Source organism: Archocentrus centrarchus, chromosome 7 (assembly GCF_007364275.1).
Source record: "Archocentrus centrarchus isolate MPI-CPG fArcCen1 chromosome 7, fArcCen1, whole genome shotgun sequence".
Lineage (NCBI taxonomy): Eukaryota > Metazoa > Chordata > Actinopteri > Cichliformes > Cichlidae > Archocentrus > Archocentrus centrarchus.
Genome location: NC_044352.1, coordinates 36,003,224 through 36,118,922, shown reverse-complemented (window position 1 = coordinate 36,118,922; position 115,699 = coordinate 36,003,224). Strand labels below are relative to the sequence as shown.

Here is a 115,699-nt window from a genome sequence, read left to right as displayed (position 1 = left end):
CCTAAACCTGTGGAAAGACTTCCCAGAAGAGTTGAAGCTGTTATAGCTGCAGAGGGTCGGCCCACATCATATTAAACCCTCTGGATTAAGAATGGATGTTACTCATGACAGATAAACAGGTTGTTTATGAAGGAAGACACCTGAAACACTTTAATTTAAAAAGTAAGACATTTAATTTATTAAAGAATCAGAAAAAAAAAAAATCACACATGCATATGCGGGGACCTGGAGGAGACAGCAGGCCTGTGTGTGCTCTCTCTCTGAGCCCGTGTTCCTGTCTAAACATACCATCTTTATGATGCCACTTATTTAAACATAAACAAATTCTGGGTGCTACGAGTTGGCCTCCATCATTCAGTCTCGTTCAAGCTGGTTCTTCATGACCCAGATTCCTCTCATCAGCAGTGGAGTCATGAGCACATCTTCTTCCTGATGTTTTGTCATAGAGAAATCTTGTACGTTCTTGTGGCCGAGCCTCAAGATAAGATGCACTGAGACAGAGACGTTAATCAGCACTTTCTGTCTGTTACTCTGTCTAATGTATTATTTAATTGTTTATTATTTGGTTGATCCACTGTTTGTTAATTTACTGGAGTTTACCTTTAAACGTGTCCTTTATTCACTGAGTAAAAAATAATCTCTGACACTCAGGTTCATGTGTGTGAAGGCAGACGAGCAGTATGATGTATTTGATTTCACAAGTCTTTTTATTTCAAGGTAAATGTACTACTGCAGGTTTTTTGTAATGGAGTAATAACTATATTTGATAGATTTTTTACCATGGATTCATTACATGTAATCTGCTCCTCCAATGCAAAAACACAACGTAAACCGACTTTAAATAACTGCAATTTTATTCAATACAAGTGGTTTTGAGAAAATCTGCTGTGAGTAAATGCACAGTAATCAGCAGTCCATTTTCAGCAAGCAACAAATCTCCCATAAATGGTACTATATAGAGCTGAAAACTCAACTTGTGCCACGATGCAGCCACCTCATTATGATAGCTTGCATACAGCGGTTTCATTTTCCAACCCTTGGAGTGCCCTTTAGAGATGCTACATGTGCCGTGTGAAAGTCAGACTGCAAACAATCTTCACCCAAAACACATTCTTTAAACAGCATTAAACAATCCTATATTTATTGGATTGTACCATTGGTCAAATGGAAAAAAATATATTCAGTGTTTGAATACTGTGTGCTCTAAACTACTGCCTGCTGGGAGAGCAGAAACGTCCTGCTTCTATATTTGAGCTCAGACTCAGCAGCAGCTTTCATGCAAAAACAAAAGCAGGTAAATGAGTTACCAGGTAAAAAGTCAAAATGATCAAACACCATGCTGGGTAACGTCATGCTCGGTGCTAGCACATAATTTACGTGAGAGCAAAACATTTTACTGAGCGCACACATTTTGTTTTCCGTGGCACCTTCGTCCTACAGTCCTGCTCATCTTACTCAAATCAGACAGGTGTAATAATATCCATGTGCAATTAACGAGTGCAATAAATGTTTCAGGGCAATAATTATTTACTATATACTATACTATTCTATCTTATTTTGTTTTTGTATTGAGTACTTTGCTGCTGTTTGCAACACTACATTTCCCCAATGTGGGACAAATTAAGGATCATCTTATCAAAGTTTAGTTTTTCCTTCTGCTGCAGCAGAGACAGCTGGACACTGATTTCTGTTCTACACAGTGGGAATGTACCTGTGTACCTGCTCACTGCACATGAGTTGACCAATGGTACAACCCCCCCCCCCCCCCCCCCCCCCCCCAAACACTCCTGAAGTAGCTGAGTAAGAAGATCTCTTAGTTTGTCGCTGAAGTTTTCAGCTGACAGAGAAACACAGGACAGCTCAGTTTAAATGTCCTCACAGAAGGCTGTTGGAGCCTCAGGCAGTCAGATCCGGGTATGGAGGGTCGATAGCAGCATTCCAAGCTCAGCCCCCCCCCCCCCCCCCTCCCCACCACCACCACCACCAAATATGACTCAGTCATACAATTCAATTCAAATTCATGTATATGATTTACAACTGTAGGCTACAGGCCCGACGACATTAAAAGTCATTTGGTTGGTTTCTGTAACAATGTTAGTGTGACACACACACACACACACACGAAGTGCTGCAGTATAAAATGACAAAAACAAAACTCTAATGATGTCTGTATTAAACACTTCCAGAAACACAAAGGCTACAGCACAGGAAATGCTGTCAGCACTTCCTGTTCAATCCAGGTGATGCTCATGTGACTCAGAAAGCATCAGAGGTATTTGATTATGTGAGCAGGCAGCAATAAACGCTTTCTGTGTTTGTGGGTCAACTCTTTTCGCTCAAACCTGAACAAAGGTAATAAAAGCTGCTCAGGTGCTTAAACGCCGTCCTTAATGATTTTTGCTAAATTAAAATCGGCCACAACATTAAAGCCATCTGCCAGTCGTGTGTGGGTCCCCGCCTGCTGAAAAACAGCTCTAGCTCAGGACCTCTGGGGATCATTTGGTTTCTGGCATCGGGATATTTATCTGGGAATTCTTTGGTCCTTTGTGTTACATGGGGGGGGCCTCCATGGATCACTCGTTTGGTAATGTTCTCGGAGCCACTGTGAGCAGTGTGTTGTGCTGCCTCGGCCTGGGCGAATCAGGGAGCACTGTCACTACAAATAAGCGTACCTGCTGCAGTGTTTGGGTGGACAGGACTCAAACTTTGAATCTACTGATGGCTAAAACCCCCACTGAGCAGCTTTGGTGCAGCTGATCCTTGTATAGCTTTATTTCTCCCATTAATCCATGCATTAGTGGAAATCTGTTGAACACTGTACTTTTGTATTTTAACTTGATAAAGACCAACCTTCACTTAATCAATTAGTTTACAGCACTTCTGGTTCCCCTTTTAGAACAACATGTCTTTCCTCTATGGGCACGTCCCGTTTCTTTGTTTCACCTCGTTACTTCCCTCCTCCGTCCTGCCTTTGAGTCAGAACATGATCTAGTAGATCTCATTGCCTACAGAGGCTCATAAGAGGAGCACGTGAAGATGACACACAGATGTATGTTTACCTTTTGCAGTGATGAGTCATATAAGACAATAAAATGCTCTGTTAAACTTTCTGGCCTGTATAAGAGTGTAAGTAAACAAAAACGTATGGTACTCATACTCTCTTATCACATTGTGCCATGTTGTGAAGTGAAGTCAAAATAAATTAAGTTGTCATAAAGATCATAAAAATGAGGGCTGACACCACTCATCATGTTAAATGTCTCAGCTCTGCTCATCTTCCTCACCTCCTCTGGTCACACTGCAGTACAAGGAGAAAAGGTGAGGAGGAGAATCCAGGAGCTGCACTGAGCAGCAAACACATGAAGTCACTGTGTTTGTCCAATCAGCTCTTTCTGAACCAGACTGCATTTTAGAGGCGCTGCTTCTCAAGTTTTTCAGACTGAGTACACACTGAGGAAGACTCTGGCACAAAGCCATCATCCACTCTACTGTAGTTACAGTAGAATTATAAAGATATCCTCTTCCATCCATCCATGGTGATTAAACTACCCAAATCAACCACAGTACACAGCTCACAGCAGGATCTTGGCTGTAGGCTTCATATTTAGAGCTTCTGATGTGGACAAACAATAATGAGCAGGAAAATGTGGAGTTTGACATGTTTGAGGAGCAAAATGTAACATTCCCAACCAAATCAACCTGATGTTCATTTAAAAGCAGCTTCAGAGGATGAACATTTATTCTCCACTTCGAGCTTCCCATTAGGAACACAGTGATGACCACAGACTTAGAGCAAGATTACAGGCCTTCAGTGTGAGCATTCATGTGGGCCTGGCTCATAACCAGAATAGTTTTAGTGGAGAATTGTTTCAAGAATTTGTACAGTGATAATTTTAACCTGGTTGATTTCCTGTTGAACTCAAACATCTTCAAACATTTGCCACTAAAACTTGAGATAATGATCAGATCAGTCTGCTGAGGTATGACACCAGAGCAGGATCACTCTTCAACACCACAGGTGATCAGTGAAAACACAAAGCATGCTCAGATGGGATGTGTGGAAGAGATGGAGTGGAATACATGTAGTGCAGTGGAGGTCGTTTGGTCTTTAACTGAATTTTGGAGGTTGATATAAAAACAGCAGTCCAGCTGCCTGCCGCCGTGCCAGCTGTCATGGTGTCTGTCTGTGAGCTACAGGCTCTCGGTCAGCCGCAGGGTTTCACCTCAGGAGGATGGCCGCCGAGGCAGACGACACACACCCATCAGGTGTGACCCGCTTTGGAGCTTTAAGTCTACTCTGTCCAGCATCCAGCTCTTAGGACTAGTTGACACGGATGCCTGAGATGAAGGGCAGCCCTGTGGGAACTCTCTTCTTGTACTCAACATAGTCCTCAGCAAAGAAGTGGATGAGGGAGAGCTCCTCCTCCTCTATTCGTTCCCGGAAGAAGCGCCAGCTGGCTATCGTGTAACCCAGGATACACACCGGGTTACACAGCATGACCTGCAGCAGCCAAACAAAGGAGACGTTCCTTCACAATCAAATCAATTTAAACAAAGATCAACACAATAATCAGTTACTGAGGCCTGAGTACCAACAGAGGTGGAGCATTCACAATTAGTTCTTCAAGAAATTTGTCATAACTGCACAAAGTAGCCAAACTATGGAAAACACAAATGGTGCTTTCACAGAGACAGACAGCAGAGGAGGAAAAGCACAAAGACGGCTAACTGTTAGTGACAGAGGAGAAATCCTGAGCATCCATTTCTGGGTCATTTCATGGAAAACTTGATACCTAAAACTTTAGGACTTTATAGAAGCTTCAAAGAAGCTTAAAACTTTTCGTGTGAAATTATTGAACTGGGAGGCCAAAAAGGTTCGAACAGAAGGACGTTACTGTGAATCACTTGAGCTGATTCCTATTCAACATACTGGCTTCATTTAAACTAATAACTCAACTTATCAAATGTGAAACCAAAACTCGAAACAAAGAAACTATGAATTCTTCACTTTGGTAAATTCAAAGGAACCGTGGTGGTACCTGCACGACTTATCAACATAATACTGGTGACAGCACAGAAAGTATAAAAGAAGTGCCTTATGCTTTAATTTAAATGGCCATTTGAACTTTTGTGACAGGACAAACTGTCCTGTAATTACAACAATGCAAACGGCTTAAAGGCTTTAAAACAGGACTCACAATCAAGTTCAGCTCAATTTAATTTATATAGCTCAAAATCACAACAACTGTCACCTCAGCTGACATCCATCATCTGTGGATGACAGCAGGAATCTGAGTATGAGGACTGCTGGTGCAGCTCACCTGTGTTCCTATGCTCCAGTAGAACCAGCCCACATAGGAAGGGTGTCTGAAATAGGCATAGACCCCACTGGTGACCAACACGTGGCTCTGGGCCTTTTCATTCTGGACGATGTGGTTGAAATTGGAACCGGCTGTCAGCATGGCCGCCTTCCGCAGTCCTTCACCACACAGCACCATGAACAGACCCAAAAGGCTCAGCCAGCTGAGCTGCTTGAGCTCTGTGAGAGAGAAGAAAGGCTGATGAAACACCGGTGGATACATTAGAAGCCTCAGAGTGCACGTCAGGATCTGACAGTTCATTGTTCAAATATTCTATATTTATGTATTCTATATTAGTGCACAAAAGAGAAATATTTTTGCTTTTTTGTTTGAATGTTGATAAATATGCCTAAAACTTTATAAAAATCTAAAGTATCAAATGATTTCATTTAATACTTTGATACTATTTCATTTCAAATTGGAGTAAATTATGAATTCAAACAGTAGAAATATTGTGTATCTCTCAGTGTAGACTTGAAGCCGTCCATCAACTCATCCACAAGGAGCGTAGGCCACAGAAGGTCTTTGCTGAAAGGCTGATTGCTGTATTAAAACATATTGATGGAGAGTTAACTGGAAGAAAAAAGTGTGGTGGGAACTGGACTGAGGCTGGTGTCGGCACCACCGCGCACAGGAGCCGACATCACGTTACCCAGAAAAAGAACTGGACTCTTCAGGGGTCCAAAGTCCTCTTCTCAAATCAAAGTACATTTTTCACTGTATTTGGAAATCAGGTTCCTGAGTCTGGGGGTACTGTCACGGTCAAGGTAAGAAACACCTGACCCCAAAAATGTAGATAACATGAAGGCCACTATCAAGCCAGCTGGGCTTTAAGGAAACCTCAGCAGTGACATCAGCTGACTGCCTCCATGCCACACGGCAGCAACTCTAAAGGAGCCCCAACAAAAACTGAATGTACACATGAACACACTTTTCAGAAGTTGGACATTTTTTATCTTGGAATTATTTTTGATTGGCATATTTTCTAAATCATTCTATAATGTTTCATATTCTCAGTCAATAACACGATTGTAGGTCCAAGTAGAAACTAAGCTGGAGTAATTTGGAACCTCAGTTGCTTTCAGTGTTGATATATGTGACTCAGCCATGAAACCATTAGCCTGTCTACACACTCAACATCTGTCTGTATGTAACCTGAGCTCACTGATACCTCAGGACGTGCTACACAGTCTGATATACTGGAATACTGACAGGTAACACCTTTTGTCAACAGTTTCCAGTGGACTGAGTGCAGGTGTGATGACACACCAACCTGGAACAGTCAGCTTCTCCACGGTGAACTCCACCCATGATGAGACAGCAGCCAGTGTGTACTCCACACTGTGGTTGAGCAGGAATGAATCCAATGACAGGCTGCGAGGGTTGATGATGGCCGTTACCAGGTACTCAGAGTAATGGAAGAAGGACAGGGAGCACATGTACCTGCAGAGAGACACCATTACTGCACACTTACAACAGCAGCCTGTTTAACATACTTCCTGATGTCAAAATATTTCATCTTTGTAGAACTGAACCAAGAAAGCATCACAAATATGGTTTCAGTTTAAGTTTATTCACTGCAGAACAAGAAAAGCTAAAGTCTGGGGTTAAAGTTGAATATGGTTTTAAAAAATATCAATGAATTTTTTACACAGCGTTAAGTATCAACAGTAAATGTACATACCAGCCAAAATGTGTCCAAGTGGTTTCAGAGAAGCTTATAATTAACCCACAGCCAAATATCACTCCCAGAAAGCAGGCTCTCACAGCAACCTAGAACGAGGACATGCTGTTAACCCAGGTGGTGCTGAATCTGTGCCACAAGCCTGGTGAGTCACCAGATACTCAAGTGACATTCCATCTAAACCTTGCTCCTCCAACTTTGTCTCCAAACTACTCAACCTGAGCTGCCCCTCGGATATACTCATTTCTAATCCTGTCCATCCACTTCCAGGGAAAACCTCAGCACATGTATTTAAACCCTAGTGTGTGTGTGTGTGTGTGTGTGTGTGTGTGTGTGTGTGTGTGTGTGTGCGCGTGTAGGTGTGTGTGTGTGTGTGTGTGTGTGCGCGTGTAGGTGTGTGTGTGTGTGTGTGTGTGCGCGTGTAGGTGTGTGTGTGTGTGTGTGTGTGTGTGTGTGTGTGTGCGCGCGCGCGTAGGTGTGTGTGTGTGTGTGTGTGTGTGTGTGTGTGCGCGTGTAGGTGTGTGTGTGTGTGTGTGTGTGTGTGTGTGTGTGCGCGCGCGCGTAGGTGTGTGTGTGTGTGTGTGTGTGTGTGTGTGTGCGCGTGTAGGTGTGTGTGTGTGTGTGTGTGTGTGTGTGTGTGCGCGCGCGCGTAGGTGTGTGTGTGTGTGTGTGTGGGGGGGGGGGGGGGGGGGGGGGGGTACCACCCTATGATGTGACGTACTGTGGTCACCTGAAGTAAGGTGTGAGTGGGGGTTTAGGCGCCTGGGAAGTCGTCGTAAGCCACCGCCTCTGTTCAGTGATGGCTGTTCACAGTGGACATAGATGGCCTTTTGAGCTCAGTGTTGCAGGGTCCTGATCACCAAAGTTTGTGTTCCAGTGGGTGATGGGAGTCAAAGCGTGGTCTGTGTGTGTGGGCTTCTGGTAAACTTCAGGGTTAAGGCTTCCATCTTCCTTAGTGAGCACAGCACAGTCCAGGAACAGTAACGTATTATTCAAGGTATCCCTGAATATCCCTGGTGAACTTTGTTTTTAATCCACTGAGTTGATGTGCTCAGTGAAGGTTTGGGGTGATCAGAACCCTGCAACACAGAGCAGAAAACATCCCCTCTAAGGCAGAAGGGAAAGAAGAGGAACACACATGCAAAGAAAGCATGTGGTTATCCCAACCAGGCCTTCATCAAATCAGCAAAGATGCACTGGAAAGGTGGTCAGACACCAACTAGGGAGAAAGAGAATGACAAACAGAGCACTGATATCCCTTATGCATCACGTTTGTCAGAGAAACCCAGGAGAATTTACTCCAAGCATCCCAGTGTACTTCAGAGTCAGCCACACCTTAAGGAAAAACGGGTTCATCCCAAGGACAAAACTCCCAATTACAAGCTAAGCAGCGTAGTGTCTGCTGTGCAGTGAGGAGTGCTCAGACCTCTACACTGGAGAAACCAAACAGCCTCTTCACAAACACACAACATAGAAGAGCCACCTCGGCAGGACAAGACTCAGCTGTACATCTGCACCTAAAGGTTAAAGGTCACTCTCTGAGGATGCCAATGTTCACATTTTGGACCCGGAAGACAGATGGCTTGAAAGGGGAGTAAAATAGGCCATCCACGTCCACTGTGAATGACCGTCACTGAACAGAAGTGGTGACACATGATAGGGTGGGGCTTACACTAGTTTTGCTTGAAACCCCTGGTGATGATGACCCACGCCTTTTTTTTCATATCTTGGTTCATGTGATGATGCACATGATCAATAGTGGGTCAATGACCACCCCCAAAGGAGGCAGCCCCCAGCAGGGTTTAAATACCTGGGAGACTCCACCTTTTGGTTTTAGAACTGAAGTTGTCTTTTGGATGAGAGGTGAAACTTAAACAAGTACAGTCGCCTTTTTTCAAGCTCCTAAGACTGTGCTCAGGGATGATACTGAATCCCAAGTTGTCCCTGATACATCCACCGGAGTGTGAGTGTGCAAATGTTAGACTATACCTTGGGTATAGAAAAAAAAAAGCACTTGTATGAATGTGTGGGTGAATGAGGCTTGTAGTAAAAAGTGCTTTGAGTGTTCAGAGTATAAAAGCACTATACAAGTACCAGCCCACTTACCACCTTGATCCATCTGTCACTCCTACATGCCCTGCACCAGCCTCACATACCGCTCTACCATTCCTGACTTCCTTATGTAGTACCACACGAAGTACCTGGAACCCTATCACATGCTTTCTCTAGATCAGTGGTTCTCAAATCCAGGCCTTGTGGCCCGGTGTCCACTGCTCTAGATCCACAAAGACAGGGCAACATCGCATCTCTGGTGCTGGTCCTTGACATGAAGCCATACTGCTGCTCACTGATCGTCACCTCTCTTCTTAGCTTAGCTTCAAGGTATGGCTCATCAACTTTATCCCTCTGTAGTTACTACAACTTTGCACGTCACCCTTCATTTCTCAGGCATCCTGTGTTAAACAACTGTGACTGTGGTGTCTTTAATAATCTGCCCGCTCTCTTAGACATCTCCATACCTCCACAGGTACATTATCTTTTCATTCTTCATAGCTGCCTCCACTTCCTCCTTAGTAATCTTCTGCCTTTCCTGATCCACTTCCTGTCCTCTCTCATTTTCTTCATTTATGAACTTGAACGATGTTATAGAAGTTATTAGACACAAACCAATTCAAGATTGAATGAAGAGATTTCTGAATGGAGTTTTGAATTATGATTTTTTCCACGGCACATAAAGGTAAAAGATAAAATTCAACATTTCACCTCACTAAAGTGAGCAAGTCTCTAAGCCTGCTTAGTTTTCTATCTTTAGCACATCAGTAGCTGGTGCCTCGCTCTTCTTTAGCTAATCAGATTAACTCAGTGTTAGCTGTAACTCACTGTTAGCTAGCTAGGCGACTGAGTTTGATTTGATTGAGTACGTAATACAGACGGCACAAAATTAGCTTTCAATATTAACTGCAGGCTGTCATTAAAACTGGGGTGCCTATTTCTCAAAATCCGACCGTTTCAGCATGAAACAGAAAGTTGGTTAATGTCAGTGCCTACCTTGTACAGAGGTCCTCTGTATATTAGAAGCAAGAGGCCGTTAATAACGGCAATGTGAAAAGAAATCGCTATTTTCCCGGGAGTCTCAGTCAGATAATCAAAGACCCAGTCGTGACGCCCAAACCAGGTTCTGATCAAGGGGATTGCAACCACGCTGAGCCCTAAAATAAAGCCGTTTATACTTACTCTACCCTCTAGCACCAACTTACTGCCTGCCATGATGGAAGTACTGTACTGTGGTGAAACGAGATATCGCGAGAACTAAACGGCAATCTCGTGATGTTTATTTCTGGTCTTCGTATTTTTCCAGCAACAAAATGCAAATTAAAAAAAAAAAAAAAAAAAAAAATATATATATATATATATATATATATATATATATATATATATATATATATATATATATATATATATATATATATATATATATATAAAAAACACAACCACAAACTGAGATTAACGGCTTAGTGGGCCACGTCGGGCTTAAAGTCAGAGTTTTCTGTGAACACCAACCAAACAAACAAAGCTGGTTCTGTTGACCTTTAGGTGTAAATTCCTCAGGACCAGGCACGGAGACGAACACCGACAGTACACAGTACAGCCGTATGACTGAAAATTCAAATGTGTGTGTGCGTGTGCATGTGTAAAAGGGCGCGTTGTGTGGATATTTGACTCTATTGAGTCCAAAATGTGATATTACTGAGAGGGGAACATAAATTAGGTTAATAAATAAATAAAATTGCCTAAATATACAAGTTATGCTAATAAATAAATAAATAAAAGGTGTTGATGTGACAAAATTAATCCAATGATTGGTATGCAGTCATCTTTCTGATTTACAGTTTTGAAGTCATTTTCTTGGACGCAGAGTGAGTTCCTGTATTTATCTGGAAGGCTGTCAACTTCTGTAACGTTACCAAGCAGGCAGATGGAGGGACTACCAGCTCAGTGCTAGTGGCTAATCTCACTCTGCTGTCCAAAAGGAGCAAACTGGGTGACAGATCCATGTGGTATCAAAGTAAGCAACTGTGCTCCCTAAAGTGCTTCCTGTGTGTCTGCTACAGCTCAGTGACTGAATATAGGGGAACTCTGACCTGAGGAATAGTGTGGGTCAGTAGGAAATGTGCATGTAATTTAACATTCCCTTTCATTTCTATTGTTTTGTCATAATTTCACATGTGCAATTTACTTTTTTAGTTATTTAAGATAGCAAACCAGTTTGTTGCATCTCTATGCTACTCTTTTCTGTCTTATTGCCCCTCCAAGCCCCCCCTCCCCGAGCCTGCTTCTGTTAGGTCTCTTCCTGTTGAAAGGAAGTTCTTCCTTCCCACAGCACCAGGTTCTGCTTATACAGGATCAACTGATTGTTGGTGTTCTCTTGAATATTGTAGGATCTTTACCTTACAGTGTAACCGATATAACTGTTGCTGCAGATATAAATGAAACACGAGTCACGAGAATATTTCATGAATTCAATTAGCTTAAAAAAGAAAAACCATTTTATTTCTCCATATTAGATTTACATTTCATGACATGGGGAAAAAACCCACTTTATTTACAGTAACATTAAAAATTCCCTTTTCCCAAAAGTAAGTTTTAATAAATGATCAATTTGCATATCAGCAAATCAATATTGATCATTTATTAAAACCGATTTGCTGATATGCAAGCAGAAACTACAAAACCTAACTCAAGTTAGTTTGCAGTGTAATATTGCTGAGTTCATGAATTGTGGTCCATTAATATTCAGCTGGATTCTATCTTCTTTGGCTGCTTGAGAAAAAACTGGAAATCTTGCTTTGGGACTTCAAAGGAGAAGCTGGAAAAAAGAAAACATGGGAAAAGGACTAGTTTACACAACACGTTTGCATATACCCATTCACACACACACACACACACACACACACACACACACACACACACACACACACACACACACACACACACACACTCCAACAGTTGCATCAGAGATCAACTCAGGGTTCAGCATCTTGCCCAAGGATACTTTGGCATGCAGACTGGAGCAGCCAGGAATCGAACCACCAACCTTCCTATTAGTACATGACCTGCTCCTGCTCTCCCTCCTGAGCCACAGCCACCCCAAGAGAAGAGAGCAGAGAGACAAGACAAACCACACTAAGGGCGAAAAGGCCAGAATTGAATAATTACTAATGCTGATTTAAACCTCTACAGTAGTGATGTATTAAACACGGAGAGTGAAAAGAGATCAGTGAAGAAGAAACACTCAGTGCATCATGGGAAGCACAGCAGCCTAAGCCTGTTGCAGCATAACTAAGGGAGGGTTTCTTGACACCTGACTTTAAAAGATATGATAATGAAAGATTTTACATGTGAGGTGAAGAATTTTAAATTCTATTCTAGATTTAACAGGGAGCCAGTGAAGAGAAGCCAATATGGGAGAAATCTGCTCTCTCTTTCTAGTCCCTGTCAGTACTCTAGCTGCAGCATTTTGGATCAGCTGAAGGCTTTTCAGGGAGCTTTGAGGACAGCCTGATAATAATGAATTCTGTGCTAGGTCCAATTTTATTTACATTATACATGCTTCCCTTAGGTCCCATTATTAAAAGGCATAACATACATTTTCATTGCTATGTAGAGGATACCCAGCCATGAAGCCAGACTAAAAACCAATCAATTAAACTGCAGGAATGTCTTAAAGACATTAAGGCCTGGATGACCTCTAATTTCCTGCTTCTAAATTCAGATCAAACTGAAGTTCTTGTACTCGACCCACAAATCTTAGAAACATGGTGTCTAACCAGATACTTACTCTGGATGGCATTACTTTGGCCTCCAATAACACTGAGAGAAATCTTGGAGTCATTTTTGACCAGGATATGTCCTTCAATGCACATATTAAACACATATGTAGAATGCCATCTTTCATTTCATTGAACCTGACTTTAATGTACTTGTTCAAGCCCCAAACAGACTAGATTTCTCTCACTGAACAAGAAAAAGAACTGAAAAACTGCAGATGATGGAATTAAACTACAAGCAGAACAGCAACGGGATTTTGTATAAAGTTAAAGTCTTTGAAATTTTGCAGATTTTGTTCACAATTGTTTGGGGGATGCTGATTAAATAGTAATAAACTGTTGGTGTTAGTACTCTGCCTTTCACATTTTCATAGCCTAATGGTATTATTTAGTCTTATCAGTTCATAAAGAGATAAAATTAACACTGTTCAGCTTATTGGGGCAACTCTCCACAACTGTCCCAGCTTCTCATGTGGCCCCTTGGCAAAGTTAATTGCCCACCCTGGCCCCACAATATAAAGTGCCTTGAGGCATTGTTATGAATTGGCACTATATAAATAAAATTAAATGAATGAGTTCTACTGATTAGTCACAAGGTTTTATATAACTCAAACTGAAGTTAAACCTTTCTAATATACTGGGATTTACCTTCACTTTGTCTTTGCTGTTCTTCAGTCACAGCAGGAACATCAGGAGCAGAGACCGGCTGACCGATCAAAGCATCCAACATCTCTTTGTACTGCTTCTTATGGCAAGGACGAATAAACACGCCAAATCCTTAAGAAAAGAAACACGAGAAACTCCTGTTCAAAGCGCAAACATTTACACGATGATTCTGAGAACATGCCGTGATCTGAAAGAACTTACTGACAAGAAGGTTGAAATCCTCATCTCTCTCTGTGAATAAGCTCACTGCTGTGGTCACCAGTTTTTCATAGTCGTCTGTCTTTTTGTAGCTGTGAATGGCCTGAAACAGCTGTGCTGATTTCTCTGCTCCAAGAGCTTTTTTCACATCCGTCAGGAACGTCGTGTGGACTTCATTCTTTGGTGCAGGACCTGATCAACACATGAACACTGATGTTCTCTTTGTCTGGGTATACCATCAACCAAACTGCAGTATTCTTTAATGCTGGATGATATGCAACACTTGTTGTGCCCATTATGCCCAGATGAGTGGAACAATCTTGACGTCATAATTAGTCTGAGCATCTTTTGACCTTGAACTATGCAGTTTGTGATTATGTGACATACACAGGAACAAGACGGGATAAAATGATACCATGTGCAACAACACAAAATAAATCTATACAGTGACATTTAGTTGTTTTATTTTTGAAGGGTGAGCTTGAACTTCAAAGGCCAGCACGCAGTAAAACTACCAGCTTCATGGATCTCAGCCTAAAGCAACTCTAATAATGTTCAACTCAATGGTAAGAATGTGACTTTTTTTTTTTTTGAATTCTAAAAATGTGATTTATTTCCATTTCCTACCAGCCTGATGTTCTCCTGCTCCTTGCTGGGTCCTTTGTTGTCCTCCTTTGTTGAGCTGACTGCAGGTAGGCAGTGAGTTTAGACCCACAGCAGCTCCTCTGTCTGCAACTTAACAAAAGACATTTCACTGCACTCTTCTGACACGACTAACAGAACACCCATTTTTCATTTTACAATGTCAATATAACCATCACACACTTTCTCTGGAGCTTGAAAAAGGCGACTGGACTTCTTTTTGTTTCTTGAAGACGTTTCACCTCTCATCCGAAAGGCTTCTTCAGTTCTCAACCAAATGGTGGAGAGACCCAGGTATTTAAACCCCTGTGGGCGTAGTCCCCTGGAGGTGGTTATGACCCTCTATTGATCATGTGCGTGAACACATGTGCCCAGGTGTGAAGGGGGCGTGGGTCATATTTAATCAGTGGTTTCAGTTGAAACCAATTTAGGACTCCGCTCCATTGTTTCCTGTGGCCTATTGAGGTCACTGGAACAAAGGTGTGAATGGGGGTTGAGACGTCTGGGAAGGGAGCTCAGGACAGCACTGTAAGCGGGGGAAAGTTGGTGACGTAATCAAAGGAAACAATGGAGCGGAGTCCTAAATTGGTTTCAACTGAAACCACTGATTAAATATGACCCACGCCCCCTTCACACCTGGGCACATGTGTTTCACGCACATGATCAATAGAGGGTCATAACCACCTCCAGGGGACTACGCCCACAGGGGTTTAAATACCTGGGTCTCTCCACCATTTGGTTGAGAACTGAAGAAGCCTTTCGGATGAGAGGTGAAACGTCTTCAAGAAACAAAAAGAAGTCCAGTCGCCTTTTTCAAGCTCCAGAGACTACTATGACCTGGATGACTGAGAATCTACACAGACACATCACACACTTTCTTAGTTACACCTTGCGAGTATCTCTGTTGTGTCCAGGATTGCCTTAATTGTTTGGTTTTTTTGCATAGATTTAACAAGGTGCTGGAAACATTTATCAGAGATGTTGTGTAATAATGACATGACAGTATTACACTGCAGATATTCCAATATACTGTCAGATGCACATCCATGATGGGACTCTCCCATTCCACCACATCCCAAAGGTGCTCAACTGGGTTGAGATCTGGTGACTGTGGAGGCCGTTTGAATACAGCGAACTCCTTGTTTAGAAAACCAGCTGATGTATTGGTGTATTATCAGGAGGAGGTTATAAAGGGATGGACATGATCTGACAATACCATCCGACTGGTGCAGCAGAAACTGAGACTCATCAGACCAGGCAACGTTTTTCACTTACAATTTGTGAATTGTAGTCTGAGTTTCCCGCTCTTAGCTGACAGGAGTGAGAACATCTGTGTGTGTGTGTGTGTGTGTGTGTGTGTGTGTGTGTGTGTGTGTGTGTGTGTGTGTGTGTGTTCTACTGCTGTAGCCAATCTGACCCCCCTAACAATCCCATTCTGACGCTTAGTTTGAACTGCAGCAGGCTGTGTTGAGCATGTCTACATGCCTAAATGCACTGAGTTGTTGTAATTGCTGATTATTATTTGTGTTGACTGAAGTGGCTGTCGAGTGTTGTGAGCATTACTGGTGAGGAATCACACAAACACATATTTCAAGCAAAAACAAACAAACAAACAAAACAAAACAGTAACTAACAGTAGGTCCGAGCTCTAAAATACCTGAATCATATTTATCACATTGTAAAAAATGAGACCAAAAAAAAATCCAAAGTAACACAGTAAAATATTCATCTAAAGTTGATTGGATGGTGCGTTGCAGCACAAATGGTTAATGACCCAAAGCAAAAGGAACCCAAGAGTTTCTCAAGGCAAAGAAATGACCAAGTCAATCACCTGATCTCAGCCCAACAGAGCATGTGTTTCATATACTGAAGACAAAACTGAAGGCAGAGAGACCCACAAACAAGCAGCAACTGAAGGTGGTGCAGTAAAGGCCTTTCAGAGTCCCTGGCTCCTAGACCAGTGACTGCAAAGGATTTTTACCCAAGATTTAAAAACTATCCTTTCATTGTCCAGTTCATTTTGAGCCTCTGAAAATGGAGGACAGTGTATGAGAATGCTGTAATTCACGGTCCCTCTGAGGACCTCTCTGATGAATCTGGACAGCACTTTTTCAATGCCAACTTATCTGGATGCTGCACCGTCTCATTCTCCCCTCCTTCACACCCGTATCTGTCTCTCAGGGTCGCCAACTGGTTTTGTAATCCGGTAACCATAGTTTGTAGCAAGACTACTACTTTTACCATTAAGGTAAAACCTCAGAGAACGACGCCCGGATGGACGGACAGACCAATAGACATATGAATACCGTCTTTGAATAGTAAAGAACACACGTGGCAAATTTCACGGCTCAAGTCCTTGTGGGAGTTTATAGATCGATGTTGTGCCAAAAAGTGATCGTCTGCCAAAAAAGTGATTTCCAACATCTTTATGTTTTTACAGTGTAATACCTTTGCTTATATTGGTAAATAGGCAGTAGTCATAAGGATTTATGAAGGGCTTATAAATAAAATAAAGAAATTATTTGTTTTCCATGTATCTTTATGACTGCGTTATTGTACCTACATCATCATCAATCGGTCCTTTTTAGCCTCTTCAAATATCTTTAAAGAACTGTGACGTTACATTTGTTGCGGCCCTCTTGCCCAAATTGCTCTTAAAATACTGTTTTTAATGTCCTCCTGATAAATGAAGGATTTATATAAAAGTCACTTTACCAAAAACTGATGGCAGCGTCTACCCGGTAACAGGACTGTTCCTTCTGGCTCAAAATGACTTCATTCATGAGCGACATATATCTGACATATCTTTCACAGATTATGGGATAAAAAATTCATTGACAACAGTTTAAATACAGGCAATCATTTTTTGGCACAACACTGGAAAATAAAACCTCAAGGACCGACACTTGGACGGAGGTACGATATATCCTCCCAGTTTATTTTAACACTATAACTAGCAGTAATAAAAGATAATGTATGCCTGAGCACATCAGCACATGCGTTGATAATATTGTCCCCACCAAATGCTGCAAGATATATCCATACCAGAAACCATGGATGAACTGTGAGGTACGCTCCATGCTGCATGCACGCTCAACTGCATCTGCCTCTGGTGACACGGAGGGCTACAAAAAGGCCAGATATGACCTACGTAGATCCATCAGGGAAGCCAAGAGGCAGTACAGACTGAAGCTGGAGGGATATTACAAACACTCTGATTCCCGACGCATGTGGCAGGGCTTGCAACACATCACTGACTTTCAGCAGAGGAACAGCAGGGTCACAGCCAGCCACAACGGGGAGAATGAGACGGTGCGGCATCCAGATAAGTTGGCATTGAAAAACAGCCGGACTCCAGCTCCCTTAAAGTGCTGTCCAGATTCATCAGAGAGGTCCTCAGAGGGACTGTGACATAAAGCTGGATCGTTGGCACTGCTAGAAAATCTGGAGACCGGGAGAAGTTGCAGGTTTTTATTTCCAAACTACACTACGAGTTCTATGCTCGCTTTGACACCATCAACTCCAGCCAACGTAGAGAGATTCTACTACCAGAGGCAGCACAGAGCTCTTCACCCACTGTAACATCAACTGAGGTGTGCAAGGCCCTGAGGAGGACCAACCCCCTAAACGCACCTGGCCCCGACAACATCCCTGGCCGTGCTCTGAGGGTCTGCTCTTCAGAGCTGGCCGAGGTTTTTACAGATATTTTTAATTTGTCCCTCTCCCAATCATCTGTGCCCACATGCTTCAAGTCCACCACTATAGTGCCCCTCCCCAAGAAAACCAACACAACCTGTTTGAATGACTATCGTCCCACTGCACTCACTTCACTTGTAATGAAGTGCTTTGAGAGGATGGTCATGTCCCATATTAAAGGATCCATTCCAGACACATTAGATCTCCTGCAATTTGCATACCGTCAGAACCGTTCAGCTGATGATGCTGTTAATGCAGCCATCCATACAGCCCTCTCACACCTCAAAAATAAGGACACTGATGTTCGAATGCTGTTTATAGACTACAGTTCAGCTTTCAACACTGTCATCCCAAGCAGGCTGGTTGAAAAGCTGTTCACCCTCGGACTATCACACTCCCTCTGCCGCTGGGTCTTGGACTTCCTTACAGACAGACCTCAGGCAGTCAGAGTTGGTACCAGGACATCAGAAACAAAGACAGTGAGCACTGGGACCCCACAAGGCTGTGTGCTCAGTCCCCTCCTGTACACCCTCTTCACCTATGACTGCGTCCCCTCCCAGAGCAACACCTCCATCGTCAAGTTTGCTGACAGTAAGCCTCTCCACCTGAGCACGGGACTCAGGTGGAGAGGGTGAAGACCTTCAAATTCTTCAGCACCCACATCAGTGAAGACCTCACCTGGACCTACAACACAGCACAGACTGTCAAGAAAGCTCAGCAGAGACTCTTCTTCTTAAGGAAACTGAGGAAATTCGGATTATCCCCCAAGCTCCTCAGCAACTTTTACAGATGCACTGTGGAGAGCATCCTGACAAACTCCATCACGGTGTGGTGTGGAAACTGCACCACTCAGGACAGGAAGGCTCTCCAGCGTGTCATCAAAACAGCACAATTCATCTGTGGAGCTGCCTTCCCATCACTACAGGACACTTATAATACCCGGGTAATAAAGAGAGCACACATCATCATCAAGGACCGCACCCACCCACAGCACACACTGTTCACACTCCTGCCGTCTGGCAGACGTTACAGGAGTGGAAAAGCAAGAACAACCTGACTAAAAAACAGTTTCTATCCACAGGCCATCAGGCTACTGAACCACTGACTGATTACCAAACTGTGATTACCTGCCTTTCTTTCATCTGTATATATCTGTATATATTGCACTTGCTTTATTATTTATTTATTTTTATTTTTTACTTTTTCTATATACTTGTTCTTAAATTTTATTTTAACTTAGTTACTTATTTCAATTGTGTGTAAGGCAGTCGCAAGTAAGAATGTCATTGCTCAGCATAACCACTGTGTTTTGCGGTGTACATGACAATAAACTTCTTGAATCTTGAATATCTCACACATTTACATTAATGAAGATCATACCACTCTGCAGCATCACGGTCTTCTTCTGGTCTTTGGACAGAGAGTGATCAGGTTTGAACCCGCAGCCCTGCCCCGTCAGCTCCTGGCACTTCTCATCAAACCTCTTTTTGTGATGGGGGCGAACAAACTGGTAGAAGCCTGTGACACAACACAACACAACACAACAACCAACCATTAACTGTTGTGTAAGTTTCAGATGTTGCACGAAAACACAGTTGGCTGTTATAAATTCTTCGGTTCCTGCATTGTGACCGATAAGGACAAAATAATAGAAATAATCAGGAGTGCAGTCTCAAATTCCACCGTATAATTAACAAAAACCTCCAAATGAAAAATCCTGTTCCTCCAGGCTGGGGGTTGGGCTAACACCCCCATCCCATAAAACAAAAAACCTGTTATGGAAACAGCAGCAGGTTGATGCCTTTTGTCCCACATGGGACGACGAGGATCAAGTAAGTAATGTACAGGTAGAGAAGACGACTTACCACGGAGCAGACTGTGAGTATTAGTGTCTTCACTTAAGATTGCTGTCTCAGTCAGCAGGAGATCCAGGTCGTCAGTCTTCTTGTAGGTCTGCAGAGCCTGTACGATGCGGTCAAAGCTGACCTGACTCAGGGATTTCTTCATGTCTGCCAGGAACTTCTTAGCCCTGCTGGCTTTACCTTCTTCGGACACATCCTCAGAGACGCTCGGTTTCTTCATCTGTGGAGAAAAAAAATAAACCGCTGTCAAAAGATACCCACGGCACTGTAAATATGGGCCTCACAAAAAACCGCCACCTCTCCAGAATCTCTTCCAGCTGCTTCCTTCACTCACTACAGGTCATAATATCTACAAACATGGAGACTCCTGCCTGACCTCATCCATCAACCTGTCCATCACTGCAAACAAGAAGAGGCTCAGAGAAGATCCCACTTTGAATCTGTCACTCCTACCTCACATCTCACCACTTTCTCCCTGTCCTCATACACGTCCTGCACCAGCCTCACATTCTCATGCCTCCTCACTTCCTCATGCAGTACCACAGTTCCTCTCTTGGCACCCTATTATATGTGTTTCTATACCTCTCCATGAACACACTCAAAGCAAACAACACGACTGTTGTGCTCTTTATTGGCACAAAGTCATACTGCCCTCTCTCCTAGACATCTTCATACTTCCACAGCTGTGTCATCTGCCTTTCCACTTTTCATCCTCTTCATAGCTCCCTCCTTACTACTCCTCTGCACTTCCTGATTCACTGACTCTCCTTCAACTTACGAGTTCAAATTCAGCTGTAGACACACAAACGTAATTATCCTAACCTTTTCAAAATTCAGTAATTCAGCCCCAATTTCCCCTGTCAGAAAACATGTTTGCACTGAGTACAGCTTTGTGTTATTTAGAATATCATATACCTGATCTTGGACCAACTTGATTTTACGTTTTCCTCCTCGCAATTCATCCTCCGTCCTCTTGTCGTATTGAAGAGACAGTGTGGACAAACGATTTGCCTTCAAGAGTAAAAATGCACAAGAATAAATCAAGTGGAAAATCTTGGAACTACTATTTACATTTTTTGGTTTTGTAATGCAACACACAGTTTATACTCAGTACCCACTTGTGTCTGTTATTCATGAGATGACTCGGTACTTCTTACTTTGTCACATGCTAACTGGTACACATAAGAGCAGAGACCTGTTTCTGCAGAGCAGACCAAAGTCAAACTGAGCTACCTTCTCCTCTCCCATGGCAACATCACTGTCCTCTCCAGTGCAATGGTTGCCTCGCTCCAGAGCATCCAGCAGGTTGGTCGGTCTCCTCTGATTCTCCTGCACCTCACTCTCATACTCAATGCAGATATTGACCATTCCCTTGGCTCCGTTGTTCTCATCTGTTCACAAAGTCAAAGGGACAGGTTAAAATCCATCAAGGACTCACTTTTGCAGCTCAGGTGGTTGAAGGTTAACCAAACCGAAGGTCAGTGGATCAATCCCCAATTCCTTCAGTCCGCATGCCAAAGCATTCTTGGGCAGGATGCTGAAGTTGCTTCCCATGCATCCACTAAGGTGTGACTGATGCATCAGGAGTGAATAAAAGCGCTGTATGCATGTTTCTGTGATTGGGTGAATGAGACTTGCACCAGTACCTGAGCTGTCAATCCTCCGGCACAGCTGGAGGCCGTGAGCTTTCTCTAAGAGCTCTGGCATCGTCTTCCATCTGACAAATCATGTGTAAAACTAAACTTTCCATAAACTGCAGGGTTAGGGTTAATTGGCTTTTAGTTAGTTACATTTCTCTTTATTATTGAACTTATTTATTATTATGTCGCTACTGTGTTATTTCTGCATTTTAACTGCTGATGTTCATGTCTGTGAAGCCCTTTATAAATTTATGTAAAGTACAGCAAAAGAACTCCTTCCTCTTCAATATGCTGCAATGAGATATCCTCCTGAGAAATGAGGAAAAAAGTATCTTTCAACGTAACTTTTTTTGTGAACAAAACTACTACAGAGGACATAAAGTCTCAGGAAGATATAAGAAAACACCACAACACTTTCATTATTTGCATACTCACTGAGTCTCCTCCTCTTCAGGCTGGGAAGGTGGGCGTCCAGCACTTTGGCCTTCTGGGTGGGTGAACTGTGGGAGGAGTAGCAAGAAGTGGAACTGGAGGACTGAGTGTCTGGTGAACACACAGTCCTACAGGTCTCTGCTGGAGCCTTCTTCTCAACCACAGGCCTCTAAACATGGAAAACACAAACTGTCAGTACAAGCTGACAAATTTAACTGCAATCAACTTCCACAACAGTGTGTATACACTTTTCACTGCACATGCAGTGAATGGAAGACCAGACAATTTTACTTTGACTTTATTTGGACAACCCCACCTTTTAGATTGCTATGACAGTGCCGTTGGACTTTTATCTTCTTGTTGCCATCCTGCTGTAAGTAATCTTGGTGTTATCTTTGATAAGCAGATTAGCTCTGTGGTCAAGGTGACTTCCTTTCATTTAAAGCTCCTTAGTAAAATAAAGTCTACCTCCTGCCACAGGACTTTGAGAGTTATTCATGCTTTCATTACGTCTCGTCTTGACTGCTGTAATTCTCTCTGTTGGCTGTGATCAGCTGTTACTTCACCGCTTGCAACGGTCCAAAATGTAGCAGCGCGGCTGTTGACAGGCAATAAACGGTGTGATCGTATTACACGTATACTGGCCTCCCCTACATTGGCTCCCAGTCTATTTTAGGGTCCAATTTAAAATTTTACTACTGGTTTCTAAGAGTCTTAATGGTTTGGCGCCCGGCTACTTAATGGATCTTTTGAGACCCTGTATTCCTTCTAGGGTCTACAGACCATCGGTTATTGAGTAGACCTAGATCCAAGTTGAAGAGCAAAGGTGAGAGAGCAGTGGTAGCAGCTTTGGAATAACTTACCTTCTCATATATGAGAAGCTCATTCGCTCAATCATTTTAAAGCACTTCTTAAGACGTATTTATATTTGCTTGCATTTGAGACCAGTTGAGTGAGTATTCTGGCTTTATTATGGTATCACAGTTTTTATATATCTGTGATTTTACCTACGGTTTTACCAGTTAATATTTGATTTTTTTACTGTATTTATTGTTGTTTTAATGACTATTGCATGTTTTGATGAGCTGTACAGCACTGTGGTCAACTGTAGTTGTTTTTAATGTGCTATAGAAATAAACTTTGCCTTGCTTATTATCCAAAGCCATTTAGTAATAAGACCTTTATTTCTTTATTCTACAGAAACTACCACAAAACACTTTCCATAAAAACAAATGTTTGCTAAAAATATTTAGTGTGTGTGTGTGTATATATATATATATATATATATATATATATATATATATAGCCATGCTACACTTCTTTTTTTTTTTTTTTTTTTTTTTTTTTTTTTTTTTTTAAATCACAGCTCATGTTTTTATCTTTTCAGCGCTTAAAGAAATAAAAAATTAAAAACAACTACAGATCTGAGTTTTCACCAGTTCATTGAGGTGGTTGTTTAACAAAATCAAATAATGCAAGAATTGTGTGAACTGCACAAATGCAATAACCCACCAGTTTCTGTGCAGTCCTGAAGAACTGAGACACATCACGGACCACATTGCCAAAACTGTCATAGAGGCGCACATAAGACCTCACCCATGAAGGAAGCTGAGCCCGCGCATCATCATATTTAAATCTGTGGGGAAAGTTTCCTTTTTATCATCAATAATTACAGTTACCTCAAAATGAAATGAGATTTTTTTGTGTTGCAGAAGGTGAAGTGGAAGGCAGAGTGGAGGATGTCCCCATGATATCAGTGTATCTGACCTCTGGTCACACAGGAAGATGGCTCCATAGTCTTCCTTGTGACGTATCACTCTGCCGATGGCCTGATTCACGGCTCTGAAAGCCTGCTGTCTGTACCACTCGTGTCCTGATAAGTACTGCTCACAGACACAAAGACAGAGAGAGACAACTGTAATACGACTGAGCCACTAAAACATCATCCAGTATTTTCAGTGAAACGATGGGTAGTGACCTCGTACCTTCAGCCCGGGAGCTTTCTTTCGACTCATCTCGTCCAAAAACTGCATTTTCAGGATAACTCGAGGGTCCATCTTTGGAGGGAAAGGAAGGCCGGTGATGATGACACCACGGCCAAAGGTGTCTGCAAAATCCAGACCCTCGCTGGCCTACCACAGGAAGATAATTACACAATGGCTGTGAGAGAAAACCATTTGTGGAACCTTACAATAACAAAGAAAACCATAACTCCATATCTATGCATCCATTTTCTTAACTGCTTATCCAATTAGTCCCAGATATCATAGAGTAAGTAAGTAAAACTTTATTTATATAGCACCTCTCAAGACAGGTGTCACCAAGTGCTTCACAACAAGACAGAGAATGATTAAAACAATTAAACAAATGCCAAGCTAAAAAGATGAGCCAGAGGCAGGGTGCACCCTGGAAATGTAGCAAGACAGACAACCACTAGACTCATGACCAATCCTCCCAACAAACATGGTACGATGGTGCAGGCACCACTCAACAAGAGTTCAGACCTGTAGGAGACTCTGTGTGAAGTCCAAAGACATGCTACACTGATATTATACTGACAATAACAATACTGACAATAACAATAGTGACAATTATGTCTGTTAATTTTCTTTCACAGGAAAAGAAGAGCGAGCCACTAAAATGTCAGCTGTGGTCATGATGCAGGTGGTTATCATGCTGATGGGAACTGAAACTCTGTATCCACACTGTGGAGCTGTTATTTTTGCTTTCTGTCAATGAAGTGTGAAGCCTGTCGGTGCTATATTGATCCCTTTGGAAATGTTTTACCTTCTTTTAATAAATCAGAAAATCAGTTCGGTCTCAGTGCTCAGTGTGTGGATTAGACAAAATCACCCAGTTCTTATTTTATAAACTCATTCGAGATGTTATCCTGTACAACTGTTACACCCTGGGCAGGAGAACAGTTCAAAATTACCATGACATTCGTGCCCATGTAAACTTCTGACCACACCAGCGTACCCATAATATGAACTAAACGCTCCAGCTCAAAGCTTCAGAAACTGAACTGTTGAGGCGAAAGTCAAACTGAAAACACTTCACAGCCTCCTCACCTTCCCTCGACACACAGCAAAGAAGGCTCCTCCTTTGGTTGCTGGATCATTGACTTTGCTGTAATATCCATCGATAACCTAGGAAAAGACACAAAGAGAACCACAAAGCACTGTTTTTTTAAAACTATAACTACTTTAGGAAATATTTTTAGACCGGAAAAACAGAAGTGTGTGTACAGATCAGATAATTAAAAAAAAAAAAAAAAAAAAAAAAAAAAAAAAGCTCACCTCATTAAAGGTGCCCTTCCCTTTAGGTTCAACAAAGATGGGCTTTTTGTTCTCAATACGGTCTGAATGTCCGTTAGCCTGGTGACAACACACACACACACACACACACACACACACACACACACACACACGCACGCACACACACGCAGGAAATGGTTTTACACAGCCACATCTTATAAATTATAGCTGTAGCTACTGCAGCAACACACGTTTGATTGTGGACTGTCTCTCTGAAGCTGTGAGCTTTGCCTGACCATAGATACAGAGGGGTGAGTTATCAGCTAATGTTAGCACTGGTTAGTTAGCAAGGATGACTGAGTATGCCAATGCATTAAATCACAATATTTATTATTCATCAGATTTCCTGGTCACCTGTAAATGCTTTGGCCTTTCAAAATAAGCTTAGAAATGAGCTTAGAAGACCACTCGACACTTTTAACACTCTTTATCTGTCTTTTGTTAAGGTGCCCACATTATGCTCACAGTAACCTCAGAAAGAAATTCTCAGCTTCTGATGACTCTACAAACATCCTGTGAGCTCTGATTGGCTGCTGACACCTGGCACACTCAAAATTTCTTCAGAAATTTGGTAGTTGAATATGCTAATGCAAAAGCATTGATGCACTATATATACACGTTATTCATTAGAGTTATTGTTCTGCTTCATCTTAATGATTGAGGCCCACTATAAATCATCAGATTTATTCCTCTCCTTGAGTGTGCGAATGCAGTAGCATTAGGGCACACAAAATATTTGTGGAGGTGGGATGTGGACAGGCTGCAGGGGAGAGGTGGAGCAGCGGGTTCAGGGGGGGGGGGGGGGGCAGTAATTGTGTCTCTGTCCCTGACGCAGCTTTCCTTTCTCACTCATCAGGGCTGATCCTGTGGGTGTGGGTGGAGGTCAGTGTGCCCTCTATGAAATGTTCTGAACTTTCAAACTAAAATCCAGCTGACCATCTCTGCATGAATTGTGTTTAATTGTCGTCTGCAAATGTCAGAGTCTGTCCAAAACAACAACAACAAAGACTTTAGGTTTTCCAGGTGATTCTGATGACTTTCCACTTACTCTCCAGAATTCCAGTGTTTTTTCCATTAAAGGGAAGGAAGGGAAAAATACTAAGAGTCCATGAGGAACCACACGACTCAGGTTGGCTGAAAAACAAAACACAACAAGCCACACACACATAATCACAATCAAAGATCTTCCATACCCCATATACAACCCAACATGATAGCACTGTCTATTATAGCTGGGGTATAATGTAGTAATAGTCCTGTAATAAGGTGGAACCAAGACCAATAATGTCGAACAGCAAGTTATTACCACTTAATTACCAAAATATCCAAGTTAATATTTTGTATCTACAATGGTTACAGGTGAGTAATATATACTGACTTGTTGGTGTAACCTCATAATAATAAGGTAATACTGGTTGATGATTTAACATATTAGAAATGCTGGAATTAATCCTACCTGGTGTCCCCAGAATTATTCTGTCTGAAGGTAACAATGTATTAAATTATTTTTTTTTTTCCAACATTATCTTTATTGGGTTTTCAAAAATGCTTCCAATAATATACAAAAATAAGCATGCTCTCTCAAAGGAAACATCAAGGGCAACTAAATTATTGTCCAGTTTTCAACTTGCCTTTCCTTGCAAGTCAGGTGCTTATAAGATATCTTAGAGCAGCATTTAAATGACAGTACAGAATGTATGAGAAAAGAGAATTTAAAAAAATAAAAACACAAAATGAGAAAACAGGTGGGTAAACCCCAAAACAAAACAAGACAGAAGGACACGAACCCAACAACCACACCAACAAAGGTTTCTCTATATTATCAAGGGTTAGCCCAAATTATTTCACTATTGTGTATATGATTCAAAAAAATACAAACTCGGATATACAGTTCTCACAAAATAAGGAAGTCCAGTATACAAAGAAAACAGATTATTTTTAGAAAAGGATACTGCAGATAATCACTAGTAACTACACCTCATCCACCCCACTCCCCCCGTTCGTTAAATCCACACACTCTAAATATTCCATAAAAGGACCCCAAATGTTTTGAAATTGTGGTAGTTTCCCCTTTATAGTATAAGTAATCTTTTCCATGGGTAAAGTTGTGGAGATTTCATTAATCCAGTTAATGAATTTTGGTTTACTGGTGCTCTTCCATGAGAGTTCTATGACTCTTTTTGCAAGTAGTAAACATAAATCAATGGCAGTAATTATTTTTCTGGTCATACGATGTCCATCCGGATACAGACCTAAAATGAACAGTTTAGGGTCAAGAGCTAATTTTATACCTAGTATAATCTCTAAAGCTTGTTTAATTTCTCTCCAGAATTGTTGAATTTTATTGCATTTCCAAACACAATGGAAAAACGTCCCCTTCTCCTCTCCACATCTGTTACACCAGTCTGGGATGGCACCATTATACTTATTAAGCTTTTCTGGTGTCACATATGTCCTCATTAGCCAGTTATATTGCAGTACTTTGAGGCGTGTATTGGTAGTTTGTGTTTGTGCTTCAGCGCATGCCTCTTCCCAGTCCTCAGAGGATAAATTCTCCTGTAAATCTTCCCTCCAGGCTTTAAGTTTACATGAAGAAGACTCGGAGGATCCCTCTGCTAACATGTTATATAATTTGGAAATGTATTAAATTATTTTAAATTAATATTACACAATGGGAAATTTTTTGTTTTGAGGTGTGATGAGAGTATGTTTACAGAGCCACAGGATATTGTATTTGCACATTAATACATTTTTTATGAACTATGACTCATGAAGCAAACGCAGCTATAAACTGTTTGTTTCCCAGTGGGGTAATATAGTCATAGCACACGTGTTTGAGACTTGATTATGACATTTACATTCAGCAAGAAAAGTTCAGATGCTAAAAATCCACCTCAGTCAAAAATTAATGATCCTTTCCACTATACACCAATCAAATAATTTTTGCATCATAACCATCTCAATACCAGTCTCTGCCTAGTCTGAATTATCTGTGTGTAAAAGCCACTGAATACCATTTCCTATTGCCATCAAAAGCCTCTACATCCCTAGAACCAATCAGAAAGCAAGATCGAATCATGTGACTGAGTATTTTCAACACTGCAGCACACTGTGGAACCAGAGCTTGCTGGTGGTGATCAGATTGTAAACACAGCTGTAGGTGAGTCTAGCGTTGTTGTGTGTATAGAAAAATGTTTGATGATCAAACTTCACGATCAAGAGGAAGTAAAATCCTAACGAGGATCATTACTGGCTGCCAAACGTGCCCGCCGGCCGGCACAGGGCCAGCAGCGCTCCCATCTACGTCACTGCAGAGGGACTCTCACATGGCCTGCTTGCGTGGAGCCGGGGTGGCAAAGGAAGCTGAGCTCGGCGTCTACCTGCATGCAGGTGGCGCTGCTCGCAGCCCTCCATGTGCGTCCCTCTGTCATCATGCAATCAATGTGCTGCCATTTTGTGCCATTGTGGTTACATTGTGTCTTTTTATAGTGGTCTAATATTTGGGCCTTTTCCCTTCACTCACTGAGAAGAATGATTGCATGTATGGCACATAGGCACGGATATGGATGAACCTACCCACCCTCTTAATCCTGAGAAATGGTGAATCTCTTATTTATTCTGTGTTCTTTCGTCACTTTCAGTGTTTCCAGTTCCATCCAAGGTGATTTTGCCACTCTTAATCGTATCTGTGTGGAAGAATTGGATTGGAATTTTTATATACTGACTTGTGGTAACAACAATCTAAGATATTACCATTGTGCTAGAATATTGTGCTATTATGCTATGCTGTCTGTGTAGATTCTCAGTTATCCAGGTCATAGTAGTCTCTGGAGCTTGAAAAAGGCGACTGGACTTCTTTTTGTTTTTTGAAGACGTTTCACCTCTCATCCGAAAGGCTTCTTCAGTTCTCAACCAAATGGTGGAGAGACCCAGGTATTTAAACCCCTGTGGGCGTAGTCCCCTGGAGGTGGTTATGACCCTCTATTGATCATGTGCGTGAACACATGTGCCCAGGTGTGAAGGGGGCGTGGGTCATATTTAATCAGTGGTTTCAGTTGAAACCAACTTAGGACTCCGCTCCATTGTTTCCTGTGGCCTATTGAGGTCACTGGAACAAAGGTGTGAATGGGGGTTGAGACGTCTAGGAAGGGAGCTCAGGACAGCACTGTAAGCGGGGGAAAGTTGGTGACTCCTCCAGGGGACTACGCCCACAGGGGTTTAAATACCTGGGTCTCTCCACCATTTGGTTGAGAACTGAAGAAGCCTTTCGGATGAGAGGTGAAACGTCTTCAAGAAACAAAAAGAAGTCCAGTCGCCTTTTTCAAGCTCCAGAGATTATGCTATGCTATTGCTAATTAGTTTTGTCTTATAGGCATATAATTTTTCCACAATATTACCCAGTTACATTAGTTTCAATTGGGGATGTTCCTGGCAGCTAATTTCTTAGTGGGCTAAACGAGGGAAAATCAATTAGACTAACCGACTAGTCTAAAACTAAGAAAGACTCAGATCAAGTTAAATTTCAGGACTGTTCAATGGGCAATGTCTAAAACTGCATAAACAAAGGTATCTGACACCATTAATCACATTCTTCTATAATGAATTGCACTTGCTTATCTGTGCGGCACCGTGCATTATGAACACTGCACGTTATACTCCAGACAACAAAGAAAAAAAAACTTCACGGGGGCAGCATCCTGAGCAGTGGAGCCCAGCCCTCCCTCCTCCCCAGCGTCCTCCTCCAGCTTACCCGATTCAGACTTCAGCGCTGGGTCTTTGTAGAGCTACGACGTAACCTATGCAAGTGGCCGGTGTTGTTGCTGGTGTTGTTGCTGGTGTTGTTGCTGGTGTTGTTGCTGGTGTTGTTGCCGGTGCAGGTGCGTTGCGTGTGTTAATTATCTTTCGGTTGTGTCCCGGTGTTTTAAATGCGGCGTCGGCCAACAGAAACATAAAATGAGACCTACTCTTTGCTGTGGTCAGTTTTTATTAAGGTGCAAACATATTTGTTTCTCTAGGTTTTTCGCTTCTTTGTACAAACTTGCAGAAAGCAGCCGGAAATGCAGGGAAGGAAGGGTTCAGGTTACGTTGTAAAACTTCAAAATTAACAATATTAGACTTATTAAAAGTATCGGGCCAAGATTAACAGAGTTGTGGTATTTTTCTATAATGATGTCAGGACTGCAGCTCCATCTGGTGGCAGATCGCTGCGTAACATTTAGGACAAACATTTACCAGCACTGGGCATCAATTAAAACCTTAATAATTAGGCTAACCGACTACTACATCTGGTTACCGACTAGCGACAATAATGACGATTAGTCGACTAGTCACGCACATGCCCAATTTCAACATTACACAGATATAACCATTGTTGATACAAGATAATTACTTAGATATTACTTTGGTAATGATGTAATAAGTTGCTATTGCCATATTATCATTAGTTCCACTTTATTACCCCATTATTACCAAACTATAACAGAAAGTGCTACCTTAAAACACTATTTCAAAAAGGTAAGAAGCTATATGACATAATCCTGAACAATAGTGCCAAAGGTTAACAACATTGCTTATGTCAGCTACAAAAGCATGTCTTTAGAGATAGCAAAATCAAATTATTTCCATACTATAAATTGTGGTCTTACCAACAGTGTTTCCTAGAGATGCCATGTTTTCAGGAACAAACCTGCCACACAGATTTACAGTTTGAGTTTAGTATTCGAGTAACCACTTCAAAGCAAAACGACTATAAGCAATTATATGAGATCAAATAAATAATAAAAGTATGTCAACACAGAATATCTATCATCTGCTTCTGTTTATCCAGGGCTGGGTCCCCAAGGGCAGAAGCTTCCCTCTCCCCAGACACTTCCGGCTTATCAGGGGAACACTAAGGCATTCCCAGAATTCCCAAAATGACACTTTGACACAATGAAATATAAGCTGCACACAGACTACTTAACAGTGTAAATTTATTCTTCCCTCAAAATAACTCAATATACAGCCATTAATGTCTAAACCAGTGAGTACACCCCTAAGAGACTACACCCGTAAATGTCCAAACTGAGCACTGCTTGTCATTTCCCCTCCAAAATGTCATGTGACTCGTTAGTGTTACTCGGTCTCAGGTGTGCACAGGGAGCAGGTGTGTTCAATTTTGTAGTACAGCTCTCACACTCTCTCATACTGGTCACTGAAAGTTCCAACATGGCAAAGAACTCTGTGAGGATCTTAAAGATGAATTGTTGCTCTACAAGAAGACTGTTATATAGTCTGCACACAGACTACTGTTCACTGTGTCAAAGTGTCATTTTATCAGTGTTGTCCCATGAAAAGATATACTTAAATATATGCAGACATGTGAGGGGTGTACTCACTTTTGTGATACACTGTAGCTTTTGGAGCATTGTTCTTTACTAGCCACAGCACTTCCTCCTTAACTAAAAAAAAAAAAAATGTACAGGTGCCCCTGAGGGGCATACATCTAATACATTACCCTGCTGGGGTTCTCTCTCTGGCAAAGGTCTTTACCTTGCAATACAAAGTGCCTTGAGATGAATGTTTTTGTGAACTGGTATGAATAAAACTGAAACTGAAGTCTTCCACAAATATGACAGGATTTTAGTTGAGTTTAGAAGAGACCAAAAGATGACAAGAAATTTGGCTTAACAACAAAAAATATCCAATAAATGAGTTATGTGACTTTTCATTCCACAGAACTGGCAAATTGAAGAAATGAGCTGTTAGAAAGCAGCCATATGCTGAACAGAATACTAACCTCCGATCAAACGCTGAGCTTAAGTGCTTTCCATCAGGGCCTTGTCCAATGATGCTCACAAAGATCTGGTCCCGCTCAATCACATGGCTGTTCTCCAGACGCACTGGGAAGTCTCTATAACAGCAGGGACAGAAACTGGGATCAGGGCTTAGGTTTACCTGCTCTCCATGTCGCAAACAGAATAAAGGCTTACTAGAACTGCAACAGCTTTTCATTCAATACTTCCTGATTATTTTCTATTCAGCAAACAACATAAAGAAATGCATTAAATTTGGGTGTGAGGTTGATGCATAACATTGTCCCATTGTATTAGTGCGGGTCCCTGGTCATTTTAATATTATTAGCAATAGCAGAGGTGATCTGAGAAGTCCCAGCAGCGATCAGGGAGCGCAGACATTTAAGATTGGAGAACATATCTTTAGATGTGTGAGAAGCTCTGGTACCATTGTAGCTTAATTTCTATGGTGTGATATATTTCAGTCTGGACCAAAGTGTTACATGAATGGGTTGAACTAATTAAGCAACATCAGCACCCCCACAGTTAGCAGAGCTAAGAAGTACAGATATCTCTCCTTGGTAACAAAAATGCACCTTTTTGAGTGAATAAATTAGAACTAGTTATACGTGGATTATAATTCACAGCAAAGCACAAAACAATGGGCTCTATTTGTCCCCCTAAAGCACAAAGCAATCAGCCAGAGTCTGTTCCAAGAGAACTTATTTTACTTCAGGTATCTGTAGCAGTGTAAAAACCCTCTAAAATAGCTAAACTAATTGGAGTGAAACATGCTGACTCAATGTGCAATAAAGATCAAGGAAAATATGGAAGAAGGTGTTCATAAAGTTTTTAAATTAATCCTATGCTATATTACTTTGGCTTTTAAACCAGAACACTGAGTTACAGTTCAGCCTGTAAGTATATAAGCACTGACAGTTTCTGTACACCACCACAGTGGATTTTAAATCAAATGACCACTATGTGAAGGACCTGCAGACTTTAAGCTTCAACTCAAGTTCAACAAAAGTTAAATTGACTTTAGGAATTATTTACATTCTTATACATACAGTAGACCCTAACTGTAGAGGCTCACTTAACAAACTAACATAACTTTAAATATGAGGGATGTTTTTAATTCTTTGCCATGAATAACCACACGAAGTCTAGAAACCATTAACATCACGAAGGCACACAGATTCTGCACACCTGCAGCGAGTTCCCAGCTATCAGCCCAGTATTTAGGACTGCGCCAGAGCCTCCTACCTTCGCCGGAGTGTGTGTCCATCTACGGTACTAAACAGCCGTCACCCACTATATGATCAATGTCTGTTAAGTTGTCCTCTTTCGGGTGTATCTCTCGTGTTCAACTTTTTGTGCTTGCTCGTGGCAGATTACGGACCCCTGTCATCGCCGTCTTGGATCACCTGGTCTCCCCGCCTGCCTGCCCTCCCAGAGACATCAACACCCCACCCCGCTTGCTAACCCCCCTCCGAGCAGCTCCACCACGCTCTCCCCACGTAAGCTTTCCCTCACATAGCCGAATCTGGCCTTCCTATTCTTGAGTGTAACCGGTGGTTTGCACCTTTGTAAACCCTCTCTTTCTACATTCATGGAGGTATCTCTTAATGTGAGACTTTCACAATGACATGCACATCTCCTCAGGAACGTCCTTGATTTGATGTTTTTTTCTTAAACATGTAAAGACTTCTGTGATCATTCAGAACTCCAGAGCTTTTTCTGCATGTCATGAAATAATGATGGAGCGGGCTTCACCTGGCCATGAAACTCCTTTTCAGTCTATTATCAAATTACTTGTGAGCCTCACAAAATGGGGGTGTATGTCTAAAAATGGCTTTAATTCCTGAGTCGAACAGATCTACAGGCTATAAAGTGAATCATTGACTTTTATGGAGAGCACATTTCAGGAGCAGCAGTTTACATTGTAATGTCTGGTTCAACTCTTCTGCTCAGTGTAAACAGGTATAAAGGTGATTTTTAAGGAGCTGCTATTCAAGGCAGTGTGGTAAAAAAATGTAAATGTGCACTGACAGGTAACTTACATCCTCATCTCAGAGGTGAAAGAGGACAGCGGAGAGAGGGTACCGCTTGTCAGAATAATGCAGCGGACCTCTTGATTCTTCAGCTCCTGCATGCTGAAGCCAGGAGAGAAGCACCAGTAACTCAGAATATTGCCTGCAACGTGCAGACAAACAGACCAGATTTACTTACAGTGCAACAGGTCACACATTAGTAACTACTGAAACTACAACGTTCAACAGGGTTCACTCTGTGGCTGCACAAAATATGATGGTATTACAGTCACTCATTCACTCACTAACTGCAATAACTCAGCATGTGTTAAGTTCTGCATCACTACCTTGTTTCTTTGATGAAGACGAAGCCCACACATCAGCACTCTGCTTCTTTCTGTGAATGCTGGTGTCCCGATGGATGTGAACCTGAGACAAACAGACGACAGCTGATAAATATTTACTTCATTTTCAAGGAAGAAAAAAACCAGCTATAATGATAATTATTTCAGTCACTTCTCAAACAAATGTGCCAAAGATATGCTGTTTTCTACTGTGAGAGTTTGCTGCACTTCTTTTCCACATGATCAGTTCATTTTAAGATGCCACCTTTGGCTGACAGACGCTTGTGTGGATCTTGTTCACAGCTTTGATATTTTGTGGGCTAAATAAATGTCATGGTCCTAGGCCTGCAACCTAGTGTTATGTGTTGGGGACTTTTGCATTAGTTGATTTTATGGTTCATATTGTTCTCTTTAGGTATCCTTTGGTTCTCCCGGTGTTCTCTCCCAGTGTGTCTCCTCTGTGGAGTTTCCTGTGTCTGTTTTCCTCAGTGTGTCATCTCCCTGTGTTGTGCCAGCTCTGTGTCTGTTTCCTCGTTGTCACACTTCCTGTTTTATTTTTCTAGTCTCCTGTTCAGTGTGTGCTTGTTTAGTTTTACTTCCTCGTCTTATTTCTGTGACTACATTCAGCTGTGCTCCCCACCTGTTGCCACGTCCCTAACCACCCTCCTGTGTATGTATGGCCTCAGTCTTCCCCTTGTCTCTTGATGGATCCTTGTTGTCATCATGGCTGTGTCTCATCCCTGTGTTCTCAGGTTTTGTCCCAGTCTACGTTTTCCTTGGTTTTGTAACCAGCCTTGTTTAGTTCCCTTTTGTTTTCAGCCACGATAAAGGCTCACCTTTTTGTTACTTACGACTGCCGGCTCCCGGGCCCTGCATTTGGGTCCTCACTTTCACACACCGTCACAAATATATTGAAAAAAGGAATATAACTGTACAACACACAATGACTCCCACAGTTTTAATGAACACACCTTAAAATGAGCTGTGTTGGTTTCCATCTGGTGCTGTCTGTCCTTTTCTGATGGTTCACCACAAAATACCAGCTAGATGACCAGAAAAGAACGAAATGTTCACATATGCTGCAAGCTGATTAAATAATTACTCTTGCCCAGGGATATCTGAGGTTTGCTTCATATGAATTACTATTCCTTTGCAAAGTGTACCTGTATGATATCAGATAGCTTCTGCAATCCACTTGTATTGAAGAATATTCCAGGTTCTGGTGAGAAACATGCATCACACAACCCACTCGTTAGTTATTAGCAGCATAAATGTCTATATGATAAACCCAGCAAATGTTACACATCGTAAATTAAGTGATAATGTGTATAAGCAAAAATATGAAGAAACTGAGCCATAACTGACGTCCCGCCAAGTGTCCGCTGATCTGCTCCAGAGCTTCATAGACTGCCGTCTTGCTGCTGTAGGTCAGATGAGCTCTTCCTAACAGCTCATAGATGAAGCTGAGACACAAGAAGGAGACAGACGGTCATTTACTGGCAGGTTTATGGTACCAGTTAACATTCAGAATCATTTTCTGACCACACTTTCTTCTTATCCATTTTTAAACAGGAGGTGTTTCCAACCACAGATTTTTGTGCAGCATTATGAATCTTTTGTTCTCTTTACAATGTCACACCATTACTGCCCTGAGGACGAACATCTGTGTCAGTTTCCTGAACTCCAAGTTAAGCAGGTTTAAAAAAATGGATTGATGGCTATAAAAATAAAACTGAACTGACTCAACATTAGTTACTTTTGTTGTTCTGCTGTGATTATTGTATTAGTGTGTAAGTTGACTGAGATAAACAAAAAATAGCCAAATTCATTGTATGCAATTACTAACACTTTTTCTAAGAACTAGGGGTGGGACTTTAACGCGTTCATTTCGATTAATTAATTACGGGGAAAATAACGAATTAAAAATTTTAACGCATTTTAATCGCACTTTGCACCGTGGAACGTTTCTCAGTGCACGAGTTCCAGGCATACAGATTATATCGACGTACAATGTCCAAATTCAGGGGCCGCATCCTTCGAACGACCCACGAACACCACAAAGGCCGGAAGTGAGCGGCTAGCCTTCATATCAGCATCGCCTGCCCTCACCTCAGCGTAGCACATGGTGCCTAGCAACCCTGAGTGTGAAGCACAGCTGTGTAAAAGCAGCTGGTTAAACAGAGGACGAACTTTTGCTCCTTTTTGTGGTTTAATTTTAATTCTTTTATTCAAAATAAGCTGTTAAAACAAGCGTAACACATTTCAACATCAAGGAATACAGCTGAGAGAATGATTAATTTCCAGCTATAACAAGTGAGACATTAATGTAGAATAAAACTATCCAGTTATGATGCTTAACTTTAATTTCAGGAGTTTGCTTATCACAGGAGCACTTCCACCCTTCGTTGGTCTGTGTAGTAGACTGGTGGGAAAATAAACAACATTTTGAAGTTTAAGCTTTTGTATATTGATTTATTCATCAACCAAACTTAAATGAATATTTATCATGTTAAATATTTAAATGTGATTAAAATGCGATTAATTTCAACTAATTAATTACAAAGCTTGTAATTAATTAGATTAAGTTTTTTAATCGAGTCCCACCCCTACTAAAAACACAATGTTTGGCTATAGAAGATATTTCAAATATGCATGTTTCTATTATTTCTGAATATTTCAACCTCACAGGAGGAAAGACGACCGCTATAACAAAAACATTTTCAGTATAGTGCAACTACCCAAATGTGAAATCTCACAGTTTGCCCTTCTAATCCTGAATTATTGTCATAACTTCTGCACATACATTACTGAATGCCACCCAATGCCACCAACCAAGGCTGGTGCAGAGGCATAAAAGAGGAAATACACAGTAGCTTTTATCCCCTGTACTGATTTGTTTTCCTGAATAAAGAACTAATGGGACAGTGGCAGAAATTCTGATAAACTAACATAAAGCAAATTTAACCTGATCATAATTGTGATACTCATTGTATCTTCCCATACTAGTATGCATTTAGATCAGAGTTGCAAAATTCTTACAAAAATGTGTTTCCATAGGAAAATTCAATGGCTGTGCTTGCTTTGATGAAGACATGAGGAGTCACATACTGACAGGCACTGCTGTGCTAGCTGTGAGTAGAGCACAGCTATCTACAACCATGCTGTCACCTACATTCCAGGTTTGGTAATGCCTTTGTCACTTGGGACGTCATAGGAATCAATGGCAGCTTCCAGATCCAGCAGTATCTCTGTTAAAGGACGGGGAAAAAGCAGTTTGGAAAAATCCCACAAAACACTGACCAACAGCACAATCGGTTCATGATACTTTAAAGAATACTTACGTTTAACTTTAGCAATGGTGGCTATATCCAACTTTAACCCTGAAACAAAGAATGTAAAAAATTTGCAGCTGATGATTTCTAATAACAATCCCTGACTTGCTTTACTGAAATTAAACTATTACTACTAATGACTAAACTACGGCTGATGAACCAATGAAGTTCTCATGTAAAAGGGAACCCAAAATTTTAAAGTGTATAAGGGGACATTTATATGAAAAGGACCCCACTATAAACAGCATGTGTGCAACCTCAGCAACTGAGACAAGTAAGCTTTCTTACCAGAGCTGACGGATTCTACGTTGAAGTCTTCATTCGCACAGTCTCTGAGGCCGACTTCTTTAGCCTGCTCAACAAGCAGCCTGTCCACAGTACTAATGGCTGAGGCTACATCATAGGGAGTTAGATCAAATGATGTTGATTCTTCACATGTCTTCTCCTGCAGATAAAAGAAATATCAGCTGGTGGGATTAGGGATGCTACAATATTTCAGCCAGAAATCAGCCAATAAGAAGGCATTTACCGACCACAGAGGCCAATGTTTGTATGCTGTGTCACATCCTTCCTGTGCTGCCCAAATGTTCAATGATTACATGATGGAAAGATCAAAGCTTTTATGATTTTATTTGTTATCTGAATTTCTTTGTTCCCCTGGCACAAAAGTGGAAAAAAATTACAAACAAAAGCAAAATGAACAAACAAAAATTATCAGCATCCAATGTTTTCCTAAATGGAAAATATCACCCACTCTAAAAGCCCTCCATAGAAAACCATTGAAATTTCAGAAACTGAGTATTTCATAAAACTTAAACTGTCACTGTTTGGAAAAGTTAAAGATATTAAAAACAACCACAACAAAAAAAGAGGAATACCTGAATAGTTCAAGGTCTTGGGAGCCGTTTAAAGTTAGAATTTATTTCCTCTAGCTCAAAGTATGCTGAACCAGTAGCTGAACTCAAAGTGGGCTGGGTTTGAAGAGGATTTGAAGCCTTCTCCATTAATTTCAATGGCCAAAAAAAAAAGTAAATAAAAATTCATAAAAACCTAAATTTTTTAAAGCAAATCATAAAAGTAACAAAAAAGAAAAGTAATAGAACATTTCTCCAGAAAAAGTTGAAGATGTGCAGAAGCAGTTTAATACTGGAAAATGTACAGAAGAAAAAAAAATGATATAAAGATTTGGATAACAGTAATGTGAATGCCATTACCTAGAAAAAAAACATTTTTCTAGCCAAAAGGTGAAAGCTGAAAGATTTTGTCTGCAATTAATTTCCTGAACCAGCTTTATTGTATTAGATCATAAAAATAAACCAAAGTGCAAAAAGTTGCAGTACCAAAAACTGAATATTGCAGTAAACAAAGAAAAAGTGTTGAAATCTGAACTGCATTTGCTCAAAACAATTAAATGAAGCAAAACTGGGAGCTGAACAGCATCAAGTATACATAGTTAAAATATGAATGTCTTGGACAGACTGGACAATGACCAAATATGAAATGATCCCATTAAAATTCTAGGATGAGTTTGAAAAAGTACAAGTGCTGGAAACTACTAAAATAGCCTAATTAATTCAAAATGGTGGACTTCCTGTTTGGTGTAGGGCAAGGGTCATCAACTACATTTGTCCGAGGGCCAGAATGTTTCTCGGCAGACAGTGTGAGGGCCAGATACTCTCATCAAGTAAAATAAAATTAACATTGTATCCTAAGTTATATTTTATCATCTGATATATCCATTTTCCTTTCACATTTATACTATTTTTAATGATGCGATGAGCAAGGCATCCATTTCCATGTTCTCCGTTATGTTGACGGTTGATATGGAAACACCTCAATTGTGTGCAGTTGTTCTCATTATAGATATGATGAGCACCGAAACAATAAAATGTTACACGAGAGTAACGAGTTTATCTCTGCACGATCTACTTTTCAGAAGAGAGATTAGATTTTTTTTTATTGAATACAGAAACATGAAGAGTTCAGATGCAAAACCTTCTAAATCTGCCCGGATACTTTTCTTTTAAAAGAGCTTTTTTTTTTTTTTTTAATCTGGAGCTTATGGTAAACTTTAGTAATTTCAGTTCACAGCCAACGGTGAGGTGCCCCTTTTTTACAAAAAAGTAAATATAGTAATTTACCTACTTTTTTAATAAATATTGTTTTGCATGCAGGTACACGACAAGCCACCACCCCCACCCCCGCGAGCAGGAGACGGGAGCCCCACCCATTTAACGGGTTATGACGCAACATAATTGATTGGCGTATAGTACCTGTGGCAGTACTATTCGGGGGGCTGGCTGGAAAGCTCTGGCTGGCCAGATGTGGCCCGCGGGCCGCCAGTTGACATTCCCTGGTGTAGGGCTTCGCTCCAAGAGGATTTTTTGCATGTCTTGACATGTTACATGTGTGTAACATGAATATACAAATTAAAAGCAGGTGTTTCTGATTGGTGGCCGTTTTACCAGCAAATCTCCCATTTCACCCACATTCTGTACAGACAAACACACCACCGTTTAGTGCACACGCATACATGCTGTTAAATTTACCTTGGTGTATCTCTCAAAAAACTGCTTCTAAATCCAAAACTGTAACTGTGAGGGTCACAAGGACTTGTTCTACACAACAGTGTGATTGTTATGTTCCTGATGTCAAAAATGTGGTCAGGGAGAAGGTACAGTACACCCTCTACTCACACAGAGCAAAAAGTTTACATCTGTTAAGGCTGAGAGACACAAACTTCCAAAAACATACAGAATAATAACAAACAAAGATTTGGATCTCAGTAGTTAAGAAATAATAATAGTGATTTGGATACCAATAATGTGAATGCTTAACCAGGATTCACATTAATACACTGCTCAAAAAAATAAGGGAACACTTAAACAACACAATATAACTCCAAGTAAATCAAACTTCTGTGAAATCAAACTGTCCACTTAGGAAGCAAAACTGATTGACAATCAATTTCACATGCTGTTGTGCAAATGGAATAAACAGGTGGAAATTATTGGCAATTAGCATCACACTCAATAAAGGAGTGGTTCTGCAGGTGGGGACCACAGACCACTTCTCAGTACCTATGCTTTCTGGCTGATGCTTTGGTCACTTTTGAATGTTGGTGGTGCTTTCACACTCGTGAGACGGACTCTACAACCCACACAAGTGGCTCAGGTAGTGCAGCTCATCCAGGATGGCACATCAATGCGAGCTATGGCAAGAAGGTTTGCTGTGTCTGTCAGCGTAGTGTCCAGAGGCTGGAGGTGCTACCAGGAGACAGGCCAGTACACCAGGAGACGTGGAGGAGGCCTTAGGAGGGCAACAACCCAGCAGCAGGACCGCTACCTCCGCCTTTGTGCAAGGAGGAACAGGAGGAGCACTGCCAGAGCCCTGCAAAATGACCTCCAGCAGGCCACAAATGTGCATGTGTCTGCACAAATGGTTAGAAGCCGACTCCATGAGGATGGTATGAGGGCCCAATGTCCACAGATGGGGGTTGTGCTCACAGCCCAACACCGTGCAGGACGCTTGGCATTTGCCAGAGAACACCAGGATTGGAAAATTCGCCACTGGCGCCCTGTGCTCTTCACAGATGAAAGCAGGTTCACACTGAGCACATGTGACAGATGTGACAGAGTCTGGAGACGCCGTGGAGAGCGATCTGCTGCCTGCAACATCCTTCAGCATGACCGGTTTGGTGGTGGGTCAGTAATGGTGTGGCCCTCCATGTGCTCGCCAGAGGTAGCATGACTGCCATTAGGTCCCGAGATGAGATCCTCAGACCCCTTGTGAGACCATATGCTGGTGCGGTTGGCCCTGGGTTCCTCCTAATGCAGGACAATGCTAGACCTCATGTGGCTGGAGTGTGTCAGCAGTTCCTGCAAGATGAAGGCATTGAAGCTTTGGACTGGCCTGCCCATTCCCCAGACCTGAATCCCATTGAGCACATCTGGGACATCATGTCACGCTCCATCCACCAACGTCACATTGCACCACAGACTGTCCAGGAGTTGGCGGATGCTTTAGTCCAGGTCTGGGCGGAGATCCCTCAGGAGACCATCCGCCACCTCATCAGGAGCATGCCCAGGCATTGTAGGGAGGGTGGCTGTAGCTCAGTAGGTAGAGCAGGTCACCTACTGATCGGAAGGTCAGCTGTTCGAGTCCTGGCTACTCCAGGCTACATGCCAATGTATCCTTGGGCAAGATACTTAACCCTAAGTTGCTCTCCAACCGTTCTGTCGGAGTATGAATGCTTGTGAATGCTAGTTAATTAAAAAAAAAAAAAAAAGCACTTAGCTTAATTAATGATGGAAGTGCTTGTATGAATGGGAGTGCATGGGTGAATGCAAACAGGTTGTATAAGCGCTTTGAGTGCTCTGATTGAGTAGAAAAGCGCTATATAAGAACTAGTCCATTTACCATTTACCATACAGGCACGTGGAGGCAACACACAATACTGAGCCTCATTTTGACTTGTTTTAAGGACATTACATCAAAGTTGGATCAGCCTGTAGTGTGTTTTTCCACTTTAATTTTGTGTGTGACTCCAAATCCAGGTCTTCATTGGTTAATAAATTTGATTTCCATTGATGATTTTTGTGTGATTTTGTTGTCAGCACATTCAACTTTGTACAGAACAAAATATTCAATGAGAATATTTCATTCATTCAGATCGAGGATGTTATTTGAGTGTTCCCTTTATTTTTTTGAGCAGTGTAACAAGAAGCACTCAGAGCACAGACCTCCACCAAGGCAGCTGACTCTCCTGACAATACTTTGTTTAAAGACATTTCATTGAATGCAAATTTTAATGGACTGTTAAGGTGACCTCACTGTCATTAAATGACTTACTGTCACCTGGCTGTCACCTCCAGCTTTAGCATGCTTCAAGCAAAGTGCTTCTCAGATTATTAAACTGCACGTCCCAGGGATGGGATACTTCACATATTTAGTAACAACGTGGTTTTAAGTTGCCATTTAAGTTCTTTTTTTGTGTTTCATAAGTAGTTGAATCACTTTTTTTTTTTTAATGGACAGCCAAGAGTATAATCAATCAATCAATCAATCAATCTCTTTATATATGAGCACTACTTTTGATACACAGTGCCAGGTTTAGTGAATAAATACATTTGAAAGAGTAAAGGTCTGCCAGACATAATCTTACCACATTATGAGCTTCATCGAAGATAACCACAGCTCCACTCAACTCGATATTGTGTGCCCTGCGGCTCTGTGGAATGAAGAGAGAGAGACAGATCTGAATATTAGCAGCTGTGGGATACTGTGAAATGAGTACCAATCATCACAATAATACAATACAAATACTTTGCAAACATACTCTTCAGTACTTTGATATTTTTGTTAGTAGGGTCACTTTTTTCAGGCACATCATTGAATGTGTTGTCTATTTTTCTAACAGATGATTAACTGCAATCAGTGTTTACTTCATGTATGCCAGCCGCAGAAGTAATGTGAGTGAATGAAGTCACCTTTGGATCCAGAAGGTAGTTGTATGGCATAAAAATGACATCAGCTTGTTGCTTCAGTGAGCGGGAGAGGTAGTAAGGACAGACTCTGTGGAAGAATGTACAAATCTAAATTCAACTGGGGCGCATATTATATTATATCTATCTATCGATCGATAGATAGATATACACACACGCGCGCACACACACACGCACACACCACTTGGAATCAACTCCACACACCTTTTATCTGCTGAATTTTGACTTTGCCATGGAGTAATGAAGGAACATGACTTTCCTGGCCATAAAACTGTCTGTATGTCAATTTTCCAATTACTTTTGAGACGCTAAAAATGGGTAATCCATAAAAATGGCTGCAGTTCCTAAACCATTAATGTTATACTTTTATTATATTTCATTTTCTTAAAGTTTCAAGTCTGCACTTCAATCATATTTTGATTGATTTAAAATATAGTTTGGTGGTGTGCAGAGGCAAAATTACAAAAGTGTTGTAATGTCCAGATACTTATGGGCCTAACTTTATGTGTCAGACTTCACCAAGCACTCACGTGATCAGACACCCATTTCATTTTACAGATCTTTGTGGATCCACAGATTTTGGTTGGGGTCAAGAGCTTTTTAAGTTGTCACCCATGTATAGGTAGCCTACAGATGGGTGACAATGATGGTCGCTAGAGATTTGCAAGGGTCTTCCTGGTTTGCAGTAAATAGAATACTACTCTCCAAGTGACTGATTAATCTGCTTCTATTATTTTCTTAATCAAATATGAAGACATTAATTTGGTGTCACACACAGAAACCCCCTCCAATGTCATTCTACTTAAGTATGAAAGGGCAGGATACAGACTGTGAAACAGACAAGGATAAAAACATGAAGTTGTGAATCACAAACCTCTGTTTGTTGCCAAATTTAACCAAATCTTCCACATCGAGGATAGAATTAACCAAGACTTTGTCAGTGCTCTTTTCTAGGAGGAAAAACAATAAAGTTGAGATCTAGCATTTAAAGAACAGTAAATCACAGATACATGTTCCAAACATTCGTCTTGACTCCTGGAAAACAAACGAACAAACTACAGTGTCCAGCTGAGTCTTCAATCACTGATCACTGAAAATCACTGAAAAAAACAAACAAAACATAAAGTGGAACTGATACTGCCTCTCCTTCCCAGTTTCCTCTGTTCATCCAGTATTGCTTAGTCTCTGCTTTGGGTGGGTCTGCCCTTGTGGTATTGTTCCCTTGTAGATGAGAGTACGCCCTGGATGGGTGTAGAACAGGCCATTTATTTTCTTGGTCTGTCTTTCTCTGGTGTATCTCTTCAACCTAGTGGCCAGAGCTGTGAGCCTCTGTGTGACAGTTGCTCAAGGATGTTTTGGATATCTTGTTGTACCTCTTATTCATTCAGGACCTGCCTCTCACGGCACTCTTCTGCAACGCTGAAGCATGTATAGTGTAAACAGAATTGGTCCTAGCACAGAACCCTGTGGAACTCCATAATTAACCTTAGTGTGTGAAGAAGACTCCCCATTTACATGAACAAATTGGAGTCTATTAGATAAATATGATTCAAACCACTGCAGTGCAGTACCTTTAATACCTATAGTATGCTCTAATCTCTGTAATAAAATATTGTGCAGGCTTCTAAGCCAGTGGTTGATCGCCCAGCGCTGTGCCAGGTTGAGGTAGTGTCCTGCCGGGCTGAGAATTTCACTAGTTCGCTATTGGAACTGTTTGCTATTGCTAATAGCAGTATGCACTGAGGTCCAACAAGACAAGAACAGAGATGAGTCCACTGTCAGAGGCTGTAAGAAGATCATTTGTAACCTTCACTAATGCTGTTTCTGTACTGTGATGAATTCTGAAACCTGACTGAAACTCTTCAAATTAACCGTTCCTCTGCAGATGATCAGTTAGCTGTTTTACAACTACTCTTTCAAAAGTCTCTGAGAGAAAAGGAAGGTTGGAGATTGGCCTATAATTAGCTAAGACAGCTGGGTCAGTGATGGCTTTTTAAGTAGAGGTTTAATTCCATTGTTTAACGGTAGGACTTCCTTGAGCAGTCAAGTAGGAATGGGGTCTAATAGACATGATGGTTTGGAGGAAGTAACTATTGAAGTTAACTCAGAAAGATCAATCAGAGAAAGAGTCTAAATAAGTATCAGTAATATTGAAAGTAGCTAAACAAAGATCCGTCTGTGAGATGGTTATGAATAATTGTTTCTCTTATGCTTAAAATTTAATTTCAAGTTATGGCCTGTAGGGGCAAGCTGGGATTTTTTTATACTATATAAAGTATAAAGTATACTTTTATAAAAAATACTCCCAGTATGGGGTTTTTAGAAAAACATCATAATAGTCTGTCCTCAAAATAATAAAGGCAATCCTAGATATTTTGCATGTTGAAGGACGTTCCTGGTCAAAGCTTCCTCACAGAAGTGCTTGAGGTAATGCCATCTTCTTAAATACCTTGTTTATGAGATTATTAGGGCCAAATACAATAATATTTGAATGTTACATGTAGTCTAAATAAAAATAGAAACAAAAAAGATTTCATGCTTTTTCAGATTACATCATTACCTTCAACATTGTTGTAGTAGACACATGACCTGGTGGAAACTTTTCCTCTGCACATGTGGACCTGGGGGAAAAAAAGAGATGATTCCACAGTGAATCATACTCACTGACCAGCTGGCCCTAGCCCATTATTTATTTTTTCCTATCAGCTGGCTTGCTGCCAGGTTGCTGTTGTGGTGGCCATTGACATCACTGAGCTGCTCCCACAAAGAGGTTCTCACCCTGCCCTCAAATACAATCCAACTCCACTGTCTTGGACTACAGCTGGCAATTGTGGTACTTGTGTTTTTGCAGAGCGAGTTTATGTGGGCTTTAAAGGTCAGCCTGTTGTCATAGGTCATTCTGATTCTTCACAGAAAGTGACTTAAGATGAGACGGTGTCTGTGAGCTCATCAGGTCAGTGCATGCACTTTTTAACATTTCACAGTCAGTGCCGCTGAAGCAGTCCTGAAGACAGCGGATAGACTCCTCCGACCACACCGGAACCAAACGTCGCTCCGGCTTGTGTTTCTTCAGGACAGGTTTGTAGGACGGAACCAAATAAAGAACACTGTGGTCCGATGAGCTGAGTGGGGCGCTGCTTAAAGATTTGTAAGCGTCTTTCACCGTCCCATAACACAAACCCAAGGACTTCATAAGTCGAGTGGGACACGCCACATATTCATAAAAATTTCCAAGTGACTTTCCGAGCCTGCAGTGATTAAAATCGCCCATAATGAAGTTTGGAGCATCTGGGGTGATTCCCTGAAGCCGCTGCACGGTCCTTCCAAGAGCCTGAGAAGCTAGATCCACATTAGCCTTGGGATGACCGTAGACGAGGGTATGAAAAAGCTGTGGGGCAGGTAAAAATGGTGCAAAGACTCCGAAAGAAACTCAGTGTCAGGAGTGAACAGTGTTTCCCTGACGACAACTGTGTTCCACCACTTCTTATTCACAGAGACACAAGCTCCCACCGAGTGATTTACCGCTCACTGTGGAGTCTCTGTCCACCCGAGTGGGCTCTCCGAACCCCTCAATCTCCAAGTCCAACTGCAAGTCATGATCCTTCAATCATGTTTCTGTCAGTGCCAAGACACAAGCACTTGTGTACTCCGTCAGATACCTGACATTGGCCTGAAGCTCCTCAATTTTCCCACGGAGTGACTGGACTTTTGCTAACATGATAGTGGGGGGCGGCATCCGACTGTGACCCTGCCGCTTCAGCCTCTGGCGCAAACTACCGCGTCTCCCCCACTTCATGACCCCTGACTACTGGTACTCCCAGCCTCGATTCTCCGTGGAGATTCCAATCTGGAGAATATCCGTGGGGAGAATTGCAGAGGGTCCACAAACCCCACACCTGAGTCCCACAGGAAAAGGAGGAAATCCCGGCTATAGTGCAGACGTTCTTGGTTCACACAAAGTCCACCCAGAAAGTGACACAAAAGTGTCAAAACGATCAAAAAGTCCACCACGCAAGCAATTGTTGCTTTCTATCATTTGCACCCATAACATTAAAAACAGTATAAAATACAAAATGCACAAAACACACACACAGAACGTACAAAACTACTGCTGCCTGTCGTCATTAACGGTGCCTTGGACTGTTTGTTGGTAGAAAAGCTACCGTTGCCAGCATGAATCCAAACGGCTACAGAGAAACTCACCAGAGCAGCAGCTGCTTATATTCCTCTGTAATTACTTCATTATAATCTGGTCACACTGTTTTTGTTCCAAGTACAAATTTATTATTACCTCCACAAAGGAGGTTATGTTTTTGTGCCATTCTGTCTGTAAACATGAAAGTTTTGACTCAATCCTGATAATTTGTAGGGGTGAGTGGGTTCATGTTAACACTCCACTAACATTTGCCATCCACCAAAGTCTTCAAGGTCAACTTAATGATTTAGTGGTGGAAAATTGCCCAAAAGCCTTATAACTTAGAAATATGTGGTGTGTATTGTCAACACATTAGGATTTTTTTTTTAAATCATGTCACATTTGACCTCTGACCTCTCCATCACGGTCAATAGATTGGTCTAATAAGCAAAGTAATAATCTTATATAGAGCTATTTAAAACGGTTTCTTACTTCCATAGTTTGCATTGACAACATACAGGTATATAGAAAATTATATATGTGGATTCTAAAGATCACGTTACTTTGGACCTCTGACCTCTTCTTCAAGGTCAAATAAAATCAAACTTTCATAAAATGCCTTTTATCTTCAAAACTATACTTAGAATTTGTTTGTTTGTAATGAAATGATGCTGTATATGGGGATTCTATGGCTCACATTTCACAGCTGCCTTTCTTTCAAGTTGACCCCAAAACGCATTATATATTTAAAGAAAGTATTGAGAAGAGAAAGAATAAATCCACATTAATTAAAAATTAAAAAAATAATGCTAAGTAATAAGTTGTGTCAAGTATATTAAAATGGATTTCAAGTGGTCAAATAAAAGCCTGCAAAAGATCTTTTTTTTAAAAACCAAACTCGCAGACATTTGGAAGGGTTTCATATTTAAAACAATTCATTGGACATAGCAATTAAAATACTCCATTACATTTGCAGTTTTAGAGCTGTAACTTACCTTGACATGGTTGCTCTCCTGACGCATGACTTCCTGGTTGATGCAAAGCTGCTCTCTTGAGCCCAGCACACACACCTTTGGGCTGGACAGCAGAGACATTAAAGACGGGGTTTACCATAAACGCGCAACAAAACCAGAACAGACAAAAAGGCAATGCGCCCAATAATGACTGCAGCAAGTACAATAACACTTTAAAGCCTTCAACAGGCCTGCAAGCCCCTGTGGGATGAAAAACAAATGACAGTCCAGTGTGACAGCTACTCCTGCTAGGCCAAACACGGGTGAAGTAGTTAAAGCAGTAACTGCATTACTGAAACTCAAAAGGTTAAGAAATTATAGAAAGATCGACATTATTGACTTATAAGGAAACTTCACCAAGAATTAGGTATTAATAATAATAATAATACATTTTATTTATAAGTGCTTTTCATGACACCCAAGGGCACTTTACAGGGGTTACAGCAAAACAAATCACATAAACGCACAAACAGAAACTAAATGACCAAAGGAACTAAAGTGAGTGTGCAGTTTTGAACAGGTGAGGTTTGAGTCGTGATTTAAAGACATGAAGAGAGTCAATATTGTGAATGTCTGGTGGGAGAGCGTTCCACAGCTGGGGAGCAGAGTGGGAGGAAGCTCTGTTCCCCATGGTGCTGAGGCAGGCAGAGGGCACAGATTAAAAACATTACATAAAAGTTTAAAATTGATTTGAATGTCACTGAGTAAAATGAGCATTTGATCCCCAAGTACTTGGTAGAGAAACTCTTGTTGGCGAGCCGTTTCTTGTCATTCGTCACCAAGTTTGCACACATCTCAGGAGGGATTTTGGCCCACTCCTCTTTAAAGAAACTCTAAATCTGACTCAAAGTTTCAGTTTCCTCCACAGATTTTCTTTAGGACTGAGGTCTAGAGACCGTCTAGGCCACTCCATGACCACGCTGGAAGATGCATCCATGACCCATCTTAAGTGTTCTGGCTGAGGGAAGGAGATTCTCGTCCAACATCTTACAGCACATGATCAATCCAGTCATCCTGCACCCTTAGCAGAAAAACAGCCCTAAAACATGAAGTTTCCACATCTGTGCTCGACTGTGGTGATGGTGTTCTTTAGGTCATACCCAGCATTTCTCTTCCTCCAACTGGCGGGTCGAGTTGATGCCAAAAAGCTTGGTTTCATCTGACCACAGTACTTTCCCCCAAACCTTCTAAAAATTATTTATATGTTCACTGGCAAACTTAAGATGAGCCTGTACCTCTAACTTCTTGAGCAGGGGGACCTTGCGGGTGCTGCAAGATTTCAGTCCATTGTGATGTAGTGTGTTAGCAATGGTGTTCTTGGTGACTGTGGTCCCAACAGCCTTCAGATCAATAAATTCCTCCCGTACAGTGTTGGGCTGATCCACCACCTTTCTCATGATCGTCCTCACCCTATCAGGCAAGATCTTGCATGGAGCTCCAGACAGACGGCAACTGATGGTCATTTTATGTTTCTTCCATTTTTAAATAATACCACTAACTGTTGTCACCTTCTCACCAAGCTTCAGTCCAGTCCAGTCTTGTGCAGGTCTACAATCTTCTCCTTGACATCCTTTGACAGCGCTTTGGTCTTTGTCCATGGTGGTGGAGCGGTTTGAGCAGCACACCTGTGGACAGGTGTGCTTTATACACATAACGACTTGAGATCAGGAATATCTGTAACTGACTGACTAATTGATTGTAGGATGTGTGAGCCAGAATTCTGACTGTGTTGCAGGGGATCAAATACTTTTTTCACTCAATGACATGCAAATCAATGTATAACATTTCTGTATTGATCTATGGCTTTCTTCCACTGTCTTTTGGCCCCCCCCTCAGATCTGGATAAATTCGAGTCCTGTCTGTGTTTTAACCACAGCAGCCGTAAAACTTGGTCTGAATTAGTTTAGTCTGAAATTGTTTTGATCCACAATACTAAACAATCATCATGCAGAGTCAAGTATTTGTATCTGTACCTGTATGATGTGTTCTTTAACTCACTGATAACCTGCGCAAGCTGAGAATGTGTCCTGGATGCGTATATGATCTTGGGGACATCAGTGTAGTAGGCTAGAGAACAACGAGAAAAGACAATCAGGGCTTTATACTACAGAAGCATAACAACATTGTGAAGCAGAAATGGGACTCGTACGTGTGTTGCTGCTATTGCTGCTTCTCCTGAGAGTGTGTAACTGGATGATGTTTGTGATATCAGTGTAAGGTTAGAGGATTCTCCATTCAACTAGACCTTCTGCAGACCAAGCTCTTCATTTGATCTCAGAACACACACACACACACACACACACACACACACACACACACACACACACACACACACACACACACACAGACTTGAGAACATGTAATAAACTGGCATTAATAACGTGCTTCTCTTTTTTTTTTTTCCCCCTTTCTTTTTAAATTTATTTTTTTGTATTTTCAGTGAAAGAAATCAAACACATCTCAACATACAACAATCAACAAAGGAAGCATACCATCCATTGCAAATCAAAGTTTTGAGTCCTGAACTATATTCTTAAAGAAAGTCCATCCGAAGAGGTTTCACATACTCAGTCCACTTGGTCCAGATTTCATAGAATCTGTCTTTTTGCATCCTGAGGGAGAAAGACAACTTCTCCATGACATGTATATCGTGTAATATGTTTATCCAGTCTTCAGTGGTAGGGGGCTCCACTTTCCACCATTTTCTTGTGATAGCTTTCTTACTTGCAACAAGTAGCATATTAGCAGTAGTCTTATCTCCATTGCTCCATTTGGACACAGGTACATCACCCAGGTACATTGTTTCACATTTGAGGGGAATTTTAGCTCCAAATATATTATTAACATGTTCACCTATTTCTTTCCAGTAGCTGGTTATAACCTGACAGTCCCAAAAGATGTGGTAGTGGTTAGCATAACATGCTTTTCTAATCTTACTCATCACTCAAAGTACTTTTTTACAAGCTGAATTTACCCACCCACTTTGTTCAGTGGACTTTAATCTACCTCACATCCATGGTCAATTTATAATCAATTAACAAATAACCTGGGGGCACGGGTGTGTGGTGGTTAGCACCCTCAAGTCTCAAGGCATAAAGGTCCTACTAGTAGCATGTACAAGTGCTCAAAACATGTAAGCGATCTCTCCCTTGTTGCTAAGAACATCCCATGAACCCAGAAATAACCCACAATACAGCGATTCAGAGGTTACTGGTCTAAGAATCAGCTGCTGCCACTCTGAGTTTCCACAACAGCTGATCATGTTCTGAGTATGATCCCCCTGCTTTAGCGCGTGCGTGAGTAAGGAAAGAAAGCCATCCTCAATGGAGCACCGACACCAGGATTCACCATGGCAACGGGTAAATAAAGGGCGGAGCCTCCATTTTAATCCGATGGATGGAGGATCGCACGTGTCAGTGTGGAGCATGACGAGTCACTTTAATCAGCCTGACCCACTCTGACATCATCATAAACAGAATAAAAGTTTGTTATCAAATATATCATTTCTTTATAATGTCTGCTGTCATCATTTACACAACTTGAATCTCCATCACATGAAGCTGAATCCTAATTTTACATTTGATTTATAAAGATCGGTGGCGCGGTGGTTAGCACTGCTGCCTCACAGTTAGAATACCATCTGGAATTCCACCTTGTCCCAGGCCTCTCCCTCTCTCTCTCTGTGTGGAGTGTGCATGTTCTCCCCGTGTCTGCGTGGGTTTTCTCCGGGTACTCTGGTTTCCTCCCACAGTCCAAAGACATGCACTTACTGGGGTTAGGTTAATTGGAAACTCTAAATTGCCCACAGGTGTGAATGTAAGTGTGGATGTTGTCTGTCTCTCTGTGTTGGCCCTGCAACAGGCTGGTGACCTGTACAGGTGTACCCTGCCTCTCACCCTATGTCAGCTGGGATAGGCTCCAGCCCCCCCGCGCCCCTGAACAGGATAAGCAGAAGAGAATGGATGGATGGATGGATTTATAAAATCTAATTATTCAGCTGCAGCCTGAGGGAAACAGCTCAGACTGAGTTTACTGACTGACCTGTGTGTTAGAGACTGAGAGCAGCAGACCCCGGGGTGGAGCTGACCTCAGGTCAGTTTGTTACTTAATAAAAACTGTTTCTGCTGCACTTCATGACAGTTCAGTTTATGACCATTTAATTATTTAAATAATTATACAATAAAATTTTAATCTACTGATGGAGTAGCGTCCTCACCTAATTCATTTTTTAAAAATGAGAATTTCATTATTTCAGGATAAAAATAAGATTTAGAGAAAAACTGCTTTAATGTTTCTAATCTGATCTGAGATCAGCTTCACTGATTGATGACGGTTCTCTGACAGCCACAGCAGAGATGTTTCACTGAGTCACTGTTAAAGGTCAGAGGTCAGTCACAGTTTCATGTTCTCAGAAAGGTCTCAGCTTTATAGGTTTTAAATATTTCAGTTTGGGAGGATGAGACATTTTAATTAAAGAATGCCGATCGTGTCGGGAAAATGAATCCATTATGAACAGATCCAGACTGGATGAGCTGAAAAATGACTGGAGCCTGAACTGGATCTGGACCTTATCCAGTCTGAATCCCTGATCCTGATCCTTGGATCCTCCTGCTGTGCAGGTGGACTTGGACACGGTTTGCTGATCCGTTATAGAGCCTCTGATCACAGATTTAGGTGATTTTCAGTGAAAATATGTGGAGATTCATACTCTGAATTTCAGACAGCAGAACTTTCAAAATGTTGATTTCAGTCACTTTAAATCCATTTAGTTCAGTTTGAAGTCTTCATCATTTCAGCCTCATCTTCACTCAGACATTCACATCATCTCCAGGATCCGGATATTTTTCCATCAGTGAGCTTTTCCAGCATGACCAATGATCGGTCATTGATCACTGATCAGTGTGTTCTGTGTCAGCAGCTTCATCCAGATTAGTGTGATGTAACAGTGATGCTGCAGTAACTACAGTAAATGTTTCAGAGGAACTGACTGACAGTCTGACAGCTGCAGCTGCCTCATTATAAATCCGTGACATCATCGCTGTCTCTGTCCTTACAGCCTGTTGACGAGTGAACGACTGTAAAAGCTTCATGTTACAAAAATAACAAACTAACGTCTAACTGGGATTTCAGCGCTTGTAGAAACATAAACGTCTGCAGATGAATTCGCTCCTCTGACGCTCTGACAGCCACTTTATGAAGGAGGAAATGAATGGGAGTGTCAGACAGGTGGTTCAGGTGCAGCAGGAGGGGCGGAGTCAGAGAGACACTCAGAGGTTGTTGGATAAAACCTGCCAGGTTAGGGTTACAGAGTCTGTTGCTCGCCCAGGGCGCCAAACAGGCTAGGACTGCCACTGAGAACATGCAAACTCCACACAGAGAGGCCCGGGCCAAGGTGGAATCAAACCCAGACCTTCTAGATGTTATTGTAGCTGTGAGGCAGTGGTGCTAACCACCACGCCACTGTGCCGCCCCACTTTTTGTGACTTAATATGAGCGTGGAAATGACTCATGATGTGCAGAAAATTTTTAATTTTCTTATGTTATTTATTGTTCTTAATGTTTTTATTTATTTATTTTTATTTTATTATTTTATTTATTTATTTATATATTTTTATTTTTATTTAGTATAGTCCCTGGGGTTACAGATCTTGTACAGCACTTTGGTCAACGTCGTTGTTTTAAATGTGCTTTATAAATAAACTTGACTTGACTTGACTTGAGATGATACAAACATACCTGGTTTGTCACCGTCAGTAGCAGCATTCCCCCAGGATGACAGAGGTGTGTTTGGAAACATCTCCTCCTTGTGCAGCCTCTCTGCTATCTTGCGGGCAGAGATGGTATCCTTGAAGTTCTCCCTCCAGGCCAGGGTGGCGCACAGCAGGCACAAAGTTTTACCCGTGCCTGTGGGGCTCTCTAGAACCCCATTGACTTTCTGGAATAAACAGACAGGTAAAGCTATACGGACAAAACGCACTTGGTGATGGTGCCAATCCACAGCAGTTGCAAGGTGCTTTATATTGTAAGGTAAAGCGCCTACAATATTAGAGACTCCCAGGGATCAGATGATCCCCCATGAGCAAGCACTTGGAGACAGTGGGAAAGAAGAGCTCCCTTTTAACAGGAACAGACCTCGAGCAGAACCAGGTTTACGGAGGAGGAAGAAAAACCATGTAGTAGCCCAAGAAGGTCACGATCAATCACAGGATACTACCCACAAAATGACCAATGTGACCTTGAGCACAGTTTGGTCCAAGACCCATTAGGTTATTTTGATTAAATTCTGATCAATACTGTAGGAGTAGCAACGGATGGACGCCCCGGCACAAGCTCATCAGACCTACAGTAAGATGAGCTGAAAAGCACAGAGTGAAACGAGGGCAAAAACTATCAGAGAGAACTGCCCAAAATGTTCAGTGCATCATGGGACATCCCCAGAAGCCTAACCTAGAGCTACTAAGTGATGGATCAGAGTCACCTGAACCGGTCCTAACTATGAACTTATCAAAAAGGATGGTTTGAAGCCTAATGTTAAAAGTAGGGAGGGTATCTGTTTTGGCACCATACAACAAAAATAATGACACATTAGCTGGTGCAAGCCACCACTTTGGTGTTGTTTCAGCAGGTTGTGTACCTCTCGATTTTTGTAATTTTGCACGTTGTGCAGTTTCCCCCCGCAGAAGGTGAGAGAGAACGATGATGTCAGTTTTTACGTCCACTGTACTGATAAACCAGCACAGAAGCTCAGAGATTCACAGGTTCACAGAGGGAGATACTGCAACAGCGCTGATATTTTTATTATTCACTTTGAAGTTTGAAGGGAATCAAGTCTTTCCCAGAGCTGTAACAGAAAAGGTCAGAACAGGATCATCTAACAGGTATGAAGTACCTTTAAAAAGCAGAGTCACTGCATCAGGAACTGCATCCTTACAAATACAAAAATCAATACAAATCCTTCAAAAAGAATCTACAGTCTCGATAATACATTAAAAATTATTGGCATAAAAGTATTTATGCAAACCTATTTCCATATGGAACTGTATTCCCACTTATATACGCTCTCAAGTTGGTGGCTTAATATTTTTGTTACTGTGGAATTACAAACCAGACAAACTTTCTTTCTGTTCAATTCATGAGCTTCAGTTCATTTCTTTTCCACAAAAAATTAAATGATTTATAGCTTTCCTGTTTACATGGAAAAAGTTACATTTATGAGTTTAGACAGACTTTCTGTTTTGAAAAGCAAAGCATAGAATTTTAAAGGCTGTGGCTCAGGAGGTAGAGCAGGTCATCTACTAATTGGAAGGTTGAGGGTTCAATCCTTGGCTGCTCCAGTTCATGCCAGAGTATCCTTGGGCAAGATACTGAACCCCAATGCTCTCTGACGGATTCATGGAAATGTGAATGCATGTGAATGTGGCACAGAAAGCATTTATGCATGTTGTATAAAGTTATGCTTGTGCGAGATGCACTGTGTGTGTTAATCATGTCCAGTGCTTTACATGCAAGAGAAACAAATAAAATGCTAGGATGTTTCTTTGTACTTCCTGGGTCCTCACTCTTTGTCGTGGACAGTTTTTTTTTTTTTTTTTTTTTTTTTGGGGGGGGGGGGGGGGGGGGGGGGGGCGTGGGTGAACATTTGCGTCCCTGTAGTTTTCCCACTTACGTACGCAGCCAGTAGGTGCAGTATTCTCCTGAACGATAGATGTCCCACTCGGACAAAAGCGTTGGTGTAGGAGGAGAAGTAGTCAAAACCGGAAGCAAAGAAATTGTAGTTTGTTTATTTTTCAGAAAGTCTCATCTTTTCAAATTGTTGGAACATCTCTCGCTATGTAATCTGGGAATCTTCTGCTATCGTGATCACAGCAATAAAAAAATCGACAAGTTCGGAGCCCGGTTGAAGACCGGCTGCGGCGATAGCGACACAACACACAGTTAAAAACTCGAGAAGTCCACGACCGGCCGAAACGACACCAAAGTGGCGTCTTGCGCTAATTTGGTGTCCCTTTTGTCGTACGGGAAACGGCCACAACGGCCCCATACCGAAAGCAGCTCACCTGGCTATTCAGCAGTGCGACTGTGCAGGTCGTTTAATAAACATACACGTGACCACCGGTTCTTACCTTCTGAAGATATTCAATCACTCTGCTCATGTATGTCTTCTGACATTCGTATGGAGAAAAGGGGAAATTTACTGTCACTCCGTTTAGAGTCAGTGAAGGCATTATTCCCTAGCGTCAGTCAGCAGCAGCACAGACAGACGCAGGTGGTGTTTAAAATGACGTATTTCAGAGGTATTCCTTCCAGCTCCGCAGTAGCTCCTACTTTGTAATCGTCTGAAACAGCTGAAGGTTGATACAACTTTCTTTTAACACTGGCTTCTTTTAGACGCAGCACAAAGTTAGTTATCAAACCCAACTCCAGCTGTTTCGCGCCAGCTTACAGCTTTCAGTCCACTCGCGCGTGCGCACTGTGACGCCATCGACTGTTGCGTTCAAAGGACCACAGAATACTGAACACTAAATGCTCATCTGGATACGTTCGAGAAGGCCAAAATCGCCTGTTATTTAATTTTCATAACTACTTTTTCGTGACTTCGGTGGAAAACGTCAGGAGATTACACAGATTAAAGTTTAAAAAAGAAATAACGTAAACATCCAGAGTGCCTGACAGTCTGCAAAACACTCTTGGAGTTAAAAGCTACAGCCGGGATTCAGCCTAAGAAAGAAGCAGGCTGTCAATTTTGTGACTGAAAGTCGTGGACGGTGGTATGTTTGCGCTTAGCCTTATGACATGTATTTGGTCAGGTTTTAAAGTCAGTGCGAAAACGCCACAGTATGGCTAATATGACTGTGATAGTTGATTCTAGGGAGCCGTTATCAGAACGAGTGTGAGCCGGTGGATGGTTCAAAGCTGTGAAACATTCCCTCTGTCCTAGAGCCTCAATAATTCTGGTATTTTGATTAATTTACCTGAACTGTCTTTTTCTCAGCGGTGCCCGCACAGCAGGCGACTTCTCTGTACTGAGTCTGTAACGAACCAGCTGACATTGTCTGTCAGAAACTGCAGGTATGAATGGATCTCAGATTAATGCCTGCGCCTGCATCTACCCACTTGTCACAGTATAAAGCACCTTAGTTTACACAGGTTTGTGTTCATCTACAGTGCATCACAAAAGTGAGTACACCCCTCACATGTCTGCATATATTTAAGTATATCTTTTCATGGGACAACACTGATAAAATGACACTTTGACACAATGAACAGTAGTCTGTGTGCAGCTTATATAACAGTCTTCTTGTAGAGCAACAATTCATCTTTAAGATCCTCACAGAGTTCTTTGCCATGTTGGAACTTTCAGTGACCAGTATGAGAGAGTGTGAGAGCTGCACTACAAAACTGAACACACCTGCTCCCTGTGCACACCTGAGACCTGGTAACACTAACGAGTCACATGACATTTTGGAGGGGAAATGACAAGCAGTGCTGAATTTGGACATTTACGGGTGTAGTCTCTTAGGGGTGTACTCACTGGTTTAGACATTAATGGCTGTATATTGAGTTATTTTGAGGGAAGAATAAATTTACACTGTTATAGAAGCTTAATGAGCTTTTCAGCATCACTCTGAGAAAGGATGTTTCTAATTTTAGAAATATTGCACAAATGCAAAAAAGCGGTCCTACATATTTGTTTAATATGTGCATTGAAGGACATATCCTGGTCAAAAATGACTCCAAGATTTCTCACAGTGTTACTGGAGGCCAAAGTAATGCCATCCAGAGTAAGTATCTGGTTAGACACCATGTTTCTAAGATTTGTGGGGCCGAGTACAAGAACTTCAGTTTGATCTGAATTTAGAAGCAGGAAATTAGAGGTCATCCAGGCCTTAATGTCTTTAAGACATTCCTGCAGTTTAACTAATTGATGTGTGTCATCTGGCTTCATTGATAGGTAAAGCTGAGTATCATCAGCATAACAATGAACATTTTTGCAATGCTTTCTAATAATACTGCCTAAGGGAAGCATGTATAATGTAAATAGAATTGGTCCTAGCACAGAACCCTGTGGAACTCCATAATTAACCTTAGTGTGTGAAGAAGACTCCCCATTTACATGAACAAATTATTAGATAATTATTAGATAAATATGATTCAAACCACTGCAGTGCAGTACCTTTAATGCCTATAGTATGCTCTAATCTCTGTAATAAAATGTTATGGTCAACAGTATCAAAAGCTGCACTGAGGTCCAACAGCACAAGCACAGAGATGAGTCCACTGTCAGAGGCTGTAAGAAGATCATTTGTAACCTTCACTAATGCTGTTTCTGTACTGTGATGAATTCTGAAACCTGACTGAAACTCTTCAAATAAACCGTTCCTCTGCAGATGATCAGTGAGCTGTTTTACAACTACTCTTTCAAGAGTCTTTGAGAGAAAAGGAAGGTTGGAGATTGGCCTATAATTAGCTAAGACAGCTGGGTCAGTGATGGCTTTTTAAGTAGAGGTTTAATTACAGCCACCTTGAAGGCCAAATGCCATCTAAGTCATCATTGTCCACACAAAAAAAAACTGCACAACTCGACAGGCATACAGACACACATTTTATTTTTTTTCACAATGAAATACAATAATTATGATTGGGTATTACAGTGGTGAGTGGTGGACATCCTACTTTCCACTAGCTGTGGGCAGAATGATTTTGTTTGTGTCAAAGTAGTTCTCCTCTATGAAAGGGAGACCCTCCTTCTCTCTCTGCTGAATCAAACGCTCTGCCTCTCTTCTGGCCCACTGTCGCATGCTGGAACACAGAAATACACAGAAAATATACAGTAAGAAAAACAGAAAGAAACCTAATACCAAACATTAATATGAACTGAATTAAGCTAAGGCATCCATCATTTCTAAATTGTCTCAGTCCATGTTAAGAGCACTCAGGCCCAGCCTTTTTTGGATCTTGTTCATGTATATTTTCTTTGACTGGTTTAGTGTTATTTTCCATCCATTTCATTTTCTGCTGCTTATCTGGGGCCAGGTTGTGGTAGCAGCAGCCTACGCAGAGAAGCCCAGATTTCCTTCTCCTCCTCCAGCTCATCTGGAGGATCACCAAGGTGTTCCAAGGCCAGCCAAGAGATGCATGTCCTGGGTCTACCCCAGGGTAGGACATGGACACAGTGGTAGGACATGCCTGGAACTCCCCACCCAGGAGGCATCCTAGTCAGATGCCCGAATCACCTCAACTGGCTCCTTTCGATGTGCAGTAGTGGCGGCTCTACTGAAAGCCCCTCTAAAATGACTAAACTCCTCATCATATCTCCAAGGAAGAGGTGAGCCACCTTCCAGAGAAAACTCATTTCTACTGCTACCAAACAGCTCCTAACAACGAGCCTTGGAGCATAGGGTATCCGGCTCGTTGTTCGACCATGTCCCCCAAAGGTCGAATGCCTTCTCCAAGCACATCTAGACTGGTTGGGCGAAATTCCACACACTCAAATATCCTAAAGAGGATAAAGAGTGCGGCCAGCATTCCATGAGCAATATGAAAACAGCATTGATCTTCCTGAATCCGAGGTTCAACAAACAGACAGACTCTCCTCTCCAAGTACCCTGGCACCGATCTTCCCAGGAAGGCTGAGTAGTGTGATCCTACTGTTGGAGCACACCCTCCAGTTCCCCTTCTTGAAGATGGGACCCACCATCATAGTGGGTAATCAGCCTACGTAATGGCTGATTACAGCAACAGTCAATATGTTGCATGCTTCATGTGCATAATTTATGATTGAGCTGCAGCCTCTCCTCTTCATGCCACAAACACTTAAATAACTGAGAGCAGAGAAGCAGCATTGCTGTGTAGTCAGAAAGCTCAGATAAAGATTTTCTAGAGCTGCCAAAAATCTAAAAAAAAAAAAAAAATATATATATAGAATTGCCAATTACAATATTTTATTTATTTCAACTTCTTCAATTTTATTTATAACGCACCAAATCACAATAGTCACCTCAAGGCGCTATCTCCAAAAGGTGCCGAAGTCAAGGAAAAAGTTTGTCACTTAAAAAAAAAAGTCGTTGGGGGGTCTGAAAAGTCGCTAAATCTAGTGACAAAGTTGCTAAGTTGGCAACACTCAGATCCTGGGAATTTATTTTTAATAGGAAGCTTGAAGTTGTCATTGTGCTCCCCCTTTCCTCTTCTTCCCCCTCGCTTTCACGCTGGTCGCCACTTTGCTTTTTGTAACCACATGAAATCAAATGTGAACAGGACTGTCACGAGATCACGTGAAGGAAACTGGCCGCCCCCGCTGGTAGATTGCAAATTGCGGTGAATATAGTGCAGTGATTGAGGATTTCATATATTTAATTCACGAGTTCATAAATATATCACGTATGCTGTAATTCGTTACGAATTCTTCGTTAATGTATGTTTGCTAATTTGACAGTGCAGTTACCCAAGATGCACCACATATCCCAGAATGCACTACGCTTTATGCTGCTGCTAAGTGAATCGAGATGTACCGCTCACCGCTGTATTGTGAGTTTTGGCTGTTTTCTTACACAAACTCTACGACCATTTAATTTGTTGGCTATAAAGATTAGATGCAACATTGCCATTTAATGCAATTTATGCAACTGTGAAATGGCTACTTTTTAAGAGTTGTAAAGTCAAGTTTTACTGGTCTGCTCGTGGACTGCATTATACTCTTGGCATCCAAGAATCTTCACCAGCTGATCAAGCTGACAGTTCTACTGGCCAGAGCAGGTTTCAGAGCTGGAGCTGTTCCAGCCAGCATCACGGCAAATGCGTGATGTCTGGATGCTTCTTGGGGCGTTGCAATGAGACATTGTCACACTCACATTTCCCAGACTCGGCCAGTACTTGGCTTCAGGACTTTTCAGGCAGACAGGGACATTAATCTGACTTGTAAGGAGAAATGTGGAGGAACTGCACTCGCTGTGACTGAAAAGTGGTGATTCTGGATATGTTCCTCTGAAGGAATAACTCCATATTACTTGCTGAGGGAATTCATCATTGCTACTGCTGTTTGAATCTGCTCTAAATCATGGAGAATGGATTTCACTCTGTCCTTTGATAAAGAACCATGGCCCAGCAGAGGTTCTAACCCCTGCCACACTACGTATGAGCTGATATGAAAAAATGAACTCAGAACTCACCCATAATCAGGTAGATAGTGGATAAATGTTCCTCCAATGACAAGAGCAACTGAGATGCCAAAGAAGAAGGCCAGCTTCATGTTCCACTCATCCTCCACTGGATCACTGGAGAAGCCGTGGTAATCTGGATTCTGACAATGCACAAAGGGGAACAGTTTAATATGCAACATGCTCTCAAAGAGTACAGGAGCAGGGCACTAATAACAGAAATTCAGACTGAAACCACTCACAAGTATGCACAGTTACATATTTATATAAATTATTTATATAAAAAGTGAATTCAAACTGGTAACAGGAGGTGTTTAGTTTGTGATATGACTCATTACGCTGACCTAAATTTTCTGCTCTTGTATGGAAGTTTGTGTCCCAGTGGGTCACATGTCAGCATCAGCGCTTTACATATGACTGGGTAGTGTTAGCGATTTATAGTCAACAGCCTGTGTTTATGTTTTCTGAATCAAACATTTTCACAGAAATCCATCACTTTCTGATATTTTATGAGTGAAGACAGGCCAGGAAAATTACACATAAATATCCATGTTTATAAACGATCAAGTATTTTTCTGTATTTATTTATTGTTTAAAAAGTTTTAATCTGAAGAGACAGAGACACACAGAAAGCGCCCTGTGTCAGGTTATGGAGACACAGCTCCGGCTTCTCTGGATGGAAATGAATCACTGAGCACTTCTAGACCCCCGCACTCATATAAAGACAGACTCTGTCTCTCTATCCACATATCACACTCATCCTTGTTCTGTCCAACTGCCCACATATTACAGTAAACCCTCGTTATAACACGCTTCACCTCTCGCGGCCTCGCTGTTTCACAGATTTTTTTAGTGCAGTTTTTTATGCTTTTTTTTTTTTTAAACAGTGTATGAACGCGCATCGTGTTCTCCGTCCCTCGTCTCTGTCCAGCACAGAATGTGTTCGGCTTGAAATCAGGTTTTGATCTTTGGTTTCCTTCTATGGTACTGTATAATAATTGTAAAAAATAAAGCTGACTACTTCGCGGGTTTCGCCTATCGCGGGTTATTTTTGGAACGTAACCCCCGCGATAAACGAGGGTTCACTGTATTGGACCCTGTGTTAGGCTGTGTTTTGACTGTAGTTGCATTTGGCTTTGATTTGTTGGTTCACCTCATCGTTTCTGTTCTTGATTTTCCACAACATTCCCAAACAGTCCTGCACAAGAACACAAATCTGCACCAACACACCCACGTAATAACACAACACTAACATAATATGCACAACAAACCATGTCACCGCTCACATTTGTAACATGGAATATCCATGGGATTGGTACTCTAGCCAAACTTAAAGCTGATATACACAATACTGCTAAAAGTATTCATTCAGCATCCAGATCACTGAGTTCAGGCGTTCCAGTCTCTTCCACAGGTGTATAAACCAGCACATAGGCATGCAGACTGCTTCTACAAACATGAGTGAAAGAACGGGTCGCTCTCAGGAGCTCAGTGGATTCCACAGTCAGCTGTTAGTGGGATTATAACAAAGCTGAGAATGTCAGCAGCTCAACCATGAAGTGGTAGGCTACGTAAAATCAGAGTAATAAAGGTTAATAGTCTGTGACTCTGACGACACTGCTGTTGTGGGACTAATCTCTCACAATGAGGAGACAGCCTACAGGAGAGAGGTCTCCCGCCTGGAGAACTGGTGTCAGGAGAACCACCTCCTGCTCAACGTCAGCAAAACGAAGGAACTGATCGTGGACTTCAGCAGGAAGCAGCAGAGGGACTACCATCCACTTGTCATCAGTGGTGCTGAGGTGGAAAGAGTGGACACCTTCAAATACCTGGGAGTGACCATCTCACAGGACCTGTCCTGGACTCATCACATAAACATCACTGTGAAGAAGGCCAGACAGCGTCTCTACCTCCTCAGGCGGCTGAGAGACTTCAAGCTCCCACTCAAGGTGCTCAGGAACTTTTACACCTGCACCATCGAGAGCATCATGCGTGGGAGCATCACCACCTGGATGGGAAACTGCACCAAGCAGGACTTCATGGCCCTAAAAAGGGTGGTTCGTTCAGCTGAACGGACCATCAGAACCACCCTCCCCAACTTGCAGGACATTTACACCAAGCAGTGCAGGCTGAGGGCCATGAAGATCCTAAAGCAGCCCAGCCACCCCGGACACTCTCTCTTCTCCCTGCTCCCATCAGGCCGGCGTTACCGCTGCCTGAGGGCTAAGACTGAAAGGTTGAAGAAGAGTTTTTACCCACAAGCCATCCGTCTGCTCAACTCTGAGCCCTAACTGGACCATTATTGCACAATGTAAATATTATAATTTAAAAAGTGTGTATAGTGTATAGTATATAGAGTATAGTGTATAGTGTGAATTACTTTTTTTTTTTAATTTTTATTCTTCTTATTTATATGTGTGTGTATATAAGGTTGCAGGTACAAAATACATTTCACTGTGCATTGTACTGTGTATAACTGTGCATGTGACAAATAAACACTATCTTATCTTATCTTATCTTTATGAGGGACAGCAGCCCCAACACCTACACATACATGGACTTTCAGGACAGTGTATCAACATATCAGAATATATTCAAGTTTGAGTGCCGTTTCACGGAGGGGACCAAGAAAATCAGAAATTATGAAGTGCAAAAATTAATTACATATTCCCATAAGTTAGAAATTTTAATTTACAGTTACAATATTTTACTAATATTAATACATTAATGAGATGATGTGGAGAACTAATGTAACAGTACGTAGCATCATGGAGGGGACACTTTAGTCCACTTGTAGATTCTATCAAACAGAAGAGTTTTTTCAACAGTCCTCACAGACCCACCGAACCTTCACATCACCTCTAATGCTGACATGTCTGCTTGGGCCGACAAAGCAAAAGCAAGCAAATCACTCATCCTTGTTTCTATTAGCACTGCAATGCAATAAAATACTTTCAAAACGGTCAGAGGTAGGGATGTTCCTGGCAACTAACCTCTTAGTCGACTAAACAAGGAAAAAAATGAGACTAACCGACTAGTCTAAGAAACACTGTTTAATGTCAAACTGTGGAAACAAAGTCTTTTTTTTTTTTTTTGCATTTTTGGCCACAGCAGCTTTTATCAGCAGCGGAGAGAGACAGGAAATACAGGGGAAGACACATGGGCAAATTGGCAACAGGCCGTGCCGCAACGTGGCATCTATATGTGGTCACCGGCTTCACCACTAAGCCACCCGAGCGCCCAAACAAAGTCATTTGAAACCATTAATCATGTTCTTCAGTAATGAATGACCCTAACCCCTAACCCTAACCCTTTAAATGCTGCTTAACTGTGCAGCACCACCCTTTATGAACACTGCACATTACGCTCCAAACAACGAAGAAAACTAACTTTCTGCAGAGCTGCAGCCTGAGCAGTGAAGCCCAGACCTCCTCCTCCTCCAGCTAAGGCCTTATTCAGACTTCAGCGCTGGCTCAGGGTCCTAGCCAGCAGCTCATCACCTGACACTGCGCCATGCTGAGGTCGTCTTGCGCTGGTCTGAGAATTTCACCAGTTTGTTATCATTACTGTTCTGTCACTGCAATTAGCAAACAGGCGTGCACCCTGCACACCTCACTTGGCTTTTGTTCACACAAAAGCGAGACAATCTGAGTATCAGCTGTATTTATTATGTCTGGTTGAAGTATGACCCTAAAGTCAAAAATTCACAAGAGGTCAAGCCACCGAGGGAATAAAAGGAACTTTACCTTTACCTCTCCTACATTTAAATACTAACAGACAGTAATAAACTGTGTTGATAGTACATGCAAGGAACAGTTCTGCCTGTTACTGAAGAGGACGTCAACAAAGAAAAGAAATACTGCAGTCATTTAACAGTTGTCCCCTCTGTGACAGTGATTTCTGCCTTTTGGCTAATTTATTTATGAACTTATGACATCAAAAATGCTGTAATCAACATTTAATTACAAGTTTATGAAAATTTGGCTTCTATGCAATTAAAAAAAAAAAAAAAAAGATTCTCAGCTAAATATCTCAAATCTAATTTAACTTCTGTTTGTCCCAACGACTGTGGAATGACCCTTTCTGAAGAGCTTACAGTAGATGAAATTTGCTGTAATAAAGCAGAGCGTGCCTTTATGAGCTCCACAGAAAGGTGAAGGGGACAGAATTCAGCTGATTTTTTTAAACAGAAAACCATAACAGGAAACTCAATCCAAAAACGTATTAGTAACAGCCCTGTGACTGAGCTGCTCTAACTTCTGAAGCGATCTGTGTAATTCAAAGTACTGCCGTCACTCTGCAGCATTCGGGATTCTCTTAATGTCAAACAAATAACTCAACACGATAGAAAGCTGTGTGATGAAACAGCCCTGCAGGAGGTCACGTACGCAGCTGATCATCTTAAGACTGAGAGTCTCCTGGAACTGATCGTCTCCCTGCCGAATCCTACCAGGCCCTTTCAGAAGACCCAGCTCCATCCTTTACTTTAATAAGGCCTCTGACACGTGTTTGATGCCTTCTTCTGTCGAGATGTTATAATAATGTATTCTGGCAGAAACAGCTCCATCAAACTGAAAAATGGAACATCCTTGAGAGTCGAGCTGTGTCGGTGCATCCAGCAGGGTTGTCCTGCTTCGCCCTGCTTGTTTATTCTGTGCACACGGCTTCCTTCCTCCTCTCGTTTTGAGCTTCTAGTACTCCAGGTCTGGCTTCTTATGATTGGAGGCAATCTCAATGCAGAGAGATTCGAGATGAGATTGTGCAGCCAGTGGCAATCCCATAACACCACAGTCGGTGATTGAACTTGCACAGAATCAGCTGTTTTGCAGAGACGCTTTGACAAGTTCACCATGGGTGCAACTCACATACTCTGCTGCTCAGCCCACAAATGTGGCTCCATGTAAGGGAATAAACAGGCTTTCCAACACTATAAGATTTATTACTAAGAAGCACTGATACACCAAAGAAACAGTCGGCCAAACACAAATTTCCTTACTCTTTGTGCTAAGTTTACTTGCTAATAAAGCGTAAACCCAGCTAGCTGACAGTTCGGTGCAGGCCGGTTCCGAAGCAGCGACGAGCCGTATGACGCGTTTTTGGTTCAACGTCACATTTTTTTTTTCTGCCAGCTGGGCAACCTCATGTCTGTGTAAGTCACATCCTATTTTAAAAACATCAGCATGGCGTCCTAAAGTATCATGGAGTGGAGCTCACCTTGACATACGGGCTGACCTCCCCGTGCCCGGACTGCTCTCCGGCGGGGTGGAGCTCCGTCACAGCGGTCGAACCTGCAGCACCGGTCGGCTTTGACTGAGAGACGAACCGAGCAGGTGGATTACAGAGTAACCGGGGCAAAGCGATCCCAATCCGTGAAAATCGAGTCAACATTTTGCCTGTTTGTGAAGGATACTGCCAGCCCGGAACCGGAAACCAAACCGCTAACCCTTCTGCTGATGCGTCTCCAATAGGTACATTACTGCCCCCAGGAGGTGGTGGAGGATAACGCACGCTGCGGATCTTTACTGCACACAGTTTACGTGTGCTAAATACGTGTTCTGCACATTCGTTAAAACTGCAGCGCCTCTGTTGGAATATGTGGGACATTCGTACTAATCTGGTGTCATTTCACGGCGGTAACACTGTATAAAAAATTCTTACATTTTAAATCATTTCATCTGAACGAGGACTTGTTAGAAAATGAAGCTCAAGCTCAGGATATTATGCTGTAACAATTTTGTCCAAATTCTCCAAGTGTGCCAAATGTCCCCCTCGTTATGGTTCATTCTCATCTCTATTAATACATGTTTTGAATGTTCTTTCAATTACATTTACTTTACTCTGCAAATACATTTTAAGAGGGTGTTAATAAACAAATATTATCTTTTAAAAAACAAAACAAAAGACTTTTCAGTATTTTCAGTTCATGTGATTTAGATTAGATTAAAAAGAAATTGTAATGAAATTTGGTCCAATTTTTTATTAATTCTATTTTGCCAATTTATTCCTTCAATTAAACACAAACATACAACTAATATCGTTTTAAATTAATTCGTTATTTCTGGAAAAAACAAACAAACAAACAAACACAGGTAACAGGATGAACGGAGGACAAACAACAGCGATGACATCACAACATGAAAGCTTGTCCCCACATTACACTGACCCAATGGCCATTTTTTCCCCTCTAAGAAAATTAATTATAATTCTCTAAAGCTTTAAAAGTTTCTAAGTTTTTAATATCATTATTCATTTCATGCCATACCACATGACTTTTTATGTTATTTTACTAGTTTTACATAGGTCGTATAACATGACATGGAAAATATACCAGTCCACCAATTTAATTTAGCTATTTATATTCATATTTAAAATAACTTTTCATTCAGCCATAAAGCTCCTATGGAGTCCTCTGGATATCATTATTCTTACTGTTTTACTTCTTATTTTTCTCCCATATTGGCTTCTCTTCATTGGCTCCCTGTTAAATCTAGAATAGATGCACTGAGTGTTTCTTTTCATTCACCTGTTTTCACTCTGTTTATACTTCACTCTGCATTTAATCATTAGTTATTATTAATCTCTGGCTCTCTTCCACAGCATGTCTTTTTTTCTCTCCCCCCTCAGCAGATGACCCCCCCTCCCTGAGCCTGGTTCTGCTGGAGGTTTCTTCCTGTTAAAAGGGAGTTTTTCCTTCCCACTGTCACCAAGTGCTGCTCATAGGGGGTCGTTCTGACTGTTTTGTTTTCTCTGTATTATTGTAGGGTCTTTACCTACAATACAAAGCGCCTTGAGGCGACTGTTTGTTGTGATTTGGGCTATATAAATAAAATTGAATTGAATTGATTTCTTTTATTTATTTATTTTACAGAATTTCCACACCTATATGTTTCAGATCATCAAACAAATTTTAATATTAAACAAAGATAACCCAGGCAAATACAAAATGCAGTTTTTAAAATGATAATTTCATTTATTAAGGGAAACAAATCTATCCAAACCCACCTGATCCTGTGTGAAAAAGACCCCCCCCCCAACCTCTCTTGTTAAATCATGAATTAATTTCTAACAAAACTCAAGAACAGATAAGAAACAAAGTCACTGACGTCTATGAGTCTGGAAAGGGTTACAAAGACATTTCTAATACTCCAGCGATCCCTGCAGTGGTTAACCTTCCCAGGAGAGGTCGACCTAACAAAAACTCCAAGAGAGCATCAACAACTCATTCAGGAGGTCACAAGAGAACCCAGAACAACATCCAAAGAACTGCAGGCCTCACTATCCCCAGTTAAGGTCAGAGTTCATGATTCGACAATCAAAAAGAGACTGGGCTGAGATGGTATCCATGAAATTCAACTGCATCATCACCTTTCAAGTTAACACTGTGACGGCATTCTGCATAACCGACTGTAACTAACTGACAAAAAGATAAATAAGAACTTAAATACTTTATTAATCCCCAAAGCTGTGAAATGACTGTATTACAGCAGCAATACAAAAAGAAAGGAGCTCAGCAAATTCAAATCCAACATGATACAAGAGCTCAAATCTGACATTAACACTGCTTCCAATTAAAAAAAACAAATAAAAAACTGAACATAATTTTGTTTTGTGTTCATGTTGGCTCAATTAGTTATTTAAAAAAGTGTTTGGAAGCTCCACTTTTTCACTAAATCTTTTATTCACAGCATGTTTCAAGTATAATGTAGATTCTCGGCTGGGCGAAAATATTTTACATGTGCAAATTCTTATTAACATCACAAATTAAACATACAGTGGGGCAATAATGATTTGATCCCGTGTTGAAGCTATAAGTACAAAGAAATGAACAGTCTCTAATTTTGTGGTCATTTCATTTTAATGGAGGGACATAATATCAACCAAAAATCCAGAAAGAACACGTTACATAAAAGTCATAATCAGAATAGAACTTTATTGTCATTATACATACAATGAAATTAATCATTATACAACAAATTATATAATGACGTTCCATCATAATATAACGAAATTGCATTCGGAACAACCATCCAGAGAAGAACAGACAGACTAACATGGGGGAGATGGGTGTCCACAGTCGCTGCCACTACTGGCGCCGCCGCTACAATCAGTCCCCAGGAAAAGGAAACAAACACACATCATGGGGTAGTTAGGTTAAAATAAAGTAATCTGGTACGGTGCTCAAGATGAGCACCATACCAGGGTCCAAAAAAAACACCTTAGCAAAGCATATTTGCACATTTAAAGCCAGGATAGCAATATGGTGGGGGAGGAGGGGAGCAGGAGGGGATGCAGACAGAGACAAGAGGGTGGGGGCATTGTGGAGCCAGATGCCAGCTCCCAGCCAAAACAGTTCGCTGATAGTGATGGAAGTTATGTGTATAAAGCGCACTCGTCCACAGAAGCAGCTTCTTTCATTCCAACCTCTCCACCATCATGGACAAAGACCAAAGAGCTGTCAAAGGACATCAGGGACAAGATTGTACACCTGCATGAGACTGGACCGGGCTACGAGACCCTCAGCAAGAAGCTTGGTGAGAGGGTGACAAAAGCTGGTGTGATTATTCGGAAATGGAAGAAATACAAAATGACCAACAATCGCCCTCAGTCTGAGCTCGATGCAAGATCTTGCCTCATGGGGTGAGGTTGAGAAAGGTGGTGGATCAGCCCAAAACTACACAGAGGAGCTTGTTAAGATCTGAAGACCACAGTCACGAAGAACAATATTGGTAATCCATTTTACTGTAAAGGATTGAAATCTTACAGCACCTGCAGGTCCTTCTGCTCAAGAAGTTACAGGTACAGGCCCATCTTAAGTTTGCCAGTGAACATCTAAATGATTCAGAGAAGACTTGGGAGAAAGAGCTGTGGTCAGATGAAATCCAAATTCAGTTCTTTGGCATCAACTCGACCCACTGTGTTTGGAGGAAGAGATATGACCCAAAGAACCCCATCCTCACAGTCAAGAAGAGGTGAAAACTTTGTGCTTTGGGGCTCTTTTTCTGCAGCAAGTCCAGTCGTGAAATTTCCTCACTGCTAAATATTCCACAGTCAGCTGTTAGTGGGATTATAACAAAGTGGAAGTGATTGGGAACGACAGCAACTCAGCCATGAAGTGGTAGGCCACTGTCAGGTTTGCTGCTGTGGCAGGCAAGGCCGAGGACCTCAAAGCAGGACTCACGAGACACGACTAAAGTCAAACTTAATATTTATTTCTTCAACTCAGGAGATACAAAATACTGGATGGGAGCCAGCACAAAATAAACTCAGAACACTAAATACACAGGCACACAGCAGGAGACACAAACGACGACACAAAGGGATAATGAGGGGAGTGGAAACAGCTGAGGAGCACAGCTGAACATAATTACACTGAGGAGACAAGGGGACACAAAACTAAACACAAAGCACAAGGAACACAAGACCGTCAAAATAAAACAGGAAGTGACCAACCATGATGCACGTGCAGACTTGACACAGAGCGAACCTAAACATATAACTAAACACACACACTTGAACACAGGCTGACAACACAGGGAAGACAGACACATGTCAAGGGAGGGACACTAAGGGAAAACACAGAACTGAACTCTAAAGCCACGGGACAGGGAACCTAAAAACCACACACAATGGGAAGGGAACTAAACACAGAGAAGGGCCAAGACAGACACAGGAACACTGACCAAACAGGAGGACACGGGAAACAAAACATAACACAGATCATGGGAAAAACACGAGGCGAACAGGAACTAAACACAAATAACTAAACTTAAACAATGGCAAACGAAAATCCTAATTCATATTAAACACAACTCAAGAGCATAAGGCGTATTGGATCATGACAGGACATGTAAAATCACAGAGTGGGGTCAGAGGATGCTGAGGGTCATAGTGCACAGAGGTCACCAACTTTCTACAGACCTCCAACCTTCATGTGACCTTCAGATCAGCTCAAGAACAGTGTGTAGAGAGCCTCATGGAATGGGTTTCCATGGCAGCTGCATCCAAGCCTTACATCAACAAGCTCAATGCAAAGTGTTGGATGGTGTAAAGCACGCTGCCAATGGACTCTAGAGCAGTGGAGACGTGTTCTCTGGAGGGATGAATCACACTTCTCCATCTGCCAATCTGAGGGAGGAGTCTGGGTTTGGAGGCTGCCAGGGGAACAGTACCTGTCTGACTGCATTGCGCCAAGTGTAAAGTTTGGTGGTGGTGTTGGTGGGGTGTATGTGTGGGATTGTTTTTTTAGGAGATGGGCTCGACCCCTTTAGACCCAGTGAAAGGAACTCTTAATGTCAGTGTCTGACCTCACAGATGCAGCTCTGGAAGAACGGTCAGAAATTCCCATAAACACTCCTAAACCTGTGGAAAGACTTCCCAGAAAAGTTGAAGCTGTTATAGCTGCAAAGGGTGGGCCCACATCATATTAAAGCTTCTGGATTAAGAATGGATGTTACTCGGGATCATGTGTGTGTGTGAAGGCAGATGAGTGAATACTTTTGGCAGTATAATGCATCAAGCAAGCTCATTTTTCATGCTGCTGCTTTCTGTTCCAGGTGAGTGCAAGTGACCTAAAGTAAAACAAGGGTGAACCTCAGGTGTGCATCAACTAAACTAAAAGCTCAACTGTGACTACTTAAAATGTTAAAGAGTAAAAGTACAGCGCCTTGAGGCGACCGTTTGTTGTGATTTGGTGCTATATAAATAAAATTGACTTGAATTAAAGAGGAAGTACAAGATCTATTTATGTAAAATTATACCATGGTATGACATGTTTTATCTATTCTATCAGTGTACAAATATAAAAACGAAATGCTTTGAGACACTTTGAACACAACATTATTACCCAGTGTTTCAAATTCTACATTATAAACTTTTGCAGCCTTCATGAATCAGTCACCCTCCATGCAGTCAGCTGCACTGAATATTTATTTGTGTCCAATATACAATCAGTAACATTGTTTGATTAAAAAGTTTAACTTTTGTTTACATACATGAGATAAATCTTATTTTAAAAAATGCACATATTGCTAGCTTACAGTCCAAACAATCCAGTTACTTCAGTTTGTTTTGATTTTGCTATTAAATACTGACATATAAAAGGAGGCAAAACAGGACCTCTGAATAATAACCACAAGACCAAGTACTTCTATAAAGATATCAGAATCATTTCAAATTCTACCTAAAACAGAAACACCCCTCAGAAGGAACTTCCTTATTGGAGGATTCAACACTTTACCTGTTTAACCTTTTGTGTAATAGACTACTGTGCATACAGAATATGTCACTTAGAAATCAAGAATATGTAAGGTAAACAATGCTTAGAAGGAAAAAAAAAATCTACTCCCCCACTTTGTAATTGTGCCCCCATATCCCTGACGGATCCCACATAGCAGAACTGAGCTGAGGTCCAGAACATCCACCGTGTGCTGAAGGGATGGATTCATGTGGCCCACATCCTTCATACACAGATAAACGAATCAACAGTAAGCATTTTTAAAGCAATTTCTGAAGTCGAACCTACAATTGTGCAGCTTATTGACAGCATCATGGCCGAGAACATAAATATGTACACTGGTCAAATAAAGGAACACTTTGAAAACACATCAGATCTCAAAAGGGGAAAAATGGAGTGGGTCATGTGTTAGGAATGAAAGGATGCCACATCATTTGCTGGAAATTAAAATTATCAGCCTACAGAATTCAAAGACACCCTGAAAATCAAAGTGCAAAAATGTGACAGTGAGCACATCATTTGTAGCTCTGATAATGCTCAACCTGTTCCTCCCTGCACCAGTCCTACTGACAGGTTAAGGACTTTCTACGGCCCTGGCCAGCTCTCCTGGAATCTCCTCCATGCTGTTGGGACTGTGCTGGGAGACACCGCAAACCTGGCAACGGCACATATTTATGTGCCAACCTGCAGGCATCCAGACTACCAGTAGTGACACTAACACCAGCCAAATGCAAAACTAATGGGGAAAAAGTCAGAAAAGATGAGGGGGAAAAATGTGAGGGGCCTCAACCCATAAAACTATTCCTTTTGGGGGGGGGGTTTGTCTCACTGATGACCTTCTTGCACACCTGTTTATTTCATTAACACCAACGGAGCTGAAACCGATGAACAACCACCTCTGCTACTTAAATTACCAAATCAATAACCCAGAAATTGAACTGAGTTGATACTATACTCTGATTTAAAAGTTTGCCTTTAATGTGTTTTGAACAGTACATTTTGCCCCCTTCATGTTTGTTGAGTGGAGAAAATATTAGTTACATCACCTGCAGAATGTAATGAAGGCAGAACATCACCACCCCCACCCATTGTGACCACAATATTAGCATAATTGCTTCTTTTTTTCACATCAACACAAACAGAAAATGTCTAAGCTTTGTGAAAGTAGACTTTATATCAGAGCTATTGCACTGCATTAGATTTGATTTCACAGGCATATCCAATGAGGTCCAAAACAAAGAGGAACTTACCTAATTTACATTTGACCAACCTCATTCAAAATCATCTTCCTTGAGCATGTCTTTTTGGTTGCTCAGTGGAAGTCCTGTTTCGATCTCTAACTGTGCACACCAGAGACCTCAAACTTGAGCAGAAAGCAAATATAATTTCTCTTTCTGACTGACCTAAAATTAGCAAAAAGGATTAGCACCAGCAATGACAGCTGGGTCTCAAGCTCAAACCAGTTTCAAAAACTGAAAGCAGCACATCAGGTGAGGAATGAGACCAGGGGTATAAGTTTGACCTTGGGGGCATGAATCTGCCGCCAATGAGGAATTACACTGTAATGTTCTGAGCTGAGGAAGAACTCTTAGAACAGCCCGCCAGAAGTATATCTTGAACTGTAAATTAATCTTTGCGTAACACCGGCCCTTTATTTCCCTCCCTGTGACTTCATCCATGTGCTAAATGAAAACCCGGATGAAGAATCCAGCAGGCAGCACAAAGACCCAAGTACAAGGAAACATAACAGGACTTCCAGTGAGGTGATCCTGAATGGGTGATCAACTAAATTTAAATCAGGTAAGGATTTTGATTTTTAGAGACCAATTCCAGAAACTCTGATCACACCTTCCATAAAGAGTTTGATTAATGTTGTTAGTATTGCACTACACTTAAAATTCACAGCTCACCAGCCAGACCCCAACACTTAGAAACATCAGACGTTCTAAAAATTTAAAATTTCAATCAATGATGTAATTTAAATATCACTCAGCCTGTATGTCATTATGTGAACAGAGCACAAATGAATTAAATCAAGGCTAGTAATTCAAGCACGAGGCACTTTTATACCAAAAGGTTGCCATGGCTGATAATTTCTGTCATATGAGGTTACATTAAATTATATCCCATCATGCTATTATAATATTTGTTACATTTAAAAAGAAAAAAAAACAACTTATTTTACAATCTGGATTTCAGTTTCTACCGTCTCAGTCAAAAGAACAAAAAAACATGAGACATGCATTCAGATAACACATGAACTTTTTAGACAAATGTCTCCATGTTTCTTTAAAACTGGAAAACTGAAAAGAAGAAAAATGGTCTTTGGGAAACAGCAATAACCAAAGTGCTAAAATGAAACATATCTCCATAAAAGCATTACACAGTGTACAGTACTTTACTACTGATGTAGTTTTAATGTCCAGCATAGGGAGACAAATTAGTATTTGTAGAAGGCGGTCTAAAACCACACTGATTTATACAGCATTGCAACCACTAACATGGTTTGAGGAGATGCTGCCAGTGGCTGGATCAGAGATGGTGGCCCCATCTCAATTCCACCATCAGGACCTACCCCTCTATCTTGTGTTCTTCAGCATAGGGTAGTGTGTTCTATTCATTTTGGAGATCAAGAGGTAATGGAGAGCTAGTCTCGCGACTCCATGCTGTATTAGTTTACCTATAAAGTATTTATTTGTAAATAAACCCGTCCATCTGGAGCACAGTCATTCTATTAGGAACTACTGGCCAATACATATGCAGCTATGGTCATGTTTTAAGTGTGATCACTCACTGCAAAGTATTTTTTCAATTCAAATCAATATTATTTGTATGGCACCAGTTCACAACTAGTTGTCTCAATTCAGTGTATTAGAGGACAACCTGCTTCTGACACGCAGGAATCGACTCAAGCATGGGATGCCATTTGCTGCATTGTGCATCTTTTGCAATTTTCTTTTTAAAGATGCCAAAAGCTGGGTAATAACATGCTAACTACATAGTTAGCAAGCAACTCCTTGCTAGCTTTCAAAGCAGTGGCCTATGCTGAATGGCCAAAGTTAGCTAGCAGCTGATGGTAATATTAAGTTCCTCTAATAATTTTAAAATTGCATCCCTGTTTTAAGAATGTTTCCAGTTCCCGTATGATTCATGTAGAGAATCAGATTACATTTTTAGGGACACAGGCCGACATTCGTATTGGGCCTTTATTTTATGAGCAACTGAAAGCAAAATGTACCAGTAGCTGAGTCACATTCAGGGTTATTAAAAAACAAGAACAAAATACACAAAAATCATGGCAATCATATAGCAGCTAGTGTACTTTGGATGGATGAAAGCAATGACTTGAGTCTAGATTTCAAGAAACCACCCCTGTCATGTTTGTAATTAATTTAACTCTCGTGTTTTAGTTAAGACACTTCCATGGCTTCTTGGACAGAAAATCAGCTTGTAAACAAATATAATAAAAAGGGCAACATAGGCTAAATGCACCAAGTGGCTAAATTGTTGTGTTCTAGTAAAACTCAGACAGCCTTACTGTCTGACAAATTCCTGAATCACAGTTTCATGAATCATCAACTTTAGAACAGAATCCAATGAAATATGAAGCTCCTTCATCCCTACTTCAAGAACAAGGAATAATACTGACTTTAAAGAATATATGTATTCAGTCAGCGACAGAATGATAAGATTATAAAGTGCCCAGCTCAATGTGGGACGCTGCCTTAAAAGATCTACACCTCCCACAACCTACTGACGAGTTCACTGAGGAAAGGCAGGCAGTGACGTAGAACAGAATCAGGAACTGGTGGAAAGTGAATCTTGAGCTACTGGAGAAGTAATGGTGGTTGCCAAATTATAGGTTGAATTTGGAGATGTTGACTGAGGAGATGCTAAAGGGCTGTAAAAGGGTCTGGCAGAGACTGCTGAAGATGGGGAGTGCTGAGCAGCTGCAGCTGTTGTTGGGGAGTCTGAGCTAACCTCATCCCCTTCTTCTGAGTCCCACACTTCACTCTGCAAATACTCTGCAAATAACGCCTTGGCTCTTTGCAGCACCCTGCCCAGGTTGTGGCGTCGCACAAGGCGATCAAAGTGCATGGCTAACTCATTGTAATCCAAGCTGTTCTTGATGATGTGGTCTCGATGCTCCAGCAGGATGGACAGACACAGGAACAGCATGAAGGGGTTGCCTTTACCAAACTCCTGAGGAGGTGGCAAGGAACACGGTTTAATGCTAGCGGTCTCAGCTTTCAGAGAACTGGGTGTGTTAGCTGTGGTGCTGGGAGATTTGTTGCCAGGTGAGGGGAGATTGTTGGAGGATAACCTGGAACCAGACAGTGATGTTCCTCTTCCAAAGGTCAATATGGGTGAAGAGAGCAGGGATTTGTTTTGTGTATGAGAGGGAGAGGCAACAGATGTTCTTACAGTGGGGGTTGTGGGTGAACTGATGTGTGTACTGCTGAGCATCTGGGTAGACGACGCTGACGCTTTTGGGCCAGTTCTTGGTAAGGGTTCAATTTCATCGGTTGTGCATGGTGATGTGGATTTTGGAGGAGAGTCTAGAGAAATACCAGGCCAACTAGATGGTGATGCTGAAGATAAGGGAGAGACAGAGGAGCCGGTTTTCCAGACTGGTTGGTTGCTTGGGAACAGAGGAGAGACAGTACTGTCACAGTTTTTAATTAGAGGTGTTTGCTCTCCTGGGTCCTCCTCACTGTCAATCGTGGACTGGCGCCTTGAGATGCTCGTTACTGACTCAGAAGTCACCAAATCCTGTTGATATGGAGGATGCTGTTCACAATCCTCCATATCAAAGCTGTCTTCATTTCGGGCAGTATAGTATTTAAACTCCCCAAAACTAGCCTGCCTCTCAAAGTGAGAACCCTCTGCCTTTTGCACGGTCACCTGATTATCATCACATTCACCACCCTCATGTCCTTTTCCAGTGCCCACATTTTGCCTGTCTATTTCTTCAATGACAGCATTTATGTTCATGTCTGGTTCTTCTCTTGAAGGCCGCAGCATGTGCCGTCTACGCTGCTTCTCTTTTTGTTCCTTATCATCTCGGAGGCAGTTCTCAACCGTCTTGTCCTTAACATTGCAGAACATCGTTTCATCAGCTTCCAGGGGTGGCCCCAGAAGCTCCACTTCGGTTTCAGGAGGATCTGGGGGCAGAGAGCTCCAAGTAACTTCCAGCATCCTCAGAGCGTCATCAAATGCAAACTCTCGCTTAAGTTCAAGAAGAAGCCAACGGTAGCAGAAGAAGAGTTCATCAGCTCCTCGGGACACCAGATAAGAGTAGAATTCAGGATCTGAGTACTGCAGAAGCAGCTTTAGATGCTGGAACTTAATAGACATGAGCTGCCCATCTGGCCGGAAGTTTCCTTCTAAGCGTTTCATGATGCCACAAAAGCAAATGAAGGCGTGCGCCTCGTTGTCCATTACAGCAAGTATAGGGGAGGCAATATCACTCATGCCTTGACAGTAGGATATCTGAAAAACAACACAGTGACAAAAAGTTATAGAAGATTACAGTTCACACAAAAACTGATTTCTAATTCATGTTAGATCAAAAAATAAAATAATAATAACTAATAAAAATACTGTAATGAATAAAAGAGGCTAGGCTTTTGTGGGAAACCAACAAACAGTTATCATTTAGTCCAGGGGCAAAGAATTAAAAATGTGTGTACTTTGGGCGCCGGGGTGGATCAGGGGTGGAGCAGGCGACCACATGTCGCCTTGAGCGACATATAAAGCAGCGCAAGTTTGAGTCCCGGCTTGTCGCCAATTTGCCCGCGTGTCTTCCCCTGTATCTTTCCCCATTTCCTGTCTCTCTATACGCCAATAAAGCCGCTGTGTCCAAAAAATAAAAATGTGTGTACTTTCAGAACCTCTCCTGTCCAAGTGTACCAAAACAACCTATTGTGGTATACAGGAATAGCTTATACACAACGCAATCAGGCACCACTGATTTTAACTGATTTAATTAGGAGAGGTATAATCATCCATCCTCTTAACCACTTCTTAACCAACAGTGTGGGAGAGACAGGTGTGCCATTTTTACAGATATACAACACTTTTAAGGAAATTGTAAAACTAAATGCAACAAGAGAAAAAGGACCAGACAACTTTTAACTGTTCAACTGAAATATGTCCAATTGTGTTTAGCTAAATCGTCCACTGTGCTATGTGAATGGTGCTTTCCCACTGATATAGTCTACTTATGGCGGGGTTTATTGTTTTTTTTTTGGTTTCTTTTAAAATTTACCATTTTCTTAAGCAGAATTACCCACTATGTGCTTTAATATATGAGGAGCCAGTTTGTTTAGTTCCAATAAATGATTCCTGTCTAGATCGGATTTAAAGTTGGCAGAATTACCCAGAGTTGGTAAGGACAAAGGCTAAGACATGTTTTCTCAAATATTTTTGCTCCTTCCTATATTTACATCTATCATTATATTTTCCTATATTTATTTAAAATTCATTATGTTCTTTCTCCTGTTAATACACATTTTATGCCGCTGACTGCTTATGTCCTTTTCAAATTTGAACTACAGACTGTCACAAAAACTGCCAACTTAATGTTGTTTGATAACTTGTCATCTGTCTGTACGTAGACCCCTTGTTAAGTTGTTAACTGTAGTCAAGACAGAGGTTTAGGTAAAAAAATTATTTGTCTAAAAATGACTTGAGAAGGTGACGAACTGAGTAATCACAGACCAATATCAAACTTCCATTTGTTTAGTAAAGTATTAGAAAATCTGAATTCATGTAAATCAGTGCTTTCATAAAGGAAAACTGCATCCTTGATAGGTTACAGTCTAGTTATAGAGCAAATCACAGTACAATTCAATTCAATTAAATTCAAATGCATTTATATAGCACCAAATCACAACAACTGCCTCAAGGCACTATTGTAAGGTAAAGACCCTACAATACTAACAGAGAAGACCCCACATTCAAAACAACCCCCTATGAGCAAGCATGTGGCGACAGTGGGAATGACAACCTGCAGCATTTTGGATCAGCTGAAGGCTTTTCAGGGAGCTTTTAGGACAGCCTGATAATAATGAATTTCAATAGTCCAGCCTAGAAGTAATACATGCATGAATTAGCTTTTCAACATCACTCTGAGAAAGGATGTTTCTAATTTTAGAAATATTGCACAAATGCAAAAAACACATATTTGTTTAATATGTGCATTGAAGGACATATCCTGGTCCAAAATGACTCCAAGATTTCTCACAGTGTTACTGGAGGCCAAAGTAATGCCATCCAGAGTAAGTATCTGGTTTGACACCATGTTTCTAAGATTTGTGGGGCCGAGCACAAGAACTTCAGTTTTATCTGAATTTAGAAGCAGGAAATTAGAGGTCATCCAGGCCTTAATGTCTTTAAGACATTCCTGCAGTTTAACTAATTGATGTGTGTCATCTGGTTTCATGGATACATAAAACTGGGTATCATCAGCATAACAATGAAAACTGATGCAAAGCTTTCTAATAATACTGCCTAAGGGAAGCATGTATAATGTAAATAAAATTGGTCCTAGCACAGAACCCTGTGGAACTCCATAATTAACCTTAGTGTGTGAAGAAGACTCCCCATTTACATGAACAAATTGGAGTCTATTAGATAAATATGACTCAAACCACTGCAGTGCAGTACCTTTAATACCTATAGTATGCTCTAATCTCTGTAATAAAATGTTATGGTCAACAGTATCAAAGCTGCACTGAGGTCCAACAGGACAAGAACAGAGATGAGTCCACTGTCAGAGGCTCTAAGAAGATCATTTGTAACCTTCACTAATGCTGTTTCTGTACTGTGATGAATTCTGAAACCTGACTGAAACTCTTCAAATAAATCATTCCTCTGCAGATGATCAGTTAGCTGTTTTACAACTACTCTTTCAAGAGTCTTTGAGAGAAAAGGAAGGTTGGAGATTGGCCTATAATTAGCTAAGACAGCTGGGTCAGTGATGGCTTTTTAAGCAGAGGTTTAATTACAGCCACCTTGAAGGTCTGTGGTACATAGCCAACTAATAAAGACTGATTGATCATTTTTAAGATTGAAGCATCAATAATTGGAAAGACTTCTTTGAGCAGTCTAGTAGGAATGGGATCTTACAAACATGTTGCTGGTTTGGAGGAAGTAACTATTGAAGTTAACTCAGAAAGATCAACTGGAGCAAAAGAGTCTAAACAAATACCAGCAGTGCTGAAAGCAGCCGAACATGAAGAATAATCTTTGAGATAGTTATGAATAATTTTTTCTCGAATGTCTAAAATTTTATTTGTAAAGAAATCCATGAAGTCACTACTAGTTAAAGTGAAAGGAATACTCGGCTCTACAGAGCTCTGACTCTTTGTCAGCCTGGCTACAGTGCTGAAAACAAACCTGGGGTTGTTCTTATTTTCTTCAATTAATGATGAGTAGTAAGATGTCCTAGCTTTACGGAGGGCTTTTTTATAGAGCAACAAACTCTTTTTCCAGGCTAAATGAGCATCTTCTAATTTAGTGAGACACCATTCCCTCTCCAGCTTTCGGGTTATCTGCTTTAAGCTGTGCGTTTGTGAATTATACCACGGAGTCAGGCACTTCTGATTTGAAGCTTTCCTTTTCAGAGGAGCCACAGTATCCAAAGTTATACGCAGTGAGGATGTAAAACTATTGACGAGATAATCGACCTCACTGGGAGCAGAGTTTAGGTAGCTGCTCTGCACTGTGTTGGCACTGAAGAGCATAACAATGAAGGAATTAGATCCTTAAACTTAGTTACAGCACTTTCAGAAAGACTTCTATAGTAATAAAACTTATTCCCCACTGCTGTGTAATCCATTAAAGTAAATGTAAATGTTACTAAGAAATGATCAGACAGGAGGGGGCTTTCAGGGAATACTGTTAAGTCTTCAGTTTCTATGCCATATGTCAGGACAAGATCCAGAGTATGATTAAAGTGGTGGGTGGGCTCCTTTACATTTTGAGAGAAGCCAGTTGAATCTAACAATAGATTAAATGCTGCTCAGAAGGAAAAACCACACAAACTGGCAGCAGACAGATGGAAGGATATCGATGGTTGCACCTTCGTGCAGTACAGGGGGGATATGTAGAATCACAATAAGACAGCTGATCAAGTTGTTTCATCTACCCAAAGCATTTTGTAGAGGGTACAGCAGCCGTGGCAGTTGTTGGACTTGAAATCAATCTCAAAATAATATTTCGACTTTATTCTCAAAATGCGCAATTTAAATTTTTTTTTCTTAAAGTGGCCCAAATGCTCCTTTGCAGCTAAGAGTCAGAGGTTTAAAAGAATGAAAACTTTGTCTGGGTCTTTGATTAATTAATAAGCTGGAATTGAAGATTGCTGCTACTCCTCCTCCTCGACCTGTGCTTCGAGCATTCTGACAGTTACTGTGACTCGGGGGTGTTGATTCATTTAAACTAACATATTCATCCTGCTGTAACCAGGTTTCTGTAAGGCAGAATAAATCAATACGTTGATCAATTATTAAATCATTTACTAATAGGGACTTGGAAGAGAGAGACCTAATGTTTAACAATCCACATTTAATTGTTTTATTTTTTGGTGCAGTTGATGAAGCTGTATTATTTATTGTTTTTGAATTTTTATGCTTAAATAGTTTTTTTTTGCTGATTTTAGCTTTGGTTTTTGGTGGTCTGGGAGCAGGCACCGACTCTATGGGGATGGGGTTTTGGGGGGATGGCAGGAGGAGAGAAGCTGCAGAGAGGCGTGTAAGACTGCAACTCTGCTTCCTGGTCTCAACCCTGGGTATTCAGGTTTTAGGGTTAATAAATTTGGCCAGATTTCTAGAAATGAGAGCTGCTCCATCCAAAGTGGGATGGATGCCGTCTCTCCTAACAAGACCAGGTTTTCCCCAGAAACTTTGCCAATTATCTATGAAGCCTAAGTGGACACCACTCAGACAGCCAGCAATTCAAGGAGAACATGCGGCTAAACATGTGGCTCCTGGTCTGAGTGGGGAGGGGCCCAGAGAAAACTACAGAGTCCGACATTGTTTTTGCAAAGTTACAAATACAGAGATTGCCTTCACCAAGATAGTGACCTCAGACTAACTTGTGAGACCATAAAATCCTCATCCACCGACTGGAGTACTGGGTTGGTTCTTCTGATAATGTTCTTGAATTGTTTAAATATTACTGACAAGAAATACTTCATCACCTGAGGAGATCAAGTTTCAACCACTCGCACCTTTTCATGTGGTGTTCCACAGGGCAATTGTTTTGGTTGGTTACTCTTCTCCTTATACTGTACATGCTGCCACTTGGCAACCTTTTCAGCCAGCATGACATTTGTCACCATAGTTACACAGATGATACACAGCTATGTTTCTGTAGACAACGATGTACTGAACTCTCAAGCACTATGTTTAACTGACATAAATAGATAACTGAAAACTTTTTTAAACTTAAGGAAAAAAAGGAAATTCTTCTAGCATCTTTGAATAAATATTTAATATATTTCTGTGTGTGAGTGTGTATATACATATATTTCATATAACAGAAGTTGCTATCAACAGCTGCTGCTTGCAGTTTATCATGCAGTTCTGGATTACTGCGATAGTGAATAAAACTTCCAACTAGAATATTCTAGAGTTATAATGAAAATTTCTATAATTTCTCAACAGAAACTATTTTCTAAAGGATTTCTTCTTTATGTGCATGCTACACAGAGCCTAAGAATACCCATCATGTTTGTGGGTTTCAGATACAGCTGACATAGTAGAAGGACAGTCACTTCTGATGATCTGAAAAACTCTGCCACAATCACTTCTACTGCAACTGTGGTAGTACTACAGTAAGTTAATTCTTTGTATATTCAGAATAAAGAAATGAACCTGTCCCTGCCTTGTGAGATTCAGATTAGAGAGGATCCTAATTCCAGATAATGCTACCAAACACCAACACAAACCTGTGGATGAGTGATGGCAAATGTGGTGAGTAGGTCTGTGAGGGCAGTCAAATGTGGACTGTCCTCTGAGCCTGCATAGTATGGATGAGCCCGGTCCGTCCTCAGGACATCTTTGAGAACATTCCCACGGATAAATTCAAGGTCCTCATGGCTGACCCGGGCTGTCCACTCTCTCTTTAGCTGATCATACTCCCTCGTCTTCTTTTTCATGTAGTCCATTCTCTCCTGTCCGCTCAGTCCATCTGGGTAGACGTTCAGGAGGTAACGCCAAACCACCTAACCAACAGCGGACAAAGTAAAAGTTAATCCTTAAGAAACGCAACCCATAAAATACAGCTTCTAGAATTACACATATTAAAATCTTAAATTTCCTGTAAATTCTACCTTTTCAATCAAAAAAAAACAAAAATCACAAATGCTCAATATATCAGTTTAAATCTGAAAATAAATATTTTCTGCTTGCAAGCTGCTGATTCCTTGATTGAAATTCTAAGCCAAGAAGCAGAGCTAGAATTCAGAAAGACAGCCAGAATTAGCATCAGGATTTATTATATTTAACTAATAACCAGAGCTTCTTATTTAGAGTATGTAGTGCATGGTGCTGATATAAAATATTAATAAAACACAGGTGCTAAACCTTCCGCAGTGAAGGCTCCACACCACCATGGTAAATTCGCAGTCTGAGTTCCTCAGGCCGGGTCAACTGACCCTGTCCATTAAGGTAACTGTGAAACTCAGCGTCACTCAGAGGGGGCTTGAAAGGCTTGATCTCCTCCCCGTAAGACCAGCTCAAGGCCTGCTGGACCCTGTTCAGGGTCCTGCCCACCTAAAAAGAATTACAAACAGGTACATAAGCCTTTGGCTCAGACAGTATGCTAAGCTGAACAGACTGCAAGGTGAGACGAGGCCAAGGAACCTGGGACAGTAGAGACTGCGTGAAGGGAAGAGCTGCAGATGCCAAAGACCTAGTCCTCTCTGTAAGAAGCTGCTCAGAGCCAATCACATCTTTGGGGCTTATGATGTCCCAGTCCTCCAAAACAGGACCTGCAATGAAAAGTAGACATAACAACAATTTCTCCTGTCCTTCATTTTCCCCTTTCTGAGGCCTGGATTAAGTTTGAAAGAGTTGTTGTTTGCTGGGATTATTTCTCTTGTACAAACAGACTTTTAAAAATGGATGTGGTTGGATGTGATGGGAACAAAATCCTCTACTCACCACATCTTAATCGTACGAAGAAGTATTAGGGCCATATTGAGGAAAAAAAAAAACGTAATTGTGCATTTTGAGAATAAAGTTAAAATTTCGAGAAAAAATTGAAATACTATTTTGAGAAAAAATTCGTCATTTCAAGTCCAACAACTGCCACGGCTGCTGTACCCTCTACAAAATGCTTTGGGCAGATGAAACAACTTGATCAGCTGTCTTATTGTGATTCTACGTATCCCCTCTGTACTGCACGAAGGTGCAAACATCGATATCCTTCCATCTGTCCGCTGCCAGTTTGTGTGTTGCAGATGCAGCTTTCTGCACTCTCTCTTTAACGTCCTCATACTTATCACTACATTATGTTTATGTACTATAAGAGAAATAATTTCCTTGTTACTAAAACTGATTCTAAAGTATAGCTTCACTAACTCATCTACACAAGACAGTTTGGAGAGGGGATAGCAGAAACAACAATTTTAATCTTCACATTCTGACTTTTTTTTCCCTCAGTGAGGCCCTAATACTCCTTCATGTAATTCTGTAAGATCTTTATTAATTTTTAAAAAAATGTGACCCCTTTGCTTTCACTCAAACAAACTCCCCTTCAAAAGCATTTGAACAATCCCTTTATTTTTACTGTAGACAGAACCCATCTGGATTTGACATTAAAAGATGAACATGAGACAAAAAAATCAACATCTGGATCTGACACACAGCTCAGACGATAGCACCTTTTGTCTGAACCCACCCATTTTTCTTGTGAGCTAAAGTATTGGAACATGTGAGCGACAGGTGTGTTTTGTTGCCCAGGTGTGTCCTGTTACATTTATTATTCAAACAATAAATAATGCTGAATGTCAGTTTCAGATTTGGGTTCTGCCTGTGCAGGCTGTGTATTTATAGTTAGAGGAGGAAGCAACATGAAAACCAGAGAGCTGTCTGTGGGCGAGAAACAAGTAACTGTGAAGCTGAGAGAAGATGGAAAATCAATCAGAGCCAGTGAACAAACATTGGCCATAGTCAGTACCACAGTTTGGAACGTCCTGAAGAAGAAGGTTGTCACAGGTGTACTAACAGACGTGGAACAGGTAGAAGAGGAAAACAGCAGCAGCTGATGACAGAAACACTGTAAGTGCTGTAAAGAAAGACCCTAAAACAGCTGTTAGTGACATCATCAACCAATGTAAAAGCTAAAGTTTGGAGAAAGAAAGTATCTGCTCATGATCCCAAACATACGAGCTCAACTGTGAAACACAGTGGAGATGATGTCATGGCTTCTTCTGCGACAGCCTCATTAATCTTCACTGATGATGTCACCATGATGTCAGCAGTACAATGAACTCAGAAGTCTACAGAAACGTTTTGTCTGTCAGTTTAAAGAACGATGAAACCAAACTGATCGAGAGATCGTGCATCAAGACAATGACCCAAAAACTCACTGCCTAAACTAGGAGTTCATCAGGGGCAGGAAGTGGAAGGTTTCAGACTGGCCTGGTCAACCTCCAGACTGAAAACCTAAAGAGGAGATCAGAGGGTGTAACCCCCAAAACAAACAACTGAAAGAGGCTGCGGTGAAAGCCTGGAAAAGCACCACAAAAGAAGAATACAAAAATGTACTTTATGTTTTCAGCCTACAGCAAAAATAAAGGGATTGGCCTCACTGTTCCAATACTTTTGGAGGGAAGTGTATGTATCTGTATGTGACTGTATAAGCATAAACTCCTTATGCTTTCTGTAATACATTTATTTATCATTTTTGCATTCAGTCTTGTTAGTTGCTTTAAGTTGGTGCTGGTGTTCTTACTGTCCTCTGAAGGCTTTATGTCCATCTTGAGCTGCAGAAATGGTCTGGCTGCACTGACAAATGCAAAATCCAAGTCCCAGTCAGACACCAGAGACAGATACATTTCAGCACCACTGCGATCGCGGGACTGGTAACTGATGCTGAAATTCCGCTTCCTAGTTTAAGAGACATATTTGAACTTGTTAAGATAAATTCCCTCAGCCTTTCTGTGAGTCAGTTTAGCCAGTGTTACCACTCTTACCCATTCAGATCAAAGGCTCTGATAAGTATGTGCTGCAAGACCTCCAGTGATGTTATCTGGGGATCAACAGCAAAGGAGCGAAACTCCACAGGAAGTGCCCCATCACATTTCTGGAAGGAAAGAAAAAAAAAAAAAAATCACATTACAATGTTTGCAACTTCATCACTGACAAATAAAAGTACAAAACATTCCTGACAGTGTGGCTAAAATATGTAAGAAGCACAATAAAAACAAAGTCAAGGCATCCTCTACCACACTACCATAACCCCCTTAGGCAGGGCGTGGGCAACTCCAGGCCTCGAGGGCCGGTGTCCTGAATCACATCACTGAATTACCTCCCTCCTCATTATGCAGTCAAGTTCTCCAGAGTCCTGCTAATGACTTCTATATGTGATTCAGGTGTGTTGGATCAGGTACACATCTAAAACCTGCAGGACACGGCCCTTGAGGCCTGGAGTTGCCCACCCCTGCCCTTAGGTCACTGCATACCATTTTCTACACTTATAGATCCACTGTACTGCAACATTCATTTTCTGTCAATTTAAAAAGATTACGTAGGCAAAAGTTGCATTTTTCCCATCGAAATAACCATATGATGACAAAAGGGAATAAAATAAAAACTACTACTAAATAATCCCTTTCTTCCATTTGAATGTAAGTCATAAAAAATGCATGCAAATACATTTTTCAAAGTAGTGCTGTAAGGTGAATGATATTAAAACAAAAAAAAATCCACAAAAACAAAAAAAAAAAACATGTTTTGTTTTTTTTGCTTCCAAGTCTTCAGATATTGAACCTGTAGCTTCTGATGTTCTACTGTACTTTTCCGTAACAGTGTTCTGAACTTATTTTGGGTTAATGTCAATATTCCCGCGTCACAAACAAAGCCATTTGTTTAGTAATACAAATTAAATTATACAGCGTGGATGACTGAGAACCTGCGCACACATATCCTGCGTATGTATCTGTGCATTTCTCTGCTATTCGTGAAGTTCGTCGTGTGGTGACCTTTAAAATTTGAACTATTCTGCAGCTTTCAATAAAAAGGCTAATCATTATGAGCTCTCGTGGCTTTAATATGCAACGCTTTGACATCACGAAGACGCTGGCGCGCGCATACACGCACGCGTCCCTCTCGAGCTGGCAGGTGACGTCAGCTCACGTCTGTGACAGTCCGCTGCTTTAGCCTTATGCTGGATATTATCAACGAGCTATGACCGATAACCGTCAGAGTGTCAGGTATAACTTACTGCTTAATAAACCGATGGGAACAATGAGTGATCAACACCGACATCAGGCAATGCTAGCGGTAAACAAACCGGATAAACAGCACCGGGAGAGGCTCCCTCTCTTTAGACACACTGCTGAAAATTCTGTAGGATACCGAGAGCTTGTTTTCGACGTTTACCATTAACGTGACAGCGTGTTTGACTGGAACAACATACATTAAGACGATTTAACATACACGATAACATGTGTGCTAGCTGCTAGCAGTCTTTGGCAGCCTATTTGGAAGTCAGAGAAAGCTTCATCATCCTACCTTGACTTTGACACGAACAACACCCCTCTCCTCCTCGCCTTCCATCTTAAAGACTCCGTTTCGGAACAGGATGGTTCTGCCGACTTTTGTTTTACTTCTACACAGACATGATGTTCAATAACATGATAGAGGTGGCACTAGCCGAGTTCCTATAGTTGGCGATCTTCTTCTATAATTTTACAGGTTTATAGCTGCATTACTGCCGTCTGGTGGCTATAACCTAGTATACCTTTCTCTCGTCTCCAGCCAACCTGGAAGAACCGATGTAAACTTAAACCAAAAAGTAAAAAGAAATTATTTTGGCCGATTACTCCTGTGTTGTAACAGTGTTTGTCTGAAATAAATCTTATACCCCTGGAAAACCTGTGCCACATTTATAATGAAAATGTATTTGTTGGTTGAATAGCTGAGTTGAGTATGTGGATTGTGCCCATGAAAAACTTTCAAAATCTTCCCTGCCATTGCCAAACAACCTACTCTGCTATTGACTCTTGTTTTTACCTCATGGCACCCCAAGGGCTTGTCATCATTGAACACAATCTCAATGCAGAGAGATATCAAGATGAGATTCTGCAACCAGTAGCAATCTCTGATGCAGGACCCAACCAAGACTGAATAATTAAACAGACAATCTTTATTTAATACAAGTAGCTCAGAATAAATATCACAGGAATGTTTGTGTGGAAGGAGTGCTTGTGGGAGTGGGAGCTCTGATACAGGGGTGGAGATGAGTTTGGAGCCACAGACTGGGAATCACTGGGAGAAAAGAGATTGGTGTCAGATCTGTGGATAGCAGTGAGGTTTCATTTCCAGACAGAAAGGAATGATTTAGGCTTACTTGTGAGACTGGTAGTTCGATCTGGGGGAAGTTGCATTGGATTGCTCATGAACAGGTCAAAGGAGGGAGCTCAGGCAGGTCGTGAAGCAGAGGCAGTTCCAGTCAGCGATTTCTAAAAAGGGAACCAGCTCAGTAAAAATGGTTAAGGAGATCCAAAAACTGCAACTCCGCAGGTCCACTGGAAGGTGCTCTGAAAAGAGGAGCAAAGAAAACACGTTGAAAACACGTGTCACTAGAAATAATTACTTGGAGGGCCTGATTACTGTACCGACAAGCAGACAATCTGGTGAAGATTAGATTCATGTAGTTACAAACCAAGTAACACATTCACATCACAACCCTCTCCCCAATTTATTTTCACTTTCCCTCTTGACCCCACCATTGAATCATAAAGGCAGACACCATATTAGTTAGTTCAGGATTTATTTATTACCGTCACAAAAAATCATTTATTTATTCTGTTCAAAGCTTCAGGCACCAAAGCCACTTTGTGATTATAATCACTCTGCCTGTTTTACATTGACTGTCCACTTGATGGTGCAGTAGAGCAAATGAAGCACCATGAAGCTCTGACCCATGGATTCACTGATTGAATGGAAAGCTTCAATGCTTAGGAAGAAGAAAGTAACACAAGCAAACCAGTGTCCACATGATACATACCTGATTAACCTGGGTGACTTTGGCAAGGATTCCTCTTTCATACCAAACGTTAGAGGGGATACAGTCCTACCTGTCACAGGGTAACGTGTCCTTATGAGAACTCAATGTAGTTATGGCCAACAACACACTAGAATCGCACCTTCTACTTTATGACGTCTAGCTGGCAAAAATAGATGTGTTTTTTTTAGTTGTGAATGTGAGGCCAATGCTACTGTGGACCAGTCCTTCATTGGGTTGCTTTGAATTTTAGCTAGATTCAATAGGATACATATTTTTGGTAATTTTTCTAAGCATTCACATTGCCATTATTTTCATACTATAAAATATTTGTTACTGCAAACTAATGTCAATTATCAGTATCACCTGCCACCATCTTGGAGGTCCAGACAGTCAAAGCTGCCAGAGATGTAGACTCACAATATACATGTATATTAAAGTCACCAACAATTAAGAAATGGTCATATTTCACTGCAGTTCCAGCAACAAATTGCATCAAATCCTGAACAAAGTCCTTATTAAATCTTGGAGGATGAAACACAACAGCACACAGCACAGTCATAGAAAATCTGCAGCTTAAAGATGGCACAGCTGTCAAACAGTACCTCACAGCAGTGGAAGGAGGATTTAAAATTTTAAGCTAGCCCCCACTTTTACTAGTGGCCCTTGGAGAGCTGAAAAAGTCACAAAGGGGAGGAAGAAGGTCAGAAAACAACACAGTCTCACCATCACAGTCTCACCATCATCTGATCCACAGCAAGCATAGAACACGGTGAGCAAAGATTAGACATATCAATGCCACCTCTGTGGCCTCGACCCCTTAGGGAAGCAGAAGATGGCATCAGTGGGCTGGGACCTGATAATTCCAGGAAGCTCAGAACATCAGGATGGAGCCACTGCCACCTCATCCTGGGTAAGTGGCGAGAAACAGCCTTCATCCTGACCTTCATACCTCATCGTTTCCCTCACTGTCTGAAACACTTCTTATGGGGAACAGCAGAGGATAGCACGCTACAGGACAGGGGGACAACATGCTGTCCAGCCTCCACACTTGTACATCGATACTGAAACTTAAAAATCTGATTGGTAACCATAAAGGAGCAAAGCATTGACTTGGCAGCAAATAAGAATGGATACGACAATAACTAACAGCAAACTGAACAAGCTAGGCAGACAACTCACCGTAGACACTGGTGCAACCTTGGATCAGTCTGGAGCTGCTCCATTTAGTGCCAATAAATCAACATATTTAAATGAACCAGTACTGCAAAGAAGAGGAGTCAAATATCCAGCCAGAACTACCAGAAGCTTGTAGATGACTACAAAAAGTGTCTGGTTAAGGTGCAAGTTACTAAGGGACATTTAACCAAATATTAGTGGGGGTGTATGCATATATTTGAGCCTCTATGTATACTTTTTACCCCGTGTAGAGCAGAGAAAATCCTAAATAAATTCAAACTCCTTCTTTCAGTGGCTCCCTGCAGCGGATCATCTGCCTCCATCTCATCTTATTCCTGGTATCCTCGTCTGTTACACCAGCCCTCTTCATATCCTCCTTCACTATATCACGAATCTTCCCTTTATTAATACATTTTAATAGACTTAAAAAAAATCCGCGATGTAGTTTTTCAAGAAATTCTTTGCTGCAATAAGTAATTTTGATACAATGTGTCCAATTTACCAATAATACACACTTTTATGTGTAGTGATGTATTTCTGCGCCTCTAAAAAAGGACGAGTGCAGTATGGTGCACGGGGCTGTGACCATCACACTGGAACAGTGGAGACCGCGTTTGTTTTCTGTGCTTGGAGGAGGGTCCGTGTATTTTGCGGCCAACGGATTTTCGTTTAGGAATCAGAAAACGAAAAACGGGAAACGCCTCGTTTCCCGATTTTAGTTTCAAAGTTTAAAAACGGAAAACGGAAAACGAACCGTTTCCCGATTTTCATTTCAAAATGGGAAAATAAAAAAATGGAAAACGAGCCGTTTCCCGATTTTTGTTTCCTGATTAAAAATTTAAAAATGGATTTTAAAAATCCGGCGTGGAAATCGGATTTCTGAGTTTTTATTTTTTTCCCCAATTCTCACCCGGAAGTTGTCCCCATACATTTGACAGTTTCATGACAGTAGAGGGCGTGCTGCAGTTTCCATCGTTGTCAAGTGTATTTTGGATGTCTGCGGGATGGCAACGGGCAGTTATGTCCTTTTTCGAGAAAGCAGACGTGTTACACTTAAGGAAGATGACATGTCTGTGGACAAGATATGCAGGATTTTTCAGGTGCCGTAACTGTTCAACTTATAACTGATAGATTTATATATAAGAATATTTATTTTGGCTTTACGGAGCCTTGGTTAGCTTAATGGCATGTGATCGAGTAAATGCTAATGTTAGCTAAAAGTAACTTTGTGGTATGTCTAAACACTTAAAGTACATTGAAATATGATTTAGAATTGAATGTTTCCAATATTATTTTGTGCAGATGTTTGTTCTAAATAACATAAAATCTGTGAATAATTAGCACTTTATAATTTTTTTTTTATTTTGCCAAATTAAACAGGTTAATTGCAGTAGTCTGTACATTACAGATGATGCAAACACTGCAATATTTCCAGAGCCAGCAGGACATTTTTCCATCCTAAATCTTTCACATCACAGTCATTATGAGGTCCATGGAGATCCAGTTCATAGTCCACTTCCTGCAAGCAGATCCCTACCCACTACTGGTATTCCATTTGCCTTCATGCACCGACCCTCACCTTCTGCTCTGACTGACACACCACGGCCTTCAGCTGGAACGCCACGAGCAAGCAACCTGTTCCCAGCAAGATCTTTCCAAAGGTTAGCTGTTAAATATTCAACTTGTCTTTACTAGTAAAATCTCTCTACAGCCATATTTTTTCATCTTATTTTTTTAATGATCTAATTCCTCCACAGGGCTATCCATATTGCCAAAATAGTAAATGACAAGCTCAGTACTTCCAAAACAGTCATCATTCGCTTTTTGGAAGCTGAAGCAAATGTGGAAGGAATAACACAGAAGGTGAAGGATGCCTTGGGCTGTGATGAGGTGATTACCCTGACAGACAGCCAAGGAAATGAAATAGTAGACTCGGAGGGCACAAGAAGTAAGCTAAGTGATCAAAAACTTGCTTTTTACATTTTACCATTAAAATTAATAAATATAGAAATACATTGTCTTCTCCTAAGGTTCCCATTACTGGAAACAGAACTCCAGAAAAATCTATGCAATCTTTGAGGATGACTTTGTGGAGTTCCAGAATGGAAGAACAGCTAAAGCAAGGTAATGTATGTAAAGTCAAACTCATTCTCTACACAAGGGCAAACAGTATAAGTCATTTTACCTGACAAATATTTTTTAAAAGAAAAACTGAAGGCCTCATAGGCAGATATAAGAAAAATATTCATGCATTTGGCGATTTCACTATTTTGTCGTTCTACATTTAAGTCGAAGGGCCGACGACAGTATGAGCATACAAGAGGTCATTGGCAAAATTGACCAACTAAAGCAAGCTGCTGAGAGCCTCCAAGATATCACCTCAGCAATAAACCAGCTGTCTGAGCTTGCAAAGCACACACGCAAAGCAGTGACTGATGCCCACCTGCATTCTGTAAAGGATGCCTTTGCCTGCCTCGTTTGCAAAGGTATGCATTACATATTACAGCAAATATAAATGTGTTTAATTTTCTTATTTTATATTTAAAGTAACTGGCACATATTTTTCTGCATCAATTTCTTTTTTTAAAACCTTGTAGCTCTAATGGAGGAACCCATGTTTTCCACGTGCTGCGAGTCTCTAGTTGGATGCCGAACATGTGTGGAGCAGTGGCTGTTAACTGCAGATCACTGTCTGAAATGCAGAGCTGAAGAATTTGATCGTAGGGTACACCAAGTTAAGGGTCTCCATGCTGTTCTCTCTCTCCTCAAAGAGATATAGATGTGTAATTCATCTAACATTGAATATAAATGGGCATTTGTCACTACAAAGCTAAAGAGGGTGCAGAGTTTGTATTTCAAGCCAACATCACACCAGCTTAATTGACCAGGTTTTCCTACAGAGGAACCTTTTATAAAATCAGCTTGGGTAGTGTTGGCATATATACTAACCTGCAGCCTCTGCAGCTTATCAGTAACACGTTTCCTCATCCTGTTTGATGGGTGGTTTTCTCTGTAATCACATTGTCTTTTTTACTTGGTTGTCCTTAGGTTTCAAGCCCAGTTTGATGTTTATAACATGGTTTGGGAGTGGAACAGTAGTCGGTAACTGCGGTTTTCATTATGTAATTATTAAATGTTACATTGTTTAAATGATATACAAGCTTGGGTGTTTCCATTTTAAAAAAGAATTAGAGAATTGCAAGTTCTCCTTTATTGCCAACAATCAGAAACAAGATTGTAAATACAAATTATTTGAACTGTTATAAATTGAAACAGCTTGTAGTTTTCTCTGTAATAAATTTTTTTTGGAGAAGTTTACTCGTTTCTTCATTGAATACCACTAATGGATCACACACAACATCTGGTGATGTCAATAAGAAACCTAACAGCATCTTTAAAGGGTCCATAGTTATGATGAACCACGTTTTGGTAAAGTGAAAACAAGTCAAAATGAGAACCAAACTCTGTTTCAGTCCACTGTTTGGCTTCTTCAGAGGAGAAAGGCTCCAGTCCAAAAATGGAATCTCTCTTCAAGGCTGATCCCACCTCCTGCTGATACAGGTCAGCTGCAGCGGCACCATTAGGCAGAAGTTCCTCAGCAATTTTTGCAGGACACCCCCCTTTAGCCAGTTCATTTGGTATTCCTTTTCCTGCATGACACACAAGTGTGTTTTAAGGGTTTACAAATGAATGAGTTAAAATTTACTTGGTATAGTAAAGTGAACATAACTGCAACAGATTCACAGCATTTAGAAATATGAGCTTATCTTATTACTTTAGTGTTGCTTCAAAGGGGTGATTATGTGTTCATTGAACAGATCTAGATATAAATACAACAATAAAAGGAAATCTACACAAAATAGCAAAATACCCAAATAACTCAGGACAAATCGATGAGGTATTTTATAAATTGAAGCTGCCCCATCTATTGAAAATTTCAGTCAGTAGTGAATATACAGATATGCAAATAAGCTACACATTTGTAAATGCAGTTCATATCAAAATTTACTACAGAGTGGTAAACTAAATTTAAATTGCTTTGTGAAGAAAATATTCTTGTAACAGAGCCAGTAAAAAGGAATGAATCATACCTGGGATTCTGTGTGCATTCCATGCCTCTACAACATTAGTGATACCAATCCTGGCCATCTGGCATGTCAAGTTTGACACACAGTACTTGGATGTGCTGTCCTCCATGTCCAGTTCCTCCATGTCCACCAGTTGTACCAAAGCAGTCTTCAGAGGATAGTTGACTCGGGCATTTACCTCTGACCACATTCTCTCAATCACATGGTTCTGTGCATATTTTAAAACAGCATGACTCGGCTTATTCTCATCTGAAATGAGTTTACAAAAAAAAGAAAATATTTTACCACCACATTGTTACCCTTGTAGAAGGTGTCTGAATGTAGGGCTGCCTCTGACAATTGTATCTGTATTGTGCCAGCCTTTCCTGGATGAACAGTGCCAGGTAAAACTCCTTCCCACAGTCAACTCTGACCTGATCCCACAGTCCACAAGAAAGCAGAGCAGGTCTGAAGATAAAACACACAAACATAAACCCTTTAAACCTAACAAGCATCCCAGCCACTCCTAAAGTAACGATAAAAAAAGTATTTAGTTAAAACTGGACGGAGCAATAATAGACTGAGGAATAAATGAATACTAGTAGCAGTAGTCAGGTTATTTTACCTGTACACATCCTCGTAAATGATGATGTTGTTTTTTACCGGCATGGTGGAATGACTGACAATCTTCTTGCTGAAACCATCAATAGCCATGACATGGGTCACTCCAAACATAACAAGTTTTTCATTTTGATCTAAGTGAAGCTTATGACCCATGTATTCTGCATTGTAGGGTATGGGGTTGAGATTTCGGGCACCCTAAAATCAAACAAACTATAAATACTCAATATATTTGCAAGATTTAGATTCTCAACACCAGTGCTCTACTGGAAAACTGGTATTTAACATTACCTGCTGTCTTGCTGCATGATAGGGTTGATGAATGCTTCTCAACACTTTGCCCACTCTGCCTTCAGAAGCTTTAATGCCTTTTGCAGAAAGATATCCAGTCATCATTTTTCGACCAAAAGATGATCCAGTCTAGAAGTGGGGGGGGAAGACAGACTTCACAGGTCACTACATGCTTGGAGAAAAAAAATGGGAAGCTTGTTATGTTTGCAAAGCCCAACATAGTGACTTAAAAAAAAAGTTTAAGCACAGAAGCTGACAGTTTATCCATAGAGGCACTAAATAGGGAAGAATACTGTTAAAAATAACTTTACATTTCCAGTGGAATGTTTGGAGAAGTAAGACTGTTAATACTTATCATGTTAATAATGTGACAAGTGAAATATATTATTTGGATAAATTATGTGTATAGTCCTTCCATGCATTTTTATCCACGTATCCAGTTCAATGTGGGAGACTCTCACCCTCACCCCTCTGGCAGCTGGAGCCTATCCCAGCTGCCAGAGGGGTGAGAGGTGGGTTACAGCCTGGACAGGTCGCCAGTCTCTCGCAGGGCTAACAGTGTATTAGCCATTTAATTGAATCTGTAAATTGTAGCATACGACTGATGTCTGGCTTCCCATTAGCTTGTAGTCAGCTTTTTAGCTATATTAATGTAGCCATTGCATATTTCACAAAAAGCACTCATCATAAAAATAATTATAACAATGAAAAACTTACCTCAGCAATACCTTCAGCGACTTCAACTTCAAGCTGGCTGTCTGAACAGAATTGTGTGAGCAGCCCCTGCTCAGCACACCATCTCCGCACATTCCTCTCAGAAAAACCCCGTCTTGTTCCGAAGTGGGTGCATAACATTGATGCGATTTCGCTACAACACTTGCCATTTATTCTGCTTACTGCAATAAAATCTGCATATTCGTGCAACGACATGTCTTCTTAGATGTATATGTGAATCATGGCTCCTAATCAAATCAAACGTACCGCCAATGTCTGCGTGTGCCGCGAGAGTTCGATCATTTCCGGGTCAAGATACAAAAATGAAGAAAAATGAGAAATCCGATTTCCACGCCGGATTTTTAAAATCCATTTTTAAATTTTTAATCAGGAAACAAAAATCGGGAAACGGCTCGTTTTCCATTTTTTTATTTTCCCATTTTGAAATGAAAATCGGGAAACGGTTCGTTTTCCGTTTTCCGTTTTTAAACTTTGAAACTAAAATCGGGAAACGAGGCGTTTCCCGTTTTTCGTTTTCTGATTCCTAAACGAAAATCCGTTGGCCGCAAAATACACGGACCGAGGAGTCACCGTCTCTGTCTTTAAGTCAGCATGAGCGCAGCAGCGTGACAACACCTCCGTCTACCAGCTATTCTGACTGCCGCTTTAAAAGGTGTGGTAATAACGTGACAGAGTGCGGAGCAGTTATCTGGCGTCCTGTACAGTGTGGAGTGGTGGCATTCATGTGAACTTTGCGTTATTTCCCCCCAAAATTAAAAGAGGGCAAGAAAGGTGAGTGCGCTGGTGATTTCGCGCGCAGCCGTTTACGAGCGTTTATCAGAGAGTTGACTTTGTGTCTGTGTGTTTGATTATTAGTTTCCCGCTTTGAAAATGGCCACAGATGAGCTCTCGTCCAAACTCAGCCGTCGGCTGCAGATAGAAGAAGGAGCCGAGGAGCCTGTTGCCGTGGATGTCCCCGGACATCACAACGGGTCGGAGGAGAAACCGAGCACGGCCAACGCGGACTCGGAGCTCGGCGCTAAACTGTTTCGGCGAGGAGAGCTGAACGAGGGGCTCGGCGAGCACTCCCAGCCCAGCATGAAGATCTTCAACCCGTACACCGAGTTTAAAGAGTTCTCCCGAAAGCAGATCAAAGATATGGAAACTTTGTTCAAAACGTAAGTGTGTGGTAATATACGCTTGGCAAACAGCGCTTCCCCATTTTAATTTTAATGTCATGTTAGTACTTTTTCAAGGAAGTAACAGTGAGATTGCGCATATAAGGAAGTTGTCAGCTTGCTGGTGTAGGTCACGTCCCAATTCAACAGAAATGTCTTATCAAACTAATAAAAATGAAACGGCAGAAAAACAAGCTGCTAGATAAGGAACAACGCTGGAAATCTGAGGTTCAGTGAAACGATCAAACAGTTGGGAATTAATTTAATGACTGAAATTTCATGGGGTAAAGGCTGAGATAGTGAACGCATATACTCATTAGTAAAGAAAAATGTATTGCATCTGTAGGATGTGCTAAATTTAATGTACCCAAAGACTTCTGGAGCTTGAGTGGTTTCAGGGTGGGTGTAATATGCAAGTCACTGATGAGGAAATTGTGTTCTCAGTCTTGTCCACATTTCAAAATGAATTGCAGTGTGTTGTATTACTGATAGTTTCACATAAACGTTTTGCCTTCAACATAAAGGAAGACTGTGGGCATTAGATTATTGTATCAGGGCTACGTTTACTCTGCACAGTTTAGTGCACAATTCTGATTCGCTGCTCATAATACTTCTCTTTGGCTGTCTGCATTATCCTCTGTAGGTGACTTCCATGTGAACAGTCATGCCTACACTGACACATTTGCAAAAGGTCACATGATCACTGTAAAGAACAAACATGGACGTCAGTGTTTCCTTTGGAAGCTGATGTGTAGTAGTTTGAAATAGTCTAGACCGATTCAGTATGTGTCTTATTGATTAGGATTTATTTATTATTAATGATGTTACTGAGTACTATGAAGCTGCATAAACCCATAGGAAAGACTATAAATGGCTAAGCAACAAACACAACTTTCAGATTACATCACTGGTGAATCTTATTAATAACCTGTTGAAGGCAAGTCTGAATGTTAGGAGGCCTTTCGTCATTTTTATGTGTCTTGGTGATTAAGAGATTAGCCTGAAAAACTGAAGTTCACGAAACTGATAAGAGGCCCTGCCTATGGAAGACAGCAGAGGCCCACCCTATCCCAGATGTGCTGGCCTGCTCCCTCTTACCTGCCCTGCAGGTGTTGCTGTAAAGGCATTTTATTTCACTCAGTTGTGCGTCCTGTATGATATATATTTTGTTCTCCTGTCACATTACTGGAGTAGCAGCTTCCTCTGCCCCTGTGGACAAATCTCCTCTGATCTGTTAATTCTTGATGAATTTGATTGCATTCCCCAGTGTTGGAAATACAGTGTTGAAATGTCTGTCTTCTCTTAGATATAATGATATTAAATGGCATCTGTATTGTGGCGTTGCAATGCCAAAAAAACACATTTGAAAAACTCAGCACCAGTATCTCTTTCCATAAATCATCAGTGTTATTGAAAACCACATTAAAATATAAAGAAATCCTGTTGTGAAAAGTTTGATGTGGAAACTAATTTCTCTTCTACCAAACTGCACCCACTAATCACCAAACCCTGGACAACAAAGGTTTCATCTAGCAGTGATGAGAGGCTCATGCTGCTGACAGCCATAGACCATAGGGATCCAGTCATCATGACATCACTCATTGGTTTAGACTCTGGATTTTGAAACGTCAGTGTTAGCATTTTGACTGCTGCCATATCGGGTTTTTGGAGGCAGAATAAGTGTGCAAACTCTTCTTTTACCTCATATACTGTATTTACATTATATTTGCACATAAATCACTGCACAGATTTATCTTTTTCCTAATAATGAAATGGGTGGGGCTCAAAACCTTTGCACATCACAGGCTGATATTTGTTCAGGGCTGCAGTGTATGTGTGAAAACTGCTTAGGAAAGATGATAGTATTCAGTTATTAAGTCAGATAAGTCATTAATGTGTCATTTATGCCTTGGCTCATTGCAGTAAATATCAAATGCTCCCCTGGTTATGGAGGAATATCAGCTTGTTGAAGTATTTTGAAAGTGTTTCCTTGTACTTTCTAATGCAGTATGCAAGAATGTGTACTGCCTTCACATTCTTAGTCTGTATTAGACCCATCTGTGTTCAGTCAAAGCTACTTTAGCGTAAGATCATGTGGTTTATAGAACTTCCCATTATCCATGTGGGAATTCAGTTCGGTCCATTTTTATTTATATAGCAGCAATCACAACAAACAGTCGCCTCAAGGCGCTTGAAGCTGCTTCTATTTCAGGCTTTCTTGATGTTTTCATAACCTGATTTGATTGGTTAAAAGCAGTGCTGGAGAATTTAAATGTTATTTGTTTATATAAGTAGTGTGACCAAAGGAACAGAGCCACAATTGAGTATGGCAACGCATGACATCACCCCATTTAGTGAAAGAGATGAGAGTGTTGAAGCGTAAAGCACTCACTCAGGGGCTGGACAGTAATATTGAATTCAATATTCATGTTCTGTTTTGCAGCTTTTGTTGCTCAAATTAAAGATTTAAATTTGTAACTTTCAGCTGGAAACATTTATTAGGGCCTGAGCACAATATGTGCAAATGCCCTCTTGTTTGTTTTTTATCTTTTGGACAAATAAATTGCCTTTTGGAAGCGAAACATACTCAAAAACTCATGTGTCATGTTTGGTGAAAATTTACATGTTTTATTAGTTTCAGGCACTGATCTTCCAAAATGGCTCTGTAGTGCTACCTATAGAGTCCCTTCGCTGTGTTTCACAGATCTGTATGAAATTTGGTACACACATGTATAATGCCAAGACACACAAAAGAAGTCGCCTCGGAGCCATGCCCTTCACCCAACATTTAAAGTTAATTAGACAATTTTTGGTGCCTTTTTTTTGCAGTTTCCAGCTCTTGTACTTTTTCAAACTCCTCTTTGGGTTTTCATGGGATCAATTTCATATTCAGTCTAAACTGTATAAAATGTGGTCAGGAAAGCCTTAAGGAGTTGGTGTTATGTACTTTTGAAAACTGAAAGTTTTCAAAGGGCGTGACCCTGGTGGGGAATTTTAATGTTTCCCCATGAAGCTTGAAATTGCTGTAACACATTGTTCGAGCTGCACCAAACTTCAGGCGTGATAAGAGTCCCGCCCTGTACACGCTGATATGCCCATAGTCAGTGATTGTTAGAGCGCCACCTAGTGGGCACCAGATATGTCAGGTTTTATACTTTGATGTGATGCTCCTCCTAGTTTTGCAGTGGCAACAGGAAATCAGCAGTAGGTTGATAATTATCATCCTATTAGCATATTTTCATTGTTGGGTGCAGGCATTATATATAGCAGCACTATATGTAATTATTGTGCACTTGCCAACGCCACCTAGTGGGTGTAGGAGATGTTCAGTAGCTGAATGACACAACACCCAAGTGGCCTTTTACTATTCTTATTCTCATTTATTTATTATTGTTGTTGTTATGATGACTATTTTTTTTTCTTTTAAGTAATTTTTTTTTAAAGAATTTTGTTTTAATTAACAGTGGAACAGTTAAACATTTTGCATTTGTCAGCTGGGGGAAGCTCATTCAAAATTTTTGTTAAAGCATCCTTAAAGGTTTGGATTTGTTAAATGTCATATTAAATAATATGAAGATATCATAAAGAACTTTGGTCTCCAGTGAGGGAAAGTTTTTCTTAATTTGGCAGACTGAGGGTTTTTTTCCTTTCCCCGGGGGAGGGTTTGTTTCTGCATGTCCATGAGTTTTGACTGCCTAACCCAGATTCCTCATGTTTCTTTCATGTATAGGCCTGTCCAGACCATCTAAGTCTTTTGCTGATGACATATACTCTTTGTTAGAGAGACTACATGTTCAGACCCAATCAGGCTTATGGTTTCTACATTTATAATTATCTTGTGAGTTAAAATCTTTTTGCTGTCAATTGGACCTTTGAATCTCAGGCAATGGTATCTCCAATGAAACTTACAGGTAGTCCTCTTTAAGACATGTACTTCTTTCCATTGGTTTGGTGAAAGTCAGCTTACGGTCCAAATGATCACCCCCGTCATTTTTCAGTAAAAGTTACATACTGGCACACTATATTGTAGCAATAAAGCTGTGTTGAAAAAACTTCTAGAAGGAACCAAGGACCCACTGCACCAGTGTAGGGTCTGACAGTGGGTCCAATGCACGTCCAGTCTTGCGTGTACTGCAAAATTATGCTTTGAGTCACTGTTGTGGGTATGAATCCAAAATGCAAATAAATCAAAAACAATTTGACAGGGTTTATCTCTGTTATCAGTAATGTTGGGTTTGCTTACTGCCTTTAAAATTTGTTTGCTTTTTGCATATTGAAGTTCACTGATTTGACTGTTATTTCTGTTGTGTAGTGGTGGATGTACTGATTCATCACTGGTTTCAGTTTGATGCTAAAACGGCCGTAAAAATCTGAAAATTTTGAAACACTTCTCAGTGATGGTATATGCAATTAGATGTGTTTGCTGCAGACTGAACACCTTTGTGTCAGGTATATTAAGTCTCCATTTTGGCTGCAATCCAACAGGTTTAATTGCTAGAGCCTGGTGCGGACTTCCTTTCCTGATCCTTTTTTTTTTTTTTTTTTAAATCATAATAAGGTATTGAGTGAGATATTTTACAGACTAATGGGACAGGAGTGCATAGTCTTCAGAACTTTCCTTAGAATCCCTATAGTTTTTAAGATTTCTGCAGTATTAAAATAATCTGTAGTGATTTCTAATGCTACACAGCAAAAATGAATGAATTTGATAGTTTTTGGAACTGTTAATTTTACTGAAAATATTACAGTGTAACTCAATGTAATGCAGTTAACTGATTCTGTCAGTCAAGAAGGTTGTGGTGTTGCTGACTTGAAAGTAAGCAGTGACATTAGGGCTGTTCTTCTTTTGGGCTCTGTCCCTCAAACTGTCAAATATGATTGAATTTAATTTTAGCAGCAGAGTTGCCTGTGAGAGTTTGATTGTCCTGCAGCACTCACTCAGCAGGCACTCTTGTGTGTGATAGCTGCTTTATGTACTTGGCACAAGAGCAGATTTCAGGGTCTTCAGTTTGATTGGCCAACAAATGAAAGTGATTTCTTATTTTTTCCCTTATTAGGCTACGGCAGAGTGTCAGAGCTGCACACACTCACTAACTTAATATTGAAGTTTGTAGCTGTCATGTTAGAAAGCAGCATGAAGAGTTGAGTTAATATATTGTCCTGCTTTCTGCGCCTGTGATGATCAAAGCACCAGTTTAACAGTATTGTTCAGTCTTTTTCTAACTGCACTGCGGTGAACTTTAGCCTTTCCCATTTACTTTGGCATTGTGTTAACACACACCTGAATGCTTCAGACCTGCAAACTGTCAAAGCTTCTGCTTTTATAGAGGTGGTTATACTTGCTGATGATCAGTTAATCAAGTGCACCTGGCTGCTGCTTCCCCTCTTTATGGTGCTGCAGTTTGGCTTAGATTTTGCTGAATGACACTTTGTAATATGTCTTCTGTTGTCATCTGAGGATATATTTACCTAAGTTTCAGAGAATTATGCTCTGATCTGTAAAACCTTAGAACCAAAAGACGGGTGTACTTTTTTGTCACTGTATGAAGCTCGGGCCGGATTGGATACTGTATAGATGAACTACAAGAACTTAAAATTCCATGGCAAATCTGATCTCATATTTGGACTCATCAGACCAAAGGACAGATTTCCACTGGTCTAATGTCCATTCTTTGTGTGCCTTGGCCCGGCATATTCTTCCTCTTGTTGTTCTTCCTTCTTTGCAGCAATTCTACTGTAAAGTCCAGATTCACGCAGTCTTCTCTGAACACTTGATGCTCAGTCTTCCTTGCCCAGGGCGGTCCTGATGAGAGCCAGTTTCATCATAACCTTTGATGGTCCTTGTGACTGCACTTGAGGATGCTTTCAAAGTTCTTGAAATGTTTTGGATTGACTGACCTTCATTCTTCACTTAGTTGAGTCGTTCTTGCCATAATATGGATTAGAACATGAATCAAATAGGGCTATTCACTGTGTAGCTACTGTACCTCTTCACAACACAACTGATGGCTCCAAACGCATTAAGAGGGCAAGAAATGCAAGAGACGAACTCTTGACAGCTCTTGAGGTGTTAACAGTTGTGCCTTGTTAACAGCACAGCTGTGAAAGCCATTTCAGGTCACTGCCTCATAAACTGACTGTGAAAATGCAAAGATGTGCAAAGCTGTCATCTAAGCAAGAGGTGTCTACTTTGTTTTACATTTTAGATTCTTTGTTCTTTTGTGTTTACTAAATAAAGCCATAAACATTTCGTCATTGTTTGGATGATTTTAGTATTAATAAATAATGAAAAACCACTGAATTAGGTGTGTCCAAACTTTTGACTGGTACTGTATATGAAAGGGGTTACATGAAGAGAATGTGGGACTTATGGATTCTTCAAATCCCACCATCTAGACTAGACATTGAAACAACTAATAGCTCAGTTTTTCACTATCTGGAAGAAGTAACTGCTATTGCAACTGCAGATTGAGTTACAACACAAATGCTAAGAGGGAGACAGGACATCAGGTCGGGGGGGAATGTTGTCATCCCCACACCCTGAGATGAGGTGCCAAGCCCAAGAACAACTGGTAAGTTGAATGCCAGAGCAAGGCTCCAGTAACCATCACAGTGGCAGACATCCAGGAAAGAGTCTCAAATATGGAGACGACAGCACCAGGCCCTGACATGATTCACACCTACTGGCAAAAGAAGCGAACTCCATGAGTGACTGGCAACACAAATGAACCAGCTGCTAATGGACGAGACGCAGGCAGAATGCCTAACTGAAGGGGCAAAACAAGGGGGCAGAAACCAGCTACTGGTGGGCTGAGCAGTCAGTTGACACTGTGAGATCAGACTGGCCAACCTGTATGGACTACAAGAAACGCAGTCCTGGGAACAACTAAGATACTGTGCAAGACCCTCAAGCTCCAAGGCCTCTAGTAGAGGACCCAAGCTTGGAGGACAAAGACTGCCCACAGGGCGAGTGGGGAATTCTTATTTTATAATATATTAAATGTGTAAAATAACTTTTTATTGTTGGCCAAACTGTAGCCAGTTCTGTGTTTGATTCTGTCAAGGTATGATGCTGGAAAAGATAACTACATTGACCTAATGGAGCTGAAGCTGATGATGGAGAAGCTTGGAGCTCCACAGACACACATCGGCTTGAAGAATATGATCAAAGAGGTGGATGAAGACCTGGACAACAAGCTCAGCTTTAGAGAGGTAAAACAAGAAAACCTTTTTATTAAAATGATTTTGTATGTGAAGTTCCAGTCCTGTATCAGTGTCTCTGTTTGTCTTCCACAGTTCCTGTTGATTTTCAGGAAGGCGGCAGCAGGAGAGCTGGCAGAGGACAGCGGCCTCTGTGCCCTTGCTCGCCTGTCTGAAATTGATGTTTCTACAGAGGGGGTCAAAGGTGCAAAGACCTTTTTTGAAGCTAAAGTAAGTTGAAATTTAATAGACTGGCACTTTTCACTATAAGCCACATTCAACTTTTCAAGCACAATTATATAGCAGTTGATTCTATGCACATAAACATTATATCTACCTTACATATACATCTATGGCCAATTTAGAATCACCAATTAACCTAATTTGCATTTTTTTTTTTTTTAAACTATGGGAAGAAGCCAGGGTATCTGGAGGAAACCTATACAGAAATGTGCAATGTCCACACTGATTTGAACCTAGAACCTCCTTGCTATGACATTACAGTGACAACTACTGCACCACCATGATGATTCCTAGTATTACATCTGTTAACTGCATTATTCAACACAAAATAACGCAACACAAAATAGCTCTGCTGCAAGCATTAAACCTATAAAGTCAGGTTTGCCATTTAATTTGACTGTGCAGAACTTATCAGAAAACCTGTATATTAAATTCAGAGAAACTACAGCACAATCTTATCTAAAATATTCACAGAAGATTTTAATGAAGTAACAAAACCAGTGATTCTGACCCCTTGATGTAGTGCTCCATCATATAGCTGTGAAAAAGAAACTGCACAGAGTCATGTGAAAACTTTTTCACAGCTTACAGAGTGTCATTCAACAAAAACTCAGCCAAAAAGCAGAAGTGCTGTGTGAAAAACAATGTACAGCCTTTCTGCTTCTATGGGAATTACGAGGGTAACTAGGAGCCAGATGCTGCTAATCTTGTGCAGTTAACTGCGTTGTTCACAGAACTGCACAGAGTCCTGTGAAGTTTTCACATGAATGTATTTGTTTTGAAAATCCATGAACTTTTTAGAACCTTGTGGCAAACTAAAGGGATTGCTTTTAGTTTGGAAAAGCACAAACCTGTTTATATACTACAATTCACACTGTATGCCAGGACATAAACCAGACCCTGAAGTCCAGGAAGCTAATCAAGCAAAACAAAGCAAAACAGACTCAGAATGAGGATATGCAGTTTATTAATGACAATACAAAGGAGAAAAAGAAGCAAAGTGAAAAGGCACCACTACATTCCTGCATAAAATCAGGAAAAGCTGCTCCCTGCTGCATCGTGCCATCATTCTTCATTCTGATACTCGGTGTGCACTCCACACCGAGTATCAGCATCATAGGCTCCAGCCCTCTCCTCTCCACATCAAGAGAATGTAGTGTGACAGAATAACTTTATTGATCCCAGAGCAAAATTCATATGTCTGACATAGATCATCTGTTATTTGGATGAGAACTGAAAAGCCTGATGGCTGTGGGAACAAATGAGTTGTCCAGGATGGCTTCTAACATCTTTTTAGTGTGTATTTTTCCACCACCTCTCCCAGTGTGCCCACTCTGGCTCCAGTTACAAAGCCAGCTTTCCTCACTAGTCTTCTTGCATCCCTGTTTCTGATGCTGCCAACCAGCAGACTGCAGCATAGAACAGCACACTAGCCACCTCAGCATTTTACTGCTGATGTCAAGAGATCTTAGTTTTCTTAACAAAAAGAACACCTCGTGAATGTTGCTGTTTTGTAGATTTCTGTCTTCTTTTTTGTATTCCTCTTTTTGCCATTTTCAGTCTCTTCTTCAGCTCTTGTTGCACCTCTTTGAGCCGTTCTTTGTCACCGTCCCTGAACGCGACCTTTTTCTGTTTGAGGACCGCCTTTATGTCACTTGTGATCGAGGGTTTGTTATTGTGGAAGCAGCACACAGTTTTTGTAGGTATGACTGTGTCTCTACAGAAGTTGATGTATTCAGCAAAGTCAGTGTCCACGCTGTTCTCGTCTGTTTCCAGCAGCACATTCCAATCTGTGCATTCACAGCAGTCCCTCAGAGCCTCAGCAGCATCAGGTGTCCATTTCCTGACTGAATTCAGTTGCAGCTTGTCTCTGCACACAGGGTTTGTAACACGCCTGCAGAAAGACCAAGCTGTGACCTGATCTGCCAAGTGGTGGGACGACAGTAGCTCTGTGAGCTTCTTTGACATACTGGCGTACAGCAGATCAAGTGTTTAATTTCTCTGGTAGGACAGTCGACTAACTGTGTGAATCCAGTCAGGTGGGAGGACAGAGAAACATCACTGACGTCTCCTGAGTACCTCCGGATGTTTACTCTGTATCCTAGCAACAGTTTCATGGAGCGCTTCACATGGATCTTTGGCTGTTGCACACAAATATTGATTATATGACTGAATGCTCTTGGTACATAATATGGTTGCACACCAAGTACCAACAATTCAATATCAGGACAACGCATCCTCTCCTTGACAGTGACATGTGCAGGTTTACAACATCTGTGGTTCACAAACAAAGCCAGACTCCCACTTTTTTTCTTGCCACTAGCTTTAGCATCTCTGTCTGACTGTATGAGGTGAAACCAGGTAGATCCTCATTAGTCTGAGAGGTTTTGGTTGAACCGTGTTTCAGTAAAACACATGAGACTGCGCTCATGGTATACTTTATTTATTTTTTGCATTTTTGGCCACAGCGGCTTTTATCAGCAGTGGAGAGAGACAGGAAATGGGGGGGAAGACACGCGGGCAAATTGGCGGCAGGCCGGGACTTGAACCACACTGCAACGCGGCATATGAATGTGGTCGCCGGCTTCACCACTAAGCCAACCGGGCACCCAACTCATGGTATACTTTCTGAGGCTTCACCAACATCTCCAGCTCATCATTGTTGTTGGGCAGAGAGTTGACATTTGCCATGATTACTGTTGGGAGAAAAGGCTTATTTCTGCTCTTCCAAGGGTGGTATCATCCCAATTTGCTCCATTTCAATAAAAAAAAAGCTCTTCTCTTAAGTAAACCCTTTTCCCTACAGAAGCTCTATCAGTACTTGACATAAACAAAAGAAAATTAATAAAAAATACAACAAAAATAAAGATATCAGAGCTTTGACAGTGTTGAAATGGTGAGTCGAATTTGATTTAAGTTGGACGATATCTTTCTCTCTGATATCTTTCCCAGCTGAAAGGCCCTGAGGGCACTTCCTCTGCAGCTCCGAAGGGAGCTCTGAATTACTTCCTTTAGGGACGGGGGTGCTATGGGTGTTATAGCTGTCTTAAAGTTAAGTTTGCTTGCCTACCATTGAAGTTATAGGCTAGTTACTGGTCTGAACCACTTCTCTGTGGGCTGAAGATGTCAGCTATTATGGGAACTACTTCTTGTAATGCAGCAGTCTGGAGGCCTCAGCTTTTTTTCCCTTTTTTTTTAGTCTGACAGCCTAGCTGGAGATGAAGGGGCAGGTTCAGGCAGGGAACAACCAGGTCATAGTGGCTTGTCAGGTCTTTGACCTTGATTGAGACTGAATTTTTTATTTTATTTTTTTTATTATCTACACCCTGCATCAGAATCTGTGGCATGGCTATTTGGCTTTAACTTATCAAAAAGAACTTTTGTGTGCACATTAAGCTAAAATGAAACAAAGAAATCATTAAATCAATTAAGAGATAAGAGGTAAGAAGACTGGTCTAAGAAAGTGTATGAAGGGGGCTAACAAGAATGAGCTAGATGAAGTCAGTGGGTTTTTTTTTTTGGGGGGGGGGGGGGGCATCCTGGTCTGGTTGAGGTTTAAGGTTTTTGAGCTGTTTTGGACACATCTGAAACCCTTTAAGAAATAAACTGTATTTTCTCTGATCAGCTTAATTCTTTTAAGAATATTAAACAGTCTTCCAAGAGCAAGAAGAAACACTTCAATAACTCATTCATGAACTTTAATAATTGACCAGAGGGGAATTCTCTTACTTGGTCTGGCCAGTGTCCACTTTATCAGGTTTGTGGTCAACACTTGAGGTTATCCATAGGCCAATCTTATAGACTGTTAGTTTGTAAGATAAAGATGTTTTAGTTAGGGTTTCCTTGTTCCTGCGTATAATTCTACACTCTTCTTTGCTGTGATTGGACTGCACTTCACAATAATGCTTGACAGTAATCTAAAACATGCTGCAAAAGCATTCCAGGAGTATCTGAAGTGGATTATTTTGCAGTGGTTGAGTCTACCACCTCATCTCAACCTTACTTTCTTCAACAGTTATTTTGCACGTGCATTTCACTCACTGATAAAAATCTAAAGGCACGAGCAAAGAAAAACTGAGGCTGAAATAAATGCCCAGCAAAAATCTCAGACGAGTTAGAATCTCAGTGACCTTGACCACAAGGTCACAGGTCAAGTTTTCTGAAAATCTTGTGAATGCAATAACTCAAGAATGATGCCAACTAGCATGTTCAAATTCATACCATAGATATATCTAATAAAAATTGTACTGTAATGGCAGTTACAGTATTCTTAGTGTTTTATTATAATTTTAGCATTTCTTATTCCTGGTTCCTACTTAGCCATTTGGTTTTGAATTGATATCAATTCAAATAAATTTTATTTCTATAGCACCAAATCACAGCAAAAAGTTGCTTCAAGGCACTTTGTATTGTAATGTAAAGACCCTACAATAATTACAGAGAAAATCCAACAGTCAAAATGACCCCCTATGAGCAGCACTTAGTGACAGTGGGAAGGAAAATCTCCCTTTAATAGGAAGAAACCTCCAGCAGAACCAGGCTCAGGGAGGGGGGGTCATCTGCTGTGACTGGTTGGGCTGAGAGGAGAGAGACAGAGATTAATAATAACTAGCAGAAGACTCCCCATTTACATGAACACATTGGAGTCTATGAGATAAATATGATTCAAACCACTGCAGTGCAGTACCTTTAATACCTATAGTATGCTCTAATCTCTGTAATAAAATGTTATGGTCAACGGTATCAAAGCTGCACTGAGGTCCAACAGGACAAGAACAGAGATGAGTCCACTGTCAGAGGCTCTAAGAAGATCATTTGTAACCTTCACTAATGCTGTTTCTGTACTGTGATGAATTCTGAAACCTGACTGAAACTCTTCAAATAAACCGTTCCTCTGCAGATGATCAGTTAGCTGTTTTACAACTACTCTTTCAAGAATCTTTGAGAGAAAAGGAAGGTTGGAGATTGGCCTATAATTAGCTAAGACAGCTGGGTCAGTGATGGCTGTCACGGTGCGTGGGAGAGACCATGTGGCATGTGAAAGGCAGAGGTGGCAAAAGTACTGACGTTCTGTACTTAAGTAGAAGTACAAGTACTTGTGTTAAAAACTACTTTGGTAAAAGTTGAAGTACTGGTTCAACTTCTTTACTCAAGTAAAAGTAAAAAGTACAGGCTCTGAAATGTACTCAAAGTAAGAAAGTAAAAGTAGTTCTTTGAAGGACGTTTCTACCTGCTATTTTTGTGTAAAGCTAACTGAACCTCATTATATATTGTAATAATATAAAATAATATTAAATGAGAACACAAACGTTATTCCAATCTAAATGTTAATCCTAATGAATGCACTCAGCTTGAATCTGTTCTGTAGGACACAAACTGTGAAAGGGAATTTAACCACAGCTCTGTTCTCTGTGTCCTCCATAGTAGAGGGTGACTGTGCCTCCACCTAAACACCAACATGAGGATACTCAGGGGTTACAGTGGGATTCAGAAGGTGGAGGAACCCTAAGATCAGCTGTAGTGGCTCTGCATGGGGAGAAGAATCACAGCTTTCTATTGTAGCTGCAGTAAATGATGTTGGTGTGCAGGCTGTGATCAGCTGACCTGTTGCTGCTGCTCTCTTCTTCCTCTTTCTTACTTCTTTCTCCATCTGAGTGAAGTTATCACTCATTCTTTGCTTTAGCTAGCAGACACACTGTGTGACAAACTGCAGACACTTTTTGTGCTTTACGTTTTCTCTCATTCATTTTCCTCACTGTTCCCGTGTGTAGCCTCTATGTACAGCACAACTTCCTCTGGCTCTTTCCGGTGTCCGAGCGAGGTTTGCAGGAGCCCCTCCTTGTAGAGTGCTGTCTGTGCCCCGCCCTGTTGCTACGGCTTCAAACAAACAAACAAACAAACAACCTGCTCACAATTAGGAACCGGCTCCCGCACTGACCGGAAATGCAAACTTTTCTCAGATTCGATAAACCTAAAGTAACGAGCTTGTTTTGAAAAATGTAAGAAGTAGAAAGTACAGATAGTTTTGTAAAAATGTAGGGAGTAAAAGTAAAAAGTAGTCAGAAAAGTAAATACTCAAGTAAAGTACAGATACCTGAAAAATCTACTTAAGTACAGTAACGAAGTATTTGTACTTTGTTACTTCCCACTTCTGGTGAAAGGTGAGGACCCAATAGCAGGACTCAGAGGCAGGCAGGTGTAAACAACAGAATGAGCCTTTATTGTGGCTAAAACAAGGCACTTTACAGAACTAAGGAAACTAAACTGGGAAAACCGGAATGAGACAGTCACAACAACACTGACAAGAGACAAAGGAAAGACAGACAGTATATACAGAGGGATAATCAGGAAACGGCCAACAGGTGGGTAGCACAGCTGAATGTAATCACGGCAGACGAGACGGGGAAGTAAAACTAAACACAGAGCACAAGAGACAAAGACTGACAAAGTAGGGGTGCCATGGTGGCTCATGGCATGAGCAGGCAACCATATATGCTGCTTGGCTGTGCGGCCGGCGCAGGTTCGAGTCCCAGCCTGTTGCCATTTGCCATGTGTCTTCCCCCGTTTCTCCTCACTGCTTTCCTGTCTATCTCCACTGAAGAACCATCGAATAAAGCCAAAAATGGCCTACAAAATAATTTAAAAAAAGAAAAAAAAAATTCACAGACAAAGTAAAACAGGAAACTATCGAACATAGAGACAGAATCACAGACCTGACAGAGGAAGAAAGACACACGGACGAACAGAACACAAAACTAAACGGGAACCTAAACACAACACAGGGAGGACAAGAACGAGGGAAATGGGAACTGGAAAAAACAACAAAAAAGCTACAACATCAGAAAACTACAACAAACTAAGAATCTAAACTGTAAGGAACTTAGAAACACCACTAGAGAAATTAACCAAGCACAAAAGGCACTGGGCAAAATGCCCAGGACCATGACAATGGCTTTTTAAGTAATGGTTTAATTACTGCCACCTTAAAAGCCTGTGGTACATAGCCAAGTAATAAAGACAGATTGATCATATTTAAGATTGAACCATCAATTAATGGAAGGACTTGTTTGAACAGTCTAGTAGGAATGGGATCTAATAAACATGTTGCTGGTTTGGAGGAAGTAACTGTTGAAGTTAACTCTGAAAGATCGATTAGAGAGAGACAGTCTAAACAAATACCAGCAGTGCTGAAAGCAGCCGAACATGAAGATAAATCTGGTTATGAATAACTTTTTTTTTTTTCTTCATGAATTTCTTCACAAATTTTATTTGTGAAGAAATTCATGAAGTCACTACTAATTAAAGTGAAAGGAATACTCGGCTCTACAGAGCTCTGACTCTTTGTCAGCCTGGCTACAGTGCTGAAAACAAACCTGAAGAAAGTCACTAAGGCTCATGTGGACCCCATTAAGATCTACTGAGATACGGTAATTCTAGAACTTGTACTTCCAGGGTATTCATGTCACCTAAAGATTCTACTGCCAGTAGGCTGAGGCAGCTGACACTATTTATTTATTTTTGATTTTCAGTTCTTTACTAAGGTTTCTACTTTCTTACAGCTTTGTGTTTTTCTGTTGGACAGGTGAAGGCCATCAATGAGTCCAACCGATTTGAGGCAGAGATCCGCCAGGAGCAAGAAGAGAAGAAAAAGCAGGCCGAGGAGCAGAAACAAAGACGGGCTGCTTTCAAAGAACTGCAGTCAGCTTTCAAGTAACCGTCTCCGTCTCATCTCAAGACCTTTGACTGCCTGTGCTGTAGTAATGCTGTCAGTTTAGAAATTTGCAGACCAAAGACTCCATCTGTTTCAGACAGCGCTTAATCTCAGTGTTACTAGAAATCCTATATTATGGAATACCAGTATTGTCCCTATAAAATGTGTCTAACACTTAAATCTCAAAGCTGCAATTTACTAAACAGCTGCCTTTGTTGGCTGTTGTCATTTAGTACTGTTGTGTTTGGAATTTAAATTTGGTAAAATGTAAGTAAAATAACCCAATGTCCATTTTCTCGTAATTTGGAGATTTTGCTGTAAATACTGAATAGTCTTGGTAACACAGTCACTTGATGTTAAATGTTATAGCCGAGCTCTACATTTTTACTGCACACAGCATTGTATTTTCCTATACTAGGGTTTTAAGTTGGTCTTGAGTAGATTTTGGGACAGTTATAATGGTTATCATTCTTTAATATCATGCTTTGTGTACTACAGATAGCTTTAAAATGAGGTGATTTTTAAAAATTGTCTAATATTTTTCTAGCATTGACCATTGTTTTTCAATCAGCCCCTTTTTTATGTTTTATTCATCAGCTTTACTGCTGACCTCTGGGAATGTTGTGACCTTACTGTAGACTGCTTTACTTTGACCACTTGTGGCATCAGACTGTCAAAATCATTTAACCTGAAAGTGAAATTGAAACACACATGAACAACTATCTTGTTAAAATAAACTTGGCACAAAAAGTGAGGAAATTTGTTTTTCGTCGATTTCTTTTCTTTGTAATAACAATGTTTTTGGCAATATATCTTATACTGCTGGAAAGCCTGTTTATTTCCCCTTCAGTGGAGCCACATTTGTAGGGAAAATGCATTTGTGGGTTGAGTATTTGGGTCATGCCCACGAAAAACTTGCCAAATCTTTTTTGCCAATGCCACACAGCTTATTCTGCTATTGACTCTGATGATTGGATGATTAAAGTCTGAAGAAACAAGATGTATTGGCAATTTAACAGTGTATTCATTTAACAAACAGTTGCCTCAGTAATATGTGGAAGAACCATACACAGCCACAGTAGCCTGGCACCTGGTCGCCAGTTTGGCCACACACTGCTGTGGGATGGCATCCCATCCTTCAACTGGCAGTGGCTGCAGGTCAGCCAGTGTTCAAAAGGGTTGAGGTCCGGACTGCAGGCAGGCCTTCCCATCCTCCCCACTCCCAAATTCTGGAAGTATTTGATGAGAAACCCTTCTCTGTGGGAGCAAGCGCTGCCATCTTCAAGGATGGAGTTCGGTCCCAGATTGTGGATTGTCACTGGTTGCAGAATCTCATCTAGATGTCTCTCTGAGATTGTCAGCACCTGGAATACTAGAATCTCAAAACAAGAGTCAATAGCAGAATAAGCTGTTCAGCATTGGCAGAAAGATTTGGTGTTTTATGTGCACAGGCCACATACTCACATACATACAAACCACAAATGATTTGTCCTTATAAATGTGGCTGCATTTAAGTGGAAATGACCAGGATTTCCAACAAAGAAATAATTTCTTTTTTCTCCTTACTTTTTGGGCAAAGTTTACATATAATATGCTAAAATTTATATATATCAATGTATATCTGATAAATATCTTCTCTGGTTCATATTACTACTCGTCAAGCAGTAGTGAAACTTGAAAATGTGGTACAAATCAGAAATTGATAACGTTCACCTTCAAAATAAAAGCTGTGCCTTACTGCTAAAACATGTTTCAAAAGGTGCAACTTTTACTTTGAAGGTGAACAAGCTCCGTTTCCAATTTGTGTCACACTTTTCACAGTTTCACTAATGCTCGGAGAGTAGTGTTTGTAGACAAGTTGGCGTCTTCCATGCAAACTGTGGATGACTGTGGCAACCTGTTAGCGACCAAAGCAATCGCAAGGGAGTTTTTGGTGCATCACTGTATGCATAGGATCTGCTTGGGTCCAAGTGATGTGAATTTCATCATCAGATGAGGGTCCATGCAGATGTCTGCATGCCTGCCAATTTTTTAATACCACACAGACTTGTCTGTGGAGACTTTACATTACAGTACACCAGGGATCCTCAAATCCAGGCCTCGAGGGCCGGTGTCCTGCAGGTTTTAGATGTGTCCCTGATCCAACACACCTGAATCAAATGGCTGAATTACCTCCTCAGTATGCAGTCAAGCTCTCCAGAGTCCTGCTAATGACTTCTATATTTGACTCAGGTGTGTTGAAGCAGAGACATCTAAAACCTGCAGGACACCGGACCTCGAGGCCTGGATTTGAGGATCCCTGCAATACACCAACTGGGCATGCGCCCCAGGCAGCGTACTTCAAAGAAGTATAACAGAATGACTATTTGGGCGTCCCTGTCTGCGATAGACTGTAAAGCCTTGAT

General features: G+C 41.1%; 7 protein-coding genes across 14 annotated transcripts; 2 read left to right on the top strand and 5 right to left on the bottom strand.

Moving 5' to 3' along the window:
* Positions 1–3,572: 3,572 nt before the first annotated feature.
* Positions 3,573–10,344, bottom strand: icmt (isoprenylcysteine carboxyl methyltransferase). Its single transcript, XM_030733023.1, has 5 exons — positions 10,093–10,344; positions 7,045–7,133; positions 6,634–6,803; positions 5,322–5,539; positions 3,573–4,501 (listed from the first exon to the last, which is right to left on the bottom strand). Exons 1-5 carry the CDS (start codon positions 10,309–10,311, stop codon positions 4,322–4,324), a joined length of 876 nt encoding a protein of 291 aa, XP_030588883.1. The 5' UTR covers positions 10,312–10,344; the 3' UTR covers positions 3,573–4,321.
* A 1,224-nt stretch (positions 10,345–11,568) lies between these two features.
* rtel1 (regulator of telomere elongation helicase 1) lies at positions 11,569–56,911 on the bottom strand. 2 transcript variants are annotated; one of them, XM_030734710.1, is made up of 33 exons: positions 56,583–56,911; positions 54,196–54,394; positions 50,433–50,526; positions 48,442–48,523; positions 45,872–45,932; positions 44,186–44,261; positions 43,297–43,381; positions 42,972–43,037; positions 38,096–38,252; positions 37,817–37,855; positions 37,648–37,723; positions 35,841–35,938; positions 35,639–35,694; positions 35,447–35,518; positions 34,479–34,560; positions 34,162–34,294; positions 32,104–32,217; positions 30,971–31,011; positions 26,374–26,459; positions 25,308–25,385; positions 25,080–25,157; positions 23,994–24,140; positions 23,776–23,891; positions 23,521–23,644; positions 22,012–22,177; positions 21,170–21,327; positions 20,852–20,947; positions 19,940–20,156; positions 19,455–19,592; positions 14,364–14,471; positions 13,740–13,928; positions 13,521–13,649; positions 11,569–11,911 (listed from the first exon to the last, which is right to left on the bottom strand). In XM_030734710.1, exons 1-33 carry the CDS (start codon positions 56,682–56,684, stop codon positions 11,850–11,852), a joined length of 3,525 nt encoding a protein of 1,174 aa, XP_030590570.1. In that variant the 5' UTR covers positions 56,685–56,911; the 3' UTR covers positions 11,569–11,849. The 2 variants fall into 2 exon arrangements, with proteins under 2 accessions (XP_030590570.1, XP_030590571.1); XM_030734711.1 differs by having other exon boundaries at positions 14,364–14,465.
* Positions 56,912–59,042: 2,131 nt separating this feature from the next.
* On the bottom strand, positions 59,043–67,061 carry ndufb11 (NADH:ubiquinone oxidoreductase subunit B11). The gene is made up of 3 exons (XM_030734174.1): positions 66,828–67,061; positions 61,626–61,756; positions 59,043–59,259 (listed from the first exon to the last, which is right to left on the bottom strand). The coding sequence occupies exons 1-3, from the start codon at positions 66,999–67,001 to the stop codon at positions 59,130–59,132; spliced, it is 435 nt and encodes a 144-aa protein (XP_030590034.1). The 5' UTR covers positions 67,002–67,061; the 3' UTR covers positions 59,043–59,129.
* A 6,740-nt stretch (positions 67,062–73,801) lies between these two features.
* tbc1d25 (TBC1 domain family, member 25) lies at positions 73,802–88,758 on the bottom strand. The gene is made up of 7 exons (XM_030734502.1): positions 88,596–88,758; positions 87,056–87,165; positions 86,815–86,969; positions 84,720–84,847; positions 84,441–84,629; positions 83,804–84,079; positions 73,802–78,339 (listed from the first exon to the last, which is right to left on the bottom strand). Exons 1-7 carry the CDS (start codon positions 88,638–88,640, stop codon positions 76,645–76,647), a joined length of 2,598 nt encoding a protein of 865 aa, XP_030590362.1. The 5' UTR covers positions 88,641–88,758; the 3' UTR covers positions 73,802–76,644.
* A 3,165-nt stretch (positions 88,759–91,923) lies between these two features.
* Positions 91,924–94,346, top strand: LOC115782935 (uncharacterized). 2 transcript variants are annotated; one of them, XM_030733479.1, is made up of 6 exons: positions 91,924–92,369; positions 92,748–92,930; positions 93,027–93,217; positions 93,300–93,393; positions 93,559–93,755; positions 93,867–94,346. In XM_030733479.1, the coding sequence occupies exons 1-6, from the start codon at positions 92,212–92,214 to the stop codon at positions 94,046–94,048; spliced, it is 1,005 nt and encodes a 334-aa protein (XP_030589339.1). In that variant the 5' UTR covers positions 91,924–92,211; the 3' UTR covers positions 94,049–94,346. The 2 variants fall into 2 exon arrangements, with proteins under 2 accessions (XP_030589339.1, XP_030589338.1); XM_030733478.1 differs by having other exon boundaries at positions 92,650–92,930.
* A 114-nt stretch (positions 94,347–94,460) lies between these two features.
* Positions 94,461–97,536, bottom strand: LOC115782934 (uncharacterized). Of its 6 annotated transcripts, none has more exons than XM_030733474.1 (6): positions 96,966–97,536; positions 96,249–96,420; positions 95,962–96,155; positions 95,695–95,804; positions 95,361–95,606; positions 94,461–94,919 (listed from the first exon to the last, which is right to left on the bottom strand). In XM_030733474.1, the coding sequence occupies exons 2-6, from the start codon at positions 96,351–96,353 to the stop codon at positions 94,618–94,620; spliced, it is 957 nt and encodes a 318-aa protein (XP_030589334.1). In that variant the 5' UTR covers positions 96,354–96,420; positions 96,966–97,536; the 3' UTR covers positions 94,461–94,617. The 6 variants fall into 6 exon arrangements, with proteins under 6 accessions (XP_030589334.1, XP_030589336.1, XP_030589333.1 ...); XM_030733476.1 differs by having other exon boundaries at positions 95,962–96,030; XM_030733473.1 differs by having other exon boundaries at positions 95,361–95,565; positions 95,657–95,804; positions 96,249–96,377.
* A 15-nt stretch (positions 97,537–97,551) lies between these two features.
* On the top strand, positions 97,552–114,239 carry efhd2 (EF-hand domain family, member D2). Its single transcript, XM_030733481.1, has 5 exons — positions 97,552–97,754; positions 97,839–98,140; positions 105,205–105,352; positions 105,437–105,571; positions 113,166–114,239. Exons 2-5 carry the CDS (start codon positions 97,854–97,856, stop codon positions 113,295–113,297), a joined length of 702 nt encoding a protein of 233 aa, XP_030589341.1. The 5' UTR covers positions 97,552–97,754; positions 97,839–97,853; the 3' UTR covers positions 113,298–114,239.
* The last annotated feature ends 1,460 nt before the right edge of the window (positions 114,240–115,699 follow it).

What these genes read in the sequence shown, in the direction of transcription:
- icmt (XM_030733023.1), bottom strand. Translation starts at nt 10,311, where the DNA reads ATGGCAGGCAGTAAGTTGGTGCTAGAGGGTAGAGTAAGTATAAACGGC. An exon ending in ACAGAGGACCTCTGTACAAG is followed by an intron (nt 7,134 to 10,092) that starts GTAGGCACTGAC and finishes TCCTCGTTCTAG; the next exon opens with GTTGCTGTGAGAGCCTGCTT. An exon ending in ACTTGGACACATTTTGGCTG is followed by an intron (nt 6,804 to 7,044) that starts GTATGTACATTT and finishes GTCTCTCTGCAG; the next exon opens with GTACATGTGCTCCCTGTCCT.
- rtel1 (XM_030734710.1), bottom strand. Translation starts at nt 56,684, where the DNA reads ATGCCTTCACTGACTCTAAACGGAGTGACAGTAAATTTCCCCTTTTCT. An exon ending in GTCTTCATCAAAGAAACAAG is followed by an intron (nt 34,295 to 34,478) that starts GTAGTGATGCAG and finishes TGCACGTTGCAG; the next exon opens with GCAATATTCTGAGTTACTGG. An exon ending in GGATTTCAACCTTCTTGTCA is followed by an intron (nt 13,650 to 13,739) that starts GTAAGTTCTTTC and finishes TCTTTTCTTAAG; the next exon opens with GATTTGGCGTGTTTATTCGT.
- ndufb11 (XM_030734174.1), bottom strand. Translation starts at nt 67,001, where the DNA reads ATGTTGACTCGATTTTCACGGATTGGGATCGCTTTGCCCCGGTTACTC. An exon ending in AGGTCAGCCCGTATGTCAAG is followed by an intron (nt 61,757 to 66,827) that starts GTGAGCTCCACT and finishes GTGCATTGTCAG; the next exon opens with AATCCAGATTACCACGGCTT. An exon ending in CACTATCTACCTGATTATGG is followed by an intron (nt 59,260 to 61,625) that starts GTGAGTTCTGAG and finishes TCTGTGTTCCAG; the next exon opens with CATGCGACAGTGGGCCAGAA.
- tbc1d25 (XM_030734502.1), bottom strand. Translation starts at nt 88,640, where the DNA reads ATGGAAGGCGAGGAGGAGAGGGGTGTTGTTCGTGTCAAAGTCAAG. An exon ending in CGCAGTCTCTACTGTCCCAG is followed by an intron (nt 84,630 to 84,719) that starts GTTCCTTGGCCT and finishes AATTCTTTTTAG; the next exon opens with GTGGGCAGGACCCTGAACAG. An exon ending in TGGAGCCTTCACTGCGGAAG is followed by an intron (nt 84,080 to 84,440) that starts GTTTAGCACCTG and finishes GCTGTTGGTTAG; the next exon opens with GTGGTTTGGCGTTACCTCCT.
- LOC115782935 (XM_030733478.1), top strand. Translation starts at nt 92,274, where the DNA reads ATGGCAACGGGCAGTTATGTCCTTTTTCGAGAAAGCAGACGTGTTACA. An exon ending in AGATATGCAGGATTTTTCAG is followed by an intron (nt 92,370 to 92,649) that starts GTGCCGTAACTG and finishes CAAATTAAACAG; the next exon opens with GTTAATTGCAGTAGTCTGTA. An exon ending in CCAGCAAGATCTTTCCAAAG is followed by an intron (nt 92,931 to 93,026) that starts GTTAGCTGTTAA and finishes ATTCCTCCACAG; the next exon opens with GGCTATCCATATTGCCAAAA.
- LOC115782934 (XM_030733472.1), bottom strand. Translation starts at nt 97,178, where the DNA reads ATGTCGTTGCACGAATATGCAGATTTTATTGCAGTAAGCAGAATAAAT. An exon ending in ATTTACGAGGATGTGTACAG is followed by an intron (nt 95,805 to 95,961) that starts GTAAAATAACCT and finishes TTTTATCTTCAG; the next exon opens with ACCTGCTCTGCTTTCTTGTG. An exon ending in GGCACAATACAGATACAATT is followed by an intron (nt 95,607 to 95,694) that starts GTCAGAGGCAGC and finishes AACTCATTTCAG; the next exon opens with ATGAGAATAAGCCGAGTCAT.
- efhd2 (XM_030733481.1), top strand. Translation starts at nt 97,854, where the DNA reads ATGGCCACAGATGAGCTCTCGTCCAAACTCAGCCGTCGGCTGCAGATA. An exon ending in ATGGAAACTTTGTTCAAAAC is followed by an intron (nt 98,141 to 105,204) that starts GTAAGTGTGTGG and finishes GATTCTGTCAAG; the next exon opens with GTATGATGCTGGAAAAGATA. An exon ending in AGACCTTTTTTGAAGCTAAA is followed by an intron (nt 105,572 to 113,165) that starts GTAAGTTGAAAT and finishes TCTGTTGGACAG; the next exon opens with GTGAAGGCCATCAATGAGTC.